At 37.6% G+C, this 144,179-nt stretch overlaps 3 protein-coding genes across 5 annotated transcripts; 1 reads left to right on the forward strand and 2 right to left on the reverse strand.

The window, feature by feature from the left end:
- Positions 1 to 3,453: 3,453 nt before the first annotated feature.
- SMCHD1 (structural maintenance of chromosomes flexible hinge domain containing 1) lies at positions 3,454 to 72,473 on the reverse strand. The gene is made up of 48 exons (XM_058802424.1): positions 72,258 to 72,473; positions 60,518 to 60,593; positions 59,835 to 59,996; positions 57,145 to 57,227; positions 56,912 to 57,042; positions 55,289 to 55,403; positions 55,017 to 55,136; positions 51,981 to 52,147; positions 49,685 to 49,778; positions 49,233 to 49,443; positions 48,266 to 48,383; positions 47,995 to 48,178; positions 47,292 to 47,489; positions 47,099 to 47,212; positions 46,517 to 46,623; positions 46,153 to 46,235; positions 45,887 to 46,000; positions 43,575 to 43,652; positions 43,378 to 43,497; positions 38,087 to 38,231; positions 37,774 to 37,870; positions 36,107 to 36,179; positions 34,312 to 34,451; positions 33,201 to 33,335; positions 32,146 to 32,373; positions 31,334 to 31,482; positions 30,528 to 30,616; positions 29,304 to 29,422; positions 28,506 to 28,673; positions 27,361 to 27,486; positions 25,381 to 25,460; positions 23,916 to 24,073; positions 22,174 to 22,289; positions 21,672 to 21,733; positions 19,589 to 19,676; positions 19,036 to 19,167; positions 17,738 to 17,884; positions 14,200 to 14,326; positions 13,910 to 14,029; positions 12,554 to 12,639; positions 11,418 to 11,540; positions 11,017 to 11,207; positions 10,140 to 10,249; positions 8,732 to 8,802; positions 7,679 to 7,850; positions 5,603 to 5,761; positions 4,791 to 4,914; positions 3,454 to 3,835 (listed from the first exon to the last, which is right to left on the reverse strand). Exons 1-48 carry the CDS (start codon positions 72,435 to 72,437, stop codon positions 3,733 to 3,735), a joined length of 6,093 nt encoding a protein of 2,030 aa, XP_058658407.1. The 5' UTR covers positions 72,438 to 72,473; the 3' UTR covers positions 3,454 to 3,732.
- Positions 72,474 to 82,563: 10,090 nt separating this feature from the next.
- NDC80 (NDC80 kinetochore complex component) lies at positions 82,564 to 99,858 on the reverse strand. The gene is made up of 17 exons (XM_058811771.1): positions 99,713 to 99,858; positions 97,933 to 98,156; positions 97,339 to 97,425; positions 96,459 to 96,582; positions 96,159 to 96,331; positions 94,874 to 94,976; positions 93,663 to 93,752; positions 92,299 to 92,392; positions 91,068 to 91,174; positions 90,112 to 90,256; positions 89,615 to 89,820; positions 88,275 to 88,427; positions 87,918 to 88,007; positions 87,028 to 87,120; positions 85,393 to 85,523; positions 84,927 to 85,029; positions 82,564 to 84,573 (listed from the first exon to the last, which is right to left on the reverse strand). The coding sequence occupies exons 2-17, from the start codon at positions 98,031 to 98,033 to the stop codon at positions 84,451 to 84,453; spliced, it is 1,923 nt and encodes a 640-aa protein (XP_058667754.1). The 5' UTR covers positions 98,034 to 98,156; positions 99,713 to 99,858; the 3' UTR covers positions 82,564 to 84,450.
- Positions 99,859 to 100,128: 270 nt separating this feature from the next.
- On the forward strand, positions 100,129 to 119,334 carry METTL4 (methyltransferase 4, N6-adenosine). 3 transcript variants are annotated; one of them, XM_058809959.1, is made up of 9 exons: positions 100,129 to 100,195; positions 101,600 to 102,114; positions 102,822 to 102,884; positions 106,025 to 106,391; positions 108,516 to 108,585; positions 110,405 to 110,579; positions 110,796 to 110,902; positions 111,496 to 111,584; positions 117,658 to 119,334. In XM_058809959.1, the coding sequence occupies exons 2-9, from the start codon at positions 101,686 to 101,688 to the stop codon at positions 117,801 to 117,803; spliced, it is 1,446 nt and encodes a 481-aa protein (XP_058665942.1). In that variant the 5' UTR covers positions 100,129 to 100,195; positions 101,600 to 101,685; the 3' UTR covers positions 117,804 to 119,334. The 3 variants fall into 3 exon arrangements, with proteins under 3 accessions (XP_058665942.1, XP_058665950.1, XP_058665955.1); XM_058809967.1 differs by having other exon boundaries at positions 117,661 to 119,334; XM_058809972.1 differs by lacking the exon at positions 117,658 to 119,334 and adding an exon at positions 115,441 to 115,567.
- The last annotated feature ends 24,845 nt before the right edge of the window (positions 119,335 to 144,179 follow it).

Here is a 144,179-nt window from a genome sequence, read left to right on the forward strand (position 1 = left end):
TATGGTTTAATTGATTTACCAAAGTTGCAGGATGAGGGATAAAGAGGGAGTGAATAATAAGAAATAAGAGCCCACTAAATGTCTTTTCAGTAACTAGACAGTAACATTCATTTTCTAAAAAGGGTGAATACTATATGATTTAGGCAAAGATTCTTGGGCTGTGTTATTAGATGAAAAAAATCTTTCATAATTTGTTCCTAGGTTAGACAGTGAAACACATAGTTTTGCTGTTGTACTTATTTTCAATTTTTTGAAGGAAGGTCTTAGCAGCCCTATTGCTCTTGCAAAGTTCACCTGTGCTTGATGATATGCATACAAACAGGGCCTAAATAATGTAGTCATAAAGAGCAAGGCTACTGTAAAATAATAACCCCAAAATAGTGAGTGGGGATTTCTTTAGAGCCCTCATAAATACTGAGTTCTATAAAAGCTAGTGAGAGTTGTAAGAATCCATTAACATATATTAAAAAATTTGTGAAATTTATGTATTTACAAATTGAAAGTACTGTATTTTTTTGCCTCTAATAACTGAAAATTTTCGAGTTTATATATGGGCTGGATTAAAATAAAATTGCATTCAATTAGTTTACATGTGTACCTTTTCTAAGTCAGTTTTCATTGCTAAAGCTAGGGCTTCTCTGTTCTTAGAACCATTTCACAGCAGAGAAGACATGCCACAGAGGCAGAGATGGGGGACAGGAGCAGCTAAAGCACATCCAGGCAACACAGTAGCTCTCTTGGAATTTTTCCACAGTCACGGTGGGTGTGGAAGAGCTTGTCTGTGGAAATAGAGGAACTATATGTACACATGTACATATACAACTTGTCGTGTGTATGCACATCCACAAGTCCATACTTTTTATGAACCTGAAATGATGCCTGTTCCTGTGGGAAGATGATCTGGTGTGGCAGGAATGTCAAAATCCCTGAATACACCCTGTCGAGTCACAGGCAGAAAGGGAGGCAAACAGCTGCTTTTTACTGATACTGGTACTGCTACCATCAGTAAGACATGTTCTACTTCCTAGATAATAAGCAAACTGACTTTTAAAAAAGAAAACATTGGAAGTCATTTGGGCATCTCTTCTGCTGTATTGCATTCTGGCACGTGAAAAGGAATTTACTGCAGGTACGGTCTGTGATGGTTGCCTATCTTTGCTCTGTGATCATGAAATGCAACTTTGATAGATTTTGTTTCCCAAGTATTTAAAAAAAACAAACCCCTAAACAGAACAATTTGGGAGCAGAATTTATTGGGAGAAAATGTTGGTGCATGGAAACAGATAATGTTTTAATGATAGCTCCTTAATAATGGTTTATTAAATATCCACAAAATAACACTACCATAACTGCAGCAATGCACTATAATAAAAGTCTTTAGAGCAGCTGATATCTTTGCTGTTAAAAAACAAGCAACTTATCTTTCTTTTCCCATTGTGACCAACTGAAGAATGAACCATTCACCAATGGGGACTGCAAATCTCTTTAAATGAAATGAAATGGAGTTCAGGATAGCAATATAATGCTAACTTAATCAAATATGCACCTACTCTGGATTGCTTCAGCAGAAAACTTCCAGTAATTACACTGCTACAGTCTCACAATGTCTCAATGGACATTTGGAATGCGTGTTTTTCATCCAGGCTACTGCTGTAGCAGTAACATAGCAACACCCTGCAGTGGTTCCCTGCCCCCTTTTGCTCCCTGGGCACGGTCCCTTCCTCTCTCCCTCTCTCCCTCCCTCTCACTGCTCTTTCCCTGACCTGCAGCTCTGGCTGACAAGGGGACTTTGGCCCTGGAGGAGGCAGAGCAAGTGCCATGGCTAGAGAAGTACTGGTGGTACTGGGATTGTAGAGATGTAGAGTCAAGGCCATGATACTGATGGTGGGGCTGTAACACCACAAATGTGGTTTGGCATAAAGGAATTGTCATCCAACCTACCTCCCTGGGTTACAGGGGGTGTCCAGCCCCCCTCACCTGACAGGCAGTCTCTGCATCCCTGGGTGCTAGTCAAAAAGCAGGCCCAGACCAAAACCACAACCACTTTCTCCCAGTTTCCTGCATGGATTTCTACCAGCCCCACATCAAATCAGTGAGGACAACACAACACTGCCCACCATGGCTGAGGACCCTGCTCTGCTCTGTTGCAGAATAAAGAGTGGGTAAAGGAAAAAAATTGACACTTACCTTCAGAGCTCCAATTTGTTGTCATGACCAAATCAGCTGCCCTCAACAGCTTTGCAAAGCAGTGACTTGCACTGTAGTAACTTGCCATCACTCTGCTGGAAAATCCTGAAAGTTCCCTGGTGAAATTTCCTGAAATCTCTGATAGCTATTGCACAATGCTGGAAACCATCCTTAAGTGTGTTTGTCTCTTCCACCAGGGAGATCCATCACACGATGCTAGTAGTGCCTACATTGACTACAAAGGCAAGAGATGAACTCCAACAGGAATACATATTTCTACAGGAATACTTATTTAATCCAATTCTGGATTAAATTTCTGAAGGAATACATATTTAATCCAGTAAGATTCAAGGTTATCCATAGGCTGGAGACTGAGGCTAGGCAGATGTCAGAATTAAAATAAATGCATTTAAAAAAAGTACAAATAGGTAACTTGTGTTAGGACAAATTATTACATGGCAAACCCTTCATGATGGCTACCTGATTCAAGTCTTGATGTCTAAATTTAGAGAGAAAAAACAGAAAAAAGGGCTGAGGTAGGGCTAGCTTAGTTTCTTGCTGGTGTTACATGTTTACTTGAATATATTTATTTGCTTTAAGAGTAGGATAATTTGATGTTTAACCTGTCTTTAAAGCATAAAGCTCTGGAAAACCTTCAACCAAAAATTACAGTTTTATTTCTCCTTAATTTGGAGAAATTTCATATTATAACTGTCACAGAGATGTACACCAGTGATCAGCATTCTAAAACTTCTAGCAGGAGACCACCATGTCTTTTTAAGTAAAAGTCCTTTTTCAGAAAAGGAGTATGTACATAAAATGCATGTTGCTGAGAGTACAGGTCAGTAGATTTGGCGTCAACATCCACTCCGAGGCAGAAATTCTTTGAGGCAGAGGTGAACCCACATGTCCACACCCCTGAACACTGTCTCCTATGTTATTCACAGGGCCTCAACTAATAACTACTGTACTTTTCAAGTTTAGCTTCCTACTCCTGCCCTTTTTCTTTCAATCAAGTCTGTTTTCAGCTGCTTGCTCTGACTCTTGCTGCAATTCTGTCTTTAATCATGCTTGATCCTTTTCTGCCCTGTTCATCACTAAAATCTTTGCAATGCAGATCATTAAAGTGACCTTTGACTGTCTTCCTCAAGACAGTTTGAGATGCTTTTTAAATTAAAATCTCATTTCATGACACAATCTATTCAACACAAGTGATTGTATTGTCAGTGTTTTGTAATGAAGCAGTTTTATTGCAAAGATCTTTTATTTTCATAAATAAAAAAGAATATATTTAAAACCTTTTTTTTTTTTTTTTCACACACGAACATAAAAACTCTGACAGCTTTTAGAAATGAAAATTAACTATACAAAACTTCGGCTATCAATGTTAAATACTTACACTTTTGTTCCTACTAACTGAAATACATTTGTATCTTCTATCAGTATAAAAATCTTCAGAGTAATGGTAATACCGCATAAGTATTTCCTTTAAGTGAATGTATTCACATTTTCCATACACAGCTTTTCCCAGCAAGTCTCATCAGTCTATGCCTTTCTTTTCCGTGGAGCTCCATTAAGTTCTGAAGGGGCCATTTGCAGCTCTTGCTGCTGCTGCTGCTTTGCAGTAGAGGAAATCCATTCTTCTGAGCTAAATAAAACATAGCACAGTGGCTTATAAACAAAGCTTTTTTTTTATAGATATATATATCTATATATAATATTTATATAGCATAGAGTTCCCACAAGTATAAACAATATAATCCCCATATTTGTACACAGCTTTTTATTACTGTATTTATTTCTTTAAAATGAAGAATAGCAACAGGCTAATATCAGTTTAACTACATAACCACTTTAGTTCTATATGTAGATAAAAATTAAAACAGTAACAAGTATAAAAAATAAGGAGACATAGCAATATAGTGAACACTTGTTCTGAGATTCACAGAACTGGGTTAAGATTTAAATAATCTCAGAAAAATTACCATAGTTCAGCAAAGACAATGATGTAGTCATGAGAAGAGACATGAGAAATGGCAAAGACAGTTTCATGTTACTTTAAAGATACAGATATACGGATTTCCCAAATTTGTGTGTGTGTGTTCAAACACTCAGCACAGAGGGAATGAGAACAGATGCATGGGTAAAACACTTTACCACCAGTTCACCTCAGAGAGTTACTTAGAAAAAATAGTGTAAGAATGATTCTATTACATAAGAATAATTATTCCTGTGTTCATCTATCCAGTATTTGACAGCAGACCTTAAAAGAGTTTACAGACCGAGCCATCTGAAATGGTTTTAGGTGTAACAGTGTCGAATATACCAGAGAATATGGGGAATGTGGCGCACAAAGATAATCATCAGTTCATAAAGAGAAACAGAATTAGAATTAGTAAGCAAATCTCTATATGAGATTTAACTTTTAAATGAGGCAGAAACTTTTAGAAGAAATTAAAAATTATCTTGAAAATCAGCTTTATGCAAACTCTATTAATTGTTGCTTATTAGATACAAATATGAATTTAAAAATACGAATAAACTAGTTTTGGTTTTGAATTCAGATTATGGGAAAATAATTACTAGACTCAGAAAATACTTACCTGTACAATTTTTTCACTGTGTCTCTTCTCATTCTTTTGGGAGGAATGGGGGTGTCAGATATATCTAAAATTATAGGCTGAAGTAACGATTCAGCACCTTTATCTGATAAAGCAGGAGTCATACCTACGAAAAAGTTGAAAGTAAGAACCAATGACAGAAAAATTAAACCTGCTGGTTATAAATGGGTCCTATAACAATAGAGTTAAACCTTTGAAATAAGACTTTAGAAATGTCATGAATTTTATGGTTTCGTTATATCTAAGACAGAGTTCAAAGATGACAGTTAAAATTATTTATTTATAACTGTTGCAGAGTAAGTCTTGATTTTTAAAATATTATTTGATATTGGCATTTTTGTAACTCAGACAATTCTTGCAGACTTCAGGGTGTTTCTTTTTATAGCACAATGTTTTGATTGTGTTTCCTTAGCAAAAGCAATTCAGCTCTTTACTACACAGTCATTTCAAAAAGCATGCCAATGTTCTGTAGCACGGGGCCAGCCACAATAATAGTTATATAATCTCTTATTAGTGAGATCACAGTTTCATGTTCACAAGGTACAGACTGACCACATTTTTGCTATCTGAACACAATAGAGGGCAGTACTGCTCTAGGCAATATCCACAGCATCATACTACCACATACAGTTTTTCTATTCTTTCCTTAAAATGTGACATCTCTAAGCTACTAATTAATGTTAACAATTTACATTCGTAGTTTGAACTTCTTACTTTGTAAGAGCAAAATACATCTGGTTGCAGTTAACTGTTCTCTTCCTATAGCACATCAAAATTATAGTACAATAACTTACCCAATTTTTGTTTTACTAGCTTGAGGCTTTTCTCTTGTTCAGCAAGTTCCTGTTTTCTCTTTTGCATTTCTGGAGTGTTCAATGACTGTAAATGTAAATCCAGGTCCTTATTCACACTATCAAATTTAATTACTGCTGCACGGTATTGCTGAAGAAGATCTAATTGAGAAATAAAACAATAAGCCACAGAACAATAAGTAAATTACCATTTTGATTTAGAATGCTACCAATACAAACTAGGCAACGTATAAATCCATAAGAAAACATACCTTTCAAAACACTACTTAAAAAAACATCCAAACTTATAGTGGCTATTCTTAAAATGACTGTAAAAAGAAAACCATATCCAATATTTTGACTCCTCTTTTCTTTTTGAGTCCACATCTTAGATGACAGTGAAGTACCTGCAAGCTCTGAAAATTATGTGGGAAACTGGTATTACTGTACACTTCTTGTTGCCTGTGTGCTCCATGTGAAATTCTCTACCTCTGATGACATTAAGTGCTTGCAGCATGTTGTGTTTTCAGTGCTACAAAGCAGAAGCTTGGATTATTGACTTGAATTGTATTCCACCTTGTGGACCAAGTGAACATTTACTGAGTTTCACTCTGTCCCACTATGGAAATCTAATCAAGCAGACTCAGATAAACAAAGGTGTATTTTGTTGACAATCCTTTTTCCTCTTTAAACATATGAGACAAAAAATTTTTCCACATCCAGGCACTGAATAAATATGTCAAGTAATAAAGGAAGGGTTCAAGCATATTAGCCTGGACTCATTCATTTTACTTTCAGGTGAGTATGAGGTATCTTGCACAAAGATTAACTGAACACTAAATGACCTTAAGTTTGCCATGGGGTGAAAGCTCTCACACAGAGAGCTGCTGCAGACTGACAGAAGTCTGCAGACTCTTAGTACAGCTTATTTTACAAGTACCTTGCCTAATCTGTTATTACACTGGCAACTTTTATCCTACAAACATTCAAAAAGAGCATGTCAGAACTAATGCTAAGTGTAAAATTAAGTTCAAAACAAGCCCTGTGTAATGAGATGCTGTCCTTTAAATGGAATTTTACTATGATTTTCCTTTAAATGTCTAGTATCTAAGTGTAATTAAAACATGCCCTTTTCTTCTACCACGATTGCTCCAGTAGTAAACTATAAAAAATTTCAATATAATTTGTATTGGGTAATAATTGAGTTCAACAATTGAAAAGATGCTGACAGACAAAGTGCTAAACCCAGTGTATTTTAGTCTGTGATTGACATGCTTACTGTGTTTTCCCTAGGCATAATATATTTTTAGTAAAATGCTGAGAAAAGATCTTTTTAGTCCTTATTTTTTCCCCCCTACTCAACTGGTCAGTACTAAGTAGTTTTTCATATATATGGCTGCTTTAATAGGTATGTGTGTTCTCTCTCCACACCACTCCATTGCACTGTCATGGATAAACTTCATGTTCTTTCTTTTTACAGTTAAGTATTTAAAAACAATCTTGTTTGTAAGACTTTTCAATGTTTTGCTCATCAGTCAGGTCAGTTGTTACAAGTGAGAAACTGCATCTTCTAACTTAATTTCTAACCTTTATTCTGAAATAAAGAATCCAAGCACATAAAGAAATGGAAGTGATCCCAGAGGAAATAGTGTAACTTATGAGATAATCTCTCTAACACTGTTTCATAGAGCTCACTTGCACAGAAGAAATTCTAAATTGATTATGGTGTTTCCAGAGTAGAAAGACCTAAAACTTGTGTCTCAGTGATGCCAGAATTCAATCAGCTCAAGCTTCTCATGCTGGCTATTTGAATGATTATTACTGCTTATACTCCTTTAATAAGACTAAGAATAAAGGGGATTGTCTCATTATTATTATTTTTTATTTCAGGAAATGTAATAGCTATAACCTTTTAAGAAAAGGCAAATTTATAAACAGAACACTGTACAGCTCCTACTTCTTAAAATAACTGTATGCTAAATTGAAGTTTTCCTCTCTGTATTATATCAGAGAATAAAAAGCACAGGACAAGCAATACAATTTTGTAAGTTTTGTATGTTTGTGATTTCATTAACCCACCTATCTGTGCAGAGATAGTAGAGTAAAGTTTTGGCATTGGTGCTCCAAATACCATTCCTCTGAGTTTGTCCATTGGAGGAGCTTTATTCTGCAGGCCTCCAAATTTTCCATTGCTGCGAATCCTGTCTCCTTCCCTAGTCAGCAAGGTAGGGCAGTGTGTAATTTTTACAACCTGCACAGGTATAAAAATCGAGAATAAATTAGTAACTCCGCAGAAAATCTAAGTGTTCAGCAATGCTGTTGTGAACCTTTGTATTTTTCAACTGCAATGCAACTTTGTCCCCTAAAGAAAAACATATTTTATGAAATTACATCACGACTTTGCTTTCAAGCAATAGAACACATTTATTAAAATTAAGCATTACTGTCAATAATTACGAAGACCAGTTTTTTTGGGTTTGTGTTCTCACATTTTCCAGAACTCTGAAGGCAGAATATAGATCTATACCTGGGAAAACTGATTATCAACATATATTGGAAGCATAAGGAAGCAGTGGCAATCAGTACAGTTCTACATTCTTATGCTCAATCATTATTTTGATTCCAGCAAACTCATAAGCTGAAAGTAAAAGTGCTCAGTATCAGCACTTCCTCAGAGACTCCTGTGTGCTAAAACATGTACCATTAAACCTAAATAAAATGGGTCTCAAAGACATCTAGTAAGTTTCACATCAAGTTTTTAGTCAAGTAGACCTGAAATTTCACCATGTGCCTTAGACTCCTGTGTTCTATGAGACAGAGTGACTAGGAAAGTACAGAAGAACCTGTGCTTAACACTAACACAGCAGAACTGAAGATGCTTATCTTTGAAAACATGGTCCCAATTGCCATAGAAACATTCACATAATGGAATTTGTTGAATGGAGGTAATTTTGTCAGTGCCAATAACAGACATTTCATTCACTGTTAAGTGCTTTGAGACCCACAGACAGTAAGTACACTTACAGCTAACACAGCATTAAACTAGGAAATTACTGTAAGTTTTTAATGTATTAAATATGTAGCTCTGCAATATATTTGTATAGTAAAATTTAATGAAAAATTGAAACAAACCTCTTTTCTGTAGTGGTTGGCAGCATCCAAGTTATCTATAATGATAGTATCACCCAAGAGCATACCAAACACTGAAAAATATAAATTTTTGAACTATGAAATTTCTCTGGAGCAAAATAACTTGAGTTTTGAAAAGTCAATTCTGAGGCATCATTATTACATCTTCTAAGATAAGTGCAAGGGAAACAGCATGTAAATAATTTTTGTTTCAACAAAATTCTCTTGAGGTTGAGATATATATGCAATCTTCTGCGTTCATCAGTGAATTCATAAGGGAAACAAATAGTACATTTAAGTGCCTTTTGGCATAATTGAGTGTATTTTTCAATAAAATACTCTCTTGATACTTTACATTGATCAAGATACACATAATAAGTTTCAGGGAATTATATAAACGTTATCTTTTTAAAAATCTTCCCGGAATGTTGAATTTTGCTCTCAGTTTCTTAATATTTTTCTTAATATTCAATGCTTTATCAAAGAAAAAAACATTCACAAGCAAATAATCCAACTGAGCTTAAAACTCTTCTGCTAACAGAAGTCTCTTCCATACAAAATCTAACAATGTAGTCATGCACGAGATAGGTCATGCAATGTGGTTTTTCAATTCCCCAATGGGCATGAAGAAGAATTTATAGTTAAAAGTCTGTCAATATCTAACTTTCTGAAAATGCACAGGGTTAAAAACTGGTCTTTATTAACAGTAGAGAGGAATACTTCAATAGTGGGAAGTCATGAAATAAAATGCAAAACTTACTGAAGTAACTACAGATGCCAACTCTCCATATAAAGGAGCAGATCTACTTCATTAAAAAAAAAAAAAAAGTGTAGGAAAAGGTAGGGATTGCTACATTGTTAGAAAGAGCAAGAGGACAATAGTTTCCTAAACTAAAATCTATGTAAAAATTGAAAGATTTTTCACAACTATTAAGCTGTTTAAGCATAACATACACAGTCATGTACAGTTCAGTCTGCATGTACTTAAATCTATGTATTTCACATTTCTGAGAAGAACCAAAGAAACAAAGCCTAACAAAAGGAACAACTTCTGCAATATGAGATTATAAAATTAATCTTGTGATAGTCAGTTCCTGCTCTAAAGAGCTTGAGAATAAGATAATGTTGCAGGAATTTAAAAAAGAAAAAACCTGCCATACATCTAAGTAGACAAAATGAAACTAAGAAAACAAGCAGAAGAAAGTGGTCATGGTTGAAATTTTCACAATTTTGTTTAAAAATAATTAATGCTAATGCCCTCCTATTTTTACCAACAGAACTCAGGAGGAATGTACTCTGGTGTTTGCAAATGCATCAGTGAAGATTATTGAAGGGATTATCATTTGTCATGTTTCTGTATTTCATTCTTTAAAAGAAATAAGTTATTAATTATTTCTTTCTTATCATTTACCTGTTTGACAATGCTCTATGTTATCTGGAAATGTTAACAGATCTCTGGCAAATACAGGATTTCCAATAGGTCTGAAGAAGGTTCTTCCATTTCTCAAGTGAGGTAAAGGTCTGGTTAAAGAAAGAGGACAGCAAAGGAGAAGAAAAGAAGAAAGCAATTTGTCTTTATTCTACTCAGGAATCTCCAACTGAATTGAATGCATCTTAACACTTCCACATTAGATAAATGATCCTACCATTATCTGAAATGCCAGTTATATTAAAGATGTTTTAGTGAAACACTGATTTGTTATGAGACCTTATTTCCAGCAAATTCATACGACTAATTTATGGACAAATTTTAATGCACTGTATTATGAAAACTGAGAATTTGAACATTATAAATGCATTTATACATCAGATCTTTTCTAAAGGGCATTCTTATTATATTAGCAGTCACCTTCATAAGCAAATGATTTTCAGGAACAGAAATACTGTACTTTATTTTTCAGGCAACAGAAATAGCAAAATTAATTTTTATTACTACAGATGATTTTAGGAATGTATTTTGAAACTGGACTTTTGAAAGTTATAATCTGATTACAAGCACTATAATTATTTAAAATAAATTCCTGCTCTAGAAAACATGTAGACATGAAGAAAAAAATATTATCTTATTTAATAGAAACACTTTATTATATAAAGAACATCACACAGTAGTTAAAGATGTAAAGCTGAGATTTCACTAACACTTCAAGTGACATTACTGTTGCTATAATAATAAGCCCAGAAATTTTATGCTTCAAATCTTTAACTGAAGTTTAACAATCAACTTAGACAAGAAAAGAGTTGAAGAAGTATGTAATACAAATGCAGAACTTTCATTGTTTTTTTTCTACCTGCTCCAATCTGGAAGTGTCTTCTTGTAAATGGAATCAAGGGGTAACACTTGTTGTCGACCTTGAGTTTCATCGAAGATAGAACGAGCAGCTTCTGTGGTCAGTGTGACAACACAGTCCATGTCACTTGCCAGGTGCCAAGAGATGACTTTTGCCGCTTCATTATCCTCAATTTGAGCTAAATGTGCAATCTGTACCACAGAAGTTACAACAGTCAAAACAGAAACCAAGACTATGTCCCCCTTTCATAGTAATCACAATAATCCTGCAACTTCAGACAAGACATTTAATTCCCCTGTTGATGGCTCTGTTAGGGGAGCTGGTCATCGGATAATTTTTCATCACTACCACTCTGTGGAACCAACAAAACTCATTAGAAGGCTCCCTGCAAGAAAACTCACCTTGCCTAGAATATCCTGGTTGCCTTTTGGATAGTTTGGGAGGGTACAAGTTCTCCTTGGTTGCTTCATTACTCCTTCTTGTTCCAACACCTTTTTTTTCAGAAGAGAATCCACATACTGAAGCTGAGAATAAAAATTTAAAATCAGCAAGCATGTACCATTGGACTGAGCAGCAGAAGTAATCTGTCATCAGTTAACATTCTAACCTAAAAGTAATAACCTGAAACAGACTTTTAAAATATAAGGGACCACAATCTCAGAGAAGAGCAAAGGGAAAAATCACTGCTATTGTGACCAAACTTTCTCATTACTTTTTTCCCCCTTTTTTTAATTTTTAAGGACTTCAAGGATCATTTCACAAAGAACTATCAATGCTTGTTTAGAGACAAAAGTGAGGAAAGTTTAAAACAGCAGGAAGAGACAATCATGCACGCACAAAAAGAAACCATTTCAGAGGGTGACCATGTCCAGGCTTGAAAAATTTAGCTAGCAGGGGGAACTTCAGTACTGTGACTGCAATTTAATTCTACTGATTTGTGATTAATGACTATAACTTGGTCTTATTTGATCTAACGATAATTGTTTACATAGGTGTTTTCTTCCCCCAAATGTCAGTAGTTTGCAAACTTTTTTAAAGTTTCTTAAAACATAATTGTATCTTTAAGGGAAATTAGTAATGAGGTACATTGCCCTGAATATTTCCAAACTTATTTTTACATGAACTTTGGCAGTAACATATGCAATTCTCTGATTCTCTAAAAAAAAGTGCTTTCCTTTGGCTTACTTATGCCAGAATACATCCAATATATATTGACCAACCTCCTATAACCTACTCTAACATCTAACAGTACCAGTAACACATGTAACCTTAGCAGAAACATGACCAGCAAAAGCACAAGACCAGGATATAAAAGACAAGGTTTTTGTTAGTTCTTTAACAGTATTTTAAAAGATCATCACACTAACAGAACAATACAAAAAAAAAGATCTTAAGTTTGACATTGATTCATTAATTTTTCTACAGTTTAAATTTTCACTGTTTTGGTAACAGGTGTGATTCAGCAATATTAGTATTGATATATTATTGATATCAATTTTAGATATATTAATGGAGTTTAGTAAAAATCAAGGCATACTGTGTTTGTCTGTGGTAATTCAATTTGGTGCTTTTTCAGTTCATTCTTCAGGAGAGCTTCTCGTGTTTCAGCTTCTTTAACCTGACCTGAAACACATCAAAAGAGAGTGAGAAAGTGATAGGAAGCAATGGAACACATAGAGAATTTCTTATAACTTTTTAGAATTATGCCAGCTGCAACTGACCCTATCTACTTCTTAATTTCAGCACAGAATATTTTTCCACAAAGATCTTGCGATTTTGTCCAGTTTCTAAACTATTTCAGCAGATGTCACACCTTCAGCTTCAAGGAGCAAAGGGTCTTAGACCTTATCAGTCTGAGAACATTAGCTGGTTTTAATTTTCATCCTCAATTATCATTGTAAATGGTTCTCCAACAGGTGAATTGGCAAGACAGGAGAGAAGAGTGGTGGCTGGCACTACCTTCTTTTGTCTGTTATATGGGACACCACTTTCTGGACATTATTTCTTCAGCTCTCATATCTGAACTAATTCCAGAAACAAATGAGTAAACAGGTGATTTGCTTTCTACCCTCTAATGACAACAAGTTTGTACTTGAAAATGTTACTTAAGAGTACAGCATTACACTTTATGCAACTTACTCTCCACAGATGTGTGTGTATGAAACAAAGATTTTATGCCTTTCACTGCAATTCAGGATTTTCCATTCACAATGGAAATATGTAGTATTAAAATTACAACAAACAGCAGCATCTTCTACACCAATGTACTTTACTTACTTTTGGTGATTATTTAAAAGAAAAATTCAAAATGCAGTTATTAAAACAAACCTTGAGATCAACAGGTGAGATGATTCAAACAAAAAAAAAGGCAAAGAAAACATTTCCTTCATTCATAAAGAATTACATTTGCTGAAGAACCTAAACAATGACGCAACACTTCTGAATAATGTACACAAGGTCAAACCTGAGGTGGAAAAGTAATATTTTGAAAACATAAGACTACGTTTTTTAAAGAGGATTATCTATAGTTCACTCTCCTCAAATTGTTTTTAGACAAGTGTTGAATTTCCAGATGTATGAGCATGCAAAGATAGGAGTGAAAGGCAGTCATGGATAAAAAGAATACCAACTTCAATGTTCCTTTTCTACTTTAGATAATCCTGACAATATGACATTCTACGTCAAAGACCTTTATAGGTAGGAACAGCCCAATAGATAGATGCTAAATAATTAGATGCTTCCCTGCAAGATATACACCCTGTCTGCTAGCCTCTAATTACTATGTCTCATGATTTCAATATTGATTTTTCACCCCTTCTCTATATTCTGAAAATCATTATAGGGCAGAAGTTTAATTTACAGAAAAATTATTTACATATTTGATTGAACTTACATTTCATTTCAGCTACGAGCTGATTTGTAGTATCAAACATCTTTCTGTAAAGATCTATGGACTTAGATAATTGGTCTTTCTCCCTGGTCAGTGTTGCCATCAGCTGCTGCTTCTTGGAATCTACAGAAATACACATGTAAACTTTTAAAAGAAAACACAGTATCGTGCTTAATTGGTTTAAGCATTAGCAAAAATCTATTAAGCTATTACATAGTTCTGAAAACATATTATGGATCTAAAAATAGCTGATTCTAAGGAAAAGCAACTATTTTAGAGCACTTGAAACATACCATTGTAAAACATAAACGAGAGACAATATGATTCCAAAGGTTTTTTCAAAGCTGGCAGATGTGGCTCAAAGACAAGAATATATTCAGTGCTATCTCTTCCAGGACTGTCTTCAGCCAGCACTAAATTCTGTGAAAATAAACAAACATAAGTTTATGCCCATGCTTGAGGTTACACACAAAAGAAACATTCTTCAGATGTAAATCTCAAAAGTTACATAAGTGTAAATGTGAATCTTGTGAGTTACATAACACATGATTTCTATACAGTTCACAGCCTTTTATAACAAATAAAGTAAAATACAAAGATACAGCTATTTTATTATTAAGAAATTAAGATTGCCATTTTACCTGTTGAAAAAGTCTTAGTATTTTTGGCTATGTCTTTTATTTCAGAGACACACACTCAGAAATAATATCCTCTGCACTGCCTCATAAGCAAGATATCCTCAGGTGTACTTCATTCAGTATGTGAAATGCAAACAGATCATTAAAAACAAAGACCCAAAGCATAAACACGGAGAAGGAGGAACAAACTATTCCCAGTGCTTAGCTAAAGTTACTGCTGTTACCATGGAAGTAGACAGCAAATCCCAAATGAATGAACACTATACATCCAAACACTATCATAAACATTTAACTTCTTATCAATTCCTTATTGAAAATACCTACTAAATCCTTTGCCTCTCTTTATAAACATGAGAAATATTATAAAACCATAAAGGTAAACAGAAATAAAATTAGTAAAGGTACGATCTAAATGCGCTGCTACTTAGGGAAAAGTATCATGCATAAAATGAATAATTCTTATAATAAAACTCATACTGTTTCCACCTTTAACATGTAGAAATTGCCACTCAACTGGCCAAATCATGAGAGAAGTGGTTGCAGCCTAAAAGAAGAGATAGATATATAACCTTCAAAGATAGTCTTCATAGCTTTCAAAAATATTGTAGCTACATATGTTGTCAGGAGAATCTGTAGTGGAAATATTTTTTCCTCAAAAAATATGTCAACAAAAATCTTAACATTTTTCTTCATTAAACAAGTTCTTGAACTTATCTATTACTAAGGGTAAACATGTCAGATTCTCACTTTCATTATTTGTGCTAAGTGCACACAACTGTCTTTACAAACAAGATGGAACAATTTCAAAATACTTGAAGAACACAAGTATGTCCCTTCCACTCCCTATTACAAGTCATATGAAAAGGACAGTGCCTCACAACCAACAAATCCGTTCCACATTAGATCCGCACAGTTTCCACATGGGTTTTGTGAGTAGTCTGAAGCCAGTGAACTCAGTATAAACCAGATGCCTGAAAACTGCCTGAAGAGGGGGAAAGATACTGGGTTCACTGAAATGCATTTTGCCCCCATGGATGACTGGGGAACACAAGTTACTGTCGAAAGCAGCAGGACCTCTTTAGATCATTGTAATAAAAAGGAAGAAGCATGCAAAACCCCCCCAGCTCCCACCAAACCAGGAAAAAAACCACCTCATCTGCTTACAAAAAAAGAAAAAAAAAAGAGGCGGGGGTAAAGGGCAAAATAAGCCAAACAAACCACCAACCCACTAAACACCATGAAACTCAATCACACTCTCCCCTCCATTACATTGGCTACTTTGTCACTGATGGGGAACTGGAGAATTTACGTCACAATTATGCAACAGGAGGTTACTACATGGAGATAAACCAAAAAAATATTATTTCTGCATTAGCAAGGAGTCTTTGAAATTATCGAGTAATTTCATCTGAACTGTCACAGGTTGTATATGGGGTTATTGTTACCCATATAAAGGTGTTCAATTTACACCTTGTTACCACATGTGTAAATACAAGAATTGCAGTGTGTTTTGTTAGACCAGTGGTTTTAGCTGATCCTTACCTAAAGCTAAAACCTTTAGGTTTTCCTAACCCCATCTGCCTGGAGGAAAATGTGTTCACAAACCAGATAATTACTCCTGAAACATGGTATGGAAACCAGAGAAACCCAAGAGTGTACCATAAATCAATCAGTATATTAATTTTATCTGATACCTCTATTCAGCCTCTGCATTTTATTTGTTTGTTTTTTATACATATTTTGTCACTTTTCTGTATGGATTAGAGTAGACAAGAATCTGGCACATTAATAACATTTGGCCATGTTAACTAGATGTTTCTGTTCTTGACTGTTATTGACAATGAATAACTTAGGCTGTGTCATTCAGTTTCACATATGAAGCTCCATAAAAGCAGTCAATGTACTGAATAAAATATACATTATAAAGAAATTTCTATGTAGGACCTGTAGATTTTAGGATTCTACTGTAGTCGTATGGTGGTGATTTCCAAGATTTATTTGGAGAATTCATTTAGATTGCTATGCAGTGTCTGTCTCCACTTGGCCCACACTGATGTTGGTCTGTCATAAAGCTGGTTCCAAAGAGTGAGTTAGAAAAGGTGGCTGAGAAAATGTCCTTAAAAAGTTGGATCCTCCTGTAGTACATCTTCTTACTGTTTGAAGACTTCTGTAGAAGCCAGACTTTTAAAATATGCGACAACCAAATGAAATAGAGGTATAACTTTGCTCTGCCATTCTTATATAATATTTCAAGTTGAAAACAAAAATCAATATACAACTGTTTCACCACAGGAATACTACTGAATGAACTTCTGTGTAGGCTTGAGTTTGTAAACAGAGATTGTGACCATTCCAATTAGAAGAAATTTCACATTCACCTGGATTTTCTTTGGTGTGTTTTAAACAGTTCCTGGTTTTGGGCAGGAGCACATTTTACACTGTGTCTTTGTATCGTATTTTATAGCAACTGTGAAAGATGGAACTTACAGGTTTTAAAAATTCAATCTGTATTTGTTGAAGAAAAAGTGCCTGCAGTGATGTGACTACAATATGCGGTACTTTCAGAGTATGTATGATGTCAGAGTTTCAAACCAAAATAAGGAAAGCATTTCTAACAGCCAGATGTGCTAATGAGTGAAACAAAGCATAAAGAAAAATGGCAGCTTTATCTTTTTCAAATGAGGGTAGGATGCCTTTCCACAAAGTATATATATGCCCACTACTTAGACAAAAAAGTAAAGAGAGCCTAGCAAAATTTAATTAGAAATATATGAAGAAGTCAGTCTAAATGATCTTAAGATATAACAGCCTGAGAGTACTATAAATAAAAATGTAAACTAATGGTAATATTAATGGTTTAACTACAAACTGGTTAAGTGTTATTCACATGTGAAATTCAAATGAAGAAAATATTTTTCCTGGATTTTCCTGAATGTCCTGGTCCCTAACTGAAAGTACTTGTACTCTTGTCTCACTTGGAAAGGATAAACTTTTTAAAGAATGTCCTTTAGATTTTCTGAAAATCAGCAACCAAATACGGAAGAAATAATTTATCTACTTATTTCTAAGGGAAACCTACAATATAAACTAAATCTCCACAGAACACAATGAGATGTAAGATAACTTTCAAACTGCAGGAAAAATAGCCTCATTATACACAGTGTTCATGGAGCTGTGTATTTCAGTCACTTACAATTTCAGCTGACCCATTCTCCAATGGAAACTCTACTGTATTGACTTTCCCCTGAAACTGCGGGATCTCAAAATCTTCATTGGGGCTTTTAATTTTTGCTATTATTTTGCCAACTAGATCAAGTCCAGTGTGGTTGTTGTATTCATCCTGTGAGTAAAAAAGAAATTAAAGTTAGTTTGGGACTGAACTAAATAATCCATTCCTGCACTGCCCTGGTTTTATATGGCAAGGTGCTAGCAGTCTCTGCAGAGGCAGCCTTTGTGAGGAGAGGCTGCACATGGCCAGTGCTCCAACTGTGCACTGAGCCAAAATGGTGTTTCTTTATACTTAAGAATGGGCAGAAATGCATAGGCAGGTGAGAATGGGGAAAAAAAAGAGAAAACAGCAGAGAGTGAGAGAAGGAACAGCAGGAGGAGCAGAGACCTCTGCAGCTCACAGGGAAACTACACTGGAGCAAGTACTTCCCTGTAGCCAATGATGGAGGATGGTGGAGCAGAGACCTGCATGGAAGCCCATGGAGGACCCTACGCTAAACCAGGCTGACAACTCCTGGACTGCAGCCTGTGGCAAGGGCTCACAGTGGGGCAGTTCATGAAGGACTGTGGCCCACGAAGGGACCTGCACTAGAACAGGGAAACTGAAGAAAAAGCACTGGCAGGAAGGAGCTGAGGAGCTGTTACAGGTTGACTGTGGCCCCCATTCTCCATCCCCCTGCACTGCTTGGGGAAGAGTACAGGAATCTGGAACAAAGCTGAGCCTAGGAAGGGTGGGGCAGTAGGTGCTGCTTTAGATTTTTGGTCTTCGTTTCTTATTACATAAATCTTTTTTAACTGGAAATGAAATTAAATTACTTTTGCACAAGCTGAGTCTGCTTTGCTATTGTGGTAGCTGGTAAGTGATTTCCTTTTATCCCTGTGAACACCTGATGTTCAAGAAACCTTATTTTTGGTAATATAAGATTTCTAAGAGAATAAAAATCATGGAGGGAAACATCTGCTGTACACATAAGCGTTTTCCCACTAGAATCTATTCTTGAAACAATTTTTTTGTGCAGCAACAAAACATGGATCTCTCAATTGAGATACCTGACAGCAAGGGCAAAACATTTCAGTTTTGGTCATCGGTATGTAAATCTAAGAAGACGGACCTGTTATATGCTGAAAAATCACTGATTAACATCTTTTTTAATGAAGTGAATCTGCAAAGAAACAGTAGCAATGCCTTACAGCAAAATTCAACATAGTTTCAGCAGTCTTCTACATTTCATTAATTATGATTTTATATGGAAGTATAGTTACCATTACATGGAGGTATAAATCCTTGACCAGTGTACGGCTGGTTTGAGCTCGAACATTGGAAACTGCTGGAGTAGCTGGTAAAGAATCAGGTAACAAGCGTACAGGGTCATTAGGTACAACTTCAATTATAATCTAGCAGAAAAAGAAGGAAAAATGAAACAAAACAAAATAAAATAAAGACTGATATAATTAACTACAAATCACCTGCACACCTGGGTTGCTCAAAAACCACTAAAACAAATGTATGTGAAATTTGTGGACAGACTTGGAATAAATTAGCACAACCATAAAGCAGTTCTGCTAGGTTGCAAATTATGCACTTCTGTTATACTGTCAAATTTTTGGTTACTTTTGGTTATAGAAGTTAATGAAAACATATTTTGATAATCAACAGTTTGAAATCAGTAACTATCAAAAATAAAAATATAATTTTTTTTCAAAAGTTGTGAGTGGAAGTATTTCCACTCTGAACCTACAAAGTATCCTAACACTTCACCCAGATGATTCTGCATTACATGTTCTTGGCTACTTGCAATTAATTATAGATACAAACCTGTTCACTGTTGAGCATATTTGTCTTATCCATTGCAAAGGTAAACTGGATCATGTAAGTGCCCACCCTCTCTGGAACCACTTTATCCCTAAAAAAAACCAAAAATAAAACCCAAGCAAACATGAGACAATATTATAGTCACAAGTATGTAAGTACACAAAAAATTCAAACTCTGAGTTGTCCTCCAATCTAGTCAGAAAGCCCTACTAAGGCATAATACTCCTCCTTCAGAAAGAAGGCCATCAAACATCCTTGAGAATTAGAGTAAGGCTTTTGGAAGTTTGAATGAGGGAAGTCTCCTCCAAGAGTTTGTCTTTTCTAGACGACAGGATGTTTGTCATGGCCCTATTCAGAAATCTGCAAGTCTACACCATTTAATTTCCTATTCAGAATTTTCATACAGCTACCAGAACAAAACATAGACATGTCTAGATTTGGAACAACAACCATTTCTCTCCAAATTTAATAAAATTTTCATAAAATCAGAGTATATAATTCCCTCCTCAGTCAGATTGTACAAAGTTGTGTAATTGGGATCACTGGTCAAGGCTGAGTATAGTGAAAGAGAAACAGAGTTTTCCTTCTAACTGACAGCATTCCAGAGTGTAGACCACTGGCAAAGAACCCCTACCACCAAAACATGAAGAAAAGCCCAGACACCTGAGGTTCTGCTGCTATAATTTCACCCAGCAAGGAAGGCCACATGGCATCCAGAGGACTTTTCAGTATTCAGCAAGGGATACCAGTGACTTAAAAGTGCTTACAAACTTTTGAAGAGCTGCAAACAGCCAAGATGCAGGTATTTCTCCAAACATGACATGTGGCATTCTTAAATTGATTAATGATTCTTGCACTCAACATACAGCAGTTTAACTGTTTTGTCAACATTAAGTAACTTATTTCTTCTGATTTTGTTTGGGAAGTAGTCATATGTAAGATTCCCTGGAACACTTAGCTTGGAAAATATGAAATCCCAAAGCTTTAATATTTCTACAACAGACCATGACTTTTCCTTTTTTAGATTTCACAAACAAAGTGACAATTCTTGTCTGCATTTTATTTAGCTTAAGACTGACAGTAGCACCTGCCTTGTCAGGATACATTAAAACACTAATTAGTAAATAATCAGCTAAGGATCTCATGGCTGGACAGACACAGGCTTTAGAAAAAGAAGAAATACATGATTGCTATGGAAGTTGTTTCAGACTGCGTAACGGCATCTGTGTTACTGACTGGCAATAAACAGATGAAAACTATCTGAGAGTGTGCCAAGAACAGGAAACTTGAAATAAAGTCACTTCATAGACAGTGATGCCACAGACACTGGCAGCAATATGTAAAATGTAATTTCCTACAAGGGCTGCTAATGGGCAGTGTCTACTCTCCTTTCAAACTTTTCAATAAGGCTGGGAGTTTTATTTCTGGACCTTTGTGGACAACTAGTGAACTACAGGCACCTATGAGAAGAAAAGCCCACTCCCAGGAGGCAAAAGGTTAAATCAATAGCCAGTACCATAACTACTTAGCTAATCCCATAGATTGTCTACTAGAAATAGATGTAGAAAGAATGTGGCAGTTAGGTACCAGCTTATGATGAGCTCTGGTTCTGCCACCTTTCATTGGAGACACTATTTCTGAATAAATAGCCCAAGGAATGATTACTAACAGGACCAAGACCATTGCTCAGGATTGATGCACAGCTAGAGAAGGTAGCAAAAAAGAGTTAAATCTTCTTAGTCCAGCCTGCAATTCTACAGTAGTTAAAGAAATATTGAAAAGAATTAAAGTTACCATCTAAGTTACAAGCTGATCATTTAGCTCCCTCATTGCTAGCGTATCTCAAAATGTATTCTATTATCTTAGACTCCTTTCTTCTCCACTCTCAGATTATACAAATGTCAAAAGTATCTAGGAAAGAATTCAATCTTCATCTCAATACATCTTGCTAGTATCTTTCACTTCTTCTGTATCATACTAATTCTGTGACGGACTATTATTATCAAAACATAAAACTCTTCTACTTCAAACTATGCATTTTGTATAGTAAGTTCCATGAGTATTTACAGAATAAATGCTGTTATACCTGAAGTAAAAGAACCCATCTTCCTTGTCATCCTTCACCTTACTACAGCTAAACGTCGTAACCTGTAAAAATGCAAAAAATTTAATGCAATGTACTGAAAGTACTTAACTTGCAATATGCTACCAAGCCTAAATGATTTGCAGTACTGATTAGCCCACAGTGAACCAATGAGACTGCCTGTACTTTAGACACTAATTTCATGTTCTTAATTCTCACAGTCTTTTCTTTGCAAAATTCAATGTGGCTACTTCTAATACCCTCCCTGCTATGAGTTAGCTTCTGCAGAACAGCAACATTTTTGTCATTACTGTAGTACAGATGATCAATCTGACAACTTGTAACAGGACAAACACTGATAAACACGTAGGGTTGATCTGTAATATTTGTTACTTAAAATCTAGAACAGGATGCAGATCTAAGTCAAATGAAAGACAAGTTCTACTATGTTTGTCCTATGCTGGCATGTCCATAGTCATTTTGAAAATGCATTTTGATGACTTACATCAACTGGTGTCCTAACCCGGCTGCTCTGTGCTTCCCACATTTTCATAGAAATCCGTGCTGGATTAATATTTTTAATAATGGTGTCATCTTCAGAAAGAACACTAACCATAAAATCTGTAGGATGAAAAACATGTTTTGAAGATTATTTTTATTCAGAATTAAGCAGCTCAAACTTCATTATTTCTGTGTCTCCCTCATACTTAAGAGGAAAAAAACCTTACAAAACAAGCATTTCAAAAAGAGCCAAAACCACTAAGGATTTCAAATCAGGTATGAAAAACCTTCTCTCCTAGACCAGGTAACAATCCTTAGGAAAAACCAAACACCTACTTTATGACAGCTTTAAAAAAAAATCCTAAAATTTCAAGTCTGCCTTTCTCAAATTATCATTCTTATCAAAACAGCACACCAGGCTGCTTCTTGCTCTCAGGAATGCATACCAGTAGCAGTTGAGCAGGTGATTCCTTCCTTCAAGGACAAGAAATCCAAATCCCCCTCTTCCTTCACAAGTACTTTATTGCTTACAGACTAGGATCACACAGTTGTAGCTGTTAGAAGTCAGCTATAGAAAGACATTTCACTCTGGTGGCTAGTTTTGCAGTCAAACTACCTGCCATTTTATAACCCAGTATGAAAAATTTCACTTTTCTTGTAGGCCCCATAGAAAGTGCAGTGATCTGAAGGAAATGGAATCCAAACTGGAATAAAGCTACCCTTCTTCTAGTTCAAAATGTGAACAAAGCAAATGGGTTTGATGCACGTAAATGAACTTGCAGTGTTTGTGCAGGACTGGATTTTGCACTTTAAGGAAGGACTATGATTTGATGAGCATGAAAAGTTCAGGCATGACCCCCCGCCGAGATTAGAGTGCCTGCCCTCAGGTATGCCTGAAATCAACAGTAAATCAAATAATTAGGATGATATTTTATTTATTTAATAATATGAAGCAGTCAATACAGAATTTATTATGAAATAATTTAATGTCATATATACTATATATATTGTCCTGAGGAAGCTGTTTAATTCTCTTTCTTAACTAAAAACCTGGTTTACACTACACACTACATTTGAAAAATGTCTGTTTGGCAGGGAGGTTGGAGGTAGATAATTTTACAGGTCCTTTCCAACCCAAACCACTCTGTCATTTTATGATTCCTCCAGGAAAAACTGAAATACCTCATGAATTTAATCAAGGTCATAACATTGTATGGAGTATTTTAAAAAACCAAAAACCTCTTGTCATAAAAATGTTGGCTGATCAAGTTATGACAGCCAAGAAACAAGCTCTTTTGTGAGAGAATACAGCAGGAGAAAAGAATATTTTGTGTTGTCCTCCTGTTGATTGCTTTTGGTTTGTCTTGGCTCACAGCTGACCTAGAATTTCATAGCTACTTCCTTTGCTACTATTCCAGAGAAAGAGATGCGGGAAAACATACATGAACAAGCTCAGATCATATTTTAGTAAGACAGAAAAGAGATTCTTAGTTTTATCGTTTATAGATGGATAAAAGGAGCATTTTGGAACAAATAAATAAGAGGTCTTTTGAAATGCTTTCCAAAGATGACCTACATATCTCTTCTGTCCAAGTGTTACACCTCAGACACAGCTGTTACAAAGAACTGAGAAAACAGACCAGAAAAACAAAACAAAACAATACAGTAGGCAAACCCCCAAAATAATTTTCCACAGTTTTCAAAGCTCTTGAGTGATTGATTTCCACCAAAAAGTCATATACTTACCAGGAAAAGTACCTCCTGCTGGAAAAGAAGGACTTTTGTCATATTTAACATTCAGGCAGATAGGTTTCTCAGGATCAGGCAGGACATTTACTGTGATTACAAGACAATCTAATATGGCCTTGTTGTATGAGGCTTTAATCTGTAAAATGTGCTCTCCCCTGCAATATAGAGAAATCATAAAAATGGATGTAAAATCTCTTCTGAAAAGACAACTTTCAACTGGCTTAAAGTCTGAATAATGTACATGAAAGCATGCTAAACAATATCTAGTAATGTAGTAGTAAAGAGAAGAAAAAAAAGGAACTGTTAATTCAATGTCAGGTAAGTATAGTCACAAGTTATTCTTAAGATATTAACTTGTTAATTTTGTGTTAATATTTCATTATCTTAATCACATTTCATTGCCTGTAAGACACTAGCAACTATAGCCTCAAGCAGCAGACAGTAAAGCAAAAAGCAGTTAAAATGGTGAGAAGCATTCCACTTTGATAAATTTCCAAAGAGTGAATCCAAGTACCATTCATATACAACAAAGTACACTGAAAGTATATAATGTCTTCAATGCTATCAAATAACTAATTTTCTTCACAGTATTAAAAACTTAAATTTTTAAGTTTAAGGTTAATTTTTAAAAGTTTAATTTTTAAAAGTTTTTTCAAAAATTCCCAGTCTTTTAAAAAATACAACTGGGAATATAGTATTTAACTGCACAGAGGTTGTACTTCCCAGGAAGTTTTGATTATGCTATAAATAGTATGATGTCACACCTGTTTCTAACCTCCAGTAGTAAATTGATATCTAATATTCATCATCCTTCTACCAAGTCACAGACATCATAAATACACTGAACACCATCAACAGCATTTAAAACAATGCTGTTTTAGATTTCCAAATGCAAGAGTACTATGAGTCAAATCCTCCATATTTAAATGCAAAGAACAAGCACTTATTGCTAGTTTCAAATAACCTAAAGTCAACCCAGTCTTGCTCCAAAACCTCAGGGATACAGGGAGTGGGTTGCAGAACTGTGACTATGAGGAAGATACAGAAATGATGAACTGAAAAGCCATATGGGACCTAAGTGTGTAAGGGAAGCTATACATGAAGTGAGCATGAAGAAGCATAAGATGAAGAAGCAGGAACCACAGTACACATATCTGCTGGAAATTAGACTTGAGCAGTTGAATTACAAATAGGAAAAATGAAATACATCTATTTAAAATTCCTTAGGACACTCTACCCAATCCTTTAAAACAATGTCTAGCACAATAAAACAAGATTCAGAAAATTACAGCAGCAGCTTCTCAATAGATCAAAAGAAGCAGCTACTGAATTTTATTTAGTTAAGCACTTAGATTTTTGTAACTTACTATCTGGCCATCCACCTGCATATGGATAGTAAATCTTAGTTCTAGATTAATACTTAGTAGTACTTTATGAAATCCATTCGGTTTTCACTACTTACCTAGGTGCGTGAATACTAAAAACTCCCAGGTTAGCCCTACCAGTGTCATCTGTTTTATGCTGCTGGTTTGAAGGAACAAGCTGTCAAAAAAAAAATAAAATCTTTCAACAACACAGAAATAGTCTTAGGACAGAATGTTTATCTCATTTGACTGTGTATGTCTGTTAATTTGAGCTGTAGCTAAAATTTGTACTATAAGTTAGGGAAAGATATACTGTTATTAGGACAATATTAAGGAAGAGGGTTCAAATTCTCTACCAGATTTTAAAAGCAATCACTTCATCTGAACTAGGACACTTTCTTCATTAATATATTCAAATATTTTAAAAATGTTATTTCTTAAACTGCTACTGATGCTATCGTATCATCCACAGCAGATGTTAATCTGAGTGTATTTTCAGATCCAAAAACTTTCTACAAACAATTTAGTGCTTGTTACAGTGTTCCTCCAGTTCTTACTCAGTTTTGGATCTGTAAGATAAAGGAGTACAGGGAACACATGCTACAACTGCATAGTATCAGGCTTTGGAGACTTAGAGGATGGAATCTGAAATATAGAGAACATCTTATTTGAGAATTTCCATTCCCAAAATCTTCTCATTTCTTTTGAGAGACTGTGCATACCACCTATTGGAAATGCCAAGGCAGAGCATGCTGTAATAAACACTTTTATAACAATGTTCAACCTTGGCTTCCAGAGCACTTTCTCCTGGACACATCCCACTCAGCTAAAGAACATGTGGACTCTAAGACATGCTGCTGGTGCTCCCCAGAAGAAGGCAAAAAATCTGTGAAGACACAGCATGCTGCCTCAACGTCTCTTTGACCAGGCAGCTCTATCACACAGTGCTACTGCCAAGGTTGTGTCTTCTCTCAGGAACAAAATAACTAGAACCCACAGTGAACTTCAGCTGACACCATAAAAACAGTAGATGGTGCAAAGAAAAAAAATCTCCAAACTGCAAGGCGGGCTTCTATGGCAAGAGAGTAAAAAAAGACAGAAAAAAAGGTTCAGGATATCAAGAAATCTACTCCAAAATAGCCAATTAAAAGAAGTAATAATAGCATAGTTAAATTGGGCAAAAGCTAAGGTTGTGGCACAGCTTTGGAGGAGCAAGCAAAAGAAGGTTCTCAGCTGTTGTTTATTCTGAGAAAACTGAGGAACGCAAATGCACGGCAAGCAGGAACAAAAAGGGAACAGGACCTGTCCTGAATGAAAAAATGTTATGTCCAGAGGTGGATGAATATATCCTGTGTTGATAATATATATATTCAATATAACAGTCTCTGTACTGACAAGTAGGAATGTTTGACAGCTTGACTTTCCTTTTTTGTTCAAACACAAGAATAAATTTTTAATGAATGGAGTATTCTGTCAAAGTCCTTCCTTTGTATAGACTAAAGTGAAAACCATCTGATACTCATACCTCACTTATGGAACAGACAGTAACCACTTATATCTGGGCTAGATTTGCATCCTCATTGTTTTAGTCTCATTTATCCTGCTTTTCACAGGATAATCAAGTAGGGCCCAAATCTGCTGACCAGCTTTACCTACAGACCAGTAAGTCATACATTCAGGAATCAAAATCAAAGAACCACAGGATAAAAATTATTTGGTTGCTAGTTGAGACTGCACCATTGTCATTACTATAATTCAGTAAATTACCTCTGATAACATGGGGGATGTGGTGGTCTGATGTGCATGCAAAATTTGGAAAAAAGGTTCTGTAAAATATCTGGAATGTATTTGAATTTTACTCAGATCCTGTCCTATCCAAATTTTGTTATATTTGTGGGTTTTGTCCTGGGACCAGTTTATGATATTTGTTGTCACAGTTCTTATACAAGATTAGTTATTCTTTTGTGATCTTACAGTATTTTATTACATTTCCAAAAATGTCCTGAAAATTAACATACCATAGACATGACAACAAAACTTGTGTTAAACAAAGTTTACCTAATAAGGCCAATGCTTACCTTTAAGTTGCTACTCTTTGTAAGGTTGATTTTGACATTAGGTTCAGGAGTTGGATTTCCCCACTGATCACACAACTGAACAATAAGGGGCCTCTGCAATTCTCTACCATTTATCACTGCCACAGGCTGGAACAGACACAAATACACGATACTCAAATGATGATAATCAATTGTACATATCTTGGACATTAACAGCAGTTTAGGAATCCCCAGAGCAACAGTGTCCACCTTTCCCATACTATTTGTCTCCCAGAACAGCTAGGCCATGATTGAATGGTATGTAGGAATGTATTTCTAGAGTTTGTTTATATTCTGTTTTTAGAATAAAATGCACTACTTGAATTAAATGGCATGGGTTACTCATTCTGAAGGGTCTTATCAATGTTCTTGTTGTAGGAAGAGCTATGGTGTAAAAATTTTATTTTCTGATATAGTTGAACAGCTGCCTAGAGAAAAAAAATAGTTATGCAACTTCCTGAACCTTCTGTTTAATTTTCTTCAGTAACCTCCTTCTCCATTTTCACAAAACACCAATCTTGATTCCTGCCCTCTATTCAGACAATTTTCTTTTTTCTGCTTTCAATTTTCTATTCTGATTTCTGCAAGAAGTTAAGCATTGTTCTTTGAATAGCCAAAGTAAACACTGAAAAATAATTTTAAAAACCTAAGGCAAATAGATGCACAGCATCAAAAATCTCCAGCCATTTCCATTAAGTCTTAGAGACAATGAAGTACAAGTGTTTACTTTCTGACAGTAAACACTTATAAACTGAAGTAAATCTGGGATTGCCATCCTACATCCTGAACATCAAAAAACCCCAGCAAAGACAGAGAGATGAGCTGCCAGCCATTACTACCACTAAGGATTGTATTTTTGGAAAACAGCAGTGAAAGATGGATGTCAGGATCCAGCCCACAGTAAAATTACTGCACCAGAGAAAAGTTACACTATCTGTAGAAAGGCAAATGGGGCAGAATAAAGTCTGCAGTACTTTTGGTTGTAAACATACACATATGAGTTAGATTACTCCAAAATAATTTTACTTTTAAAAGCCTAATGGAGCTAGCTATTGCATGAAAAATGGAATTAAAATACATGACTAGGGACCATGTTGTTTTTTTTAAAGCAAAATTGTTCAACTTACCTTTTCTAACTCTGGCCAATCCACAAGCTGCAATTTAGCTGGGGATCCTGCTACTAAATTCACTCTGATAAAGTCAGAAAACTCACGCCAAGCAAAGCACAATTCTTTGCTTCCAAGTAAACAGGGTTTGTATTGAATACCTTTTACTTTCATTGTCTGAGTACTTTCCTATTGAGAAACAAAGAAAATTTTATCAAGAACATATAAAGCAAAGTAAAACTTACTAGTATTTTTTTAATATAGCATTAATGCTATAAATACTGTTTGGTATTTTTACTGTGAGACAGTGGACTAAAAATTAAACTACAAGTTCTATTCCTTCTCTTAAATTTTAATGAACTTCATGAGTAAGAAGTGACACATTTCAAACTCAAGAATTTCTCAGAAACTTGTTTTTCAGGTTATATCCAGTGAATTTTAAAAGTTATAGATACCAGTCCATTCTACAAGGTTTTTCAAAACATCTTAAAATCAACTGTACCAACATAAAAAAAACCAGAAGACTAAAAGCAAGATAGAAGAAAACAAACAGAACAATGACCTAGAAACAAAGCAACCCTGACTCAAGCACAGAGTGAACTGGCCTCCACATTTTACAGCTGCAGCAGTGATAAGGTTTTTAACAGATGCAGCTGTGCTCCTTAGAACAGGATCATACAATTTTAATGCTTTCAGCAACCAACTAGCATGTAATTTGAATACCCTTCCACATTTTTGGTTTAGTTCTGTGTAACAGAATTAAGACAATTACCACACAAATGCCACAAAGGAGTAAACTATATGACATCTTATAAATACCTGCCAAGTTATTTTCAAATTTGACTTATCAAGTCCAGGCCCAGAAACTCCTAGGGAATTTACACATGCAGATGTCATTGTCTGAACCTGATTTCCAAACTGATCTGTAATCATTACATCTGTTAAAAAAGATGATGATGATTAAAATGATTATTAGGATGATCACCTCAGCAGCTGCTTTAACAAAACATTATACAACATATGGAAAATAAACATACACAACACAGACACAATATAGAAAAAAATTCAGTAACTATCACTACATCACAGGCTGAGGTTGGAGAGTATTTCTGGATGTCACCTGGTTCAAAACCCCTGCTCAAGTAGGGCAACCTCGAGCCAGTTGCAGGCAGGCAGCTTCTGAGTATCTCTAAGGAGGGACACCACAAATTCTGGGCAATCTGTGCCAGTGCTCAGTCAGCCTCACATTGAAAAAGTGTTTCCTGAAGTTTGGGGGGAACATCCTGTGTTTCACTTGGTGCCCACTGTCTCTCTTTACAGTCTCTGAACACACCTAGGAAAAGCCCCACTCCAAACCTTTTACACTCTCTTCAGGTTTTTATATACATTGATAAGAAGCCCCAGTCTTGTGGGTATAAACCAAATGTATCTATTTAGTTATATCCCATATTTGTGCTTCCCAATTCTTTTTATTCAAAGATATTTTCTTACCAAAAATTAAAAGGAAAAAAAAAATCTCAAAATTGAAAGTGTTTTTCAACCTAGTTTTTTTTTTCCTATCTCTTTTTGTTCTATGTGCTTTCTTCATTCACACCCAAGCTTTTAATGTTCCAATATTGAAAGACTTTTTAAGTTTTCATTGTCATGTGGCAACTGCATACAGAAACCAAAGAATGAGAAGATTGATCCCTAACATGCCTTCCTCTTAAGTCCATGCCTTAGCAACAGTCTGAATGTTGTTAAGCCTTTGAGATTTCAGAATACATAAACTAAACAAAAATTTATGAACTATTTGAATTAAGCGTGATGAATGTCCTGATGTACAAAGTAAGAGGCAAATTTTATCAGGGAGTAACTCCAGAAGTGTAAAATGGCAATTCAGAAGTCTGAACATCTTTCTGTGAATGAGAATGTAAACCTGTTTATTAAAGTAGTTGAAGGTAATTTACTCTTGATGACATCTGTATATATAACAGTCTTAACAAACTGCCAAGAAAAAGAGATATATCTTAGAAGAAAACGAAGAATATGCAAACAACTTACCGATTTCACTCTGCAGTTCTTCACCCATCTGCAGTGTGTTTGAGCCTTTTAGTTTACATTTAATGTGTTTGGGTTCATCAGGAACTGGTCTGAGTACATGAAAATTGAGTTATCTCTCTCATAATGGTAAATATAACATCATAGAAGGCATGATAAATATATTTAAGAATCTTAATGCTTTGTCATGCAGTGTATTTTATTTTCCTACTGCAGATCTGTGAAATGACTAATTGCTGCAAATCTACCCCTAGCATCAGAGTGCTGTGAATTAATTAATTATAACCTATTAAAATCACATTAAATACACTGAAATAATTTAGAATCAGATTCCTCTTAATAAACTTTTTAAGATACAAGACTTAAACACGCTAAGAGTGATAAACAGGTAATTTTAAGGTTCAATTTACAGCCTGTCAGTTTTGACTGAGAAACCAGATAAGAATTAACTTTATATGGATATTTCTTTCTCCTCTGTCACCAGTCACCTTATTCTGTGAGCTAATGTTTACTTCAACTTTACAAAAAAAAAAAATCAACAGTCTTCTTCAGTATATGTATATTTACATAAGTGATTACAGAGCTGGATGCAAGTCAGTAATCACAATGGAGTCTTTCACATAGATAATGTTCTCACATGTAATAAATTTACATAAACCCTTCCCATTTCCCAAGCTGACATTCTCCTGTTAATTTGCCAACCACTTTCATTATTTCAGCTAAAGACTTTTGTTTTACTCCAAAGTAATGAGATCTACAATGCTATGCCAATAACATGGTTAATAAAGAAATATACCAAATGAACAAACCTGACTGTGAATGCACTTTCCAAAGACACGTGCTCATCAAGGTAAGTAATTAGACAGTAACGTGCATCTTTTACTGAAGTTGGTACTTTTACATCAGGTAATAATCCCTGCATCAACAGCTCTCTGTCAATTTTAGGTGTCCAGTTGACCTAAAATTAAAATTTTATAAATTAATCAAAAGCTAAATTATAAATGACTAGCTACATAATGCATCTTAAAGCCATTCCAAATATGTTGATGTAACATACAGGCAATAGCAGCTTTCAAGGGAAAGCCTGGACATTTCTCAGCAGTAACCAATGCTATCTGCTGAAATACAGTCAATTACTTGAAAAAAACCACAAGCAGATCAAAACATACATTAGGTTTCCCTCACTGAACTTGAGTTAGAAAAGATACAAGTGTCATATATTTGGTGAATCTGTATGTTTGTTTTGGACTCCACATAAGCGCACACATAAGACAGAGGGATAAGATAGGCAAGCAAGCCTTCATGCAGAACATGCCTATTTAAAGTTTCTAAATGTTGGGAAGGTCCTGGATCTGAGGATTTATACCTCTGTGATAATTATTTAATGCATTTAGGAGAAGCACTGGAAATACTAACCTGCTTTTCATAATATTACCCTGAAGCACTACTTGACATTTAATTAATAAAAGATAACAAAATAATTAAAAGGAGAGTTAAGTTTCCATGTTTATTAATACAGTTTTGAGGAATATTATGTAGCAATCTGACATTTATGGATTTAATGCTATCAGCTTTGTGTTCCTCCACCATATTATGCTGCTGTTTACTCAAAAGTACTTGCCTTGATTTTTTCTGCAGCAGCTGCAGTTATGGGTATTTCCCTTTCTGCTTCATCGTACATTTGAAATATAAGTTTATTCATGACTTGGCCAGCAACACAACTGATTTCATCCTGATGTTTAATCTGAAGAGCTTTTTGTCCATTCATACTTAAGACCTGTAGTCTTGCAACATGACTGCTAGGAAGAAGTTTAATAATCTTTTCCACTGGTGGCACATCTTTGCAATTCTATTCATGGGTAAAAAAAAAAAAAAAAAAAAAAGACATATAATTAAGATAATTAATTTAGATATGCATACACATAATACCATAATAGCCTATGGCTCTACTCAGAATACCAGGTATGACCAGGTGTCCAACATGAAATCAGCTTGACTTGGCAAAAGTAAATAAAAAAGATACGCCAATATACTTACAACTTTTAACAGATATTAGAATTGATGCTAGCTATTTAGATTTTTTCTATTCCAGAAGCAGTAGGTTATAAAATTTAAAAAATACATTTTAAGCACAATCCTAAGTATCATTTCATATAATTCCTCTTGCCATACTAGTATTTATTTACACATTTTTCCAGAGTAAAACACACACGGGTCTTATTTTCTCCATCAGCATGACTCTCCTGACTGCCAGAGAACTAGAATTTTCAATAGCATTTAAAAAATTCATACTTCATGAGCTTTGAAACTGAAATGCTACAAAAAAATATTGATTGTTGTACCTATTCTTACACTAAAATGTTTATGCAATGAGGGCAGTTTGTGAAAACAATCCAGGAATTAAAAAGGGGAAGAAAAATCCCAGAAAACATGCGTATTTCTGAAACACATCAGGGATGTAACAAATAGAATGAGAAGTCAAGAAAAAATGGAAAAAACTCTTTGCCTTTTTATTATTTTCTAGTGATAAAAAAGCATAGCCACCTAATTATGAAGTTTATGATACCTAAACCACTAACTTCGGTGGAGCTAAGCTTGTTCATAAAAAATGCTGGCAAGACAGTACAATAAACTTTTCAATCTTTTGTTTATCCAAACAGTCCAACCAATACTTACAAGTACTTCAAACCTTGCTTTCAGTATCTGGTCTTTTTTGATATTCTGTACATGTATAACTGGACCAGTTAAAATGTTTGTTCCTCCATTACTGCAGTCCACAGAATACACAGGAAGGTCTGAAGCACCTAAAAACTATTGAAAATGTAAAATTAAACATCAAGTTTCTTTTACAGAACTACCATGATAATTTCAGAAACTACTATTTGCAAAGTACAAATATATTATTTTATTCTTTACAGAAAAAAATAATATATTTCAGTTTTCCAACAACTGTAAGACAATTGGAAACAATTGGAACCTGTATTTTTCTTCAGGTAATAAGTGATGTGTGGGAGAAGGGAGTAAGTTATAGAAATAAAGTATACTATCTATTAATTTGCTTTAATAACACACAATAATTAGACTCTTCTGCCATTATGCAATAAATTCAATTAACTTGTGAAGCAATTTACTAAACATCACACATTAAAAGAATTTAAACATCACATTCATCATATCACTGCAGACCCACTCTACAGGAAGAGCATGTACCCATATAAAGTGCAAATGGAATGCAGCCTATTTTGCAGTGGGAAAACACTTCTATATACCCTTGCTGAATTTCACTAGAATTGGGCAAGTCATTTCTTGAGTGCTAAAAAGATGGCCAAAATGGGAAGGTTTTTTACCTCCTAAAGTCAGAGCAAGATACGCATTCCCTTCTGAGCTTCTATTGGTGCTTATGATAATTTCTAATATTATTATTAGGCACTAGACTTGAATTTTCAACTTATAAATACCAGAAGTAAGCTTTCTGCAGTTATTTTTCTGAATAAATTTTAACATTGTATATGATAAATATGGTCTAAAATGTCTTAAAATTGAACCTATACATCCTCACATAATTTTCTCTTCCTTTTCTAAGGTCATGTTCCACAGATTCTACAACTTATTGAATGGCTCGTAATACATAAGAGGTAAGAGAGTCACAGTTATGGCTAGCAAGCTGTAGAAACTTGGAAAGCATTGCTAAAGATATTAAATTCTATGTAGACTCCAACACAGATTCTTCTTCCAACCCTTTAAAAAGCAAGAATAAAAATCCTTATGGCCATGAAATTAACTTTACCTTACAATGAACAATCAACTCTGGCTGTGCTGTTATATTTCCTGATTCATCCAGTACTTCAACCTGAAAGGGAAAAGCTGTACCATTTTCAATCTTTAGAATTTCTGAATCTGGTTTTACTTTCAATTGACGAGGAGGGCCTGTAAAAAATGCACAATTGCAGAACAATAGTTACATTCTGGATAACTTGGGAGACACTAAATTTAAGTTTTTGCTAACTCAGAGATTTTAAAGCCAAGCTACCAAGATATTTGTGGTAACAAACTATTTCAAACAATTCAGGTATATATATATATATATGTTGGTTTGCACTGGAAAGTTCTACACTTTCTGTCCTTCAACACATACTATGTGCCAACTTTTTGAACTTAGTAGAGAACTCTTAAAAAAAACCGATGAAATTCAGAATATACAAGGTGTAAACACATTATATAATTTTGTTTACATGTTTACATGTATATGGATCCACATTCATTAAAAAAAAACAACTTTGAGCTTTCTTGTGACATGATAAACACAAAAAAATTAATGCTGAGATATCCAATTAATTGCCAAAGCTATCACAGCTACAATCTGCATGCAAAAAAATGCAAAAGAAAATTTTGTTGTCGTTACTTAGATAATAAAGTGAAGCTATTCAGATAAGTCTATCTCCTGGAACACATAATTATTTTATAAGTTTTTCAAAAGAGAAGGAAGTAACAGATTACTATTAAAAGATAGGTTTTGAAAGAACAAAGATGGTAATTTTTCAGAAGCATCCTTTATGCATGACTTATTAAATCTTCTATTACAAACTCACTAGTTGAAGAATGAGACTGAAATTGCTTTTATTATTCCTTCAAAACCAGCTTACAAAGCCAAGGATTTAACTCAAGTGAGAAGAAAGAGGCAGTGAAGCATCTCTATATTGTCAAAAGCAAAATGAAGGATGAAGGTAAATAACAGTCCAAGGTAAATAACAGCAACACACAACACAGTCTGTCTCAAGTCCGATCATGTCACTGTTTTCTACAATAATCTTTATCCTTTGAGGAGTTAAGGGTTTATGGACTAAACTGTGCATTGTTGGTCTTACAAAGTAGACGACAGTATCTATGCAAAATGAGATGGTCAAGCCTGAAGTTTGGTAATCTGGGAGGCCAAAACTTAACTTTCACACTATACTTTATATCCCAAATCCAGAAAAATCCAGGTAACAAGGGATAACAAGACCTCATGTAAGGGACTCCTCTGAATCAAGACATCCAGAAAACATAAAATTCTGGTTAGGGCAGTGTCCTTACAGACCTCTATGTTCCTGTATTGCATTATGATAAATTCATGTAACATAAAAATTTCAGACAAAATTCAATTGCCAAAGCATCCCCCTTTGCTCAGTTAAGAAACTGAACGACCACTTATTCATTCATAAAAGATTTTCTGCAGGGAGAACAGGTCAATACTGATTAGTACAGGTTAAAAGTCTTAATGCGAAAGAAAAACAAGAAGATAAGAAATTCATTCGTTCAGTGGTGCTAGATTAGAAAAAGATTTAAAGTAATTAAAAGACAAAAATGTATCTCAAATAAGCAGACCAATATTCCAGACCCTTGAATAGTAGGTGAGATTGTACTGTGAGTACAATGATACTCCTGCCAAGAATGAGATGCTCTTGGCTTTATTTCCTTTCTAGTCATCACCTGAATCCTTTTTTATGCCTCACTAAATATTTTACTTTCTTGGGAGAAGCTTTCATTAATAGTGTCAGAACAAAATTTAACAGAATTTCACTAAATATTTTAAGGATACTTACCAGGCTGCAATCTTATTTTAATGACTTGTGTATCTTCTTTCAAACCAGGAAGAGTAATCTTCAGATTAAAGTTCTAATGAAAAGAATATTTTAATTATTAACCTTAAATAAAAAATAAAGGTTAATTATTAACCTTAAATAACCTTAAATGTATTAGTTTCACATAATCATGTCAATTTGTATATATGTTAATTTCAGAAGTCCCTAGAAATTGTCTTACAGTGCTACAAAAAATAAAGATTTGTTTTTCTCCTGTACTGACACCTCTTTTCCATGTTATTATAATCAGAGATGTACAATTCAGGATTTATATGTTAAACTACATGATTCTGAAACTACAAAAAGCAGTGGTCATAACTTTTCATTTCCTGCTTAGAGGCTGTTTAAATGGGGAAAAATATAGCAGCTAAAAAAAAAAGTCTTAAAATAAGGGTCTGCAAGTTCTGTGTTTGTTATTCCTTAGCAAGGCATCGCTATCACTGTCCATCTATCTTTGATTAAGGATGTAAGAAAATAACTGCTGTAAATTGCATCACTAAAACAAATTTTCACATTAAAATCAGATAATGAAAAATAGTAATAATTTTTTAAATTATTATTGTACAGTATTATTTCTATACTGCAAATTCCCTAAATGATTCTTGGTCTTGCCCCTCACCAAATTTATCTCTTGCTAAAGTCTGGCACATTTTCTCCTATACACTTTATTTCTCATAATCCACTCCATTTTATGCCATTGTTCTTGCCCTTCACCTTAGATTATGAACTCTGCCTACAAAATTTACTACACTGAACACCCTTTAACTTTCAATAAGCAGGTATATATGCTCTTTCTCCTGTTCATACATCTTTCCACCAGCAACATTATTTGCTATTTTCTAAGCAACAATATCAACAGTAAAATGGGATATCTCATCTCCTAGCTTTGTTATTAATACACTAGACTATCAGACTAAATGAGAGGGACCTGGCTAAAATACTGTCTAAATATGCCTTATAAATAATTTAAAAAATATTTTTAAAAAATTTAAATCTATATTCATCAAAAGCATTAAGATCTGTTTTATGAAAAAAATCTTTTTAACATGGAATGTACATTTTGGGTTTTACAGTAAAGTAGAAGCTTGACAAGGTGCTGAGAATCCATCAGTAACAGGTTGGCTTTAGATAACGTAAGTGTGTAAGTGGATAAGCATAACTGTGTAAGTGCAACAAGAATAGTGGAAACAATTAAAGGAGCTTGAGCAGACACCCTGCATATTAGCTGCTATTACTCATCATCTGAACTAAGAATGTAAGATTTCATTTTCTTTAGCTCCCTATCATCTTTCAGTGCAAAAGTCACCAGAATGATTTGGTTTAAACCAATCTCAGCACTAGTTCAAACTAAGACAGCTGATTTGGTGTGCTGGGTACACTCTACCACATATCCATGCATTGCTCAGCCCTTCTAGCTCCAGGTCCCATCAGCTGTGAAAAGAGTGCAGGTATGGGAAATAAAAAATTGCTCCAAGTAGAGCTCTAAGAAATAATTTAAAAATATCCCAAGAAATATCTGTAGTCATTAGTGCAGAGCAAACGTAACAATTTATTTCACATAAAAATTATTTTCTCCATCTCTTAGTAGACAGAGAAAGTTTACTTAAAGTTTAAATTTATTAGCCTACCTTGCCCTGGCAACTATTTACACAGCCTTTAGCAGTAACACCCTTAATGACGCACTTTGTTGCCACAGGTATGTCTTCATGCTTCAGTGTTAATCCACTAGAAAAATATATAGAAAACACAAGAGAACCAGTTTAAAAACAAACACGGTGTTTTAATATACAAGATACTTTCAGACATTCTTATGAACATAAAAGGAAAAATATCAGTTAATTTATGTGAGAAATTCCCAGAATATCATTCAGATAAACCCTAAAGTATTATTATATTATTGTCATATAAATAAAGGGCAAATAAAAAAAATGGCTGAATTACCTAGCTTCCAGAATTGGTCTAATGCGATTTGTCAAGTGTGTTGCATGACCAAATTCATCCTGCAATTCCAAAGGAATACTAAAAGGTACTCCAATTCGAAAAGGAAGCTCCAAGAGACCCACCAAAAATTTCTCTGGTTTGCCCTCTAAGAGAAAAAAATAATACATTTTTAGAAATAATTATGTGTGCTCCTTGGCTTTTTCTTGATTAAGGCTGCAATTAAGTCAAGAGGTTTTCAGACACAAAGTAAACAGGCTGTTCAGAATACTGTTATAACCAAAGTTATGCTTATGTTCTTCTTTTAATTTACACTGAAATAAAAACAGTGGTTAAAATATAACAGTGGGAGACTACAGTATAAGAAACATAACAAGACAGTCAAAATTCCCAAAGTATTCAAAACACCAATACAGCACCTGAAAGTGAAAAAGTTCTGCGTGGACAGCTTTTCCTAAATATTCAATTGCTTTAATTCTGGTAAAATAAATCATTCATGCAACAGAACATTTTTGTTCTACAATTGCCTCAAATTTGAGAAATAAAGGTATATAATGATGAGTATTAGAAAAAAAAACGTGAGTGTATGTTTCCTGTGAAACCTGGCCCCACTACACTTCCTCCACTAGTTTCCTGTGAAACCTGGCCCCTCCACACTTCCTTTGCTAGTTTTAGACACTAGCAAACAAGACCAGTGGTAACAAGTGGAGCGTCTATCAACTGGAGCGTGTAAATCAATCATCATATTTTGTGGAAACCAAATGTCTTGACCAAGTGACCTTTGAAAAAAGAAGCAATGCATGCTGAGCTACATGGTAAATTAATATCCTACCAAAAAGTTTCAAACTCAAATTAACAACTATCTATACAACCTAGGGGTGTCCATTATCAGGGAGCTTCCTTTGCACAGGAGATGACAGATACCTTGCATTGGCCAAAATTAGTTACTGGTTATAATAAGAGAAAGACCTTAACCTTACAGTGTCTACAACTTTATTTGTCATTGTAAGCAAATGATAAAACTGTAAAATTATTTGAGAAAGTAACAGTAGAATAACTTCTGCAATATTTAAGTGAGTAACTGCCAAAAGAACATGTCTGAACTAAAACCACAAACCTTGTAGAATGACTTCGGAAGCTCAGTTTTAACCAGCATTTATGGTGATTTTTTAGCTTATCAAGAACAACTATAAACACTCAGTGACAACCTTCTGTTAGAAAAATAGAATAATTTGTTTCTCAGTCCAGTGCTGTAATAAATATACCAGATTTACAACTTTCACAAAAGTTGTAGAGTTTTGTTTATCTCTGCAAAACACTATTAGCTAAACCAGTTTTTCAAAGTTTTATTCCTTTCCATTGAGATTTGTTCATTTTAGTTGTTATAGCTGAAGGAATCTTTAACTGAATAGTTAACTGCCGTACTGGGGGAAGCCACACTACTATTGGAAAATAATAAGATTCTCTTTTCACTTGGATAAAGAGATAAAAGAAGAAGAAAGATTCATTTTTGTTCAGAGAACAAGTTTTTTTTTTCCTCTTCTTTACTTGCAAGTTCACAGAAATATCTTGAGCCTTCCATGGCATGTTTTTAGACATATGTTTAGATAACTACTCTTTTCAAGTAATGCCAAACATTTTTTTTCCTTTACTGTCATACAAGAACACCTCTTTATACTCTGCCAATATGTAGAAACTTTTAGAAAAATATGCTATACTAAGAACTATTTTCTGCCTCAAGAATTTGCATTCAAAGCCTCTCTTTTGTGGAAGAAATAGAAAACATTGATTTTTTCCCTCCCCTTTGATCTCCTGGAAACAGATGTTAGCTGTACCACCCAAAATTGTGACAAAAATAATCCTTTTGATATTAAATGCAAAGAAACTAGCTTTTTTTTCTTTCCCTCTTCCTGTCCCTCTTGTAGATAAAGTTCACAGAATGGCTGAGGTCAGAAGGGTTTTCTGGAGGTCATCTTATCCAATGCCCCTGGCTCAAATGGGACCACCTAGAGTCAGCTGCCCCGGAACATCTTTAGACAACTTTTGATATCACCAAGAAAGGAAACTCCACAACTTCTTGGGCAACTTGTGCCACCATTGCGTCACATTTATAGTGAAAAACCCCTGTTTCCTGATGTTTGGAGAGAACCTCCTGTGTTTCAGTGTGTGCCCATTGGCTCTGGTGCTGTCACTGAGCACCACTGGAAAAAGCCTGGCTCCATCTTCTTTACACTCCCCCTTCAGTTATTTATAGACATTGGTAAGACCCCCACAAATCATCTTCAGGCAAAGCAGTCACTGCTCCCCCAGACTTTTTTCAGGTAAGAGATCACAGAATCATAGACTGCTTTGAGTTGGAAAGAACCTTAAACATCACCCAGTATCAACCTGCGCTGCTGTGGACAGGAACACCTTCCACTGGACAAGGTTGCTCAGAGTCCCATACTACCTGGTCTTGAACACTTCCAGGGGTGGAACTAGCACAACTTCTCTGGGAAAATTGTTTAACTGCCTCAGCACCCTCCAGTCCCTTCCTCATCTTCAGGGGCCTGTGCTAGACTCTCTCCAGAATACCCATGTCTGTGTGTTGTGATGCAATGTGTCCAGCTCTGGGCACTGTACCCCAGCTAGCCTCACCAATCCTGAGAGGAGAGAAAGGATCACCTCCCTTGACCGGCTTCTAATGCAGCCCAAGAGGTTGTTGCTGCTTGTTGCTGTGAGGGCACATTGCTGGTTTGTGTCCACCTGCTGCCCACCAGGACTTCCAGGTTCTTTCCTGCTGCTTTCCAGATACCTGGGTTGCAGGCTGCCCTTCTGCAGGTGCAGGACTTCATCCTTCATGCTGAATTTCCTAAGGTTCCAGACAGCCAATTTCTGCAGGCTGTTGAGGTCATTCTGGAGGTTGGCAAATTCTCAGATGTGTCAGCCACTCTTCCCAGTTTTGTGTTATCAGGAAAACTTGCTAAAGGTACATTCTGTCTTGTTATCCAGATCCTTCATAAGACATTGAGCAGGATCAAACCCTGTATTGACCCCCTAGGGTAACCCCTACTTGCTGCCCTCCAACTAGACAGATCACCATTCTCTGGGCTCACTGTTCATTAATTCACCTCACTTTGTTCATCCAGTCCAAACTTCATGAGCTTCTCTGTAAGGATCTTATGGGATCTTACTGATGAGAACCCTGCTGTAGTCCAGGTAGACAACATCTACCAAGCTAGTCCTTTCATCATAGAAGGTGAATCCATGCTAACTACTCCTAAGGATCTTCTAGTCCTTCACATACCTGGAAATGGTTTTCAGGATTAGTTGCCCCATCACCTTTCCACAAACTGAAATTAAGTTGACTGGCCTGTAGCTCTGTGTGTCCTCTTCCTGGTTTCTGTAGATGGGAGTGATGCTTTCCTCAAAACATCAGGCAGTTCTCTCAATTGCCACGATTATTCAATTGGTGTGAGTGGCCTCATAAGGATATCAGTCAGCTTTCTCTGGTTCATGAGTGCATCCCATCATGGCCCATGAACATAGGTATCACCAGTTTGCTTAGGTATTCCCTGGCCTGATCATCTTCCACCAAGGGTGTATCCTCCTTGTCCCAGACCTTTCACCAGAGGAAGGTCTTTGGGGTCTGGGATTCCTGAGGTCTGTCTTACTAGTAAATACTAAGGCAGACGATTTCAGTATCTCAGCCTTTTCCACATCCTGTGTTCCCTGCCTCATTCAACAGTGGGCTCATGTTTATTTCAGCCATCCTTTTGTCACCTATGTATTTAAAGAAGTCTATCTTCTTGACTTTGATATCACTTGCTAGTGATTCCATTTTCAATTCCAATTGGACTTTGGCTTTCCTAACCCCATCCCTGCATGCTTGGATGGTGTCTGTATTCCTCCCCAGTTACTTGGTTCCATTTCCATCTTCTGTATACTTCTTTGTGTTGAGTTTTGTCAGTAGCTCCTTGTTCATCCATGCAAGCCTCCAGGAATTTTTGTCTGACTTTCTATTCATTGTGATGAACCAGACTTGAGCTTGGAAGTGACTGTGAATACTAACAAACTTGTTTGGGCCTCCAGTCTGTCCAGGGCCTCTTTCCATAGAGCTCTAACAGGCAGATCTTGGAAGAGGCCAGAGTCTTCTCCTGAAGTTCAGATTGTGAGCTTCCTTTTTGCTCCTCTTCTTCCAGCCTTTCAGGATTCCTCTGCCCTTCAGAACTACCTCCCAAGGGACTCTGTCAACCACTCACCTAACAGGCCAAATCCTGCTCTCTGGAAGTCCAAGATGACAGTTCTCTCCTTACTTCAAGAACAGTGAACACTGTAAACATCCATTTTATGATTGATATGCTCAAGACAGCATCCAACCACCCACCAGTCCTTCTCTATTCTCAAAGAGAAAGTCACAAAGGAGATGGGGCTCCCTGCCCAGCTGGCTGCCTCACCAGTTGTGTCAGCTCAGCAAGTTCTCTTCAAAAGTCTCCAGGAACCTCCTAGACCATTTCCTCTCTGCTGTGTTACATTTCCAGCACACATCTGGTAAAGGGGAAGTCCCCCATAAGAACAAGGACTAGTGACTGTGACACTTCTCCCAGCTGTTTATGTATTCAATCTGCTTCTGCATCCTGGCTGGGGGGTCTGTAACAGACTCCCAGCACAATATCTGCCTTGCTGGCCTTCCCCGTTCTCTCAGCCACAAACACTCAACAATAACTGGCACCATCATCAAGCTCCAGCCTACCTCACCACCTCTCTTTTCACTCCGACCCTTTCTGAAGTGAGTATTCTAGTAAGCATTGCAGTAAAGAGACACATCCATTACAACCAAATGAGAATTTAGTTTTGCATAGGATTCTTCCTTAATTAATTAATTTAAAAAAAGACTTCAAGCTCAACATGCTTATTTTAAACGCATAACTGTTTTTTAATGCATTTCTGTGGTTTATGTATGACAGTTGGCCTAATGAATATTAGTTTTATGAAAGAATATTTATGTCAATGGCATGAGGAAAAAGGGGGATTCTAATGAAGTTTAAGTTTGTTTTTTATACGTACATTTCGGAAAGTTCACATCAAGGGTTTTATTTTTTTATGTAAAACTGCCTGCCACAGAGCCAACACATTACACATGAGATCAAAACCTACTACAAAACCCCATTGTTTCCTGGAAATTTATCAAATTTGACATGCAAATGCTACTTTTCAGTGCTGAAAACCACGTCTCAACTAGGACATCACAAATTTTGATATAATATGAATCAAAGAGAAACACTAAAAGTAGAAAAAAAGATGGGAATTCTTACCTACAATAGTAAATTTAAATACTTTAGATGGCAGAGGCCTTCCTGCATAAGTGTCTGCATTACTTTCATTCAACACTACTTGCAGTTTCAAGGAGTAGTTACCAAGTTTCTGAAGATTTTCTAAACAGATATAAAAGTACAATTAGAAAGAAAAAAAAACCAACAAATAAACTGAAGATATTGAATATGCAACTTACCCATTTTTTTAAACCAGTATGGCCACTTGCCTCCATGCTGACTGATATGGGAAATTATTTCTTTATTCTCAGTAGGTGCTGCAAAAGAAACACTTAGCTCATGTATTTAAATTTTACACCATAATTCTTAACTTTTTCAAGCATTAGTATCACTTATTATTTAGTATTACTATCACTTCTGGATCTCTAACTAACATCAATTCAGCTTTACAACTAAACACAATGATCACAGCTAAACAAATTAGTTCCCTGTCTAATCCCACTTTAATTAAAACTTGCTAGCCTCAGGCACATTGCACTGAAAGAAGCAGGTTTTTAAAGCTGAATTTTGTTAGCTCTTTGGTTGTACATTTCCTGTAACTGTGAGCACTCTGCACTCCATGCTGGCAATGGATCAAACTGACAAATGACTGTAGCAAAATTGCTTAAATGGGAGCAATGATAAAAATGTGCAGTTGACAGAAAATATTACTGGAAAAAAACCCTCCTTTTTTGCTCCAAATTGTTTTATCTTTATAAACCTCTGCAGAATTAAGACATATACAAAAATATAACACACTGAAACTCTGAGGCAGTTCTAGTGACTGGTTCTATAACCTAAGATAAATACAGAAGTAAGATTTATTGTTGGAAGTGTCAAGAAGTAGTAATACTTTTTATTTTCCACCAAAACACACTTCCGAATATAGAATGTGACTGCAATAAGACTACACTGAACAAAAGAAATGCAGTAGAAATACAAATTGTTTTACAGCTAAGCAAAACTGTTTCATTACCCTGTTTTTGCACCAAATGGCATACATAAGATAAAGTAAGAGCTGTCAATGAGATTTTATCATTCTCTTACCCTAATTCAAACCCTAATTTTGAATTGAAGCTTGTATAATAAGACTGCCCAGTAAGAGATCAGGTTTCTCATAGCTCAGGTCTCTTGGTAGCCCGTACTACAGTTCACCAAGTATTCCACTCCTCAAAAGAGAAGAGAAACTTTTTGTACATTATATTTGCTCTTGGCCTTTGTATGGGTGTAACCACATTTCTCTCATTTATACAAATAAGGGTTTGAGTTTTGCTAGGTGTGCTATGCCCAAATCATCACTTATAGGACTTATTCATTGTTCTGGTGAAGAAGATGAGGATTACACTACTGATTCTTCAACTGAGTAGAGAAAAAAAGCTAACACACGAAGCAGTAGAAACAGTTAAAAGTACAAATTTCCATCATGAATGGGTCAGGAGACATGAAAGGTCTGAAGGCAGACTTTTCAGTGATCCTAGGAATGACCCTGACAAAACAGAACAACAGAAACACCAGGTCTCTCCCAAGTCCATACTTCCTGACATCAGGATGCCCTATCTTAAGTTTGCAAAACACTGGTGTGTCACACATGCTGATAGGAGACAATTTGATAATCTAGATTAAATGAACAGCTTTTGTTCAATTCCAACCTCTTTATGCCCCAGCACACTATGCTGGACAATGGTCATGCACAGCAGCCAGCTCCCATGAACAAGTGCCATTAAAATACCACATGTAGACTCATGACATATACACTAAACTGAGCTAAGATACTTCATTTGGTTTCCTTGACATGTACCACTAGAATAACCTCAGCACTCATAAAGCTATTTTTACAACTCCTAACAGATAAAGGATTTGGATTTTCTTATGGTGTATGGAAAGAAAGAAGATTTTAGGTTTCTACAAGTTTCAAATACATTTGACATGTGCAGAATTGGAGTTTTCAGAGACTTTAGTGTTCTATACAAAACAAAACTTGAGTGATTTCATCTGCGTTGGACAGAACACAATTCTTAATAATGCAATGTGAGAACATCAAGTGAAGTACCCACAAAATGGAAACCACAAATGAGTAAATAATAAAAACCCTTGATTTTTTAAAAATGCTGAAGCGAATTTATGTTAGATACTGAACAAGTCTGATCCCCACTTTTATGCATCTCATGTAAATTGCTACATTAACTGCAGAAACATTATCCATTTTACCCATGTTCTTATGCAGGTTAAGTAGAACAGGCTGGAATTGTTAGGCCCTCCTTACTTGTGACAGAAGATGTAATCAAAATACAGCATTTAAGATGATACATGGTATTGAGGCAGTTGTCATTTCATGAAAAGTGGCTTTGAAATGCAACACGAACTGATGGAATATTGTCTAACTACGACATCCACTTATCAAATTCAAATATGTATTTTAAATATATACATATATTATACAATCAAATACCTTATTATCCATTATGCACTTTAAAAATAATAAAGATACAATTAAATATAATGAAATACTCACAATGCAAAATAACTTTGAGTTCAACAAGAAGTTTCTTTGAACCTCCATGGCTTGTACCTGGAAGTTTTTGCATTGCTTCTCCTTTTTTATTTAAAATTTCTATTCTTAATGCTCCTAAATATAAAATGAAAGATGACAGACTTTTAAAATATGTTGTGGATTAAAAGTGATCAGAGATTTCTGTATGCTTGTCTTTTTAATAAGAGTGCACAATATATTTTTTAACTGGAATTTAATGCTTTAGTATTTGGAAGAAAAAAATATACCTATTGGTGTACCAGCAAATCTTGTTTCATTTGGTAACAACTCATCTCCTTCAGGCCATGTTACTGATAATTTATCAGGAAGTCTAATAGAAAAAAAAAGAGGATGAACATTTTTGCAGTAAGTTAAAATAAAGAGCAATTTACCTTTAGTTAAATACACATGAAACTATTTTTCTGGTAGGGAAAGAAAAACCAAATCCCAACCTATTTCTTCTTGGTTTTTGGGGGGAGTTTTTTGGTTTCTACTGAAACAGCTGACTGCTTTCCCATTTGGGAATAAAACTGAACTTTGTTTGATTCCTGATTAAATACAAAAACTATAATTAGGAACTCCACAATTATGTAATTGTTACTTAGTGCTTACCTTGCCATTTCATCCTCTATGTACTTTTTCACAACTTTGTCAGACACTGTTCTGTCAAGTTTTGAGATTGGAATAATTTTCGTTTCAGCATACAATGCCTGTGGTTCCTGAAATAAAAATTCAGTGCAGTTATAAGATGCCAGACTTTATAGTATGTCAGATGAGAAAGACCTCCCAATCAAGAGACTAAACAAGTCAACAAAGACATAATGCAATATGCTAACAAATACTGCCTAGTGAAACTACAAGACACTTTTTAAAATTTGCTGAAACCACAAGGGTTACAAATGGATGCACAATATTGATGTTAAATGTGGTATGGTACTTTATTCCATACACAAATCTTTATAAATCAGACTGTTCATAATAAATAACAATTTTAATATATTCACATTAAAGCTCAAGTTGAGTATTTCTAGACTGCTGATTGTAAAAAATTACATTAAAGGTATTTACTGTTATTTAAAGTAATTTAATCAGGTCAGACTAAAGATTTAATATCTTTATGTTTAAACATATCTTTATGTTTAAATATTTAATATCCACACTAGCTGTGTGAATCCTTTCTGTATTTCTTCTTACCAAAGCAATTTGAACCTCTCCCCCAGTGGCAAATATATCCCCATCATGGTCCCCATACAAGTAAAATTTCTCAATGCTTCCATAGAATATTGGATGAGTCTTAGTAGTTTTCACCTATAAGCAGAAGACAGCAATTAATTCATTACTCCTGCATCAAATGCACAGCATCTTTCATAGGGTTTAACTAACTTACCAGCTGTCCAGTTTTGTATGTTTTTCCATCCCACTCTATTGCAGCATACATTGTCCAAGGGCTCTGCATTCTTTTGGATAATACATCAGTACGTACAGTTATTCCTTTAAAGACTGTGAATTTTATCTGTTTGTCATATTTTTCATGACAGTCTTTGAGCCACAGAGCAAATTCTCTGTCAATTTTCATTCGCTGCTCCTATAAAGAGATTACAAAATAAGTACATATTAACAATGTATTATAAAATTTGAATCTGACCACATCAGAAACCTGAACAGTTCTAAGAGTACAGAGATACGGTACTCAAATGAAAAGCCAAAAAGTCACACACACACAAAAAGAACAAACAGAAAAGAAAAAGAAACACAAGAACAGAAACAAAGAAAAAAAAAGGATTCTTCAGTCTGAAAACTTTAAAAAGAGGAAAGGTACACTTCAAGTCAAAAAAAGTGCTTCCCCCAGCAGCCATATTCCTTTAGGAAGTGGGTCTTTCCACAAAAATGACATGTAACAACTAAATAAAGTAATTGTTCAAGAAAATAAAGGGAAAAATACAGAGTCTTAAGTTTTCAGATTTAAAGACTCAGCTTTTACTGCTCACTAAACCAGAGAGACATGAACAAATAACCAGTGAGCAAAGTTTTCTGTATTACATGCACTGAACTTCACCAAGAAGAAACACTTAACAGAATGCAGTAATTACCTGTCCATTGAAGATTCTTGTGAACAGAGTATTCTTATCCTTTAGCTTCAGCTCCAGATCCATGAAAGTGAGTTTGTTTGTGCTGACCTGGAACTTATCATTGGTAAACAATGCACCAGAAATTCTGTTGTAGCATTCAATTGGTGCCAATCCTCTCTTCTTTGGAGGAGCGCACCAGTCAAAACTTAAAAGGAGAAAGTCATTACAATCCTTTTTCATAAAGAGAGGTTTACGTTATAGAAAGAGACTGTACAAACACATCACCACTTACTCTTCCACAGTTGTGTACGGTATTAATCTTCCATTCCAAAAACATTCAAAAATAGGCCTTTTTCCTCTGGCACCTTTTTCTACTAAGAAACAGTCATCGTCATCATCATCATTTAATCCTTGTTTAAAAAAAAAAAAAAAAAAGAAAGATAGTCTCCTGAATATATTTCCTTAAAAAATTAGTGTAATATCAAAACCCATAGCAATCTTAATGAAGTACTATTGTTATTATATTCAGCACAGTAGCAATGCACATTATATCAAGCTCATTCCATACAATATTACATTTTTTTTCATGTTTTAGAAATAGCAAGCAGAAAAAATAAGGAAGGTAAAGAAAAATTCTAAATGGAAGTTAAATATTACCAAATTCGAAATTTTAAAATTTTGAGAGTTACTTTTTCCTTTGCTTCAACTGATGTTCTTCTAGTATCATGAAATCTTGTCCCAATTAACTCAAGATTTGTTTTGTCAAAAAAAAAAGCACAAGGAATTTTAAAACCCCTAGCATTTAAAAACTCACAGCTGAGTAAAACAAATTTTAAACTAAAGACTTCAGACTATATGTTGTCCTTTGCAGTATTTCGATACTATAATCTCTTGAATCTGTATGTCTTGAAATCTCTTGAATCAACTGCTCATATTTTATTACTTTTTTGGAGCAAAGATGCAATCAAGAAAGTGCAAAGTTTCAACTGGAGTACATTCCATAAGAGTTTATAATTTGGAATCAGATGGTGGTATGCCGAAGATCAAGTTTACAGGAATGAGTTACCACAACAGAAAATTCACAACATCTGTTCATCCAAAAGAACGTGAACTTTTCTGTTCTGTCACAACCTAAATCAGGTAATATGGTAATATTTACACTTCAACCTAAAGTTGTTCTGGTTTTTATTTCATTAAAATATTTAGAGTAGTAGGACTGTCTATGATAGGACGGACAATCAGCAAAGCATTTCACTTACTTGATGGAAAACATGGATCATCAGGGTATGTTTCTTTATCATAAAGGAAGGGATGGTATCGGATGATGCCTTCAACTATACCTTCTTCTTCAACATGTGCCTTGAACTCAAAACTATCTGCTGCAGTGTTTATATACAGTGTCTGCATGTCATCTTTGATCTCCCTCAGATTGACAATCTTTGGTACTTTTCCCTTTTCAAACAATGAAATCTGGAAAAAAGGAAAACAAGTAAATTGATTTTCCTTAGAGCAAAAGATTTATAGTAATAAGCACTTTGACAATTGACTGTTAGCAAAGGAGTTAGTTCCTACACTGCAATGCTAAACAGAATTACTTCAAAAAATTAAACTACATACACATCTTGAATGCTTGAATACAGAGAAACAGGCACAATATAAAATAAGTTGTCATCAAAGAGGACTTTTGACTAACATGTATAAAATCTCTTACCTGAATATCGATATTGTTGAAAGGGCTTATTTCTTTTGTTACAGCATTAGCTTCATTTCCTTTTGGTCCATGGATATAATAGTGATAGATATGACTGAAACACATTTCAGAAAAAAACCAAACCAGCAAGTGAAATTTAAAAATTTCACATTATAATTTAAAAAATCTAAATAAGCTTTTATTTTTATTAAAATATAACTGGTTTGTTGCACTGTTATAAATCAACTCCTTGACAACATATATCTGGTACAAAAGGTTTACTAAAGGGAGTGACTCCTTTTGAGTCTTCTCATCTCTGTCATGCACAATCACACTAGGACCAATTTTTGGGTAAAATAATTGGAAACAAATTTGAAAAAAAATGAATAAGTGAAAAAAAAAAACAAACAATTGTTACATGGCTACAGATCCTTTACATCAAAGGGTCAACTAAATAAACCTACTGTAAATTGTTCTGCATTCTGGAAATCAGAATTAGAGTCACAAATCTTTCCACATTTTGTCTCTGCTATCAGTTTTATATCAATCATCTAACAGAAACAGAAATATGTAACAAACAATCACCATCTTTACATTATTTACATAAATTTGAATATAGGTAGGAGTCATGGACATGATCTGCATAACAGAAATAGTTTTTCAGTTGTAAACATTGCTTTCTAATTGGCATTTTTCCTCATTGAACAAATTTCAAAAAATATATGTGGTCAAATAGATTAAATAATTTCACAGAGAAATGCAATTTGAGAAAACTGAGGAACTCAACTCCATTTACTTCAACTTTTCAGCTAGCTAATTCTTTCAACTTCAAAGACTGAATCCTTAAAGCTCTGGGGGATGGTCTGGAGAAAAATGAGATTGTACTAGTCAAGGGGACTGAATGCATGACTAAAGTCAAATGCACCTGCAAGTTTATAGCTGCTTGCCTTTGACCTCCACTGCACTAAATGTTCCCCAAAGAGAAATCATGGTTCCCAGAAAAAGGCTCCTCCTGGTCTCATTGCTCAGGATTTTATAGTATGTCCAAATTGTTTAGTATTTTGTGTGCATTTCTTCAGACTTCAAAAGGCAGTCTCCTGGCCTTAAGACATTGTTATTTTAGGGGTTCATCTCCACTTCAAAGCATCCAAAATAATGAGGGCTTGTGCTGCGGCGCATGGAAGCGGAACGAAACTGGTACCCTGCATGTGTGGCAAAAGGCATGGCAGAAGGAAATGGGGAAGTGTTTGGGGGGGAAAGGGCCATTACAACAGCTGAAACAGTGACACAGGACTGCGTAGCACTGGAAGGCTAAGTGAGTCGTTTTACTGCAACAGCTACAGGGCATATATCTGAATAATTGCACCTGGGTTCCATCTCAAACAGAGGCAGCTCTTTCACTTCAAGAGATGGTTGGAAAGAACTAACAGTAAAGTGTAAGTGTTCACTGGATGAGCTACTGGAAGCTAATGAGGGATGTAAATTATCCTCTGCAAGTCACGTATCCTATATTTTCATGAGGTTAAAAATGGCTTCAGTAACAAGTTTTTATGTGCAACACTGAATGATATTTCACATAGTAAGATATTACCTAAATCTTATATTAATCCTCTTTTTAAGTACATCTATTATTATCAGATTATAGGTATCACAAAAATGAAATCATACTTTGAAAACAAAGTTGTGTAGTTTGCCAGATTTCAAAATTGGTCTAGGCCTTTGTATTTCAGTTTACATTCACATATGGATCATCATAACAGGTAAGCCCAAACTATTCACTGGTATCTCCAGGTTCTGCAGGCCCACTGATGACATTATTACAGTACAGAGCAGATAGTGTCATATATCCTTCTCCCTCTTAAACTGGGATGAAGAGCAGTACCTTCTTCTGTTGTTGTTTAAAAAGTGAACCAACCAAAAGATCCCCTAAAAGTGTAAATTAGGAGCAAGGCTGTGAGCAAGGTTAGGAGCATGGCTGTGAGCAAAGTAACTGATGAAGTTCTTAGTAATTAGATAAACAATTTCTTACATCAGTAATACACCATTGAATTAATAGGCTACTAAAAATTACAGTGGATATGTATGCAAAAATTACAGTGGATTATGTATTAATCATCAAGTCACATCTTTGGTTGGGGGTGCCCCATTCAGTTGTGTTCATTACTGTAATATTGGTTAGATAGGGAGGCTAACTGAAGTATCAACGGCCTTAAAAAGAATAAGGCCAATGTCAAAGCACAAAAAAGCAGCAGTTCATAATTACTTGACTTTGTTAGTAGCCCACTTTTAAATGAAATCTTTTAAATCACCAACTTACGCCAGCTGCCTTGTCCAAAGATGAAAGTAGTTTTTCAAGTACTGCATGTGATCTGGTTGTACACCTGTAATGACAACTGCTGTGAAACTCTCTTTATCCCTTTCTTCTAATATTAGATTATGAAGAAATCTTTCATCATCACTTGTGATGTGAGTAGAATCAGATGGCTACAAAAAAAGTAAAATAATAAGAGCAGGGATGTAAACTGAATTTCCAAACTCCCATCAACTTGAAAGGGATTAAAAAACATAAGAGAAAACTAATACAGAACACATGATGCTAAGTATCACAAAGGATTAAAGCTTAAAATAAAGGTTTCCAAATTAAAGTCAACAAGCTGAGAATGTGACATCACTAATCCAGTTCATTTTCAACTCACTTTCATCACAACACCTAAAGTGTGCCGTCTAAAAATGCATTTAATCACACTGAATGTAGCACTGTGTAATATCCATGTTCTCATCCATCAAGTGGAAGCATTAAGTGGGCAAGACATTAAGGCCTCTTGAAGAAAACAAAGCCAAAAAAAGTTATTGGCTTTTAAAGGGATAGGCTACTTTCTATAGTAGAAACTCAAGAAGAAGAAACAGTTTTGTTGTAAAAGAAAAAAAGGTGAATCCTCAATTTCAGATGAAATGTCAAGTAGCCTAACAGAAAGAGAGATTCCTCATTCCAGAAACTACTGATTGTCTTTTCCTGAATGGATGCACTTTGCTCTTTTGACAGTTTTCTAAAGTGCAGGAAGACACAGTGGTTGATGTCATGCTTCACACTGGACCAGTGAGTAATCCCTTACATTTGGTACATCCAGAAAAAAACTCCTATTTTTAAAACAAAGATTAAGATCTTTCTAGTGAATGCAAACAATTGGTACAACTGAGAAGATATGTTGTAGTAAATGCAGCTACATGCCTTATTTTGCAGGAAAGCAGACAAACCCCACATCATTAAGGCATGAAAGGAGACATGTCCTACCTAACCAGTTAGGTGAAATAGTTAAGGGTGTTCTATTAAGACTTACTTTCCCCAGGGAATCAAAGAGCTCTCCTTAGCTAAAAGGATAACTAAACAATTTTTGAGACTTTGTCAAAGAAGACTACATCTCTTTTTTCCTGCCCACAGCATAGCCTGGATTATTCTATGCTAGTGATGGGATTGGCAATAATAAAGAAAAGCCAGAGCTGCTTGGTCCTTATCCCCATGTGATCTGACAAACCTAGAAGCTGCACACTTATGCTGAACAAGTGCCACTTTGTACATCATGGAAGAAATTTAGAGACCAAAAGAGCCTCCAAAATATCACTGCCAAATTATCTGGCTGCCTTCCCACTACAGATTACAAACTACCATGGCACCTTCCCCTACATTCCTAGCATCTATCTCAACTAGAAAATAACTATTTACTTCTTTGCAATATTCAATGGTCCAGAGAAATGACTGCAGTGAAGAGAGGTGACTATTACCCATCAAGGAAAGATGACCAGCAGGGATACCATTAATATCACTTCTCTTCAGTGTTATGGCCTTGTTCTAAAGTTCTTTTTGTTTCACATTAATTACACCTTAATTTCTTTGCAAAAGTAACTTCCTTCACCAACTGAATGGCTCAAATGCTCAATTATTTCTTCTCACACTAATAATCCATTTACAATTTCTACTTCTGCCACAGTATTCTCTTGCTGATGTATGTGCAGTGCAGACCATTTTTCAAGTCTTTAGCGAGATGCATTCACACATTTTATTTCACACCAATATAATGAACCGGCCTAGGTATTTCAATGATTTGCAAAAAAAATTCCTAAACCTGAGTTTTAGGAATCTTTTAGGGAAACCTCTATTATCTTCATACCTCACTTCTATTACTTTTCACATCATCTCCTCCCTCTTGGATAGTTACAAGTTATCTTTTTAACTCTAAATAGAATTTTACTTGCATTTTAACACTGTCAATTTAACTTTGATTTTATATTATTACCACAACATTTCAAACAGTTGATTGCACCAGCTTCTTGAACTCTTTAGTAGTACCTATGCATCTCATTCAGCTACTTTCTTCCAACTTATGCGTGCCTTAGTTTGTCTTCTACTTTGTATCATCCAACCTTGCTCTTTAGTATCAAGCAGGGAGGGAAAGCATTTGTACCCTTTACAATAAAGCAGATTTTGTCAGCTTTTATTTTCAGTTTCTATTTTTTGAGTCTGATATTGTAGAGAGAATAAAATCAAAACTGGCAATTCATTTTTTGTTGCAACTCACTGACTCAGAATTGGCATAAATAAAAACCTTATTTCCTTTCTCATCCATATGAAACATTAAGAACACTGATATAACCCACAAGATACAAGCTCAAGGTCTGACTACCCTGTCATACACACCACCCATTTTTCCTCCCATCTGCACCCTTAGCTACATCTTGTTCTCTCCCTCCTTGCCCAAAAATATCCAAAAAACAGTTCTTTTCAATCTTCCTCCTTATCTTACAGCTTTTTTACTTAGGCTCTTTTTCTTCATTAAAAGCATCAGGACTGTTGAGTTTAGCTTTCAGCTAAACAGTTCATTTATTTTACAACATTTATGAATATTTATAAAATCAATGAGTTTTGTTGGTCTGGCTGGACTTCTCTTCCTTATACAGGTTAGTCATACATATTTCTAAACAAGTACAATTTGGTTCCCTAATTTATTCCTTACTGCTTCAGAGAAAATTCATTTTTGTTTCATACACAACAAAAAAAATTTCTGTGCTTAGAAAAGTATTATAAAGTATTTTTCTTAACCTGACATGCAAAACTGTAAAGCATTTCTGTCATTTAACCTTAACTGAAAAGAGGAAAAAGCATCACATAAAAAATAAGGCATATATTGTCCTTAGTGTTTTCAAGTTCTTGGTTACTTCCTTTTACACTACAGGGTGCAAATGATTCACTAAGGTGAAGATATCTCCAGATAAGTATTACAGGAATATTACACAGTTAAATCACATTAACCTGGGAAAGGCTTTCAATTATAAATGTGAGAATCTTAAGGCTATTTACCTTTCTGTTTCGAATGAATCCAGTATATATTGCTTCTTTGTTTTTCTCTTTCTTTTCAAAATCCTCTTTAGAAAGGACAAGTTCATGAACATCCTGAGATGCTGCAGGTTTGCTGATCATCTGATTTTATTAAAGAAACAGCATTGAAAATCAAAATAAGACTTAAAATTAACATAATAAAATACTTTATTGCTGTGATTAAAAGTTAGGAAGTAACAATCTGATTGTGTGCCAACGTTCTAAAATAAAATTAAAGTCAGACATTGACTTACTCTGGCAGACTGTCCCACGAAGAACACTGCTTGCTTGCCTCCAACTCCAAAATATGAGATATCACTATTTAAACTACGAGGCACTGGCAGAGGGCGTACATATCCTGAGTGATCACTGAGAATAAGAGTGTCTTTAATAAATTTTTTCAAGACAAAAGTAATTAAAAACCCCAAAGATACTTTTGATCTAAAGCTTCTACCAAATTCTTCCTCCTGGTATTTTGTTAAAAAATCCTTCGCTTTATACCTTTTAAAACTCCAAGCTTAAAACATATGTGCCTGAAATTCTTGATGTACTCTTTTTAAAAGTAAGTATTTTCCCAAGTCATCTTATAAAACATTTCTGCCTCTTCTCGCAAACCAAATCTTACTAAATAAAAATGGCTTAAAAAGCAAGCTTGATCTTTCTGACAGCATCCTTTCATAAAAATACTTTTAAGTCAAAGTGGAAAATAATGCCAACCAACTATTAAATGCAGACTTGGAGAGATAACATATGCTATCAGTAGTTAAATTCCATGTCTTCTAAGTCACTTTGAGCAGCCTTATCTAGTTTAGGAAAATGTTTATTTTTAAATCACAGCAGTCCCAAATGAAAATAAGGTGTAGATGGCATCCTACTGTAATTTAGACCTCTGTTTCCATTAAGCAGTAATCCACAGTTTAAATCTGCATTTTAGGAATACTACATATTTCTGTTACTAAACTTGCCTACAGCAATTTCAAAAAGCAGTGAATTTCTTTACAAGTGACCCAGCATCACTTTTTATGCACTTATCTCTAGATGCTTAAAAGACATTGACTTTCTATTTGGCGATGTTTTCAATTCCCCCAGCTATATTATCACTTCCCACAGCTATATTACTTTTTACACTACCTGTTCATATGACAAATTAGTTATGACTGAGACTGTAATTATCGTCTTCACATTTGCAATCCTAGACTTAAGGTATTTAAAATGTGACCAAAGCTCAAAAACTGTACATCACTGATTTTGTGCAATTTTATACACTAGGATTAAGCCTGGCTGTGCAGGTAGAACATCTCTTGAGAACAGACTCCAAACCATAAAGTTAATTCATATAAAAAGCAAAACCCACCACAGAACCTCCACTTTCTTTTTTAAATGAAAAACATTTATTTTGTGTAGCCTGCATAAAAAAATAGACATCTCCAGATATAATTTAAAATACATTATACAGAATTAAAATTTAAATTAAAAAAAGAAAATTTGAACTAAAACCAACTGTTATTGCAGTAGCTTAACAGATATTGAATGTATCATTTAATGCACCACTGAAAGGTTTTCAGGTAAGAGATGAACATGGTACAAAAACCCCTTGCAGGACATAGCATGTCCCAAACTGTATGCAGGCAAGCAAAAGACAGTTTAGAAAAGGCCCCAAGAACAAAAAAGTATTCAGCGTGTCACAAGAATAGAAGACCAGTTTTGTGTCATAAAGCTTCTCTATTGCCTACTCAGAAAAAGTATGGGTCTATTTATGTAATCATAAAATGTCAGGGTTTAGCTGAGTGTTGGTATACAGCTATGCCTTAAGAATTTATTTTACAGACCTTTGCAGAGCTTGCTAATTGTTGTAGAAATATATAGAACTTGCTAACCTTTCAAAGTCACCTTGTCTTGTAAACTTTGACAATCTATATACAGCCCAGTTGTTAAGCTGTTTAGAAGTCATTCCACTTCCATTATCAATCACAGCAACAGCTGGTTTTCCTTGGGAATCATCAAACAGCTGTTGGGGGAAAAACACACAGCACAAATCAACAAGGAGCAACAGGGAAAAAAAAGGATAATGCAAACTATGTATGAAAACACTGAAGTATTTTTATCTTACCAATTTTATCTGTATACTCCGAATGCCAGTATTTTGACAGGTAGCTGATAGAGAATTGTCAATCAATTCAGCAAGGGCAAATGCTAAAGAAATTGACAAAAAAACCCTATTAGTGCTCAGGAAACAGACACCCCCTTATAGTAGTTTCTTTCAACAATTAGGAAAACACATTACCTAAACACAGACAAGACCTAAGCCCAGTCAGAACAATCAAAATCACATAACATCTTGTTTAAAAAAATGAAACAGCTTTTCTACATGTACTTTTTAATTTGTTTTATCACTAAGTCTCTCACAGCTCTTAATGGCAATATCACAATTATTAGAAAGAACAATGATAAACTAACCATCTCCTTAACAAAAGACAGATTTGTCCCTTTCATGATTAGAAATTAATTTTTATGATTCATATGTGAGTCAAAGGTAAATAAAAATAGACTTTGACTTGTTAAAATATTGAAGGAAGAATGAATTAACTGAAGAAAACTGAATTGAAATTTTGTGAAACATTTAAAACTACAGTGTTAATTTTTTATAGAAAACAAAAAAAATTGTAGAAATGGTTGAAGGATTTCAGTGAATGGTAAATACAACCAAATTTCTGTCAGATCCATGTTGCAATACACTGCAGAAATAGTCAGGCAAACTGTTTGCACAAATCTGTCGTTTCTAACCATTAATGTTTGGAGCACTTACCTAATTAAAGTAAAATTACCTAAGTTTACTGGAAAATTGCATTTAATCTGAAAAAAATACATCAAATTCAGATTTACTCAATCTGACTGACCAGCTTTAGTGAACAGACATTTCCAGTCAGTCTCTTTAAAAAGGAAACCTTATTTCCTACAATTTGCAGAGTTCTTCAGAATGCTACAGTGCAATTTACACTGGCCCCACACTTCAGACATGTAAAAGAAAACCCTTGAGTATCAGTGTAACACAGCAACACTGAAGCACATGGCATTTTCCCTCAAGGGGTTATCGAAGTAGAAAAACAGTTCTGCACTTTTTTGCAACTTTCTTCATTGCAAAGTAGTTGAGCATCAGTTATGTGATCCATATTTACTATTCCATAGCAAAGAACAATGGTCCTTCATCAGCATTCAGAAGTGGTTAGGCATTGGTTTAGTACTTCAGTCTTCCCCATGTCAGCTGCCCCTGGACCTCCTCACCTCACATTTCAGTTATTTAGGGTGCAACTTTTTTTGTTATCCTTTTCTAATGTATCTGTAAAACCCTTATCATCCCTCCTCCCATCCCTTGCCAAATTTGCTCCAGCTGTGCCTTAGTGTTCCTGATCTCATCTGTATATTCCCAGGCAATATCCCTGTATTATCCCCTAGCTTGCTTGCTAGCTATTATTGCTACATTATTCTCTAGCTTGCTATTATTCTATAGCTTGCTTCCACCAGCTGTGCAATTCTCTCTTGTGTTTCAGTTTGACCAAGAGGTGTTTTCTCAGCCATGCTATTCTCCTGCCTTCTACACCCGATTTCTTCCACATAGAAATCAAGAGTTCTTGTGCTCTGAAAAGTAATTTAAGCAACTGCAAGCACTCTTCTACTCCTTTATCCCCAAGGGTGTTCCCAGTGTCCCATGAACCACACCCTTTAACAACTGAAAGGACTTTTCTTAAGGTTTAGAGTCCTTACAATACTTTACACTTGCCTATTTAATCAAATTCCACCAGGGTATGGTTGCTACAGACCAGGCCCAGCTTGGCCTTTCCAGTTTCTCTGTGTTGGAAAGCCACAGGTCCACTACTGGCTGCTAGCAGGAATAAAGTGCACATCACAGACCTCCACAGAATGCTTGCTCTCAGTGGGCTTACACAGCAATTCCTGTGCACAGGGATGGATGTACCACTGACTCAACACTACCACCAAACCCGAACCAAAATAGTGCCTTTGCTGGGGCACAGAACAAATTATGTGCACAGAGAGGAAAGGGGAAAGACTGGTCCTTAAAAATAACTGCTGCTATTTATAAACATTTTTTATATTGTTTTAAAACAACAGGAATGGTATCACGCTTGATTCTTGATATTTTTTGGAATTTTTTCTGTGCAATTTTGAACCTGCTGTACCTGTGAACTACATAGTATTTAGAAGGTAATCACAGCCACAGACAGAATTTTCAGCGAAGCCATGAACAGAAAGTAATTTATTCAGTAAAACAATACAAAATGGCGATTACATATTTCATGCACCACTTAAAAAAACAAAAATATTAAAGCAGCATCCTTTTAAAGAAATACTTGCTCTTTTTGGTAAATTAAGCCCTGTAGCACCCCACATGGCACAAAACATTCTATAGTAGCTCACACAAAAACTGTTCATTAAATTCAAACACAAAGTCTACAGTTTAGTACAGGAGACAAAAACTTGATAACACAAATGCTGACCTGTCTGAATGACATGCACAAGATTATTCAGGCTAAAGTTATTTTACTTCTAAAATACTCAAACTTCTTGAACAAGTATTTGAGAAGGTATCTCTATAAATCTGGATTCTGAGGTGGCTAATTTTAATAATTTTAAAAAGAAACTTTTTTTATGAAGAACATAGTAAATTTTTCTTTTACAGTTAAGACTATTTTTTAGCAGCTATAATTTGAAGTTGAATTGCTCATAACCACATTATAATCATATAAACATCATTTACACGCGATTACTTTTGCAGGTACTTACGCAAAGGATTTTGGCCCTCGCTGGCATAGTACTCGTACATGCCACTTTTGACAAGTGTGTCATAGTGGGGCAGAAAGTCAATTCGCTCCTTGGTTGCCAAAAGCAACATCTGATCAACTGACTGCAGCAGATATAAAGTAACTCCATCGTGAACAAGCTCGCCTGCAGTGAAGATGAAATGTAAAGTACATTGAAGAGCACTGTATCAGGCAACTTCTGCTCTCAAAACAAGTCCGAGCGTTGCCACAGGTAATCTGTGTATTGTCCTAAGCGTTGCCTGTTCAGCATTTAACAACAACATTTAAATTAATATCTTTTGACATTTCCAAGCTTTAGAATGCAAGTTTTCTCAAGTGACAGCTATATATATATATATATATATATATATATATATATACACACATATATATATGTATATATATATATCTGATATATATATATATCTGATATATATATATATATCTGTCACTTTGTGACAGAAGATACTTAGTATAACTGTTATCATACAAACTCATCAAAAACATGTTTGTGAAACTAATTTTAAGCAATTTTTGGCAAACTATTACAGGATTTGTACTTTCAGTTAATTACTGTACATCACAGAGCACAAACAGTTATCATGTGACCTTTATATCAATATAGAAAGAAATAACTGTAATTATTTTGTCATCTAAGATACTTACTGAAGTTCTCTTCTGTGATTTCCTTTCTATTTGTTGTGGTGATAACAAAGGTTTCATCAGAAGGTATGCCAAATGCCTATAAAAATTGAAGGTTATTTAGTTATGATAACTAAGTAGTCCAAAAACTATTCAGATACATTAAAACAAAAAAAGGCAAAGTCTATTTACTTTGTCACAAGCTACTGATGAGTAATCACATAATCTCTTAGAACACAGTGGAATTTAGGATCGTTTGTTTTCTCAATTTAATCAAATCTGTTCATACTAGGGTATGCTCATTTAACTGCATAAAATAAAAATATGCTCTAGTGAGCAACAGGAATTTTAAGGAGGAAGAACTGTCTTATTGATAACCCACTTGAGGGCAGAGGAACAAGACTGTGAAATTACAACAATAGTTATGATCTAGAGGGTGTCCCATATTTGACTGCACTCCTGAGACACCAAACCAACCTAATATTTCTTAACATTGGATATTAAAGTCTTTGTTCTTCAATTATATAATACATCTAAAAAAATAAATTTCTTTCAGAAAAAATTCTTTACTGTTAAAACACTGAAGTTTGTTTTTCTGAAACTAAACAATCTTTGCCACTTTGATGCCTTCTTCTGAATGTGTTTACTGTAGCTTTAGACTTTTTATCCTGCTTTCTACATGCATTTAAATGTTCTGCTTTTACTTTCATTTTTACACCCTGATGATCAACACTAATCTCTTTCCCAAAATAATAAAATAAATATCTGTACCTTCTCCTGCCTTTCCAGTCTTTGAAACGCAAGTAAAATCAATCCTGGTCTCATCAAACTCCATCAACCCAGTCATTCTTGCAGTGACAATTCAGACAGGTACTTGATGCACTTCCAGCCAGATTCTGCCCTGAAGGAAGCTCCAGCATTCTCTGCAGCAGCTTGCCCTCATCATTTCCCACATCTCTCTTTCCATCCCTATTACTCAGACTCATGAAAATATTTTTAAACCCTACTTATGGTTTCATTAAGAGCCTACTTTCCATATTTGTTACTTTCTCCCTGTGACCACATTAAAGTTACAGTTATTATCCATCAGCAAAATTAGAAAAAAATGTTGAACTTCTCACAGTACTTGGTGCAAGTGAAACTAATGCAGATGACAGAGACTGATATTCAGACTTAAGAACCTGGAGTAATACTTTTTAACTCCTCTGAGTTCAGATCACTTCAATTTTACCTCTCACATTACACAAATTTCCACACAGCAAATCTGTACAGGAAAAACTATAAAACTGCTCAGAGCAAGAAAACTAAGCATTAAAATATATGGATTTTAGAAAGCTAACATTCTACAGTGCCATTTGAGGTCAGTGGTTAATATAGAGTAACTGCGAAGTTTTACATTTGAAAGCACAGACAAGCATCTTTCCCTCCAGCTGTAACTACAGCTTCCTTGTTTTCTCACTCTCCCAAAGGCTCTTCTGCTCTCACACCCTTATGAAGAGTGCAGTATTTACTTTAAGGCAGCAAGAAGTTAGGATCAGCTACTGCAGGTACAAGACAGCTGCCTGCTATGGAAGCAGGGGCAGCCTCATCCTTCTGGTCCTCCCACCCCATTCCACAGGAGTGCCTCAATTAAACCAACCCAAACAGCCTGGCAGGCTATGCTTTAATTTCCTGGGTGAACCCAGCATTTCAGTGTCCACTGGCAGCAGGATCTTTCCACTTCACAAACTACTAGGTAGGTAGGTACACACACCAAGTTTGGCAGTCTGGACTGCAGATTACTGTTTGTCTTGTCCATGTCACAGTTTGACAGGCCATATCCTTTGTAAACTTTGGGGATTACTCAGTTTAAATGCTTCACTTCTACATAAGACTTACTTGTTTTACTTCCTCCCTCCCTCTCTCCTACATTCTTGGTTATCCTAGACCCTGTCTCTTCCCACTATGCCAGGTAGCAGTGAAGCAGCTGCACAGCTGTGCCAGTATGTGGACCTGATTTCCAGAATAAGATGCTGCTGGTGATTCCTGAATTAAAGTGAACCTACTGGGCAATTTACTTGTACAGCTGGCAATTTTCATTCAATTCTAACAGACAGTGTTTGGTCAAATGTTTAATTTCTCAGTAAGATTTGTCCATGTAAGAGATAACATGGTATCTTCTGTTGGTAAGAAGTTCAGGTTTCACTGCCATGTCTTTTTCAGCCCAGTATGGTGCCCTTTTCCAAGAAAGTACTGAAGATGTACACAACTCAATTTGATAAGATTTATGAGACAACCCAGAAACACATTCATATGATAAATCTGTGAGTTATTCTATGATAATCCAGACACACAACCATGATGAAGCTTTCACTGTCACCAAAATCTTCAAGACTACAATCACTACACTCAGAAATGCCTCTGCACATTCACAGTGAAAGCATGTTTGGAAGTCAATGTGTTCAAGCAACTAAGTGAAAGCTTTTATCTTTTTGTATACAAAAGAAGAGACGTTGGGGAAAAAACAGATACAAACTTCAAATAAATCCACAAGCTAGAAAAGGCAGACATGTGAAAAGGCAAGGATCCCTAAACTGTTGGTTACATATTATCACTACATGCAAATACAACAGTTAAAATAGTACAAAGATGAACTGTTATGTGCATAGAGAAGAGAAAAATTACACCAAAAGCTTAAAAAGTATAGATTATGTCAACAAACCAAAAATTTAATATTCTGGGAAAACAACCATAGGTGTTGACTGAAATCCAAATGAGTTGCTAAAGCACACTTGGAAGCGTGCTGAGCGTACGCTGCCGGGCTTTGATTTCGGAGAGTGGCAGGGGTGACCAGTGTGAGAGGAGACAATCAATTGCCCTGAGACAGCCATAGCCAGTTGCAGATAGCTCTCAAATCCATGGAAATAACTCACTCCTCCCCCAAATTTCCACCAGAAGAGCACATGGTGCTTCTGCTCTAACTTGTCAGGGAAGACATAGAAGAGACAAAAGAGAAGCAACAGAGGAGATGCATCAGGAGACATTGCCCAGGACAGACCCATTGAAAGGATGTTCTCCATACCAGAGCAGGGAGGGTCCCAAAGGTGCTGAGGCCCATGGAGGACCCCACATCAGGGCACAGAATCTCCTCTCTCTGCTCTCCTACTCCCATGGAGCTGAGACCTATGGCAATTCATCATAGCAGGAAACAAACAGTACGAGCAGCAGAATAAAGTCCTGCACATGCCCCGATGTCTCACACCACCTGTTGCCTAAAGGAATTGGGATTGACCATGAGATATGCATTGGGAAAACAAGGATAAATTAAACTAGGAATGGGAAAAGAATGGTGTATGACAGAAGATGAGTTTGGAAAACGGGAAGGAAATGCATCACTTCTCTAAGTGATTCATTTCCCCCACAATCAATCATCAGAAGTTTGTATTAACAGGCAATAAGTTAAATTAAGAAAAACAAAACCTCTGAGTTTAGCCTGTTTTGCACACAGCAGGATATCAATCCTTAAACCCATGGAATGATACAGATGCAAAAAAAGCTGCCTGTACAAACAAGAAAAATGCCCTCCTTGTAAGTGGAGGATCAGTCTGGAGCACCACCTATGTTTAATGATAAATAAAGTTAATAGCTCTCAATCTGCTGGTAGATGTTTATGACATGAGATTTATATAATGCTAAAGGAGTTTGAGACAATGTCACATGCCCAAGAAGCCTTCAGCAGACCACTTTACAGGTATGACACATGAAAGCATGAATGAACTGTGGTATCTTTAACCTTTAAGTCTGAATCAAGAAGCATGGTTCAGTTTATGCACCAGCTCCGGTCACAGGTTTTCTTCATAAACCAAAAAAACCCCAACAAACCTCAAAACAAAAACAAACCTCAAACCACAGATAACTCCTCAGCAGCTTACACTTCAAACAGGTCTCTGTTTCTTTTCTCTTTCACATATGAGCACAAAAGCTCAAAAGTTTTACTGCTACTTGATCTACACACACAGCAAGTCTTACCTGCCTACTGAGCCAACTAAAACGCTCAACATGAAGTCAACATAGATTTTGCCTCTGGATTTACTATCTGCCTTGGAAAAGGTGTTCAAAGAGTAAATATTTAACTTAGTGTGTGCACCACCACAGCTAGCAGTCACATGAAGAGGCCTGAGGCGGTAAGTGAAGGAGAAATAACATGCTGTAAGGGCAGAGTCACTGCTCTGCTTCCTCTGGTCCTCCTGGTGGTGACTTTTAAAACTGAAGGAACAGAACACTCTCCAACACGACAAAGGTAGAACAGTGAAGCCAAGACTATAATATCTTCAGAAAAGACGTTTAGCCTCTTGGGATCCAAACCTTTCCAACACAAACAGTTGTTCCCTACAATATGCAACTTCTGTACCCTTAAAATTCTGCATCCTCTGACCATAACCAATCCAAGCAGACAGCACATGAGAATAATGAGAAAAAATGGCTGCAGGCCTTAGTGATGCAGCCAAAGGATAACAGAGACATAACATCCATGGAGTCACCTTCCACATCCAAGAAGTATTTTTTCTGACTACTACAACTGTACTGCCAATGCAAACCTCTAAAGGAGAACCTGAACTGTATTAGTTAAACATAAAGAAATTTGATAATGTCATTTTCAATGCTCTCCTTCATAGTTAAACACTTAGCTACCCAACATGGCAAAAGGCAATATAGCTTTAAAAGTATTTCAAATTGATCCAGCAGCTGCTTTACAAAAACTTGTCCACGAATCTGAAAAAATGAAGCTAAGAGCCACACCCAAACACTGAGAAGGCTGTAGCCTTCTCTAATTTTGCACAGATTAACTGAATATCCCATGCTATTTACCAAATTATCATCTGAAAGACATGCATTTATCAGTTAATTAGCCCACTTAATGAAGATTTACCAGTCCAAATTGAGAGAAATCTCTTACATCAACAAAGGGATGAAATGACAGTACTCATTTAAGGGAAACTATTTAATTCTCAAATCCCAGATTTTCAAGCCAAGAACTGTCTTTTGTATCATCTCTCTCAACTATTCATACAACTATGTAATATTAAGGTAATTAATAGAAGTAGCAGATATGAAAACTAAAATATAAAAAGATTAAGTGGAGAACTTGTCGGAAGTAAAAGAGAACTGTACATGCCTCATAAGAATGCTAATCAAATAAACTTTTCCAATCCACTGTCAGGACAGTTCACAACACAATTACAACTTGCTGAGGATGTCTTAGTGAGCACCTGGGACTAAGCACTCATGGTAGCAGGGCAGGATGATAACAGTCATCTCTAATCATAATCTCAATAAGCTTCCCTAATGTCACAACACAAACTTATATATAATATATTTGGACACCAACAAAGAGGAATCCAAAAGTCTCCAGAAAAGCAGCTAAAATTAAAAATAAAGGTAGAAATTATTTCTAAGCATTTCTCAGAGCTAAAATCAAAAAATGATATATTACAGAAATACACAGGAGCCTGTATCTTCTGGTCAAATGGTTTTTAGAGACTATCTGCAGACAACAACCTGCAATGAACACTAACGCTCTAAAAATATTTTCCAACCATCCTTTATTGACAGCACCATCTCCATCTAAAGAACAAATTACAGATGATAACATTTGCAGAACTTCAAGGTCCTTGTCCTCTGTCATACTTAAAAGCTTCACTACTTTCAGAAGTTCAGTTGATACACATCTAAATATTTACGAAAAGTAATAATAAAAGATGTTAAGAAGTTAAGAACTAAGAGTTTAACAGAAACACCTAGAACATTGCTATGTATCACAAGATCCAGTAATAGAATAGGTTTTTGAGATGCCTTAAAGTTTTATCACAATTCTGATGGAAAAAGAGAAAAAAAGAAAAGAGACAAATGGTATGACACAACATCTCAAATGGTATGACACAACATCTCTAGAGAAGTCACAAGTGTACTTGTCCGGAATGATGCATTAACTCAGACATCTTTTCAAGATTTGCAACTTTTAACAAGCAGAAAGAAGCTTGGGACCCCAGAATTTCTACAAGGAGCATGTTACTAGACTTAGTCTGAGTCTAGACAGTAACTTCCACGAGACCTTCACAAACTACCATATCTAAAATCACAATCACAAATACTCAGTGCAGCTATCAGCCAAAATTTGAACATTAACTTCATGTCAGCTTCTCCTACCAAAATACTTTGTATGGCACCACTTGTTAAAGGAAAAGGAATTCAGAAACCACTCTTCAAAACAAAAAAATATTTAGTCACATCTAACAACTGCACCTGGATAACTAATCCTAAAGACTGCAAGTACTCTTCATCTGACTGTGTTGCCAACACCTGAATTTGACCAGGAACCTACAAGCCACTCAGCTTTCCAAATCAACTGATACACATAAGGCTGTACCTAAGTGCACAAAGGTAGGCAAATTGCATCCTTCTTCCCATCAAAACATCAGTAACAATTTCAGTGATGTCTGAAATACAGTGTGACAGTGTTGGAAAAAAAATTACAGCATTGCTGCATCTTACAGTATTTCCAGCAGTGTCTTTAAAAATCAAGGAGAAACTTGCTTTGCGTATGAACAGCATGTTTAAAATACATATATTCTTAGTTTCTGGTTACACAGAATTGCTAAAATTGCTAAACAAACATAGGGTTTAAAATACAAAAATACAATTATTGCAAGATGGACTGATTTTATCATTAATGGCAGTATCTCTATTAAGCATTTATCAGAATGATGTTTTGGTGATACAAACTTGCAGAAGTTCCTAATATTTTTTCTTTGATTGCAAATGATTTGATTATACTTTATGTATTATGCACTGTAAGTAAATATTCACCAAAATATTAACTTATTTCTTGTCTTGATTTGATATTACACTTATGCTTATTTTCCATACACCATCTTAATGAATATCCTTTTCTGCTTCTTGGCTCACTGAGACATTGGAATTTATCTGGGTGGATTGGCAAAATCTATTTAAATATCTATTCAAATAGTAAGTAGGTTAGTATACAACGGGAAGCTCAACAAAAGACTAAAACCAAAACAAATTGTTTTATTGTGATACTTGTTGAGTATTTAATTACAGATATTTACTTTTTACACAGATTACAGATCTATGCTTTCTTTTTTTTACACAAGGAGATCACAACAATGAGGAGAAGCTTCAGAAGAACTAAGGAAGCATTCACCAATGACTTTGGATCCTATACAAGCAGTTACCCTAATCTTAGTACCATTAACTGTCCTCAGACGGGTAGTTCACCTCAAAGCCTCTTAAAAATCCCTCCACACGTGGCAAAACTTCTGTGCAGTTTTCAGCACAGACACCTTTCTGCTATCAAAGGAGCATGACCTCTCTAAGTGACTGAAGGATTTCTGCCATCTCAGCAACAAACTGAAGTGTTCCAGTTCCACTGTGCACCTGGATAAGGTGAGCAAGGCATCTCAGATTAGCCGCCAACAGTTTAGCCACATTTTGCTTACTGCTACTAAGTATTTTTGAATTATACACTAAACATCAGGACAAGCAGTAGGGTACAGACCTAACAGAAGACAATAATAAGGAGCACAAAAAACAGTACTGCCAAGAAGAAGCAACACACAACACTTAACCCCCTTATTCACCTTAAAACTTTATGATTCTGTAGACTGAAATTATATGACTGCTCCACATGTGCACAAACTGAATACTCAAGCTAGTACTATTCTTAATTAAGAGCTTTCTGCTTTAGGATTGATCACTACAAGGATGAAGAACAAAGACATATAAGCTCCACCCTCTTATAAGATTTTTTCCCTAAATCTTCCTGCAACACTGAGAATGAAAGGCTTATTTATCAGTATACAAAGCCACTTCCAACTACACAGACATACATGAACTACTTAGGGGATAGTAAAAAACCAAAAATTTGCTTAAAACCCCCTCCCAAAATTTCAAAATTAAGAATATTTTAGTAATAACAGAGGAATATTTTATATGACAACAGACACAACACGCATAAGCTCCCAAATCAGCCTCTGAAGTGGCTGAATCAATTCTGCTCCACAAACAAGAAAATACCTTCTCTCTGCATTATGAAAAAAAATCCCTAAGTCTCAGAAGTAGTAGCCTAAGACCATGCCATCAGGTACTTAAGTATTTTCAACTCAGGATCATCACATATCACCATCAGGTTTAATTTCATAATTTTTTGTAGGATTTGATTCCTATAAATCCAGATCTACCCAGAAGAATCCTCTTGTGCCATAGGAAGATGTTCACAACATAAACAGCTCCAACACCTTAATATTTCTGGCATCCTTGTCAGCCATGACCACATGGGAGTGCCTTTGCTGCTACACTCACATCATTCAGTTGTGTGACAAATTGCAAAGTCCACTGAAAGCTGAGCCTGTACTGACGCTGAGCAACCAGACAGGAGATCCGTGGAAACAACATTGCTGCATACTTGGTATCTGCCCAATCAGGCAGTCTGACAGTGCCTAACAGCTTTAATTAGCTAAAAGTGACTACAACATTCCACTTCAACTTAGTTTGAACTAACTCAAAATCCGCTTAACAAAAGAATCATTCTTCCTGAGCTTTCATTACTTCCCTGCTGTTTTCAGCACCAGGAACCTAGGAAAGTCTGTCCCAAGCCAGTGAACCATTCATCACTTTCTCCTAAAAGTAATTAGTTGCAACTTTCAAGATGCCAGAAATTGGGAACTTTGGAGTACAACACTCAGAGAAACACAATTTACAAAGCTCTTGGAGCACTGAGATGCTAAAATGTTCTTCTAGAAGTCCTAGAACTTGAATATTGTTAGTGTGGGAGACATGAGGTAGCAAACATCCCAACCCTCTGCCTGTCCAGTTTTCACTGTACCAACATTTAGAGGTCATGCCAATCCACCTGTCTCAGCATTTTGTCAGAGTCAGATGCCCCACATATCAGATGATGACAGTTCCAAAGTGCAAAGAGTCATTACAGTGAAAGTAGCAGTGACAGAGGCATCTCTGACCACACTCACTGATGGCAAATGTTATAGATAAAAGTTAAGTTACGTTAAATTAGGGTATAGTTCAATTATATTGTATTAATTATGTTATATTAATTGCATTATGTTAAGGGGGGGGGGCTGATTAGAATGTTCTAGGACAAGGCTCCAGGGTTTGGTGGAAGGGGCAAGGCGAGGTTGAAGAGGGATTGGATGGAAGATCTGACCAATCATTTGAAGCCCTGCAGAAACGATTGGTCCAGAATGAACGGCGTTAAAGACCAATGAGAAGCCTGGAAATGGACCAATCACCATGCGGATCCAAAATGGACCAATCCTGGACTCAAAGGGAGCTATAAATGGGGGGGCGCGTTCGGTTGGGTCGGGGTTCTTCTTTTTGGAGACTTGTTTTGTGGGGAGAGCTCAGTGCACTTGGGGTTAGTGCACTGTTGTGCTTTTGGCTCGCTGTGTGGGTGCCTGGGCTTATCCTGGGTACTCCGTTCCTTGCAGCTGTTTTAATAAACGAGAACCTCTTTCTCCAGAGAAAGTTTGGCCTCGTTCATATTCATAACAGTAAACACATTATTGGAGAAGGTCTTTCTCTAAGAGAATAATCAGCTGAGGTTCTTGCTGCGTAAGTTTGTAAGAGCACAGACTGTTACCCTTAACACGCAAAACCGCCAACAGGACTGGTGACAAGGCTTGTAGTATTAAACATAGTAAAAAAACTATACTTGAAAATTTTATTTTCACAGGCAGCACATTCAAACTCAGCAAGGTCTGCTTTGCAGCATCAGGCTTCTCACACGCTTGGCTGCCCATGCAAGAAGTCTGCCTAACAGCATTAAGGTACCAACTTCAAAACATCAAAACGTTTCTCTGGTAAAAAAATCCCCAAAGCTGTTTGTACCCGAGATCTGTCACAGCTGGTGATGATGGCTTAGTTCTTAATAAAACTGCAAATATGCCAAAATCTCTGTGAACTGAACACCATGTGGATGTATGGAAACATTAAGTCACTGGAGTGTGCAGTATATAAAAAAACCACAAAAGACAGACTCCGTTCTAGAACAAATTGTAAATTAGTGTTAAACTCAGCTCGCCGACAAAATACAAAATTAAGAGAAAGACGGGTGGGTTCATCAGGTACATATTTGCCTCAACTACTGAAAACACTTAGTATTCTTGAGCCCATCTGCTAGGTGCAGTTGTATCTATTAAGACAATTGTAGAAGAAAATTATGTAACACTTATAAATTACTCACAGGAGATACAAACCCTTGGAAGGTCATGAACCCACCCCACAGTCTAGCTTTTCAGAATGTTACACTGTAGTGCATTCATGTCTTTATCGGGCAGGGATCAGACAAAGCAATGTGCTAACACTCCACAACCCCTTTATTTATGAGCACAGAATCAAGAAGGCTGGAAAAGACTTCCCAGTCTTCCAAGACTTTGCACTCTCTAAATCATATCATATCACAAAATGCCACCTCTGCTCGTTTTGTGGACACTTCTAGGGAAGATGCCTCTGCCATGGCTATGCCATTTTGGAGACAGAACTCTGCAATCACAAGTGACAGCTATCCCTGCTGACACTGGCAACTCAAAGCTCCATCACAGTAGGAAGCCATTACAAGAAACACTGTCCAGACATAGAACAATTTATACACTACTTATTTAGTTATTTTTTCCTCAATAAATATTTTGCCTGTATCTTCTATATAATTATCATCACATATAATTATATTAATTATATATTTAACCATTATATAGTTATATTACATATAAAAGCGATACTTGGTAGTACTTATATTGTTCATAAATAATCGATACATTTTTATAAAATTCAGAAATAATTATATTTATTAAAATGTAAACCGGGTATTTATTATAATCCAATCTATAGGTAAAATATAGAATTTACATGCTAGAAAACGAAGTGCAAATTATATTGGATAAAGAAACTAAAATTAAATTTTTTATCAGACTAAATTAGTACAGAAATTAAGAGCTGATTTTCCTGCGCATTTCACATGGCAAAACATGCAGGCAGCTAAGAGGTTTATGGCATTCACCACTCGCTCAGAAAACGAAACCATGACAGAAACGGGCGATGCCTACTGGCAGCGCCAGCAAACTACTGGGAACAGCCCGTACGCGGAAAACAATCTCCACCTTCCCGAGCTGTGAAGACGGAGTAAGTTTCGTTTCGCGTTACGACAGGGAAAAAGAACCGAAAGGACACGCGACAGAGCTAAGGCGCCGCCAGACACGGTATTTAAATGGCAGCCACGGCTGCAGACGGGAAACGGCTCTCATCGCCAACACTCTGGACAACAGAAACAGAGCCACAGAACCATCTCGGTTGGAAGCGACCTGTGAGACCCCCGAGCCGGCGCTGTGACCGAGCACCAAGCACCGCGTCAGCTACAAACGCCCTCCGGAGCGCGGCACCGCGGCCGCTCCCCGCGTGGGGGCGCTGGGGGGCCGCCCGCTGCCTTCCCGCCCGCCGCCAGGGGCTGCTCCCGCCGCCGCCCCGCACCGGCCTCTCGGGCTGAGGGAGAAAGGCGACGGGGCGGCCGCGGGCTCTCCGCCATTGCCGCCCACCTATCCCGGCAACAAAGCTGGCGGGCAGGCGGCGGGCGCGGCGGCCCCCGAGCAGGCTGTGACACCCCCGCCCCTCCCCGGCCGCCCCCCAGCCCCAGCGCCTCAGGGACGGACGCTCACTCGTGAAACAACGCCACCGACGCGCCCGCCCTGCCGCGTACCTGGCAGACGGCGCTGCGGAAAGCGCGGTAGTTGTCCTTGCCGTAGCTGAGCACTTTCTCGTCCGGGTCCGCCTGCTCCCGGCGCCGGTCGAACAGGAACACGGTGCGGTCCCCGTTGCCGCGAGGGGTCAGCAGCGCCGGCCTGCGAGGTGCGCGGCTGCCTCCCGCCGCTGCTGCCATGTTGGGGAGCTGAGGAGACTGAAACCGTCCTGCAACGATGGCGGCAGCGACGGCTGCTGCTGCCGGGCCAGCCAGCGCCCCCGCCCGGCAAAATACGTCCCGGCAGGGGAAGGAGGAGGCGGAGCCGGCCCGGAAGCCGGCGAAGGAGGCGCCGTGGAGGCCCGGAAGGAGAGGGTGGGAGTTAGGGAAGGAGAGGGACGGCGGTAACTGAGCTGCCGGCCGTGCGGAGTGGTGCGAGGGGGCGCGGGGCAGGGGGGTGGGAAAGGCCTGGCAACAAAAGCGCCACTTCGGCGGTGTGATCTCGGAATGAGTTAGCGCCCTCCGCCTCGTTCCACTTCCGCCGCCGGGTGGAGCAGGAGCGGGATCGGGATCGTCATCGGGATCTTCATCTTCGCCGTAGAAAGCGCAGGCGGGGTGGGCCATGGCAGTGCGTGCTGCGCCCGCGTTCGCCGCCCGGCGGCCGTTGCGCGCGGCGCGAGCGGGACCAGCGGGCGCGCTCCCGTCACCGGCGAGCGCGCTCCCATCACCGGGCAGCGGCCAGGGAGGGACCAGAGGTGTGAAGTCCCGCCTCGTCTGCCGGGTCAAGTTGGAAGGGACCAGAGTGGGTCACCTGGTCAAATCTGTGCTCAAAGAGAGTCATCCCAGAGCAAAGAATTGTGCCCAGATGGTTCTTGAGTGTCTCCAGTGGGGGAGACTCCACAACCTCTCTGGACGATCTGTTCCAGTGTGCAGTCACCTGCACAGTAAAGCTCTTCCTCGTGTTCAGGTGGAGCTTCCTGTGCATCAGTTTCTGCCAGTTGCCTCTTGCCCTACTGCTTAGAACCACCGAGGAGAGCCTGCTCCATCCTCTTGGCACCACCCTTTAGATATGTGCACACATTGGTGGGGTTGTCTCTTACTTGTCTCTTCCTGAGGCTGAACAGGCCCAAATCTGTCCTTGTAAGAGAAGTGCTCCAGTCCCTCAATTGTCTTTGTTGCCTTCCGCTATATTCACTGCAGGAGATCCATGTATTCTACTGAGGAGCCTAGAACTGGAAATGGAACACCAACTGTGGCCCCATTGGGGTTGAATAGAGGAGCAGGATCACCTTCCTTGACCTGTTAGTGATGTTGTCTTCCTAGTGTATCCCAGGATCCCTTTCTTGGCCACAAGGGGACTGCTGGCTCATGGACAGCTTGTTGTCCACCAGGACCACCAGGTCCTTCTTTGCAGAGCTGCTTTGCAGCAGGTCGACCCCCAGTTTGTGCTGGTACAGGGTGTTATTCTTCCCATGCCAGAACCTGTGTGTACCTTGGTTAAACTTCAGAAGGTTCGTTGTCCATTTCTCCACCCTGTTGAGGTCCTTCTGAAGGATGGCACAGCCCTCTGGGGTATCAGCCACTCCTCCTAGCTTTGTGTTACCAGTTAACTTGCTGAGGAGGCCTCTGTCCCTTCATACAAGTCATTGATGGACAAATTAAACAGTACTGGACCCAGTATTGAGTTTTGGGGGACAACACTAATGACAGGCCTCCAAATATACCCTGTGCCACTGATCATGACCTTCTGGCATCTGCCAGTCACCTAGTTTTCAATCTACCCCACTGTCCACTCATCCAACCCTCACAAAAGTGTAGCTGCTTCTGTTCCAAGGAGTCTTGGTTTTGAGGAAAGGATTGTGATGGCCTGTAGGGGAGGTTTGTAAATCAGTAGAGGTGACAAATGAGTAACAAAAAATCTTGCCTTTGGAACACTTCTAAGGTCTTCTGATGTCCAACCTGAACCTCTCCTGGCACAGCTTGAATCTATATCCTCTTGTCCTGCCATTTGTGTTTTGGGAGAAGAGACTTACCACCACATGGCTACAGCCTCCCTTCAGGTGGTTGTAGAGAGAGATAAGGCCTCCCCTGAGCCTCCTTTTTTCCAGGCTAAACAACCCCAGCACCCTCAGCTTTTTCTCATAAGACTTGTGTGTCAGATCCTTCACCAGCTCCATTGCCCTTCTCTGGACACACTCCAGCCCCTCAATGTCCTTGTGTAGTGAGGGGCCCAAACAGAGCACAGGATTTGAGGTGTGGCCTCACCAGTGCCCAGTACAGGGTAGACTGTCCTGCTGGCCACGCTGTTGCTGACACAGGCCAGCAGGCCACTGGCCTTCTTGGCCACCTGGGCACACCCTGGCTCATGTTCAGCTGCTGCCAACCAGCACCCCCAGGTCCTTTTCCACTGGGCAGCTTTCCAGTGACTCTTCCCCAAGCTTCTAGCGCTGCCTGGGTTGTTGTGACACAAGGGCAGGATCCAGCACTGGGCCTTGTTGAACCTCAGACCATTGACCTGAGCCCATCGATCCAGCCTGTTCAGATCTCTCTGCAGAGTCTTCTTGCCCTCCAGCAGATCAACAGTTCTGCATACCTTGGTGCAAAGTGGCTGAGGGTTCACTTGATCCCCTGGTTTGTCAGTGAAGATACTGAACAGGACAGGCCCCAGCGCCGAGCCCTGCAGAGCACCGCTTGTGACTGGCCATCATCTGGACGTAACTCCACCATTCTATGGGCCCAGTTAGACTACAAGAAACCAAATTGCATAGTGGAACTGAGCAGTGTGGAGTTTTGTGAGAATGAAGAGCATTTGTGCTGAGCAGTTAGGAGAGGAAGGGTCTCTTGAGAGGTTTTATATAGGCTGTGACTCTGAACCCCTCTAAATGATGACTTGATAAAATTTGGAAGAGTGTGTCAAACCTTGTTACTTTATGAATTCATCAAACAAAATTTAGTTTTACAGTGTACTTGAGACAGCACTTCCATTTTGGAATGCCTAGTGCTTTGAGAAAAAAAAACAAAACTTGATGAACTATTTAATCTAGTTTAAAAAATAATGTTGCAAGGAGGAAGGGATGTTTCTACCTGAAATGCAGGCACTTAATTTACATGAAAATAAGTTCCTCACCTTTCAGCCTATCTCCAAGCTGGTTTAAAGAGTGCCTGCAGTTGCAAAGTTTTCATTTTGCAGTATGAAGTATTTTGTCCTTGAACAACTGAATAGTCATTTTAATCCTTGTGAAAAATAATGTCTTATCTTGAAAAAGGAATTTATATTCATCTACCATATTTTAAGGTCAGGTATCATGTTATTTTTCAAAATTAATAGTAACAGTAGGGTAACCAATAATTTGTTCTTCTTGGAATTTGATATTTCAGATGATGCTCAGGAAAGTGGGATTTTTTTGTGTATGTGTGCAAGGATGTATTTATTGTTATATCCTGCGTGTATTTACTTTTTTTTTTGTTCGAGGAATAAATTAAATGCCTGATTTCTTTATTTTTATTGAGGGCAAATATTAACTAAGTTCCAGGACTAGACGTTTTTAGATAGTAAATATTTTGTATACACATAATGAAAAATGCAGTTTTTTTCACTAGAAGAAAGTGCGCAGCCTCTCTAGTAGCTTGTTGCAGTGGCACAGTCTATTGAGTGATACTGGATGCTACGGTCTACATATGCCTTGTAGATGCAATGCTACCAATTCCAAATGATCCAACAAAAAATGCTGTTCCTCCTTAAGGTAACAAAGGTTTTACATGTAAGAAGAGGTGGCATCTTGGATTTAGAACTCTATTACTGTTCTAATAAAACACTGTTGATGCTATGAATGCAATGATTTTTAAGATCATATCTGAAGAAATCCCTCCAATCACACTCTTAAAAGATTGGGATCGAATATGTAATTCTCTCCTCTAAAATGTGTAAGAAATAGGAAAACTTGATAAATATATTGTCACATGTAAGAAGAGGTGGCATCTTGGATTTAGAACTCTATGGACCTTTGACCTGGCCTGTTAGAAAAAAAGCCTTAGTGAGAACCCCTGAGGTGTGAAACAAAAGAACATCATTATTTGAGTCACTGAGGTGTGAAACAATAGCATCAGTATTCAGAAAACCAAACCATCTGAGAGACAGAAACCAAATCATAGAATTCAACAATTAATTATCATCATAACATGAGAACTAAGATAGATATAGAGAAGTGGGTTACTGAAGTGCTATCTAGTAATTTTTTTTTTTTTTTGCTTCTCAGTAACTCAACAAAAATTAGTGAGCAAATAAAGTGACAAAATTTGTGAAACACAATCTACTTAGTGAAGTTGAGAGGACTGTAAACACAGTCCATGGTTCTGAAATACCCGACTGATGTGATAAAAGATTAAATTAAATTTTAAAAATTGAAGGCAACTGAGAGATGGTGAAGAAGGGGGAGGGACAACAAACCATTAGTTCAACCTCCTGCGGTCCAAATTAAGTCTGTCAGCTGGGCTTTGTGAGTAAAACTCATGTAGATTCTCACTGTTCATTGTGTACTTCATTAAGAAAAATACGAAGTGACGTGCTTGTTAAAATCCAGTAGAAATAAAGGCTCTGATGACTACAGAGGGGCTATAAATAGTTGTGGATAGCATGCCTAAGAGGACTAGGATTATAAAACTAAGAAAGTATTATGGTTAAAAGTATAAAAATAGGAAAGATAATCAGGACCTTCTAGTATATCTCACAAAGAAAGAAGGAACATGGAGTTATATTAAGAAACATGCAGAACTGACAGGAAGATCTACTCTTCATAAAACATTGGATTGAGCTATGAAATATGTAATGAGAATGCATAATTTAGTGAGATTTAAAACAATTTTTTCTTCCTATGAATAGAAAAGAGATAAAGGACTAGAAAAATTAAGAATTAAATTATTCCCGGTAGATATTCAAATCATATACTTCGGTCTTAGAATAAAATATCCAAATTTTACTGAGTAGGAGGAGTTTAAGTTGGAAAACAAGTTATTCCATATCTGATCATTGTAGTGTTTTGCACTATTTTCCAAAGACATATTTGGAAGGAGGACACCACACTAGATGGATACTTGTAGGATTTAGACTGTCAGCTCTCCCAGGATTGTCACGTAACTGTTTGAGGGAAACCATGGCAATAGCAGGGAACTTCTCTGAAAAGCTCAGCAAGAAGCTGCTCTCAGCAAGAAGCTCTTGTCATTCACCTCTGACAAGGGCAAATGAATGCAGCCAAATATTCATTGGTCATGAAATAAGTTTGTTGGCAATCCACTGCACCTTGTGAGTTCCAGAGTCAACTTTCTCATGGAAAATTAATAAGGATGTATCAAACCTTAAAAAATTTCTTCCTCTGTAGACAAAGAAACATGAATGATTCTTGAACAAATACATGAGAACATGTATTGGGAGAAAACAATTTTTAATTTGTGAAAAGGCTGTTGCAGTATAAGATTTCTGTCTTCAAGCATTACTGTTCTGATAAAACACTGTTGATGCTGTGAATGCAACTATCTTTAAGATCATGTCTGAAGAAATCCCTCCAATCACACTCTTAAAAGACTGGGATCAAAGACATAATTCTCTCCCATAAAATGTGTAAGAAATAGGAAAACTTGATAAATACGATGTCACAGAGAAGATCCTGCCTCATATGTAAGACCCTGTGCTTTTCCATTCAAATTGCTATTGCTGTTCTGTGGTCTTAGCTGAGTGTCTTCCAGGTGTTTTGTAGCTGAGCATTTTTTTTGAAGGCTGCTTCCTCCTTTTTCTCTTCCAATTACCTTGCTTTTAACCCTTTCCCTCCCCCTGGCTGCTTTCTCCTGAATGTTCAAGGAGTGATTTTATCACAAGCTCCAGTAGCAGTGGCACCATGGACTCTAAGAAAGCCTGAGCAACTCCAGTTGACTGCTTAGTTGTCACATGTCTCTGCGTAGCATTACCTCATACTCTGGATTTTGGGATGGTCACACAGTAACCATTGTCCTGTCTTTGTCACTATGGGTGTGTTTTGCCATGCAGAAATTCTTCAAGCATGTATAAGCACAGTTTTTTTTGTAGTATTGTGGTAGGTTGATGCTGGCTGGATGCCAGGCACTCACCAAAGCCAATGTCTCACTCCCCTCTGCAGCTGGACAGGGGGGAGAAAATGCAATGAATTCATGGGCTGGGATAAGGCCAGGGAGAGATCACTCACCAAATACAGCCACGGGCAAAACAGACTCCAATTTGGGATATTAATTAAATTTATTACTAACCAAACCCAAGCAGGTAAGAAGTAAAATAAACCTTAAAAACACCTTCCCCCCACACTTCTTCCCAGCTCTACCTCTCCCCCTCAGTGGCATAAGGAGACACGGAATGGGGGTTTACAGTCAGTTCATCACACGTTATTCCTGATGCTGATCAGTGCTTCTCCTGCTCCAGTGTGGGGTCACGTCCACAGGAAACAGTTCTCTGCAAACTGCTGGAATGTAGGTCATCTTTTCACAGTGTGCAATCCTTCTGGCACAGCCTACTCAAGTGTGGGCCCCTCACAGGGTCACTAGTCATATCATGAAACCTACTCCAGTGTGGGCTCTTTTCTGCACAGGTCCCTGTCAGGAACCTATTCCAGCATGGGCTTCCCATGGGTTCACAGCCAAGTCTTGGGCATCCACCTGTTCTGGTGTTGGTCTCTTCCATGGGCTGCAGGTGGATCTCAGCACCCCCGTGGACCTTCGTGGGCTGCAGGAAGACAGCCTGCTTCAGCATGGTTCTCACCATGGGCTGCAGAGGAATCTCAGACTTGGAGCACCTCCTTCCCTTCCTTTTCCACTGACCTTGGTGTTAACAGGGTGTTCCTCTCCCATATACTCACTCTCCTCTTCTCTGGCTATGATTTCCGCTGTAAAATAACCTTTAATTTTTTCTTCTTAAATATTTTATCACAGAGGCGTTGCCAGCATTTCTGATTGGCCCAGCCTTGTCCAGCAGCACCTCCATCTCGGAGCTGCCTTGGACATTGGCTCTGCTGGAGATGGAGGAATCCTCCAGCAGCTTCTCACAGAAGCCACCCCTGTAGTCCCACTGCTACCAAAACCTGGCCATGCAAACCCAATACAAGCACACACAAAAGACAGATGCTATTTCAGTAGCTTCTAGGCTAAGTATTTGTGTTCTCAGAATCCATAATAAAAGACCTGAGGAGTAGCTTCTGCAGAATCAAACCATCCAGCAATTGCTGGAAGAGATCCTCATTAATGCTGAATTGTCATTCCTTGATTTCTTGTTTATACCTTTACAATTCTATATCTTTCAAGGGAGTTATTTTCTCTTAAAATACCTAAAATTGCCTGAACCCTGCAACCTGTGACTGCTTTCTTGTCTTGTGTGACTCAACTCTGCAGCTTTCCTTATGACTTTGTTATGAGTGATGGCCTAACCTTTGGGAGGGGGAAGAAGATGGTAAGTCGTTACCCAGCAGTAGTCAAGCAGACCCCATTATTTGGTGTCCACTCTGCATTTCAAATGTAATGTAATTTCCATTGCTAATCAAGACCTTCCAGGTAATTAGAACTAGTAACTCCAGAAGCTCTTTACCAGGCAGAATAGTGAATGTCTTTCAGCTGGGCATACCAGTTGTCATGCATGACTGTGCTAGTGTTCAGCGTTCTCAGAACCACATAACATCTACCAATACAAAGGCATCCACTATTCTGAATCCTTGGAGGAAAAGTGAAATAAAATGACATGCATCTCGCTTGTTTCAAAATACTTATACACATTTCATCACCTTTCCTTTTGCTTTGGAGTCTTGCCAGACCAATAAATGTTTCTTTAGAGGTGAAGTTAGAGTAACAGACGTCCTTTTAAATCTTTGCCTTGTGCAAAGGGTTCTTGAGACTACAATGCTTATTAGGTCACTGCCAGTTAAAACTGTGGTCTCATGCATGAGGTGGTAGAGAAAACAACATACAGACCACACATCACAAAGGCTCCTTGTTATCGTGAAGCTGTTGATAAGAACTTCTGTAATGGAGGGACAGTGCAGCCAATCATCCTGTAGACAGACAAGTGATCCTGTCTACCTCAGGCAAATACTGGGACTGGTAGACCTTTATGAACCAGAGTTCACAAAAGGTCCACTCTCCAGTGGGCAGCAGTGGACAACAGAGCTGACATCTGTCATGTCTAGAAAAATCCTGTAAACAGATCAAGTCCTACCAAAAAAAAAAAAAAGGAAAAAAAAGCCTGCAAAATCAGGAGTTTCCTCAGGCTGACGGATAGGACTCTGTGAATCTCCTGATAGAGGGCTAAAAATGCTGAAGATGTCAGTGCGCATCCTTTAGATATGATATTGGCTAAGACATTGATAGTCCCTCATCCAGTGGGGGACACTGAGGCCTTTGTGTCTTCTGTGCTTCTTCCATTTCTAAAAAAGGGATGAATACCATCAAAACTTCCACCTAAAATGTAAAATCCTGATGAAGATTCAAGAGCCCTATATGATGGAGTGCTTTGCAAGCAAAAAAGACTCAATGATACATGATTTCATCATACCAGAATGTTTTCACAGCCAAAAATCTGTAGACAGGAAGATTGAAATATTGAAAAGTATTGAAATATTGAAAAAACAGGTAAATTCCCTGGTCTGTACTATTGCCAAAAGAGGAAGGTTATCTGGCTCTGAAGGACACATTAAGGTTTCCAGTATTAAGCAAACAAGAGAACCCTGAAGAAGACTGGAAAGATTATATATATAGTCTCTTCAGAGATTGTTTGCAGTGCTCAAAATACTTGTATACCATATAACATGTAATTAGCAATGAATAGGCAATACCCTTGTTAACAAAATTTCCATTGCTTTACAGTCATTTAGCATGAGACCAGAGTTTTCCTTTTTTACTAGAGCATTGCACTGAGGGAGTTGCCCATGTTAGTGAAAAGGGAATGTCTTCAGCTATTGACTTTTACTTCTTCCTTACTCTTTCAAAAAAGAACATAAAAAAATATAGCTGGTTTTTTAATTCTACCACATAAGTTGGAGCAGGGATGAGAGCTCCCATAAAAGGCCAGAGCAGGCAAACTATTGGAAGTATTACAGAGCCACAGAGCACAAATTGTTACTCAGCTCAGAACTAAAGGCTTGCATAGACATGCTATGCTTTATGTTGGCAAAATCAATGAAGAGCATTGCAGAAGCCTCATAGAAAACACTGCAAAGCTAAAGCCTGAGCAGGCACAGGTTGCAGCAGAGGAGGTTTCAATTGGCTATTAGGAAAATTTCTTCACAGCAGGAGTTGTCAAGCATTTATAAGTCATGAGGATGTGGCACTCAGAGACTGGTTGAGTGGTGGACTGGGCACTGTTAGATTAACAGCGGGACTCAATGAAATTAGAAGCTCTTTCCAACCTGAATGAATCTACATGACGCACTCAAGAAATACTCCAAAAAAAGAACTACCTTGTTCTTGTTGGTGATGAGTTTCTGACAACAAAAAATGAAAAAAACAACATATGCCAGAGAAAAGAAGCTACAGACTTCCAGCATGCTTCTACAGCATCAACTGTTATTTTTTATAGCTAAATAATAATAATAAAGCAGATGCAAGAGTGGTCACATAAAGGAAATACTTATGTAATATGAAGATAGCAAAAGGTTGGTTCATGAGATTAATGCTAAAAGGATACTACATGAATCATTGTCAAAGCAGCTTGGCCCTACGCTCCTAAGAATTTTTAAAAAGCCATCTATTTTTAAAAAGGTTAAAGCAATTTTTATTCCTCTGAAATTTACATGAAGATGTTTGCGCATTTTATTTTTCCTCTACACAATGCATGTTCAATAGCAAGGAGAGGCAGGGAATTAGTATCTGCTGCTAAAATGATTATCTAGTTCCTCAAAGAAAGTCAGATGATTGGGATTTTATGTCATATTTCTACACTTACAGTAAGGATCAGTCTTTTATAGAAACAGGCATAGGAAATTTTATTGAGTGTTAGAATACAAAAGTTGTCACATTAAACTGTACAAAAGGTACACTAGCACTAAATGAGGCAACTGGATCCATACAAGAGCCAACATTTAAAAATGACTCATACTACTGAAATGTACAGGTGCTGTGGTACTTTCTCATTAAGACTTTATATTCCAATAAAGAAACAAAACCAAAACCAAGAGCAGAAATTATGTTCTAGTACCTACTGCCTAAATTTAGAAGCCCTATTCCAGAACACAAATCAAAACCAACTTGCCTGACTTTCAATATCACAGAGAAAACATGTTGAACGAGGATTAAAAAATTCCCTCAATTTTTAAATTGTGAAGACATAGTACCTAGTAAACATTGCCTGATGTTGATCTGTTGGATTACAACACACAGCCCTACAGTATTTTACAGAAACTTGATCCAAATTTGACGTAGTTCTAAAGACAGTTTAGGTTAACTGACAGACCAATAACAAAAACACATTGTCAATGTTACTAACAATTATTTTTAGAAATTATTTGGACTACTTTAATTTCAGAATATTACGTTGGCCAGTGCATTAAGCAAAGGCATCATGATTTGGATTTTGACCCATGTTCATTAGGGTTAATATAAAGCCCTTGGAAATGCCATTTATTTTGCTCCCATTTAATGAACTGACTACTGCACATGGCAAGGAACCTACAGATGCTAAAAACACAAGGTCAGTTATAGATGCAGAGATAAACAGGTATGGGGGAGTCAAGAGAGAGCATAGCCCCTAAATAAGCACATGGTTTAAAGGAATGTGGCTCTCATCAAAAGCTCATAGTTTTGCTCCATTAGATTGCTACCTTGCTTTAGATAACAAAAATGTTAAAGAGATCACAAAAGGAAAAAACTTCTAAAGAGAAGGAACTGGGATGTAGCAAAAACTAGTTTGTTACAGAAACAAAAAGTAAGTCTGTAAAGATAAGAGAAAAGAGGACAACAAAAGAAAGCATATAAACTTCCCAGCTATCAGAAGACTTTTCTAGCTGTTAAATTAGAATTCTGGAGTATAAAAAAGGAACAGAAAATCAGAAACTTAAATAATGTCATCATTATCATATCTGAAACAAATACTCTTACCAGGCCAGAAGATTCACACATTATGTTAAGAACAACTGAGTTTTAAACTCATTCTGCAAAAATAGCCTAGAATGAGAATTCAGTCTGTGTTTAGATGGTCTAACTCAAGTCTTGTTATATATCCTAGGGATTCATGTTGCATTCAAATATTGTAGAATTAAGGAGCAGCTTTCTTTATTTATCAGCTGCTAAATGCCTTTAAACAACTGCAAAATTGTTTTTATCTTTGTATATTTGAATGTTTGACCGATAAAAAAAACTCAAATACTTCAATGCTTTTAATAGGACATAACATCATAAACTATCCAAGATATGAATGCTGGGTTTTATTTATTTATTTTTTAACACAAAATTATACACAGAATAGATAAAAACATTACTTTCACATAGCATTGATCCACTTTCTTTAAAGTATTTGGACCAGAGCTGCCCATACACTAATTTTACTGTTACTTTCCTGACAAAACATCAAAATCTGTCCAACCAGCCTAACAAGAATACAGATATTTTAGACCATTTTGATGTATCTAACATGCACCAAACCGACAAGTGATTAGATATACAGCCAGAATTCATATGATTTAGAGCTATTTAGAACTTTCTCTGGTATATATATTCAAGAACTTCAGTGAAGTTTCATCTGGGAGTATGAGCAGCTAAAGACAAAGCTTGGTTTTCAAACTACTGTGTTTCTTTTTCTAGATTATTTACAAGACTACTATCCAAGGACTAATCTTATCACGAGAGGTTTTGATTTTTTACTCATGTAAGAGGTGTCTCTGTGCAGTTTCATAGGTAACTGAACAAGCAGGAGACAGACATTTACATTTAGTCTTGCTAGTAAAATAAGGCTGGGGGAAGGATGTGAACTGTCTGTGATGCGTGTGCCCTAAACACATAGAAATGCTATTGAAAGTACAAAGTCTGAGCAAAGCATTTAAGAAAATGCAAATATATTGTTTAATTCTTAAATGTATTTGTCTCAACAAAACAAAGAATTATTTTCTTCCATTTAAAATCAGTTTCAGTGCTAAACACAGGTAAGTACCCATCCCTTTAGAAGGCCCCATACGAGAGCTTCAGAAATGCAACATTTTTATCTTCATCTTTCTAGTGATTAGACACTTTCAGCCTTCTTTTTATAACTGTCTAGGATGCTGGTCAAGTTTGACAATAGATCTTCAGGCATGAATTCTTCATCGTCCCTGTATATTCTCGCCTTCTGTTCATCAAGGTATTTCTAGAAAAGAGGTACAGAAAGCTTTATTAGCTCTGTCATGGTCTGTATTTTACTGATTCTGCTAAAGCATTTTAAGCAGTCATTGCACAGGTTAACTGATTTCAGTTAAACACTTTCCTGAAAGACATCTCTCAGAAGCAGGTTTAACCTGACAGGATGTTACTGCTGAAACTTAACAATCAATTCTGATTATTTACACCAAAGGTTTTGTCAGAAAATTTAACTAGAATCTGCAGACTTAGTAGCAGCTAAATAACTGATACTTCCTTAGAAAGAGTAAGCTCTAATTTGCAAGTGTTTAACTGCAAATGTCTCTAGAGAGATTTAATTCTGAATATCAAATTTTAGCTTACCACTATAGATTCTATATGAGTAGCAACTGTTTCTATAAGACGACTCAAGTTAGCATCAATTTTTCGCTTCTCTTCTGTTGTTGTTTGCAAAACAACTTGATATCTAAAAGGTAAAGATACTCAGATGGTCATGTCCATAATTAGAGAATTCCTGACATTTAAAACAATCACTTCAAGTCTGATTTATCATCACATTTAGCCATACTTTTTTTTCCATTAGTATTAATTTGAACCAAGTTACAATATATTAATGCTCAACTTAAAGAAAAACCCTTACGCGGAAAACAGGAGTTCTGATACAGCAGACAAATATTTTAGCAAAATACTGTTGAGGAGAAACATCTTTCAGTTGTTAACTTGTGAAATTAACACACTGAGATGGATACCTGCTGAAACAACTTTGTTACATTCAAGAAAATATTTTTGTCCTTAAAAACCAGGCAGACATGGAAGTTAGGAGCCTTACTGTCTTTGGTGATCATGCAATTCATTTGTAGCTTCACTGAGCCCATCATAGACACCACTCTCAAGTAACTGTTTATGCTTCTTTAATGATTCCAGTTCATTTGCACATTTCTTGTCCTCTTCTTCTATCTCCTGTTGTCATAAGGAAGGAGAAGAAAAAAAAAAGGCCTCTCTCAGGTATAATTTGGATCTTTTTTTCTTTCTACTTACCTGATTATATCCTAATACTGGAATTCAAAATTCACGCAAATAGTTCCAAGTTCAGAACTGAAAAAAACCCCAAGGATATCCCTCCCAAACCTAAAGTTTCAGCTGTTTTCTGTATCATCCCCATCCCAGAATAAGCCTAACCATCTCTTTATTCCTTTAACCACACTTAAAGGCCTGTGTTGCAGCTACATTCCCTTCAGAGTTAAAGCTCAAAAACTGTTGTTTAGGTTGTCTAAATAGCTTAGAAATGGCACATCATGAACAACTGTTTCTAGGTTAAAAAATACAACCACACTTGAGTAAGAAAATGGCTTTTCTTTTTTGTCTGAAAGAGAGTACTATTCCAAAGAATCATCTCTTCTAGGAGAATGACACTGTTGATGCTATACAGTCCACAAAACCAAACAAAATTCTGACGTCAACTCAACATGCAATTTTGGTAGATTACTGAAACATCATCCTTCAAAAATAATTTTAATACTTAAGACTTACAAACAGCATTTTAAAAATTAGGAGAGGAATTACATGACTAAGTGTCTGGTGGCAAGTGTGTATTTTATGAGCTTAACTTTAGGGAAAAGTATATGCAAGAGCACAGATCAAAAGCTAAATGTCATGTGGTTTTGAAAAATATAAACTAAATTAATTGCCTTTATATACCTATATATAGACCTGCCTCAGCAGGTATTAGCAGTGAAATAGCCCTGTTTCATGGCTATAGCACAGGAGTTTGGATTTACAGGAGCATGTATGGTAAACATTGGCGTAGTTCAAAGAACATTTTTCTGCAGGGCACCACGGCCCCACTAAAGCAGTGTTGTCAGAGAAATTGGGAGGTACCAAAATAGCCACTCAGTTGTTAACAGAGAGGGTTATGTTTTGTTGCTGAACTGCAAGTGGGGAAAAGAATAGAGACTGCTCCTGTGCTGGCAAAGGAAGCTAAAGTAAGTAACAGTCTGAGATCATTAAAACAATTTAACATGCTTTTGGTCAATGTTTTCCTTAGTTTTTACACAAGCTGATTAAACATGTTTACTAAAAACTGTAAATGTATTTATTATATACAAATTGATTAGACAAGACAGGTTCTGTTAATCCTAAAATTTCCTTCAAGCACGTGCCCAGAGACATCCTGAGGTCAGATGATTGTTGCTGCTTTTATTACTGGATGCAGGAATTTATTATTTACAGGATCTGCTACAATATGATGCCAGATTCTCTTACAAGAAAGTGAAAATTGATTCAGTTAAGGTGGCAGTCAAATCACTTTTCTGAAAAGAATGAAAAAGTCCTCTAAGAGGGAAGGAAGAAGGCAAAGGCAGAAGCCCAAACAAAAACGCAAACCAAAAATTTATCTATAAATACAAAAATTAAGAATAAGGGTATCATTAAGGGTAAGTTGTCATCAAGGTGTAAGAAGTTCTACCTTAAGCTTCTGCTGGTAAAGATCATCCAGCTTTTCAGCTTCTTCTGTCAGCATTTTTACACTGCGTTTCTTGTCCTCTAGCATTACAGTCACCTAGGATGAAAACATAACCAAGGAAGTATGGTTCAAAAAGAATTGCAATGTATAAATCCATGCCATCACAAACCACACCTGGTTAAACAGGTTAAACAATTAAACTAGGCTAGGCTGGGATGGCATTATCTTTCTTCATAGCAGCCTATGTTATGCTTTGTTTTGGATAAGGGGCTAAAACAGTATTGGTAACACACCAAAGTTTTGGCTACTGCTGAATAGTGCTAGCACAGCATTCCAAGGCTTTCTATGCTTCCCAGGGCCCCTCACTGAGTAGGGCAGGGACAGGCAAAAGGCTGGGAAGGTGCATAGCAAGGCCAGCTGGCCAAGAGGACATTCCATACCACATAACACCATGCTCAGGTAGAAGGTAGAAGAACTAGGAAATAAAATTCTCCTTCTTTCAATCTGTCCCAAATCCAATAGTACTAAAAATCTTCCTGATGACAATTTGTCGGTGATGGTAAGCCACACAATCAACTGGAATGGGCAACTTAGAAACAAATACTTCCAATGGTTATGGTCAAATATATGTAAGCTACATAAACTTTAATTCAGGGAATACATGATATTTCAACCAACAAAGACCTCAGTTCTTAGAAAAACTTTTAGGTTCCATTACAATAAAAGCAGTTTTCTCACAGTTTCTCCCCCTCTACTTGTCCTCAGAAAAACCCCAAGTAATTCAAGAAACCAATCCAACACATCACACTTTAACTATGCAAAAAGTTGAATGAAAGAGGCAAATAAGGTTTTAGGGTTGGTATCTTAGTGTTAATCTTCATTAACTAACTCACCTGTTCCAAAGTATCTTCCAGAGTAATTTTCCGTTGAGTGCCTTTACTAATTTCCTCCTCAGTCTCGTTGATGATCTCCATGAGGGGAGCCTGTAATATGTATACAAGAAGATCGAACAAATGCAATTTGCTAATTTGAACCAAGATGCACCCCAGTACACCCTTTTATTCTTTTAGGCTACTGTATTCTCCAATACCAAATCTCTTTAAAATACTACAATGTCATTATGGTGACTCATCACACAAGCTTTTCAATGACATTTCATTGTGAGATTGAGAGACCTTCCCAGCATTCCCAAAGAAACACATTTTTTTTTGTGAGTGGTATCTAAAGCCTTCAGTGTTGATTCTACTTACCTTGATCTGAGTTCTGTATTTGACTAGGCAATTCGGTCCTGAATCAGGATTAAACTGAATCTTAAAGTCGTGGCCTTTGGAATTCTCAGCACTTACTGGAATTAATTTCAGCTTTCGAGCCAGTTTATGATACTCTGCCAGTTGCATTTCAATCTGCTCAGAGGAGAAAAGGGCACAAATCATAGAAGAGATACAAGTGAAAAGCTGTGCAAGAAGTATTCATATAGTATTTTAAACAAGTTCCTGAGTTGCTCTCTATAGCCATAATTCCTTGCTACCCACAGTATTCAAGAGCTGTATGCAGTGCCAGTACAGCAGTTTGCTGCATTAGGTACTGTTTTCTGATTCTTTCAGAGTTTGCACACTGAGGTTTCTTAGTGTCTATGGCTGAGAACACTGAATGGTTTCACCTGTGGTTTTCCATATTCACCTGCCATAATTTTTCCTGCCTCAGGTTTCTGAGAATTAGCTGATAGGGAACTAAAAACGTGCTGGAAAATAATACTAAACAAATGATCAGTCATAAGGTCAATATGCCTTCTCTCATTAGTTTTGACAGGAAATGCTACACAGCCACACATCCTAACAACAAACTAACTTGAGCATGCCTTTAAACAAAGCTTATTAAATGCTTTAATTTCTAATTAATCTAATTAATTAAATGCAAACATTAAAGAACCCAGGGGTTTTTTTTTTTCCAGTTTTATATGCTTCATACTTGCACCTGAGGATTTAAGTTGATAAAAGTGCTTGATAAAGGGTGACCCTACCAAACATATTTGAAATTTTTTCTTTAGTTCTCCAGTTGGCAAAGCAGAAGCTTTTAAATCCCATCACTTACAGGACTATATCTTTTCATTCTGTTTGAAGGGATTGAACTTGGCCCTTGAAAGATGTTACAACTGCTACACAAAGAACTAATCAGGCCCTAAATGCATGCAAAGCTATTGATTCAAATTCACTAGTTTTGCCTTACTTCCTTGCTCTGAAATATTAACATTAGCCTGTAATTTCTTGTGTTATCAAAGCAATGGCATGCTAATGTTATCAAAGCTCTTAATGCTACAGCAGTGACAGCTTACCATGCTTCATATTCTAGACACATCTCTTACGATGCAGGAAAAAAGTACACTTCCATTAAGTGCAAAACAGAAAAAGGGAAAAAAGCGCAACATTTTTCAGGATACTGTAAACAGAGACCATTCTTGTCAGTTTTGCCTGGTTAGATACATGTATGGTGGTGTTAGATTATTTAGGAAAGAAGTTATCAAGACTCCAATTTTAAGCTTGCATGATGAAAACTGGCAGCCACCTCCGAGTGTTGTGGGGTTTTCACATACCGCGTCTCTATTCCTAGCATATTTTATCTCTTCATTCCACATCTGATCTCGTTCTGCTTGCAGCTCCTTATTCAGCTTATTAATGGTTTGCTGCAGCTCATTTCTCTCGTGATTTATTCTCTCAATGTCCGCAGCTGAGTACTTCTGGTTATCTAAGATGTGCTGGAGCCGGGCATTCTCCTGCTTCATGGCTTCTACTTCTACTCCTAAGTACATAAAACATTTGTGAAATGGACATAAAATACCAGCCTATATACATAAGCCTCACCTCTGTATTGTATGAGTAAATGACAGTTATTACATAACATTACCATTTCATTACTCCAGTGTACAGAGAACTATTAGCCAAAAATTTTTTATTAGCAATCCATTCTGGAAAGTTTATTTGTAGCATCATGCTACTCCAAGTACCTTGCTCTGCTCTCAATCTAAGAACTACAATTATTTGAAGACTATTTCTAGCTTCACTGTCCTGACTGTGATCAAGTCCTCCTTACCTGCTGTCTCAACTTCATCATTAATACTTTCCAGGTTTTGATCAAGGATGGATATATGAGATTTCATATTAGCCAAATAAGCCTGGAATTTCTGTACGTCTGCTTGAAGAGACAATTTCACATTTCGTAGCGTTACTCTACGATCCTAGGAAATGGGTGAAAAGAACAACCACTCTTAGATAAATATAAAATAATGACTTCACTTTCCAGATAAGACAGTAGAGTAATTGATCAATATCAATAGCACAAATATAAAACTAAAGAACTTTAATAATTTTTTATCCCTGTGACAGCTAAGTCCAGTCAAGACACCTTTAAAATAACAGCAACGAAGGCTGAAAAGATTCTTGCATTTCAGCATTATGTCTCTCATTTGCATCAGACAGTGCTTTAGACAATTCTTACTACAGGTAGTCCACAACTTAACTCTAGTAGTACATGGAGGGCAGATGAAACAGGGGCATAGAAAGCCAGGAATAAACTCAGCACATTTTGCACAGTTGGCAGGAATTTCAATTTGCCACCTGCACAGCCACTAACCCATTTTTAAACTCAGGCTGTATTAAAAGCAGAATCCAGCTTTTCAAGCAAAGTATTTTCCATAAAATATATTTGTTACCACTGAATCCCATGCCTCATATTTGAATACCAACACACTTGAAAAAAATAATGTTGAAATTTATATTAAAAAATTTGGTTCAAGTATTTTATTGATATTTCAGTCAATATAAGACCTTATTACCTGTAAATACCTGCACATTATCAAACAGTTACTGAAGATTCCACAGAAAAAAGCCTTGTTCTCTAATAGTATAGAGTCTGTAAAATTCTGGCCTAATTAAAATCTCAAAGCACTGAAATTTTTCCATTTGTTATGTATCATAAGTATCTTCATTCAGAAATGGTCGATATTATAAAATTCAACTCCACCATAAAAACAGACACAATTTACTAACCGGCTCACTTTCCTTTTCTTTTTCTAGTCTTGCAATCTCTTCTTGAAGTCTTTTGTTCTCAGCTTCTAAACTTTCCATCTGGAATGGATCTATATTAAATAAATCCTCTGTGGGAGAGCAGAAGAGACAGTGGAGTTACAAATTTATCTCAATATCACTACCTATTTTGAGTATCTGAACTTGAGCTTCAGCACAGTAAATACCCATTATCCGGATAATTATTTTACACTAAAAAAATAACTAAAAACAACCAAGAAACTTACCAGAAAAACCTTTCATTAAAATGTAACCAGGCAAAAACCCCAGAACAAACAAGAAGAGAAATGGGTTTCTCAGTCCTCATGTCAGAAAGAGTTCTCATGTCAAAGTCACTCCCAAGAGGTAAGGGTTTCCAAACTCTCATACAGCCCACACCACAGCAGAGTATACAAGTCAGGACTACCTTGTGAAGCTAGAACAAATCAAACTTACTTAACAACCCCTTTCTTATCCATATACTTCCTTGCTTCTTGAGGCATCTTTTCCCTAACTTAATTTGGCTTTGCCAAAAAATGGGATGATTATTTTTTCCCAATATCCGGTAACAGTGTGGTATCTTGTTTCCTCTCCAACTGATGGCTCCAGTTTGCAAACAAAGGGCCCTTAGTCTGGCTTCTCATAGGAGAGCAAAGAAAGTAAGAAATGTTTTTCTTCCTTTTCTCACATTGCATTTGTATTTCTGCAGGTGGTGAAATGAGTGAGTCAAAAAAACCTAATAATTTTCTACCTCCCTGAAGATAAACACAGGTGCATGCTGAATCACATACAGAACCCTCACAACAGAGTTTGGAACTCTTGCAGACTGCTTTCAGATCTTTCAAAAGTTGAACTTTCTTGTCAGCTGTGCATCCTCTGAAAATATTTTTCTTTTTTTAAATTATTAACTTTTCCAGACAGAAACAAGAGCCATCTGCATAGATGGAGTTCACATCTGAAGAATCGTATACTGGTTTTCTGTGACAAAGACATTAAAAAAACCAGGTGACACAGCTACAGCTGATAGCAGATCATGACCTATCCATCCATACTGCTAAAAATACACATAAAAAAGAGAGCATTAAGTTGAAGTAACTGAAACATACTTAGGTGTTTCAGACTCCCTTAGATCACTTTCACTCGTAAAATGAACAAACTGATGCTAGGAGAAAAGAAACCAGTAACACAATTGAATACTTAAAATTTGAAAACTTACTTAATTTTGACTGCACTTCAGCATCCAACTCTTCAAAGGTATCTCTCCCTTTCATGAAAAGATCATAGCACTTCACACAGTAGTCCATGAAAAGCTGAAAACAATTTAAAAATCTTTCATTTCAACAATTCCAAGACCTGTAAAATATCTGGATAGTCTAAAGCTACTCAATCAGTGGAATTAAACAGACATCAAAGATATCTTTAAAGCTTCGATTGTACTTTTGTAAAATTAAACTTTTTTCCTCCCTTTGAACATAGAATGTCAACAGATTATATATTCAGGCAGAAGGAGACAACTATAATTCACACAAAGAAAGGTCTGGAAATAATGTATTTTTAACAAAGATATTAAATAAGATTGTAGGTAGAATATTTAAGAATTGTTCATCTTGATGCATATGATTCTCTCAGGCTAGTTTATGGAAACTGCAGGTCTGTTTAACAGACCTTTTCTATAATTATGATCATTAAAATTCAGATCTGCAGATCTCAAAGTACTCTTGTCTAGAATTAAAGAAAGGTTACCCAAAAAGAGTTTGCTAGACACTAAGTCACAGATGCTTCAGAAGCAATTACACCAGTATTGTGAATTTTGTATCTATCTATATATATATATATATGCCTAAGTGCCAATGTAGAAGAATGTATTTAGTTTAAAAGCATTGTTACTTGCCAACCATCATGTTGTAACCTTAGTCCAAAATTATGATTTTACTTGATTTTTGCAATTTTTAATTAAATGTTTTAGCTTATAATGCAACCCTCTCCAAACACCTGCTGTGATTTAACACTGAGTTAAATCTGAGTAGTACTAATAATCCATGATAAATTAAAAAGAAAGCAAGCTGTTGGATTAAGAGCTCAAATTATACTGCCACCCTATTTTGTGGCTCAGAAATAAAACTTTACAACCAATTTTTACATAGTAAATTGGCACAAGTCACTATATTTAGAATTAAGTCACTTTCTTTACACTGCACTGCAATTAACCTCAGAAGTCTTGAGTGCTAAAGGAAAATATATCAGAAACTCTACTTCAACAATAAACAGCATAATGATGCCCTTTCTCTACAAAGGAGAACAGTATATACTTGTAGAATAAGGTGAATATAAAATAAAGAGAATATTTTGTTTAATACCCAGTCTACACCAATAGACTGATCATCATACCTGCTCAGGAAATAGTTGATCAGGTTTTTAATACAATGCTACTCTACCTCCTAGAAAGCATTGTGAATATAAAAGGGAACAGAATCTATAAATACATGACCCAGCAATCTAAACTGTAATTAAATTGTGTTGTTACAGCAAATGGCAAAATCCAGTTAAGCAATTCTGATACTAATTTCCTTTTTATGGTACCTTATTATGTACAATTCCATCATCTGTCTCTCCTCCCCAGCTCTGTCTGTCATCGAACGATGGTGCATTTTCCCTGATCGCATTGTACAGCTGAAAAACAGAGATGCACACAACAAAGAGCAAATATGACGACATCCATTAGTTTCCATGTTGGTTTTCATGAAAAGAAGCAGAGTAACACTGGATTAGGATTTCAGCAAGCAGATTGGAATGAACCTGTATGGAGTTGACTAAACACACAGGTAAAGAGGCATGAACTAGACAGTCAACACTGCCAAATTGTCTCGTGTCTTTTGAGCAGAAAAGGACAGGGTTTTCCTGGGTGCTCAATTCAGCAGTGGTCAACTTCTGTCACAGATGCCAAATTTTGCTCAGTCCTGAGTTGGCAGCAACAACTGTTAGGACTACTAAAAAACCCAAACAAACCAAACAAAACCAAAATTAAATAAAAAGCACCCCACTCAAACTGAAAACTTGCCACTCTGTGTCACTGACCGACACGAAAGAACACAAGCACACCACCGCTTTCAAGTGAAGGGAAAAAAGGGAAGTTTTATTCTCTGACTCCACTATTTATAGTTTTACAAGAGTGACAGTGGATTGGAAGGTGACAGTGACACCTCTGCAATGCCACAGGTCAAACCAACAGTCCATCAACTCTCTCCTCCTCCATAAAGGAATGAAAAACAATGAGTTATTTACAGAAAGTGTGTGGGAAAGTTCACTACAAGAATGTCAACATCAGAAGGCTTAGAAAATCTTAAAAAACCAGGGCGACAACTCTGTATCAGAATCACAGGACATTTGAATAATTTCAATTGAAAATTCCATCCTTAGATTTCAAATTTAGGAGAGAATGGCAGATGTCACAACATTTGCACTGGAGATACACGTTCCATTCAGTGATTATACTCATTAACTTCTCACGTTTATTGTATGTACAGATCAGCATTTTGCCACCTCCTCTTATACATTAATTTATCCAGTGCATACAAGTAAAGAAAAAACCCTATCATAATATAACATGAAAAGCTCACTTTAAAAGTTACCAAAACATTAGGCCAAGGGTCAGCTCCCAGATGACAGCTAAGAACATATATGTTTACATATATGTTGAACAAAGAGATTTGTAGAAAATATGTACTAAATCTGTATTGAAACTAACATTCCAGCCTGGAAAGTAAAAATATTTATCTTAAGACAAACATTACCTTGACACAATCAATTAACCAACACAAAGCTGCCACAATCTGAGGCCAGGTGTGTGGTGCTCCCACAGTGTACATGGAGCTTTTTGACAGAGCAAAGGGGTACCTGTATGGCCAAAGAGGATACATTTTTAATAGCTGTGGCAGACAGCAATGAAAACAAACCAGCACATTTTGAAAACAAAGCAGCATATTTTTCTATGTAGATGAAAGCACAGAAGGAAGAGCAAACTCAATTCTACTGTACTCCAAATGAAATTAGTTGAGTTCTTATAGTACGATTTTATTCAATTATCATGGGTTTCTCATTTTGCAACTCATAGAATAACATGGCTTGAAAGGGACCTGTAAGGATCTACAAATCCAACTCCCTGCTCCTCATAGGACTGCCTACAACTAAACCATATGATCAAGAGTGTCATCCAGATGCTCCTTGAACTCCCAAAACTTCAAGTGACTTGTCAGAATTAGTAATTTTATCCAGAATTACACCCTTGGTGCAGCAGAGTGTAATCCTTTTCAACATTTTAAGCTATATCAGCAGTTTCAAATGTTATAGATTAAAACAAAGCTTTATTAAAATGCTGAGAAGTGTACAAAAGATTTGCACCTACATTTAAGGAGCCCTGGCACTCTGACACCATCATGGGTATACGTTCCCTTTTTTTTTAAATGAGACTGAAAATTCACAGTTATCAAGAGGCAGAGGATTTTCTTTCCAAGACAGTGTTGGGGCATTAATGATTTCAAACACTGAACAAATTCAGCAATAAACCACTCAGCTGCTTAGTGTTTTTCTCCCCTCAACAGTAATTTTGTTATTTCCACATTCTGCTTTGAAAGCAGAATGAGAAAAATTGCAGGAAAACATATTTTAAACTAAATTAAATTTGTTTAAACTAAAATTAAATTGTCTTGATCCAAAATTCTGGAAATTTTAGTTCCTAGATTCTAACAAAATGAACAGAAAGGTCTGTAAAAGAAAATTGTGCCTTGTCCTCCAAAGTTCTATACAAATAATCAAATTTTACATGACAAAGCAAGATTCCCAGAGCTTATAGTTCTGTAAATTCAAATATAAAATGTATAGCAGATGCTGAAAATCAGAGAGTAAACCTAGAGTTAAACAAAAGTGAAACAAAACAATTACAACATTGCACTTTTAGAGTCTCATCTGAATAAATAAACCTATCCATTCCCCCCAACTATCAATGCAGAATTCTTAGCTTTTAAATTTCTAGCCATAGCATATCTATTCAGTCCAGGAGACTAACAATAATCATCTTACCCAAGGTCTTTAAAAACTTTGGGAATTTCCTCTTCAAATTTTGAGTCAGGCAGTTCATAAGAAGGGCAGAGGAATTTGTAGATAAAGGTGAAGATCTTTAAAAAGTCCTTAACTGATGGAGATTGTAGTGATTTCATGGAAACATTGTGGGCATAAGCATTCTCAACAAGGAACTGTGCAAAAGAAACACGGAATACCAGTCACTAAATAAAATTTATAGTTGAAACCAAGGGAAATAACCATTTTGACTAGCACATTTTACACCTCATAACATACATGCAGAACAAGTTAATATGTTACCTCACAAAGCTTTTTGATACATTGTTGGATGAATGTCTTGTCATGAAGGGGCCTGGGATCCTTTATCTTTTCTGTCCCAAACACACCGAACTGGCTGCTGCGTGACCCTCCAGCCCCACTCGCTCTAGGGACAGACAATAAATACAGGTATTGTCACAATACATAGAAAGAAGAACTCTCTTCATGTTTAAGTCATAACGGCTAGCTTTATGTTTTCTTTGCATTTGTTATACAAAATGATACTTGAAGTTTTCTCTTTCTTTAAGGTCATTGGCAAAACATCATCAACCTGGAAGTCACAATGCCATAAGTACAACAAAGATTACTGCATCCTAGATGAATACTTTCTTCATTTTATTGAAATAAATAAACTTTTAGAGAGCAGAAAAATACCCCAAAGATGAAAAAAAATAATGTTGGTGACTGTAAATAAACTCTAAAAATATTTAAGGAATATTTAAAAGGAATAACCCCTGCAACAATGGGGTACTATCAAGAAGATACCCATAACACAGGAAGTCATGAGCTAAGTAGAAAGATTATAGAGTTTTGGAAAGTTTGTATCTTAGAGAGAGGAAAGTAATGCAGAGTATGCTTCAGATGTCATTCTTGCTTAAACAAGAAAATGTATTGAGATACTCTTAAGGTCTGCAGTGCGCATCATTCCCAAAAGAAAAAAAAAAATAAAGCTCCCAAAGCAATTCCTGCTCCACAGCATTATTGTTTAGTGATCAAGGACTGGAGGAAGGCAGACCTGAAGGTCTGCTTGCCTCAGATCCATTATTCCCTGTAGTGAAAATCTGTCAAGAAAGAAAAATACCAAAATTAGAGGACCATTTTTGTTTTAATGTACAGTGCAGACAACAAAAGCTATCCATACCTGTTCCCAAAACAGCTGACTTTTCTTTCTGAAGCTCCAGATGTAGGTTTGCTCATGCTCAGCTTCCCAAAGGTGCTTCTGTCCTTCCTGAGGAGCAGAAAAAGATTCAAGTGACTACTTCTACCAATTCATACAAGAGCTATAGTAAATAGCTCCTATAGTACTTGTATTATAGTACAAGAAAGACTGTAAATAAAATCTACAATATTTAAGGAATATTTAAAAGGAATAGACCCCAGCATAGACCATACATAGCTCATACTAGAGTGATACAAACACTCATATATTTGAACACTAAGCATCTTCATCCCCCAAACATCTTAGAAAGGTTAACTGATGCATCCAGTTATCTCCTCAGAAACATGTAACAAAGTGTTACTATTTGAAACATGACACAAGTACACAGAAAGGTTAAAGCAAGTATTTTTGAAAAACTGGAGCACATGTGCAAACACCCTTGGTTGTAGGGAGCTTTCTTCTCACTGTCTTATTTTTTTCCCCTCAGTTGCTACTCACACTCAAACACACTATGATAAATCTCTTCAGAATTAGTTTTATATACTTATCTTTAGCAACATGACCAGCCAGACTTACATCTGAGGTGTCTGAAGACCCATCTTGTTGGTGTCCTGCACTCTCAGTGCCATCATAGATTGTCGACTGCTGCTTCCAGCAGTACTTGAGCTTCGCCTCATTGTGACTGCTGTAAACCACAATCCCTCAGTATTCCAGCAATATCAGAAAATCCAGGATCTAAGGGTATTTTCTTTTCTAAATGCCACAATGATTTTCCAAAGACTCAGAATAAACAAGTAGACCTGAACATTGGACCAAAAAAAAAAAAAAAAAAAAATTGTGTTAGGCTCCACAAATATATAAGAGCAGCCATAGCCCTTTAAATCAACCATTTTATTGATAAAAAGTGTTAGTGTTTCTTCCAAACCTACTGTTTTGCCTTTCTTTATATTTGGTCATTTCAGACCTACAGGTCCCAAAAGCAAAAGAGCTTGAGAAATTTTTCATTTCAGTCCACACTACCATGAGTACACAAGTACTGCTTACAGCACTTTGCTGTACATCAGCTCCTGAGCTTCTAGCTCTGAGCCCACCCATTCCTCTGCAACTGATCTCCCAGTATTATAGCACAATAACTGGAAAACCTATTCTGAGATAATATTATGGCTCTCTTCAGAATATGCATGCAGAATATAAATCAAACTGGAATATTAAGACCATTATCCCCACATTAAGGGGATTAAGGGGAATTTGAAGTAAAGAGAACTCACAAAACATTAAGTCACAAAAATTGCCTGCTTCTGCCCTCTACAGAGGTTCTACTTTATTTGTGGGATGGGCTTAAATGACTGAATTATAACTAATAAAAACTCCCTCTCCCTACAGATGTTACCAAAACACATTAATATAAACTGTTGCTTCATTTTGCTTCCAGTTCCACTGCTCACAAACCACAACAGAAGTTTAGCTCAAGCTCAATTCATAGGGCAGCATTTCTCACTGTGTCTGGGGAAGAATCTGCATTATTCCATTACTTTAACTGGGACCAACCACAGAGAGAATGAATATTCACAATCATAGCAAGCAATTAGCTTCTAGAATAACAGAATCAATTAGGTTGGAAAAGACCTGCAAGATCATCAAGTCCAACTTATGACCAAACACCACCTTGTAAGCTAGACCATGGCACTAAGTGCCACATCCAGCCTTTCCTTAAACAGCTCCTGGGACACTGACTCCACCACCATGCTGGGCAGGTGTGGTGGTTGTTTGAGCAAGCTTAACACACTCATTCACGACAGCAGTCTATTCCAGTGTATAATCGCCTTCTCTGTGGAGGAATTCCTCCAATTGTCCCACCAAAGCCTGGTGCAGTTTGACACCGTGTCCTCTCACTTATTGCCCGGGAGAAGAGGCCGACCCCCACCTGGCTACAGCCTGCTTTCTCTGGAACCACTCAGGTAGTTCCAGAGTGATGAGACTCCTTAGAGCCTCCTTTTCTCCAGGCTAAACACCCTCAGCTCCCACAGCCGCTCCTTACGGGACTTGTGCTCCAGACCCTTCCCCAGCTCCGGTGCCCTTCTCTGGACACGCTCCAGGCCCTCAATGAATTGCGGGCCCAGAAGTGGCCGCAGCGCTGGAGGTGCGGCCTCATCAGTGCCGCGTACAGGGCTCTGTCACTGCCCTGGTCCTGCTGGCCACACTGCTGCTGACAAAAGGTAGGACTCTGAAAGAGCAGAGATTTAAGAGCAGATTGCCAGAGCCAACATGCCAGCAAGAAAAAACCAAGAAAGCGTAGAGCGCGGCAAAGCTGGGCGCAGCTCCACCCGCTCGCCGTGAGAGCGCGTCTAAACCGTACCGAAGGCGACCGAGGGGCCTCAGCGGCGAGCCCGCAGCCCGGGAGTCACCGCCGCCGCACGGACACTTGTCCCAGTGGGTGAAGCCGTGAGGGTGTTGGTGTTGGTGCTGCTGCCGCTGTCCCCCGCTCCCCGCCCTGCCGTTACCGCCAGTGCCGTCGCCGCCGCCTCCTCGCAATTTCAAATCCGCCCGCCCGGACGTGGCCCAGGCGTCACACGGAACTGCGTCACGGCGGGGCCGCGGGCCGGGCAGCGCCGCGGGCGGGGACCAGGGGCGGGGGAAACGGAGCGGAGGAGGAGCGGGGGAAACGGAGCGGAGGAGGAGCGGGGGAAACAGAGAGGAGGAGGAGCGGGGGAAACAGAGAGGAGGAGGAGCGGGGGAAACAGAGAGGAGGAGGAGCGGGGGAAACAGAGAGGAGGAGGCTCCACCCCCGGAAAGGCTCGGGGAAGGGCCATGGCCGTGCGGCGACGTGGATGTGCCCACGGTTAGTGTCTGACAGGCGCTGCCGGGCCACGGCGAGCCCCGGGTTTTTCTCCGGCCGCCGAGAGTTTTCCTAGGGAAGAGCCCGAGCTCTCGGTCCCTGTGAGCCCGCGGGGATGGGAGTCGGCGCCCGGCCTCAGCAGCGCTGGGGCCGCGGCTGCCCCTGCCCTTGTGCCTGTGTTACTGCTCCCGGGTGCTGTCATAGTGATATATGTGTCTATATGTATATGTATGTATATTTGTGTGTGTGTGTAGATACAGTGTATGCACGTATATATAACTATAGTGTGTATATGTGCATATATGTGTGTGTTTATGTGTATGAAAAATGCATATTTTATGATTGGCTTTTCGCAAATATTAAAATGAATATTATATGTGTTATGTTAGAAAGTGATGCTGTATTAATTTTCTTGAGTAGTGTGTTAAATGTAGTTTTAGGTTATAACAAAATGTTAAAATAGAAACTATGCTGTGTAAGATATTTTTTTAAAGAAAGGACTCGCAGCGAGATAGCAAGCCACAGGACACCTAAATCTTTCAGAGAAAGTTTCTCCTGATAAGAGAGCAATAAATTCTCTAACTTCTTCCCTCCTCCTCACTCAGCCATAAAGATGCCAGTTAGGGTTGAGAGGAAGAAGCTGACACTGACCAGACAGAATCCTGTGTTTGAATGGAATTTATTTGTCATGTATGAGGTGTATGAATATGCAACAGGTTATTGTTTTTAGGGGTTAATCCTTCATTAATGGCTGTCCTTTTTTGGGCTTATGCTGCCCAGAAAAAGGTACCCGGACATCCGTAACTCTTTGTTTCTATTGTCTCATATTGTCCTAATCCAAATTGTCCAAATAATTATTACTCTAATTATATTGCTATTTTTATAACCATTTTTATTACTATTAAACTTTAAAAATTTTAAAAGCAAGTGATTGGCATTTTTCACATGTGTGAATATATATAGCATATGTGTGTATATATAGCATGTGCATATAAATAGTATATATGTAATCTACATAGCGTGTGTGTAACATATATAGTAAAGTCATGTAGTGTAAATGCATGTATAGGTGGTGTATATGCAGTGTGTAGACATACACACATACCACATAGTGTTAGACTTAATTGGTGGGTCATAGGGCTGTTTTCTGACTTGTTAAAAAGAGTAAGTGCATACTGTATAAAAGTATAAAAAAGTTGTGTAAAATTTAGCTGCTATAAAAATATAGTGGTATAGGGATGAACATAATGGGGAAAGCAGCTGAAGTCAGGAGTTTCAACAGTGTGCCCTGTGTGGGCATGGAAATGTCTGTGAGAAGGCAGGTGCTAATTTATTAAACAGGACATATTATTATTAATATTATTATTAAGATAATTCTGTAAAGAATTCTTATAAAAATTCCCACAGGAGGAGGTTGCTCCAGGAAGGGCAAATGGTTGATGAAGGCCATGGTTTCAGGGAGCTGATTTTTCGTCCTGAAAAGGGGACTTACGATGTCCATCGTACATCGTCTGGCAGTGGGATGGCTTGTGGATCATCTCTCTTTCATCAACCAGTGTGGCTATGAGATCTGTGACTCCTTTGCACAGCCTGGTGGTGTCACTCCCAATACTTCTGCCACATCTACTGAAGACTGTCACAGTATTTCTGCTTTTGCTACCACCCCTTCATCAAGCAACGGTCCTTCTTACTGTCCTGGAAATGCCATAGAAACAGAAGGTAAAAGAGCAAAAATGAGATATGTGTTTCGGGAGGAGTTCTTTGATGTTTCTAAGCCCCATATAGCTGCAGCTCCTGAGGAGCAGCTGTGTCAGGGATGCCCTGAGGTGAGTCTGACAGAAATAAAGGCCAGCAGCAGCAGAGAGGAATACCAAGAAGGAGCAAAGAGTGACACTGGAGATTCTCTTGCCACTGCTAGGAAGGTATGTTATCTGTAACACAGTAAATTACAGTAATCCCTTGATAAATAATGTACTGCTAATATGGTTTTGCATACCCAAGTCTTTTTAGGTAGTGTAGAAGAGTGGGAAGTTTTGAGAATATTCCTGTGTCCCTCATGTCAGTAATGTGCATTCTGTGTCTCATAAGCAGTGGATTGCTCCAGAAATCTCCTGACACTGGTTGTGGTCAGGTACACAGTCTGAAGCTGTGGTAGCTGTTGAGATTGTGCAGATTAGCAAGCTGGGAAGGACGGTATGAATTTACTTTCAGTGTTGTTTAGTACTGTTCCATATGGACAAAAGAAAATAAGTCACTTGTCTAAGCCAATAAATGTAATCATGAAGACATAGTTAATTTTTTTCTCTAATTGGTAAACTGCCCTTGGCAGCTGAAATTAGTATGGGCCCAAAGGAGGCATAAGCACAAACTGTGCACTAGGTGCCTTCAGATCCTAGTGCCATGAATAATTTAAAACAGCTTTAAGCCTATGTACCTTGTGAAAGCCTGCAGCAGGTTAGGTATTTTCAGATCTTTTTGCTTATTTGACTTGTACTTGTGATAGAAAAACAGGAAACTTTCTTTTGCTTTTAGAGTTCATTTGTAATTCAGGTATGTTTGGTGTCTTTTTCCCTTTGATTTCATTGTGGAATGATATGGATTTTGTTGTTGGTTTTTGCTAATTCTGCAGAAACGTAAAAGGAAATGTGTGTTCAACCAAGGTGAACTGGATGCTTTGGAATACCATTCAAAGGTAAGTTGGAAAAATGTATATTTTGCAAGTACCTGCTACTTGACTTTGGGCGTGTGCCGAGTGAAGGGCATGGTTGCCAACAAATTCTGGTTTGGTAGCTTGTTCCACTGGTGAAAAGAAGGAAAGGGAAAGGACTGGTCAATCTCTCCAGTCCTCATTTGAATTTGTGTTTACAGCATGGATCTTTTATGTGGATACATGTGAAGTTGCATCTGAGACATTAGAAAGACCTGGAAGCTGCATTCACAAAGTAACTTGGGCTGTTACAGACAACTGAACATTGTGTTGTGATGAGTTGAAGATTAGGAATTGGCTGATTTGAAATTGGCAGTGTAACCTGTTCTGAAGATGAGTTTTCAGTATTTCAGGACACTGTGCTGGAGTTACTCAACACTTTGTGACCAAATGTGCTTCAAAATATCTTATTCTGCAATTGAAAAAAAAAATCATCTTTCTCTAACATTTTGTATTGTCCTACTAAAACATTATGAATGAATTTGAATTCAAGTCTGTATGCTTATGTCAGTTGTGTACTGGTCAAGATACAACTGAATTACACTGAAACATAGTAGTGAATTGTAGAAATGCAATCTGTAGGTCATGTTTGATGTATTCTTACTGCTTTTCCAAATAGTAATGTGAACCTGAACTAGGAGCTACACTTGTTTTCTTTCCTTTCACAAAGGTTTAATCATATTGGGCTTTTTGCTGAAATCTTTTCTGCTTGAACTACATTTAGATGACTACGCTTTTTTCTTTTATATGGCAACAATCTTGTAGTAAATATGTCCGTGTGTAAACTTGCTGATACAGTGTAGAGGTCCTGTGATTATTTTTGTGAATAAGCTGTAAAATCATTCAACAATAGAAATAAGGAAAGAAATTAAAAAAAGAAGTTTGATGCCTTGGAGGTTTGTGTAACTTTGGTGATATTTGGTGAATATGTGGAAAATACAGAGTTTAGAAAAATCAGTGACTCCAGTTAGCCTCTTGTATCATTCACAGATTAGAAAGTATTGGGTTTTTACTAAATTTGTGTTATTAAAGGTTATACCTCTGCAAGTTAAGCCAGATTGTTTTGACACTTATTTATATCTGTAGACTCATCAAAAATAAACCCAAACAACTGCAATTTTTTGTTTTTGCAAGTGAATCTATGAATTTCAGCTGTTGAATCCGTTTATGAATTTCAGCCAGTGTCAACATAGGGAACAGTACAAAATATGCTAAACTCCTTCAGCAGCCATTTGTTAAATCTCCTGCTTTGATTGCTTCATATTCAAGACTTTGTCCATCTGTAAATTAACACATTCATGTAAGAAGGTATAATTTCTGAAGATGTGTTTATTAATTCTGTTGAAGCAATATGAGCTTTTCTTATCACAAACCTAGGTACTAAAAATTTATAACTCTGTACTGTCTGATATCTAGAGGTGGCGCTATTAAATTATAAAAAAAAAAAATCTTTCTTCCCCTTCCACTAATCTGGGAATTGTAATAAAGTGCATTTTGTAAAGCCCTCTTGTAATCCTGAAGATTCTGTAATCAGAAACTTTTGAAACCACAGTATAATGGCTTTTTACAGGGGCTTTAATAAAGCCCCTGTAACTGACAGTGGACAAATGGATAAACCCACCTCACTGACAATCAAAACTCATAAAGGCTCCATGATTTGGAATAAAATGGGTCTCTAAATTTTGTGAAGCAGAGGTGCTGACTCCCCAGTAGGTAAATGACAGTGTAAATACATCCAAGACTTGTGTCATCCTGGACTGACTAACAGGCTATTTGAGATGTTTGCCACTTAGAAAAGTTGCAAAAATTGAGTTCTGATACTTTAATTTGATTTACTGATGGTACTTCTGTATGACTGTAAAATGCATAAACTGTTGTTTTATGAAGTGAATTGAAATGTGGAAAATGACTGATTTTTAGATCCCAGTATACATTTTAATTAAAAAGATGTTCATGGGCACAGTAACTTGAAATTAAATTAGAATTTTAAATTAAACTTCAGATAATTACTTTGAAATTTGTGTTTGGTTGAAACAATGATATTCCACATCTGTTGTCTGAGATGTTTTATTCAGTAGTTTCTTGCTCTTTCTTTCTCCAGCATTCTAATTATTGTAACTTTACCAAAACATGAAAACCAACAACAGCGTGGTGTCCTGGTTTTGGTTGGGATAGAGTTAGTTTTCTGTTTGGTAGCTGGACAGCTAATGCAGAGTTGATGGAGCTGGGAGTGCTGCAAATGAAAAATAAACCTAAGACTTCTAAAAAGCCCCAGAGTCAACATATTGAATGCTAAAGCTAGGTCTGTTGCCCAAATGTCTGCACCCAGGTGCAGCTGCTTTGTCCTTTCCAGCCTGGTCAGGATAGATCGGAAAACATCAAATATTCTCATTTTGGGTTTAGCATGAGGGTAATGTTGACAGCAACAATTGAAACATTAGCGTGTTAAGCTGTGCTTACCCTGAGTCAAGGAGTTTTCAGTTTCCTGTGCTCTGCCAATGAGCAGGTGCACAAAGGAAGCTGGGAGGGAACACAGCCAGGACAGGTGCCCTGAACTGGCCAGAGGGATATTCCATAGGATATAGGATATCATGCTCACTAAACAATAGGAGTTGGCCAGGAGCCATGGATTTGCTACTAAGGGATGGGCTGGACATCAGTCAGTAGGTGTTCTTACTGAGCATCACTTGTGTCTTTTGGGCCTTACTTCTGTCTCACTCCCACTTTTCAATAATAAAAATAATGATAATAATTTTTTAATTTCAGTTTTTAAACTGATCTTACAGTAGCCTATGAGGTTTGCTTCTTTTCCTTGGATTCTTCTCCCCACCAGGGACTGGGAGGCATGTGGTGTGAGCGAATGGCTGTGTGGTACTTGGTTGCCAGCTGGGGTTAGACCAAGATGCCTTATTATAATACCTTTGTAGCTTTTGAGCCAATGATCTCAGTTATTGGCAAGGATCCTTTTCCCCACCTGCAGATTGAAAATGTTTTGATTTCAGTTGCATTCCCTGGTCAAACAGACACTTGAAAGATCTTTTCTTTTTTTCTTTTTTTTTTTTTTTGTTTGTTTTTTTTTTGTTTGTTTGTTTTTTTTGTTTTTTTTTTTTTTTGTCACCATACAGGTCAGGAAGCTCATTTGGGAAGGGACTTTGGATTTAGTCCAAGAGGGACTCAAAAGTGGTTTTCTTCACTGTATGACTGCAAAACTCAGTTGCAGGAAGAGTAATGTTCCTCAGCACATTGTCTGTGGGTTGGCTGAACTATGTGAAATGGCAAAGCAGTTTCCAGCTGTGAATGAAAGTGACCATCAAGCTGTATGTGTGCTAGAGGAGGAAACCTCCAGTGCAGAGCAGGACCTGCTTTCGTGTATTGTGGAAAACAGCTCAAACTGTGCAAAGAGAATTGTGTTAATGGGGCAGAAATACTTGGTGCCACCAAGAAGCAGTTTCCTCTTATCTGATATTTCATGTTTACAGCCCCTGCTGAACTGTAAGTATCTTTAGGTGTTTTTCTCCTGCCCAAGAAGGGCAGTTAATATCAAGATGACTCAATGAACAGATTTTAGCTACAGCATTTCACTCATAGCAAATGCTGCTGCAGGCTTTCAAGGTGATATTTCTAACTTTGTGCAAATAGATAAGGACTTCCAAAGGAATGTTGAGTGGCTAGGAAATCATGTTATGAGGGGATTATTTGTCTCCAGGAGGCTCCTTTAAAAGTCTCAGCCAAAATACAGGAGTTTGTGAGCGTGTTCTGGGCCTCTGTCAGCGTAGAAGTCACAGAAACACATTGAATTGAGACTAGCTGTGCTGCTGTGTCCCTGTCCCACCACATAAGCCTTTAGCATAGGTAGGTCCATGCTGCTGCTGAAGTGGTGGTCTGCTGTCTTGATTTTTAGCTAGATTAATCCATGGGGGAGGGATGAGATAGTGCACCATAAAGCTAATGTTCACTTACAGACTCATCCTGTTCAGTGGCAGGGTCTTTTTAGATTGGAATAAACAGGTCGTGGAACAAAACCCAGTATCCCCCAGGGAGGGTAACAGTTTGAGAGGCTGTTGCACCCAGCTGGAGGGCAACACCACTTTAGCAAGACCACCAGTAGCAAGCATGACTTGACTTTTCAGCTGCTGTGTTTCACAGCTGAGGGTATTGGCTTATGTAAAAATCAGTGACAGGGAAATGAGGGGATTTTGGAATAATCAAGTTCTCTGTAAAAGTAGATCAAAAGCTATCCAAGGCACTATCCCCAGCCTTAAGCTGACAGCATGCATCAGTCTTCAATGCCATTCCATTAGTTTTCTAATTGACCTTCATTATTATTACTATTATTTTTATCACTATCAATCATAGCTAGGATTTATCAGAGTCTTACAGGAAAGATGTTGCCTGTGAGCAAGAGCTGGGCATTAGTGCTCTTCCCTCTAATCAGTAATTTTAGGTTTTTTTTTAATTGCACATGAGAAGAGAGGAAGCATATGTAACTTAGATGCTATGATTTTTTAATTTTGCTTTTTATTGAGAAGATATTCAGGAGGTAGAATCTTACTATCTAAATAATAATTTTGCATTTGAAGTCCAAAATCTAGCTAGGAAGCTGTTTTCATCTGTAGGAAAGAAAGAAGATTATTATCATTCTGCTACCACTCTCCACAGTGGAGCATATAAGATTCTCCAAGGAGTTACAGAGCAGTCCAAGAAATCTGAGCAAATGCTTTTGAAATAAACAACAGTGAATGTTAACATAATGCTGTGACTGTAGACTTTTTTCCTGAGTAAATCTGCTGTCCATTTTAATTATTATTTTTCATCTTTCCTTTCACCTGCCAAAAGAGAAGTAATTCTTGCTGGTCAGTCCACTGTGAGGATAACACCTCCAGTGTTAAATGAATAATGTGTATCAATCACATTTCATGAACATCAGATACTAAGCTGTTGTTCTTGCTGTCAGACTAAATGAAAGAACAAAAATGTTCTCTGGAGTATTAAAATTGGAGAGTTCTGTTTTATCATGGATGTGTTCTGTATCTTTTATCCTCCAGCTAAAGTAAACTCAACTTCTCCCATTAAAACTCTATTGGTTCTTTTACTCTTCACTGATTCCCATTTCATACACTATGTCTAGCTATCTGTCTCTCTTTACCTCCAGTAGTGCAAAACAGTTTTCTAGAGCTGGCTTGAAGCTCTGCTTGTCTCTGTTGGCCTGATAAAAGATCAAACAGGACAGAAATCTTGCATTCAGGGCTGTAGCTTTTCACTCAGCTGGGTGCCTTATTGCATAGCTTCTGTTGGGAAACTTTGAAAAAATTTTATTTTTGAGACTTGCACTCTGCTATCCTTTCTTTCCCTGAAAGTCCTAAAGATACTTGAAATTTCTTAGAGGGATCTGACACAGACCACATAGAAGTCTTTTCCTTAGGTAATCAGCCAAAAAATATTGAATTTTCTGGATGTGATTATCTGAATTAAAACAAGCATGTCAAAAGTCTTTTAACTTCTTATTTGAAAAGAACAGAAGAAATTTGCAGTTTTGCTATATATCTGTTTTAACTCATAGATATTTTTTAAAGCTACTTTACTCATTTTTCTTTTTTTTTTAATTTCACTTGCCAGACAAGAAAAAATATGATGTAATTGTGATTGATCCACCATGGGAGAACAAGTCTGTTAAAAGGAGTAACAGGTATGTTTTATAGTAAAATCAAACAAACTTTGTCATTGTAGCTTACGAAGGGTAATTAATATTTTAATATATTGATCCAATCCAGGACCAGTATAACTGTGAGACTGTAGCTCAAACTTGTAAATATTTTCACACGTGCTTACCTTCAAATCTATGGACTGCCTTAGGTGTTTCACTGAAATACGTTGGATATTTGGCATACAAGATATTTGCAAGAGTAGATCTTGAATTATCTAGCTGGTGAGAGAATGTTAGCTCTTTACAAAGAAAGTATGGATTCAGCTGTTCTGTACAGCCCAGATCATGCACATATTAGTTTGTAATTAGTAAGGTTACTTCAGTGGACATAAAGCTAGATAAATATGTAAGTATTTCCAGGACTGAAATATTGCTCACAAGTTTGAGTGCATTTTTATTTAATTTGAAGTGTAGCTTAAGCTTCAGTCTGATGTTTAGAAGAACATCATAATGCAGCAGTGAAATCATCTAGTGCAATAGGAGCTCTGAGTACTGTAGTTTATGAACTTACTAACTTAAATTTTTATGGGCTTCCTCCACTGCTGAGTAACTTCATGTTTATGCTAGTGGAGTCCTCTTGATTACCGTAGAATTGTATCTCTTTGAAAGAAGGGTAGACAGGAAATATGGTCTTACAACTTTTCTAGAATAAAGTTTGCCATGGCTTTTGATCTTGTTATGAAGACATAAAATTTGAAGATGTAGAGACTGATGTGTAGGCTGTCCTTTGAAAGCCCTTCAGAAACCTCTCTAAACTCTCATTCAAATGAGACTTTTCTCATTCAGAAGTGTCTTTCTTGAGTATATAAGGTACTCAGAGAATAATTGTAGTTATGAGCATAAGTTAGTCACCAAGATCCTTTCTCCCTTATGAAATAAAGGCAAAAAGTGGAGGAGCTATCACTGCTCATCATTATCTTGTTGGCAGCTAATAATTGTGAAGCATTTCTCATCTAGGTGAATATTTTCTCCTCTAGACAGTCCAGGAGGTATTTGGATTTTATCCTTGTTCACTGTTTCTCACTGTAGCATTGTGTAGGGTCGTGGCTACCCACATGGTGGCTGCCAATTTTCATTAGGCAGCGTGCCAATATTTTTGGTGCTGCAATGTGTAGGTTCCACAAGCTGCAGTTTATTGATAGCGTAGAATTGCATCATGAAAAAAATTGGTAGAACAGGACAGGATCTGGAAAGCATCCTGGATTCACCAATGTAGCATTCAGTTAGCTCAGAAAAGTGAAGAAGGGTTTTGAATAACCTAGAAAACTTCTACCATGGCTGATAATTAAAAAAAATGAACAACTTGTGAAAATAATTGGAGAAGTTGTTATCTCTAATGACCTCTTCTCTTGCCATTCAAATTAGTGTGACTCACTTGTCATTTTCATTCAGAAGAGAGTTTATTATGAGAAATTACATTGCCTAAGAAGCTGTTCACTAAATAGCTTTGTTCTGGCACAAAGATGAGAATATTGAGTTACATCTGATAGTTCTTAAATGAAAAGAAACATGGGCTCCTAAACTTAAGAGTCACAACTAATAGTGCTTTATTTCAAGGCATAGTGGAAGTACATAGTTCAAGGTTCTGCTCAGCAAAACTTATGTTCATACACTAATGATTTTATATCAAATCTCTCAGAATTGTCCACTGGGTGTCAGTCTTGAACTATTTTTATGACTTAGATTGTCAAGAGATAATTCTTGAAGTGACTGGTCTGTGTAATTTTTTTATCAATTTGTTTTGCTTTGAAAGTTTTATGGTAGGTATATGCTAATTTGCTTTCTCACTTTATTGACATAGGTACAGCTCCTTGTCTTCATGGCAAATCAAGCAGATTCCTGTACCAGCACTAGCTGCTCCAAATTGTCTTGTAGTCACGTGGGTGACTAACAGACAGAAGCACTTACGTTTTGTTAAGGATGAACTTTATCCTCACTGGTCAGTGAAAACACTTGCTGAGTGGCACTGGGTAAAAGTAAGTTCTTAATTTATTTTGTTGCTTTCTTGGAGACTGAGAAGACTTGCACTATGACACTTTGTGTTCTTCTCATTTGTCTATTTACTTCCCATTTACTTTGGTATTTGAAAGCTGTGATATCATCAATATCCTTCTTTTTTTAAAGGAAAAGGTCCTGGGAAAATATGGGATATTAAAATTTTCTACTGTATATTTTTAACTCTCTTGTGTCAGATTACTACAGCTGGAGAATTTGTGTTGCCTTTGGATTCTTTGCACAAAAAACCCTATGAAGTTCTCATATTGGGGAGAGTTCAAGGAAATGTAAAGGAAGCCTTAAGGTATGTCAGGATATTTATGGTAAATGTCTTTTTTTTTTCAGCTGCTAGGATTCCCTTTGTATGTATCAATAACTCATAATGCAATATAATGTCCCAAAATCTCTTGGCTGATTGTGAACCTAAAGATAGCCTTATTAGCTTTGGAGTAAGGGAGTGCCTTAGTGAGACTAAAGAATGGAACCCCCCTCTGTTCCTGCATCTGCTGTCTTGGGAAACTCTTAGACAAAAGCCTTGTGGGCAGGGCTTCCTTTGCTGACAGGTTGTCTTGGACCACGAGTCCTTGGCACAGGCTGATGCCATTTTGGGGATGCTGCTGTTGTTCCATACATTATGACATAAAAGACTGCATTGTTTGTTCTCAGTGGCTTTGCATGGCTGTTGTAAACCATGTTTTGTCCAAAGCCTCAATGATTTCATAATCTGTTGTTTTATGTATTATATCTGAGCAACATTTAATTTCCCTTGGACTTTGAAGTTTGTGAATGAACATACTGTCTGTTATCTCCCATCTGAAATAACTCTGCAATAGCTGTGGCATCACATTGGGTAACATTCATTCTCATGTTTCTTTTCTTTTCTGATTTGTATGACAGGAAATCTGAAGGTGTTCTTCCAATTCCAGAGCATCAGTTAATTGTCAGTATACCCTGCAGTCTGCATTCACATAAACCTCCTCTTGCTGGTATGTTTTGGTTTTCATGCCTAATGTTTCTGTAGTACAGTGGTCTTGGATGCCTCATTATGGGATGTACCTAGAAATGCCTTAATTTCCCGTTTGTCAAGCAATTTTACTCAACAGAACTTGTGGTTCCTCTAAAAGTATTCTGATGCACCTCAGCCCTAGTCCCAGAAAATTAATGTGAAAACCAGAACTTCAGGTAGTGCTGTGTGAACATTTTGGGTAGACATAGAAAAAATGTTGCCTTTTTCAAAATTTGTCTTTTAAATGCTGCAAAAACAGTTTTACGGGTACTTCAGATATGAAGTCGTGACAAATGACCTAAAGTACCTTGTGTGGGAGAGAACTTTGGGAATACATAAAATAGGAAAGCAGAAATCCCTTTCTTTATTATGTCATCCTGAAATAAATGTTTACATATCCGCATGAATTGACTATATGCCTACAGTGCAATTATGCCTTTAAATCCAAAGACTTAACTATTTTAAGACTGCTAAGAAGAGGCAAAAAATAAGGTATGCCTTGCTTGTTTCTGAGGAGTTATATTTCGCTCACTGAAGTTGTATTTCACTTACTGAAATTGATGCAGTAATTCCAGCCAGCCAGTTAGTGTGGGTATAAATTAAACTTTTTAGAGTTAGTACAAAGAATTGTTCTGGAGCACTTGGACTAATTTAGTCAATAGGAAGTGGTACTTCTTTCATCATTACAGCACCTTAGAACTTTACGAGGCTGCGGTAAGAAATGTATTTAAAATCTCACGCAAAATCAATGTAATCCTCCACCAAAGGGAAGCTTGCAATGAGTCTGCAAATATTCCAGGTGCTTTGTATTCACATCAGAAAGGCAGGTAGAAGAAATGTTTAATGCTCTTGGAGAGGAGAGGTGTCCCACTTTGCTTCACTGATATGCTTTCCTTTTTCTCTTCCCAAGGGGTAGAACTACTTTTGATCTGAGCAATTGTTGTACCTCCAGGGATGTTCTAACATCTGTGTTTGGGGGCTTGCATTTATTAAATTACCACATGTATATATATATACATACACACCTATTAAAAAGCTAGTAGAAAGGACATACTTTGGTTAGCTAAAAATAGAAGAAAAAAGTGTCATCCTGAAGCCACATCTTCAAGAATTAGGGCTACAGCAGGGTGTATATGTGTTGATTTAAGCTAATGAACAGTGGGGTGGTTATTTATGAGGCTGTCACCTAGGGTCTCTTTAGCAAGCCAGTATTTACCAGCAAACTTGGACACAAACAGGAGACTTGTGAGGCATCCAAGCGTGCAAACCAGCAGTTTGGATGTATTATGGAAAATTTTAGTGCAACAATGGTCCTCGGAGCAATTATTTTATAGGGCAGATCTAGAAACCATATTGGAGAATACGTTATAAATTATAACCCTGAGTGGAATTTGAAGGAAACTGTCCTTCCTCATTTCTCGTGTGTATTCCTTGAGTCTTCAGTTGAGTAATGGGATTTGGTAACATTGTGCAGCATTTGTATTTCTCTTTGAAAAAATGAACTTGCTTGGAGCAATATGAATGGTTTAAAAAGTTTTTGTGAAAATCCACATGTACCCTAAAGGTTTTTTGTCAGGTCTATGCACAATAGGGTTATGTAATGAAAAGGTAGACAGTAAAGCAAAAGCCGATTGCTGATGCTTTAACTTCTGTGCTGTACAAGGTGTTGCTTTCATGACCAGGCAGTAATCTCAAGCAGCCAGTAGAGAGCAGCTGAGCTACATCCTAGAGGGGTTCAGAAGAAATTTGAACAGAAGCAGAGATTTGGCAAGGGGAGAGAAGGACACTTGATGAGTCACACACATTCTTTATGCTTTGTTTTAGTAGTAACAAAGCCAAAAATATTAGTATTTACTGATGCTGTCTGGCACTTTGTTTCTTATTACAACAATAAAGGTTGTATGTTGGTACATATGTAGCCACTTAATGACTGATTATAAGAGTTTATCTCTCTGAGGGAAAAGAAAGATGTAAATTAAAGTAAGCCATCAAAAAGAGATGTTTGTGTTCCTACAGTGCATTTAACCATGAAATTGCAACTGTAGGGGTTTTTGGTGATGCATGTGCTGTGTTCAATGCTTAGAGCTCTAATATGTCATTGTAAATGTACTTAAGCTGCCTTATGCAAATGTGTTAAAATCAAATTTTATTACTCCAGGTTTTGATTCAAATAACAGCAGGTTTTCTTCCTAATTCAATTCAATGGTGCTCTTAGAGAGCACAAAAGATACTCTGTTACAGATATGTATGAAGTTCTACATAACTTCACATCACCTTTTTTCCTTTTCCTGTATTATAGATTTTTCTTGTTATAGCCATTGCTCTTCCAGTTTTTAAGTATATGCATTTATTGTCAGAAAATAATGCTGTTGTGTTGGAGTTTGCCTAAAAGCAGTGGAATTAATTCTTGGCTATGTTCTAACCAATTTGCATATGTTCAGCAGAACTGTGCAATGAGGAGTCATGGGAGGTCCCTCCTCCTGTAGCAATGATGGTTTATTAGGCCATGTTATAAAGGTTTGGTTGGAACTAAAAAAAGTAAATGCCTTTTGTTTCCTTATAGGCCTTGTGAGCCCTTGCTGTAAGACTAATTGATTGTTGCATCAGCATCTAGGTTTAACTTGAAGTTCAGGAAAGACAGAGTGCTGTAATGCCATCTTTGAGCTGGATTTCAGATCATTTTCTGGTCCAGGGTTTAGACAAATTGGTCAATAAGGACCTCTATGTCGCAAACTCTTTTGAAGGGTTATTTTAAACTGAAATAACTTGTGCTTTGTGCTTTGCACGGCTCACTGATCAGGCAGTGAAAAAGCAGACGCTTATTTTCACTTTATATATCCAATTTATCAATGCAGAACTTGCTTTTTAGGCAGTGGAAGTTCAAAAAATGTTGCTTGTTTCAAAGATAATTCTTTAGCTTATTTAAACATTTTTCTGAGCATGCATCTTCAATATGTGTCTGGGATTAGGAGTGTGCAGGTGTGTCAAGTCTCCTGCCTGGCCACTGGATTGTGCTTTGGAATGAAATGGGTTTTCTGGAGCTGTTGTGTCTGCCAGCTGCCTTTGTGCTCACTTCATGTGTCCTAGGGCATTAGGTGCTCAAGTACCTGAGTTGCTGTCTTGGTGTTTGTGACACCTGCAAATGATAAAGAACAGGCTGTTTATAATCTATTTAACCTGTTTCCTGTCGGTGATATCTGTAAGTGGATAGAAGTAATTGTGTTCTGGGTTTTGTTTTTCATTCTGTTCTTGTGGTAGAAAAACTCAATACTTAATTTTTCTACTGATGGAACTCCTCTAAGCTGTTTTCAGAGGAAAAACCCCAAGGGTTTGCTTGAGGGCTGCAGATCTGATCCATGTGTGTTAAGATAGCCTACTGGTGATACAAAGGTCTAACAAAGAAGACATAATTTGGAACTTGAGCACTGATTTTTCCTATTTGACGGAAACCAATGTAATGAGATTTTAAGCCAACAAAATTCAGCTCTTTTGATATGGTAATTTCGTTGCAGTGCAAGTTACTGCCTGATGTGATTATGTAAATGCCTACAACCTAGCAATGAAGAATCATACTATAATGTGATCTCAAATTATATGTAATATGTCTGGTTTTTTAAAAAGCCCTCCAAGTTTAAAAAGATGCTGTCTCTGCCAGAAGGAGAGAGGGAGATTCCTGCGACTTCCTTTTTAAATTCTAGAACCAAATTGATAGAAAGACTGGCACACTTTTCCTGCTTCTGTTGAACTGAGTGGTTTCTTGGCTACCCCTTTTTTGCTTTCTGGTGAACCAGTCTTTGAGATTGGTTGATGTGTGCTTTTCAAATTTGTTCTTTTAGGCATGAAAGTTTTTGGTGACTATTGAAGCTGCTTTGGATTACAGAACCTAATGCTATGATGATTATTTTTAACTTATGAATTTTAAGATCTACCACCTCTCTGGGCAATCTGTTCAGTGTTTCAGCACCCTCATGGTAAACAATTGTTTCTTATATCTAGTCTCAATTGATCCTGTTTTAGTTTAAAACCTTTATCCCCTGTCCTATTGCTGCAGGCCCTGTTAAAATAAGCTTGTTGCCTTCTTTCTCATAGATCCTATTTAAGCATTGAAAATCCACAATAAGGTCTCCCTGGAGCCTTCTCATCTTCAAGATGAACACCCCCAACTCTCAGCTTGTCGTCCTAGGGGAGGTGCTTTGGCCCTCTGATCAAATTGTCAGCAAATTATGCCCAAGAAATTCTTATCTTAATGGAGCTGTGAAAAGAACAATACATTTTACCACTTTTTTTATTATGATGTGTTTGCAAAATGATATTAAGCAACTACTCATAAGTGGTGTCTAATTAGATGAACACCCACGACACCAAACTGTGTGTGAGTTTTCTGTCAGAATGTACATTTTCCTCTAAACTTCCCAGACTCTTCTCTGTAAATGCTAGATTTGTTTAAACATTTAATCTTGCCTCTAAAAGAAGCAGGTTTTTGGAATAAGATTCCTTCTGGTAGCAGTATTTTTTAGATTAAAAGCTGCCTTGATGATAGCCCATCTGAGACATTCTTGTGACATTTGTTAAAGATTGGGAGAAGGCTAATAGATTTTTACACCATGCCAAAATACAAAAAAGCCTGGAAACACCCATTAAAAATATTTACAGAAAAGTTTTTAATACAGTGGAGCTTTGGAAGAGGTGATCATGTAGACAGGAAATGCATCTTGGGTTGGCTAACACTAGAAAGTGAAGCGGGTGTTCATCTTTCTGCAACAGGAGCAATCCATGGTCTTACCAGCTGGAGTCTCACATAGGGCATCTGTGACTGGCAAACTTGATGCAAAAAGTCAGTACTTGGATTGCACCAAAAAAAAGAAGAAAAACCATTTCCTCTCATACTTTGGTGTATGTTGACTGGATGTGTTTTTGCTTTATGCAGTGATCATATCTGAAGAGACTGAGTGAAGCAGCAAAATGTTGGCCTAATGAGCTGTATTTTTAAGTGGCAGATATGCAGAAATCACTAGCAGATCTGATCTAAAAATGACCAAAGTATTCTTTGGAAAGGGTCATGTTTCCATAATTTTTCTTCTTTTATCTTCAGCAGCAAAACACAAAACTTAACATGCAGTTTTTAGTATAGGTAAGTTTTTCAGTCTTTCTGCCTTCTCTGTGTTGGCTGCTCCTTAACCCTTTGCTTTTCTCATGTTTTTGTAGCCATTTCATTAAACGTAGTTAAGGAGTTCCTCGAACCAGCCACAGACTAAATGGTTCTATATGACAAGTAACACATTTAACAACAAACCCTTTACAATAATACTTTTCAAGCAAAATGCAAGATCTTTTTCTATCTCCAGAATACCAGTGATCAGTGACACAGTTGATGTTAATGACAGACGTCTTTTAGGCAGCAAAAATCCCTAACTATAAAAGAAATACGAGATTTATATTACTGAATAGCAGTAACAGTTATAGAAATATCTCTTCAGGTGCCAGGTTGATATTGGGGAAAAAAATAGTTCCTGCATTTTTATAGCCCTTTTAGTGCTGTACTTATTTAACTGGTATTACTTTTAACAGTTGTCATTACAAAAACACTTTTATCCCCTTTAAGGTACAGAGGAAAAGAGAGTGTGCTCCTAATTAAGGAAAGGGTTTATGTATTTATTTATTTATATATATAAGTATTGCCCCCATGTTATTGGAGCTAAGTGAGGCTTTAGGAGGTGTTTGGTTGATATTAGTAAAAAAATTCAGGACTCATTTATGTAGAGGCTGAAATAAATCCTCCTTCCCTTTATCTAAATGAAAACCAATAAATCAAGGCTATTGAAGGCCTTGACAGTATTTTTCAGAATCTCAAGGGCATTTATTTAAGATTACTTTCTCACTATAAATAGTACAGCTGTTTGATGAAACCTCTGAAATTAATTTGCTGTCTCTCCCTTTTTTAATGAAACATTCATTTTTTTCATCTGCCAACATCACAGGGGAGGTTTTACTTTTTTACTATTGTTATTTGTACCATTGTCATTGTTGTTGTCTTTTTTTTTTCTCTTGCACAGCAGTTCTGGCAGAGTTTATCAAGCCAGATGTGGAATGCTTGGAGTTGTTTGCTCGCAATCTACAGCCTGGTTGGACCAGCTGGGGAAATGAGGTCTTGAAGTTTCAGCACATTGATTATTTCACTCTTCTGGAGAATGAAAACTGAACTGGGTCTTAAACATCTATACCTTCTGAAATTCCACATCACCCCAGGGGCCTCTTGAACTTAGTCTTATTACTGATGGTGTGCCTAAAGGTAACAGAAATAAAACTAATTGCATTTTAGTTAGAATTCTTTAAGTGACAATATATCTGTTTAATGCTATCTCCCCTCTGTGCAAGGTGGTCCCTTATTTTGATGATCTGAACATATTTAGATACTTTTGTTACCAAAAACCAGTGAAGATAAAACCCCTTAACAGCAGTGTAGCTTTAAGAAGCAGGCATTCTTTATTTGGTCAGGTGCATGAGGGAGTATCTTCTCTGAAATATTTGTATGCTGATTACAGAGAAAGCTCCTGTTTATATTCTGTATTTTACATACATATTCATTGACATTGATGATATTAATGTCCCCAAAATCATTAACACAGGCTCCCTTCCCTTTGTATACATGTTCTTCTGTACCAGGGGTTTCTTTGGTGGTTCCTGGTGGTCAGCCACCCCAAAATCATATTTGACCATCCAGTGAACTGGTAAAAAGTTGGCATAACTGGGGCTAGTTACTCTGCAGTTTTCCTTCTTGGTCAATGTTTAACATGACCCTAGAGAATAAGTATTTTGTGGTTCTATAGGCTTGTGGTTTTTGAAGAATAATCATATTAACCCATCAGGTTAATATGGTGGGTTAAAACAATAATTTTTCATCTGCCAACAATGTTAGAGTGTAAGTTCATCCCTGTTCTTTTTCAAACCTCAAGCAAAGAAAGATATTTTAAAGTATTTTCACTGCAGCTATCAAATCTGAGCTGATAGCACACTGCTGCTGCTGTACTGTAGCTTGTGCTATTTTTAAAGAATTATAATAAAGAATTGTATTGTTTTTCAAGAGTCAATGGAAGTAAACAATTATGAATGATGCATGTTTTCTTAAAGTTTTTTTTGCAAAACAATAGATTTTGAACTAATATAGTTATGAAGGCAGTGTATCTTCCTACTCTCTCTGCCTTAGAGAAAATAAAAGGAACAGTGCTTATATTTACTGGCATATGAATTCTTGACTGACCATATTCTATATAAAATGTTACTTCTAAAACAATTGATAATTCTGTCTTTGTGTATATGGTGTTAACTTTTTGTCTACATTTTAAATGATCAGCCTCAACATCTTAAAAATTCTGAAGTTTTAACAGATTGTATGTATTTTTTAAAAGACTCTTTCCTTATGTTCTGGAACATTATAAAGCCATGCTTGTGAGCTGTATTTTTCAGCTAACAAAAAAATGATCCCTTTAAAAAATATTAAACAATTGTACACTTTGTGTATCATTTGTTGTTCTTAAATTTACTTTGAAAAATATAAAGAAAATGTAATGAGGCCTCTGCCACTTACTCATTTATAGCAGTTGAGGCGGAGGTGCTGGACAAATTGATTTTCCTGATGGCAGGTTCCTGAGTTCTGACTGTTTGTAATGGAGAACAAAATACATTGCCTAACTTCTTTAACCTTCATTTCCCTTTTGGTAGCCTGGTGAGCTATGAAGATTTATTTAAATTTAACTTCAAAATGTTAGTATTTCTTGATAATTTTGTAATAAAGATGAAAATGAAAACTTGTGTCTTATTTCCAGTTTCTATGTTACTGTTCAATTCCATGTTTTGCCTATTGGAGCAGTGGAGTTAATAAAACTAGGAAAATGCTTTTTTTCTCCCTCCCCCCACAGTTAAACATATACTCAAGTATAAGTAACAGTGGAAGTAGTTTCTCAGGGAAACGTTTCTTGCTGCATGTTTTTATTTAGTTTGTCTTTTAAACTGTCAGTATGTGTTGTCATTACACTGCAAGGGTTCCATATTGCTACAGTTTCATAGCTCCTTGATGTTTCTTGTAGGCAGCTCCTCTAGGCACTGACTCCTCCTTGCCCTCACAGTGGCCAACTGACTCCAGTTCCCACCAATGCACTCTTTTATAACACTCTTCTTATTGGCTACAGGTGTGGCCTGTTAACATCAGGCCTGTTCCCAATCTCTAATAATTGGCTCAGCTGCAACTCTTTAGGGGGTAAGATTACTTTCTACACTACCTTTATTTACTTATGTTCTATCCCCCTACAAGTATGTAAGCAATCTTACCTACAGCTACAAGGGATAGACGATTCTTTATTTGCTTTTAGTTTAAGAAGACATTCCCTACCTGGAACTTCTGCTTTCCCAGTCAGAATTCCCCTGCCCTCCCAAGATGCTCTCATCCAGTAGTAAATGATGTATGGGACTTAAGCATGTAATAAATGATAACTGCTGCACTTATCTTGTTTACCCCTTGTACTCTGCAAAACAGCACAAGAAATGACAATGTGGTCTGTTCCACATCCGCTGCTATGAACAATTCCATTATCTTTTTAATTCCAACTAAAAAAGATAGATGAACAATCTTAGGGATCAAGAAACCACCTTTCTCCTTCGAGCTAAGCAGCAGAACCCTTCTAAGGTAATAACCTTCTTTAGGCTGTTTAAGAATTGATTTGTCTTTTCTGTGGAGTCCTTTGCAAACAGTGGCTTTCTAGAATCCTAGAATAATTAGGATTGGAAAAGACCTCTAAGATCAAGCCCAGCTGTTAACCTGCCATCACTGTATTCACCACTAAACAGGTGAACTTCCAGCACCTGGGAATCCAGCCTCCTAAGTATGGCTTGTATGTAGAGGACTTGTGCAGGCAGGTTCTAAGCTTCTCAGATTTAGTCAAAAGTTTAAGATTGGAACTTGTCATATCTGATCCTGTCCTAAATAGTTACAAAATTATGCCTTGGACACCTGTTTGCTGCTTTTCCACTGCTCTGGCCATGAATAAAACCTTGTGAATATGACAGAAGTGATGTTCCACATCTGCAGCCAACCTGAAACCATAGCCTTTTCTCAGGAGGAGAAAACTTGGAGGAGAAAACTTGCTAACTTGGAAACCCCATGGTGGTATTAGCAGTTGATAGTTTGAGGTGATAGGGTCATCTTTTAAACATAATTATTTGCCTGTTATGCTGAATTCATAATTTAAATAGCCCCTTACACTTTTGTAGCTCTCCAAGACCCCAGCTGTTCCTGACCAGCCATCAGATTGTTCAGTGTCTGTCAAAAGATTCTTCTGAGGCAGAATCTGCGTATCAGTGATAAGTGAAACCAGCGAATATAACAGGACAATTTAAGATCTGGTTTCCTTTTATGTTATAAATCTCAATTGCTCAGAGGGTACAATGCTCTGTGTTGTGTCAAGTCCTGTATAAAAAAGCAAACTTGCTCTGAAGAGTTTACAAAGCTGGTAAGAAATGAAAAAAAAAGGGAGAAGATAAGGATGGAGGAATACAAGATGGTAATGAGATATTAAAGGTGTATTTAATAAGTATCAGCCTAGGTATTCTGCACATCTTCAGTGTTCCTAAGGAATTGTAAGGTTGTTTCCCCCATTTTAAATGGGATTTTCTTTAGTATTCTTGCATCACACATTCAAATAAAAAATTGGTGGAGTGTGTATTTTACTTACAACATTAACAAATTAAAAGGGTTTTTTAAGCTCTAAATTCTTCTTGTGACAACAAGTGACAACTGTGATTACTGAAGAATTTTCAGAAAGTATGTTGTTTGGTACATCTGTTGTTGTTTTAGCAGGACAATGGTAAAAGCTTCTTTGGCTAGGTATTCTCTACTATTTAAAGCCTTTTAACACTATGTCTTATTGCAAAAAAACTCAGTAGCATTACAAAAAGAAGTAATTTTAAGCTTTTTCTATACGTAGAGTACATCAAGTGTCATAATCAAACTTTTATGAATCTTCAGGTTTGAGTGTGATTTTGAAATGTCAAATTAGCATATGACCTTTACTTGTATTTTTAAACTTCTGTGAAGTAAAAAGAATTACTCCAGTAAGATATGTTTTTGGAATAATGATTGCTAGGCATGTACTCCTGTGGAAACAGCAAAACTTCTTTTGCAAGATTAAACATTAGTAAAGACGTGAGATAAGTGAGGAGGTCGTACCTCTTCATAGCATTCAGCTTGGATAGGTGTCAGCAGCAGCAAAGGGTTGACTTTTAAAAATAGATTTCCAAATTACATAAACAACTATAAATTGCAGGAGATAATGCTACTCTGCCTTGATAATTGCATTCATTAGCCTCAACACACCAATAAAGACTTGCCTACTGCTTATTTTGGATTGGACATAAGAGGAGGAGAATGGAAGGTGGCTGGAGAATAGCCAAGGGACACAAGCTATGTTCCAGTTGCTGAAAGAAGTCATGTGGTGTCCCAGCTGGCAGGTTTTTTCATAGAATAGTTTGATTTGGAAAGGACCTTTACAGGTCATGTAGTTCAACTTCCCTGCAATGAGCAGGGACATCTTTGTCCAGATCAGGTTGCCGAGAGCCCTATACCCAGCCCCTACCTGACCTTCAATATTTCCATGACTGGGTCTGCCAGTTTTTTGTGGAGAGAATTGTGTATGTGCATGTGTGTGTGCAGGCAAAGCTGACCTGTTGGAGTAGTGTGAATCACTAGTACGCAGTGCTTTGAATAACAGTGATATGTGCATTGCTAGAGATTTAATATCACCATATTTTTACTTGTCAGTGTCCTAAGGTTACCAGTTTGTGGGGAAAAGGTACTATTTATTTGATTAGAGATGTCCCAATACCATGCATGGTTTGAAAGCTTGCTTGGGGGCTGTTTAATGGATATATTTTTGCTTTGTAATCTTCTGGAAGCATAACATTGTCACTGATAAGTGAACAGCATAGCAGCTGCCCAGGTGTGTTCCCATGACCCTGGCTACATCTCAGAAGCATGGGAAGCCTGCAGGGGGTTGGGCAGGTGCATGGTTCTGTGGGTTCTTTGGCAGCTTCAATATGCCTTAACATCACTAAAATGACATCAGAGCTGTTCTAATGGGGCTGGGTCACTTTGCTGGGCCTAGCTTTGAGGACTTTCCTTCCTGGCATAAAGGAGTTGAGGTTATCACCTTCTTGTCAGGGTTGTTCTTCAAGTAGACTGAAAATTTTCTAAAGAAAGTTGCTTTTTACTTGCAAACATTTTTTATTCAACCTGCTGAACTCTTGATGTGCTGTAGAGGCTGGGCTTTCAGCTCTGGGTCTGAGCCTGCCACATGGGGTTAGAGAGTTATGGGCCATGCTCTGAGGGCTGACATTCAAAATGCCTCTGGTCTCAAGGCATCCAGGCATTCTTGGAAGTACTCTGACTGCCAAACTGCAGGCAGAGCTCTGTAGTGGTCCTCCCTTCTGGCTTTTTGGCTTTTTAGCTACCTGTCTTATGAAAAGGAGGGCTGGGAGGCACTGTTGACACTGGGTCTTGACACTGCAATCACAATGCTTTCTTAAGAAATGTGTCATCTTTCATATTTTCCCTGTGATGAGAAAAATCTGAAATTTCCATTACTTGTTTCCGACCATTTTTATATTTCAGTTAGTAGTTTGCATTTACTCACAACAAAGTAAGTCTGACTTTCCATAAGCTCTGTTTTTTGCTGCTTAGTTCTTCCTTCCTCCTTCTCTATTTCTCAACTGGTTTTCTTCAATCTAATATTCATTTACACATTAGTAACTTTATTTTGTTAAATATTTTTTACTGGAGGTGCCTTTAGGTTTCTTTTAACTGTCAGGAAGGCTTGTCTGTAAAATTGCATGGTTTGAATTTATTTTTTTGTTACCTGTTTCCACAAACATCTGTAGATAACAGAGTGTGGCATGGGATTGGAAACATGAACCCCGTGTGGTATGGGATTGGAAACATGAACGCCACATCTGGTGATTAGGGGGGAATGAGGGGCTACTTAGTAAACGTAAGCTGGAGGATGGGAAGTCGTGGCAATAGCAAAATTGGCTGCTGCCACAAGAACATAAAAATGTGCAAGCCACATGAGAGAAAGGTGTGGTTTCTCTGTTGTGTTGCCTAACTTGTAAGTAAAAAAGGACAACAGTACCATAGCAGGAGTACTATCCACAAGGGAATTTTTATTTATCAGTTCTCTGGTGCTACCTATTTGATAACAAAACAAAAAAGTAAGGCCTCATTTGATGACCTTTATGGAAATGATAGCCCTGACAGAATTCAGGAGACTTTTTCAGATCAGCTAGGGAGATAGTATTCATGGTTAAAATACTGTAGTAGCAGCAATCCCCACTGGGGAATGATTAGGATTGACTCCATGGTTGCAGAGGGCTGATCAATCACTTCATTCTTGCTACACTCTCCTGTACTATATGAAAAACCCATTGTCTGTTCCAGACAGTCTGATACAGCTTTGACCTCATTGGTCATCAATCAAAACACCATCACCAGAGTCCAATTAAGAAATCACTCTTTGGTAAACAATCTCCGTAACACATTCCACATGTGCACAACAAGAGGTGCAGCAAGTAGACATAAGAATTGTTTTCTCTGAGCCTTTCCACAGCTTCCCAGGAAAATCCTAGGAGAGAATTATGTCTCTCTCTGTTCACAGGATATGTGATTACTGCAAAATACTACTACTAAAATACTGTGAAGGCAAATATTTGAGTAAGATTTTTCCCTGCTATTGTTCAATATGCAGTGGCATGTCTTCCTTTTTCCCATGTCAGTAAGTAAATTGTGTTAAAGTAAAATAGCAGTATTGCTTATGACTGGTTTGATATCAGGCACCCATATTCAGTTTTCCTTTTCTTGTGTAAAACCCAAACAATAACTTCTGCTGAGGGAGAAGGGGGTCATTCATTCTCATTTTGTCTGTAATATTGCTTACATTTGCCTCAGACTGTGGAGCCTACAGTCCTTTAAGCACCTGGGATTGGTGGAATAGTCACTTTGGGGTATCTTAGATCTCTTTTTACCCTTCTGTGTCCTTCCTTAAAGGGTACTTCTGTAACAAACAGTTTTGATATGAGAAAATAAAAGAGGCCTGTAAAGAGGAGAAAACAAAGTGGAAAACTTTGCCCAAAAGGCAGTGGAATAATGAAGATTGTACACTTCACAGCTAGTGCCATGGGAGTGCTCATGGTTCTCTAAAGCATCACTGTGGACAAGCTCATACCCATGTTTGAGACTTTATTGTAAAGATCTGTAAAGATCCATTTCTTTGCCTTTTTGGAGATGGAGACATTTTTCAACACAGGAGGGTGGGTGCAGTCCCCTGGCCAGCATTTTTAGCACAGCAGACGTTGCACACTGCTGGTTACAGGTCAGCTGCAGAATTGTACAAAAATCTGAACTTCATTTGTGCCCTTTTTTTCAGCATAAAATATGGCTACGCACTGACTACTATGTAGAAAATGAAATGCATTCAAGGTGTTTTGCAGAGAAAAGAAGAAACCTCACAACTTCGTAAAAGTTGTAAAGCCCGGTATGTTTATTTACGACGCGCGCCGGACGCAAGTCCCCCAACAAGGCATACGTACCTCTGAAGACCTCGGGTCTTCTTTCATCCCCCTTCCAAATGCATATGCATACAGTTTCACAATAAGTTCATACATATTCATTCCGTGTGACATTTAGCACCAGTTCTTCTTTATCAAAGGAATGTCTAAGTCGGGGGCAAATTGACCTTGTGGTCTTTTCTGTTTTTCTTTCTCTGTCTCCTTGCTGTCTCGGCATGTGAGCTTTTCCTTCAGCTTTGGCCTCACAGACTTTTCACCTTTCTTAGACACTTCACCTAATTCAGAATGGATCTTTACTCTGTCTCATTCCCCCCTTTCCTAGGAAATAAGTAAATTCTTTTACTTAATGAAAACCTTCACAACAGTAAGTGTCTTTTAGTGCTTCACCATGTACGTTTGACAAAGATGTTAGTACAGCTACTCGTTGTAGCATTCTCCAGTTCCAAATTAACAATATAATAGATAATCCTAAGATTATCCCAACTAATATTAGTAAAACTACAATGGGGTGGCACAACTTATTAAAGATTCCATTTGCAGTTGGTGACCACCCAAAGATCACATCCCACCAGTGATGATCCATATTTTGTTTCATTCTTTGTAGGACTCTGGTTATCTCCTTTGTATCATGTTGGACAGTAATCAAGGTTTTTTCTGCTTCCTTGGATTCCTTTCAAGCCTTCCAATAGGTCTTGGTGCTTAATTAATTGTTTTACCAATGTAAGGTTCATCCCACTAGGGGTAGGTGGTAGTCTGTGATACAGTGTGTAATTGGCTTAAATCAGCTGGTGGGATGTTACTGGTACCAAATATGAAAAACTACACTTAATAATCTTAACAAAATTACAAATACAGAGATTAGAATGGTTTCTACTAGACAGAATAACATCATTGCTATCAATTTGTACAGCAGCACAAGCAGTTCTCAAGCATACCCCCTTTTCCAGTATATACGAGCCCAGTTTTCTGGTCAGTGACTAGGTGAATTTCGAAGTGACAAATACTCTGCTCAGTGTCCAAACACACATCCTGAGCATTAATAGTATTGCTTTCACAAATGAATCCCATCTGTTCTCTAGCAGTGCAGGATTCTAAGTTTACTGTCTGCCACTTCCCATTCATCTTTCGTGCCCACACTCTATGTTCTGAAGGATAGAGTATTGTTTTTTCATGGTTTGATCCTAGAGCAACGATGGGATGGATAACATAAACAGTGGCATTATGTATGGTAAACACAAAGGCAGTTGCCACATTAGAAACAGGATCATAGGTGAAATTCACCATAGTCCACCAGGATTGAAACTTCCTTTCAAAATCAATTGCATTGTCCCACACAATTTCTTGAATTTCAGCGGGAAAATTACTTTCACCCCTTTCCCATATGATCAGAGCTGCTGTTGCTTGTATCCATAACTGTGCTTGTATACAACTGAAAGCTAAAGACACATTATCTTGAACTATACTAAGTGCTTCTACTATCAACTTGTGGTCTTGGTTCCCGGCCTTTTCATACTTCCTTACTTTGGCAGTACTTTTGAAATCTGTCACTGGCTAGTTCCTAATGCCAATAGAGATTACTATAAAGGCTGCTTCAATTTTATTAGGCTACCTGCTGCAGTGGCCAGTCTATTCATCAGTATTTCTGAATCAATTCCATTTAAAACTCCTAATCTTGTCCTTAATATGCCAGTTAGATGTTTGTTATGGGGAACAGGAACTGCTTTCTGTCCATGACCATCCCTGCCAGAGGGATGTGCTGGGCTCACACTGCAAATTCAGACACACTTCACAAGTGTATCTGACAGAGGTTTAGGTCATATTTGAGGCAGATGTTTGTTCTGAAATGTAGAGACCTCAGGGAATCTCCTTCCCCCTCCAAAGCACCTGATTTCCCAGATGTGTGGCAAGCAGGAATGTCTCTCCTGGCCTACAAAACCTCACCCACCTTGCCCCTAGCTTCAGGTCCAAGCCTCAAGTAAACAATGAAGGGGAAGTCTGAGAGAAGAGCCTAAATTCATTGCAGTGCCTCAGAAGAAACTGGGATCAGGTTTCTGCTACTTGAAACACTCAGCACAAAAGTGATGCTCAAAATCCTACAGCCTGCTGCTGAGCTCTGAGGCGGGGGGTCTCTCTACCTCTTTTAAGCAGAATCCAACTGCCTCAGACTGGGACAATCGCTGATCCAAATCTCAGTAGGAAAAGGGATAGCTATAAATAAAGAAAATCACCTTCCTTGCTTGGGTTAATTTACCACCTGCAGTTCAGCACCCTTTACCAGCCATTGCCTGGGTGTTCAGCCAACCAGCTTAGAAAATGACTTAAGGAAACTGATTTCTTGGTGTTCCTGGTTTTAGGCACCAGGAGAGCTGGCTCCTTCCTTTCTTGTTCTGCTCCTGAGATATGCCTGTTTTTGTAACCATGTTGTCCAACCCTCAAAGGAAGTTTTTTAGGAAGGAGGAGCAGGCTGGTTGGATTTTTGAGATGTTAATTTGCATTATCAACTCCACACATTTGAGAGACCATTCTGGATTGAATAATAGCTGTTGTTCAGTCACATTCAAGTTTGGAGTTTGGGTAGAGTCTGAACTAGTATGGGGTGTATAAGGCCCTGCTGTGGTAAAAAGTGCAGTGTCCACTTTGAATTCAAATGAAAGTCTGATAGCAACTCGAGCTCAAAGGCAGGTCACTTCTACAGGCTGTATCAAGGTGAAATTACACCAACAGTCTGATTCACTTAGGTTATCACAGACTTCCTGGTGTTCATGTACACCAGGAGAGGTTCAGACACTAATTACATCTGGTCTTTCATAAGCTACCCTATTGATGACCTGGCACCCTACTTTGATTTCTTCTCCTCTGATTCCTTGAAGAGTCCACAGTTCCTGTTCTTGCCATTCTTGCTCCTCACATACCTGATTCTCGTGGATTACTACAGTAGATATGTTTAAATCTTTTATCTCAGAAGGTTTTCCTATGGATCCAGTATACTGATTAAATGCCAGGGACCAAGGCCATTTAGCATTACTTTGAACAGAGGTACTCTCAAGTTCTGAAACCTCAGTTATGATTACACACAATACAATTCTACAAACTAAAATATGAGCTACTCCCGACCGCAATATACTCATTTTGCCCGAGTAAGTTTTAATCTCAGTTCATTGTCTCCTGGCGTCACTCCTTAAGGGATTTCTGGGCCTTCTTCACCTGAGAGTGATGGATCTAGGCATTCTGCTCCTTGATTTTGATTGCAGTGAAGGTGGTGAGAAGTACTCGCCGTGGTCTGTCCCACTGTGGTTCCGAAGTCTTCTCTGTAAGAGACTTAACATATACATCATCCCCAGGCTATCTAACTCCCTGCTCCAAGTTCCAGCCACATGTTTCTCAATTACTCTGAGCTGTTTGCTTAATGCCACCATGTAGGTGGACATTCTGGACATTCCCTTTGTATTCTATATGGTCTTCTATAAGGCATTCCAAAAGGACTCAGCATTCCTTTAGCTCAGGGTTTAGTTTGAATTTGCAATAGTGCTAGTGGAAGAGCTTGGGCTAGGGTAGATTAACTTCTTGCCTCAGTCTTATTCATTCTCTCCACCTGGCTGCTTGATTGGGGGTGGTATGGGGTGTGAAGTGTTCCTAATCTATGCCCAGATGGCTACTAATCTGTTGCACTATTTTGGAAATGAAATGTGATTCTTTATCTGAGGATATCGTGGCTGGAACTCTGAAGCATGGTATTATTTCTTGTAAAAATAATCTGGTCACCTCTTGAGCTTTGACAGTTCTGGTGGGGAAATGTTTCTGGCCACCCTGAAAATGTATCTATCAATACCAGTAAATACTGATACCCCCCTTTCCTTGGGAGTTCTGAAAAGTTAATTTGACACTGCTGTACAGGCCTATGGCCTCTCCCAGTCTGACCGAGTTTTGGCCGGGGGGTATTTTGGGGTTAGTCTGGAGGCAAGGATCACATTGTTGGCTTACCTGAGTGATAGTGGCATATAAATTCCTGACAACGATACAACGATTGTTTCAATCAGATGTGTGTTCTAGAAAGCCTGTGGAAATTACTGCTTCAAGGTCAACACTTCATTTCAATGCACTCTGTATCACTCGCAGCCTTGGTCATTTTGAGAAAGGAGCCACACTCTATAAAAGGCTTTTTAGTAGTTAGGCCCTAGTGTGTTTTCTAGTGCCCTTCCTTCACTAGTAACCACGAAAATGGGAAGGGATTACTAGCTCTCTTTCAATGGTAGCCCACCCCTTGCAGTTGTACGTCTCTTTTGGTTAGTATTATTGTATTATGGCTTACCTTCGAGGAAAATCTGTACCTCACCCTTTGCTGCTTTCTTTGCCTCTCCATCTGCCAGCCCATTTCTTTCCTCCAATTTTAAGCTCACTCTCTAGTGTGCCTTAATATGCCTTTTCAGGTAGCTGAACTGCTTCCAGCAGCTGGATTGTCTCTTCTTTCCCTGTGAGGTCAGCAGTCCCCTCTCTTTCCAGATGGCTCCATGTGCATGTATGACTCCAAATGCATTCCACTGGAGATCTCTGTTCAGTAAGAGCATAGAGGGGTCTGGCGAGCAGTCCACAATTATAAACCCACAGCTGGCACTACCCTACCATGTCTAAGAGGGTTCGGAGTTCTTTCGTTGTCTGGGGTTTCAGGGTTTGGCATACGGCTTCTTTGCTTTAAAGTCTGCTGCTCTGCACTCACTTCTTACTCCAGATAGATTACCTTCTGTTTCACTACCTGTGCCTTTTTCTTTGAGACTCTGCGTCCTTGGAGTCCTAGGAAATTCAAAAGGCTTACCATCCAGGCTTTTCTTGCTTCCCTCATCCGAGTGGCTACTAGAAGATCGTCCACGTACTGCAACAGCCTCCTTTCCTCTTGTGGAGCTTCCCGGGACTCTGGGTCTTTGCAAGCTGTTCTCCAATCGGAGTGGGGAATTTTGAAACCTTCAGGCACATGGACTATGTGAGCTTGAGTTTGAATGCAAAAATTTTCTGGCTGGCTTCGTGGATAGGGAGGCAAAAGAAGGCATCTCTTAGGCCTAAAACAGTGAACCAGGTTAGCTCAGGTGTTAAACAAGTTAGTAAGGTATATGGATTTGCTACCACAGGGTATAAATTCTGTGTTATCTTATTGACAGCCCTTAGTCCAGTACTATCAATTATTGGGCTGATTCCTTCCTTATCTTCCTTTTGAGGGTACTACTCAGTTCTCACTAGTTGTGTTCTTTCCTTAAGCTTGATGCTCATGGGGGAGCATCTTTTAGTCTCCCTGGTACAGCAGAGGCCCATACCCTTGAAAACATTTATTTACTTATTCTAATATCTCCTTACTAATGTCTTTCTTAATTTCAGTGTCTGTTAATGTTAAGCCTAACATCTTTATATCATTTGCCTCCAGAGTAACCTTTCTCATTTGAGAATGTTTAGCAAATTGAGTGAATTGTACAAAAGCTTTTAGGTACACATAGTACACATATTACTTTAAAGGTTTGCACAAGTATGCCTTCTCAGACTGGCCAGTTGTTCATTCCCCACACTACAACATAAACATTCTCCACAGGTACTAAAGCTTTATTAAAACTGAATATATGACCCTTGTGTTGACAAAAATTCTTCCCTTTTGGGGAGGTCATCTCTACCCTTCCTCCCTTACCTTGGGAGGAGCCTTTAGCAAATCATATGTACTCATTTTGTGAACTGTGATTGCTTTGCATTTCAGCATGATAATCCTTGCCTGATTTCATACGTTGCTATCTTATGCTGCATGCTGAACAGCATGTTTGATTTGCTTTCTCTTTGCCTTGTTTTCCTTTTTCAAGGGCCAAGACCAGAGGGCGGTCTGATCTTACAGTCTCTTTGCCATTCTGGGTGATTTCTTAAAACAAAAAGACATTTTAGCATACAAAAACTCTATCCCATTTATCCTCCTATTTTAAAACAGTACTAACAGCAATGAAGTATTATAAATCTTTTTATTTTCTGAGCTGCTCCTACTGGCAGCCTTCTCCCAGTGAGCCCCTCCCAAAAGGGGCTAATTTAGGAACCTCTTTGCTCTGGTCAGTTCTCATTATTTATTTCTCCTTGCCCTATCTCGCTTCCACTCAAACATTTTTACTACTTCACAGAAACTACTTCACAGTAGTTTCTCAACTTTCCTCCTATACACACAGCTCCAGGTGGCAGGTATCAGATGTGGTTCCCACACACAAGTTCTAAGACCTTAGGTTCTGAATCCGCTTGACCAGAAACCTCTAATTTACATGTGCCCTGACACTTATTAGAACAGCAAAACCAGTGTTTCTCATAAACACCGCACTGCAATAATAACTGCACATCCAGCTTTTGCTCACAGGCCATTCCCGTGTTTCCTGGGGAGACGGGGCAGCCAGAGCTGTCCCTGTGCCCAGGGGACAGCCACTGTCACCTCACACAGCATGCTAATCAAAAACGTGACATAGACACTATATTCTGATCAAACAAAATATCAGTCTTTTCTTGCACAATCTAATTAAGCCATGTGTCTACTTACACTTGTTTTACTGCTTTGCAAAAAGGCTGTGCTAGTCACAGACGAAACTCTGATATGCCCACAGACACAAACACTTGCACCCGCACCCCCCCTTTATCTCAAATTCGCTAGAGCCAAGGCTTGAATTGCTGTGAAGGGGGGGAGAATTCTTGGCATTCCTTTAACTCTATCGTAATTAAGCAAAATTACCGTACTATAGTTCTCCTATGTAAAATGCCACTCTTGTTGCAACAAAATCTTAAAATCTCCACAAACACTACTATACAATCTGAGAATCAAATTACCACAATGCAGCGGAAGAAAATCACCACACAAAACCACTGGAAAAGGGCATATCTCTCAAAGTGCTCGCTTTTCTCAACACAACACAGCATACCATAATTCAGCATTTACTCACATCAATTTTCTTGGACACAATTAAAATAACAGCATACAGTCTAGAGATCAAAATCAAACATCCAAGGCAAAGGAACTCTCTGAGCTCGTACTCACGGTTAAAATGTACCAGATCTACACAAATCACTACATATAACACGATAAATACCATCACTGACATTCTTCCACTCCCTTCTCTGCGGGGCACTTCTGTCCCTGCCCCCGCAGCCTGCTGCAGCCGGCGCCTCAGGCCTCACTCAGCTGCTTCAAACACGGGTAGTACTGACCCCCCCGCACTGTAGATTTATTCTCTTTTATACACCATACACTTACACACTTGCACGATTAGAAACACAGTGCACCGACCACACAATGCACACATTAACCATACAGCAACACAGTGTCCGGACATCACACACACATACAAACAAAACACACAGGGGCTCAACAGTTCTGCTCTATCAGAACTATGAACCCCCAACACACATACACGGGTTCACCCGGCTCACCCCTAGAGCCTCTAGCGGTTTTCTCTATCAGAACTATGAACCCCCAACACACATACACGGGTTCACCCGGCTCACCCCCAGAGCCTCTAGCGGTTCTGCTCTATCAGAACTATGAACCCCCAACACACATACACGGGTTCACCCGGCTCACCCCCAGAACCGCTTGCGGTCTGCTCTATCAGAACGATGAACCCCGTCTCTAATACAGCTGCTCTATCAGCTGAACCCAGACATCTCTGGGTGGTTTACTCCCTTGCTCTCCTTTCCCTCCCCAGGGGCCCCTCAGTACATACCGTATCTTCCTCCGCAGGCCAGCAGGTCCTTGTCTGTCCTCACAGGTGGCAAGTTGAGACGAGCAGAGCCCCAACAGGAAAAAATCCTAGGGCGCGCCTTGGAGGTCCGTCTATCCCCCCTGCCCCTGCAGGGACAGAGAACTCCTGCCTGGCTCGCCATAATGTTTTGTGGAGAAAAGAAGAAACCTCACAACTTCGTAAAAGTTGTAAAGCCCGGTATGTTTATTTACGACGCGCGCCGGACGCAAGTCCCCCAACAAGGCATGCGTACCTCTGAAGACCTCGGGTCTTCTTTCATCCCCCTCCCAAATGCATATGCATACAGTTTCACAATAAGTTCATACATATTCATTCCGTGTGACATTTAGCACCAGTTCTTCTTTATCAAAGGAATGTCTAAGTCGGGGGCAAATCGACCTTGTGGTCTTTTCTGTTTTTCTTTCTCTGTCTCCTTGCTGTCTCGGCATGTGAGCTTTTCCTTCAGCTTTGGCCTCACAGACTTTTCACCTTTCTTAGACACTTCACCTAATTCAGAATGGATCTTTACTCTGTCTCAAAGGTAAAACCAGCACAAAGCTAGAGATGAGTTAGAAATTTAAGAATAGCTAATGATGTAATAGGCTAAAAATATCTGCATCGTGGGTCATGATTTTACGGGATCGTTAACTGAAGTTTGTCGCAAAATTTTACCAGTTTATTTAATAGCACTGTCTTGTAACAGCTTTATGCCATTAATTCAGGAGACAGCTAATTGGAAATATTCTTATGGCACTTTTACTGCCCTCAAACTATTGCATGTGTGTCTTAAACGATTTGCATCTTCCATTACTCTGCACTCCAAAAATTAGGCTGAGTTCAGAAAGAATGTGTCCTTTTCTGAGGTTCATGGTTCATCTGTTGGTTCATATAACTTCAAAAAGATAGTTATGACATAAGAATTACATTTTTCCACATCAAAGTGACCCAGTCAAAACTTCAGCTGAAAATTTTTATGAGGCCTACAGCCTAATTTTTTAAAGTACCCAAGAGAGTTTAGATTACAAGGAGCTATTTTTGACCAAGTAAACTGGCCAGCAAATTTATCAGGATTTCTAAATTTCTAATAAAGTCAAGGGAGTGTAGAACATAAGAGGAGTCTAAATATTATTAGAATTTTCACTGCATGATGCAACTTCCAGAGATTTATTATTTTTTTGGTCCTGTGCTCTTCAAGGTTAATTGTGATAAACCTCAAAGTAAAAAATGCCACAGGAATCAACAATGTTAACATTACCTCTAGCATTATAGGAGGAAACTTTCTGGTATTACAGTGCTGAAAGGCCTCATTTGCAGAGGCTGGCAACTGTCTTACACAACAATTTCATTTAGTTGATACAATCATGGCTTTGTATAGTCATTTACATAATGACATTATAGGTCTGTAAGAGAAATAGGATTATATTATCCCATAACAAAGTTACTGAGGTTTTAATATAATATGAAGACTCTACTTTTACATATGAGTTTCATGAGAACACTCTTTAAAGGAAATTATTTGCCTACTATCACACTGCTCTTTTTGAGGTCTTAAGTAGCCCTGCAAAGCCTAGGCATTTTCCCAAGTGTCTGCTGGTGATAGGTGGCCATTTCACTCCAAATCACTGTGGTAACAAACTCTTCTTTCACATGAGTAGTTTGCCTTTTCCTCTGTGTATATATAAAAGGTGAAGCACAACAAAGTTGTGGCTTTGTCACACAAGTTTCTTTACAGGAGGATTTGCTGAATGTACACAGTGTGTGCAAAAGAGGATGATCTTTTATAAATCCAGAAAGTAATGATGGGCAGTGAATAGTGATTGAGCAGTGGGATGGCTCCTTTGCAAGGGGGATGGATGTGCTTTTTTGTAGTTTATCTTTCCATAGTGGTGAGTGCTCTGATTGGAAAGGTTGCATCAATAACAGGAGATTCACTTAAAATGAAGATGTTGCCTCAGAGTTTTTAATTCTCAGTCATAAATCTTTGCCAGAAATCTAAATAGCTCTCTCAGCTTTCCAGATCTCTTCATTATACAAAACCTCTTTGATGATAGTACTAGCAAAAGCAAGAGAAAATAAATCCAAATGCATTTGCAGAGTTGACTCCCTTTGCAGCCCAAAGATGTGAGATTATATCTGTTATCTTCATAATTTTTTACTGTCTAGCCATTTATGAAATGCTTACCCACTGAAGATGTAATAATTTTCACTTAAAATCTTGGTACTAGATATTTAGTTTGAGACCAGCTGTGACACTTAAGTATTTCCTGCTTTGATGAACCAGATGATGAAATAATCTAATTAGTCTCCTTATGAGAAGCAGTCAGAAGTATGATAGCTTTCCTATTTAAGAAACAATATAAAGGCAAGATGGTAAAATCTGGCAGGGCATCTGTAACATGAATGCTTTATTATGAAGAAACGAAGGCTTCATACAGATTTGATTACAGAGGATTACTTATCTTCCTTTGCAACAGCCAGGGATTAGCAAGCAGTCCTTATCCTTCTGCATATTCTACATGTCTGTTTGTGAGAGAAGGGGTATATGAATAAGATTTAGGGATACAACTACTTAGTTTTTCTCTCAGTGGGTACTATAGGTGATAATTTCATATTTGCTAGACCTTTATTCTTTCTTCCATTTCTTCATAGCAGCAGCGCACATGATGGTCCTCAACTGGAATGAACTTGTGAATTTTTTTGGAAGCTGATGAAATGCTGCTACATTACACAAACAAAGCCTTTGCCTGACAGCTTCTGGTGTCCACTTTTCTCATCACTGATCATCCCTTCTGTGAATTTCTCAGCTTATTCAGACTAGAAAACAACAGATAGCTCCCTATAAGTCAGGCGTAGTATTTTCTAAACCATCTGTGACTATTTTTTGACTCATTTTTTCCATGTAATCCCAACATTTTTACTCACTGCATCAGATGTAGCTCCTTCCATGTCTTACAGGGGTACCAAACCAGACTATAATTGCCAGCTACATGTGATTTTAATTAATGCTTTACCTTGAAGGAACTGAGCTGCTGGTAGCAGCTGAGTGTGTATGAGTTCCTCATGTTGTGAGCATTGCAGCCGCGTGTTATAATCCACATCCAAAACCCAGCTCCTTTAGAAATGAACTACAGCTGCTCCTGATATCTAACATTGTAAACTTCTTTTGTGTCTTTTATTGACCCTTAGAAACATCACAGACCACAATTTTAGAAATATTGAGCTAAGTAACTAACAATTCTTGCTTCTAGGTCACAGGGTGTGCTGGAGTTGGGTAACACTGTCACCTGCAGACATTCCCTTTTTTTCTGATTGTTCTAGTAGAGCCCACTCATGTTGAGATATAAATCTCTTTAGATTGAAAAAGGCACATAATTCAGGAGCTTTCTAAAAGCAGCCAGAGCATTTATCTATTTCAGTTACAAGTATTCCATCTTTCTGTAGCAAAGCTCTATGTCTGGGGAGAGCTTAATATCAGATACAGTTTTCCCACTGGATGGGGATCTTTAATGTATCACTTGTGAGTAGTAACTCTCTTTGCTGACATTTACAGTTGCTGTTGATATTTCTTACTTCTTAATGTTTCCAGACACTGAGCCTTCCAGGAGGGCCTAAGCCGACTCAGGCTGGGGTGCAGTTGCCTCCTCTGGGAAGCTGTTGTACAGTTTTGAATATCTCAGCTATTCATAAAAAGGCAATGTGACTTTGCTAGCCCTCCAGAGTACATCTGTCTCAATGACTCACCGCAGAGATGCTGAAAACAAATATACTTGCCAGTCCTGAAAGCAGTGCTTGGCTTGTTGGCTTTTTCATGCACTTGGAAGAACACAGCCAAACTTTCTCAGGAAGGGCTTTGGGCAGACAGGTCAAGATGGCAGAGGCACCCAGCCAGGATGGCAGCTCAATGGGATCGAGAGCTGGACTGCTGCATCATCTGGTTCATTAGAGGATGAGGCACTTAATTGTCACAGCTGGTGTCATAGTGAATCTCTGGCACCTTGGAGAAGAATGAGAATTACTGAGTATGACGACCAACATGGGCTCTAGGAAGAGATGACTGGTAGCATGCAATGAAGAAGCTTTTATGAGGATGTGCAAGATAAGAGTAAGTCTACATAAAGTTGGAATTCCAAAGTAATGGGTCAGTATAAAGCTTAGGATTCCAGGTGAAAGCTTGTAATGCATGCCAAGCTTGTATTAAAAAGGTAGCCTCTTTTAACCTTTAAAATATTTAATGAACTTTTCACTTGAAAATTTGACCTGTGATGAAGATTCTCTTTAGTTTGAGAGGTCTGAGTTAATTTCTGAGTTATTTTCTCTTCCCAGTTTTTGTTTGCAGTGTGCTTAGCTGAGCATGATGCAAAATACTTAGCCATGTATAATGTAAAAAATCAGAAAGGCAGCTCAGGCCTTCAGCTGTTGTCTTTAAAGAACCATCACTTACATGCTTACTACCTACTAAGAGGCTGAGAGTCATGTGTGCTAAGTCTCTTATCTGGCTCATTTACTCCATCTTTGGGAGCATGATTGTAGGTGGAGAATGAAAATGGAGAGTTCAGAACCAGATGAGAAAAAGCAGTGGTGATTTCAAAGCACTGAAATTAAGGCTAATATCTCAAATATTGTCATGGTCGCTTGTCTTACCTGGCATGTTCTTAAACTCCTTTGCTGTGACAGAGGTGGCCGTTAACTGAAGAAAAGCAGCAAATACTGCGAACCACTGATGGTGGCACTAGAGCCCCATCCCTGTGTTCTCCTCCCCTGAAAGCTAATAAAGAACATCAAAAATAGATGTTATCAGGCCATCAAGAATTAACAACATGCAACAGATGGTAACACCTACCCTTTCCTATATACCTAATTTTAGCCCAGACTATTTACCAGCAAGTTGTGGCAAAGGTTGAGGAATCCAGCGCCGAGGAGCAGGAAGTGAGTAGAGGCAGGAGGGGCAGAGAGATTTTCTCTCACTTCTGGCCCTCTTTCAGTTTATTATTTTAATCAGTGCCTTTGCACACCACGATTACCCTCAGTGAAATGAATGAAACTGTTTCCTTCAGCCTCAAACTATCAACTAGTAAACTGCCAGTTGAAATCTATGACATACCCAAAAAAATGGGGCTATGTTTCATGGCTGAAATTGAACTGTCTTCCTGAAGGTGTTATCATGGGAAATGCAATTAGGTTATGTAGTGTGTGTGTAAGGTGGGCACATATGCTTATGGATACACATACATATTTTCACTCATCATGTTTTGTCCTTACCTCCTTGCTTTATTTGCTTTCCTTTCCTGACACTAACAACAGTGTGATTTAGGACAGTGCATTGGTGCACTTTGGATCTGTCATTCTTGTGATGGAGTAGACAGAGACCATGTTTTCACCACAGGCTAACTCAGGCTCCCACATACATTTTAGTAAAAGTCTCTCTGTCAGCAGCACACTTAAACTTTTCACCTGTACTTATGTGAGCTCTGAACAGATCTTTGCTTGCCCAGTGAGGGGCACAGTCTAAAGTCAAGGTCACTGCTGAGGGGTGGCCCAATTCAGCAATGCAGTCTGTCCAGTGCAGGGAATGGCTGAAAAGTGCTGGACAAGGAAGAAAGAGGTCAGGATTTCTCCACCTGGAATGAAGGATGCCACAGTCAGGGTGAGCAGACCCTGCACCAGATGCGTTTGATAGCAGGTGATCTAGTTTCTCCGATGGAGGAGAAGCAGGTGTCGCTGCTGGAGGTGTCCACCCCAGATGCTGCAGCCCCCCAGCAAGTGACAACTGGCATTTAGCAGCCTTATCTCTGTGCCCTGTCCTGTCACTCTTCACTGAGAGCAGACCACACCAGCTTTGCCAGAGGCTTGGCTCTCACATCCTGCGCACGAGTCACATCCTACAGTGCATGACTCCTGCCTTGATGCTGAACAAGGGGCTGACTAGATTCCCTGTACCCTTTGATGTGGATTTTCTTGCTCAATTCCTGCCAGGTCAATTGGCCACAGGCTTCAATTTACCCATGAGTCCATACTTTGAAGATGCAGGGAGGGTCTGCAGATCAGAAGAGACCTGAAAATTTGTGAAAGAGGATATAATCAACAGGAGAATTTCCCCCAAAGCACTGGCAAACTGCTCTGCCTTTGAGAGGGTCATGTATAGATTTAATTTATTTTTGTCAAATTGCCATATCACCAGCTGTGTTCCCTAGTGGGAAGTTCTATACACAAGATATTTAAAATGTTCTTCTGCTGTGGATGCTTCGTGTAAACAGCAGTTCAGTGAGAGACAAACTGCCCCGAGTTGCACAAGTGAGTAAAAATTACTTGAATCCCTGGTTCTGATCTACTGACTAACTGCTGTGAGTTTTCTGTATATTGTGCCTGGTTTGAAGTGCCTGAAAGTTATTGGGGTTTATATTTATTTTTTAACAGACTTCTCCTGGGAAGACAGCTCTGGCCTCTCTCCACTATGTTTTTCAAGAATAAAAAGCTCACAGACCTATTCATTTTTAAAGTTATATTAATGGAAAAAGGACTGTTGAATTTTTTTAAGGTTGAGTTTTCACATTTACAGTTTGAAAAATCATTCGTAAGGAATCAGTTTTCTTCATAGAACTGCTGCCAATATCACAGGTACAAGCATAAATTTGTGTATGGGATGCAAATTGCTTTATGTGAGTAGTCAAAATGTGAAATTATATTTGTATTAGTTAGGCAAAGTATAATTTGTTACCCCTGACTGAACATAGTAGCACTGGTCATTGCAAAGAATACAAGAAACCCAGTGATGCCAATGGTTCTTACATAAATGCTAACCTATGTGAGCATTTAAAAAGGACAGATGATTAATAAGATAGCATAACTTTGTATCCCAGGATTCCCATAGCTTCAATATCCCTTCAGCTTGTATTTTCAGAACACCAAGCAAAATGAGTTGCTGGGAAAATACTGCTGTTATAGCAGAGCACCTTTTTTTCTTGTAAGCTAATACAAATAGTAGAGAAGATTAATAACCCCCTAACTTTAAGGTTCTTAATTCCCATACCCCTTTACTTAGGATCTCAAGAAGTTGATAAATTCTAATAAATGCTATTAAAAAATAAAATCCAGAGAACATATGGCATTTGACTGCATAGTAAACAAAGATGCATTTTTGCCTTTATCCATCTGACTACATCATCTTTGGGCAATGAGCAGTGAGCCAGAGTCTGATTTGCTTCCTCAGCTGCCTTAAACTGCAACAGGCCTTAAAAAGAGACTTTCTAGCACTAATAGTGTTGCAATTAAACTTTCAGAGGACTCATTCAAGTTGAAAGTTTGAATATCTTGACACACAAGGGGCAAACACCCTTTCACTGAAGGACTTTTTTCTGCAGCATGGTCAGGAGCTCGTAGCAGCCTTGAGTTAATTGAATGCAGTCTGCAAGAGAAGTGCAATGTAGCATCCAGACACAATGCAATATATTCAAGTGTTTGTCCATATGTAAGTAGTTAATTGATTGTGTTGCTATGAAGCACAATTCAAGGTTATTGTATTATCTTTAGCATAAAGCTGTACAATTACAGAATCATACAGTTTGCAAAATACATTTAAGGGCAAGGTAGGCTTAACTACTATGTTGGGAATGACAATGAATTATTTTTCCTTTCTTTATCTTACTGTACCCTTCACAGCTCAGGGATGTCATCTGGTGCTTGGTAAAATCCTACTTCTATTTAGATTTTCTACTGGAAGGATTGATGGTAAAAGAGATTATGTGTGGTTTCCAAGGGCATGCATTCATGTTAAATATAGTTTACATTTGGAGTCTTGATAATTGACCCATCCCAATCATTCATGTATCATGCTTTCAGCCTCTCAATAATGTGTAGATGTTATAAAAAGCATACAAAAAAATCCTATACAAGGCTTAGCCTACCTGTCCTCTCTTTCTAAACCTTTTAAGCACTTTTCCATTTGACCATGAAGTCCAGAAACTTACATAAAAGATGAAATTTTCCTGGAAATCTTTATTCTAAGGAATGGGGAAGTCCTGATGTTTCCAGAATTTTACTGAGATTGTGAAAGTTTTATTCTCTTTTTTCCTCTATCCAAACATCCATCTGGACCTTGTGAAGCTTATGTGAAGACAGATTTGAAAGCAAGATTCCATCTTATATTCCCTTTCTTTAAGTCAAAAAAACCCCCAAAAATCTTATAACAAATTGGAAGGGTTTTGCTGAGCTAGAAATATTGAATTTTTGGGTTGGATTTCCTACTTTTTCTCCTGTTCACCATCAGTGCAGCTGCACTAAATGAGGAACAACCTGGGGCAGCAGGCAGAGGGAGACAGGACCACAGATGTGAGGATACTCCACCAGCCTTTGTCACCCTTGTGGTACAGTGGTGAGGAGGAGGTGGAGGGATCAAAGAGAAGATTTTTCTGTGTTCATGAAAAAGCTAAACCTCATTAAAGGCATATAGCCAAGCACATGACACAAACTTTATTTACCCTCATTCCAGTGCAAGCACAGATTTGCTTCAAAATGTCCCACTTGTGTGTGTGTGTGTGTGTGTAGCTGGCAGAAATGACATAATGTAAATTTCACAATTGTAGCTATAACTGAAAATAATGAGGTAGCTACAAATATTGTCATCCAGTACTTGGCATCTTAATCCCTTGCTGTTCAAGGCAGACAAAAATGTTTGTGAAAAGTCTCAAAAAGCCTTATTTTTAACAAATGACAGACTGAAACTAGAACATAATGGTCAGGAGCCCTTCCAGCAAATGAAATAGTATTATGTTCTTAGTATGGGTGTTAGATATGACATACTTCCCAGGAACAATTATTTGAGGGTGTTCCATTGAGGAAATAAAATTATTGTGAATTTTAAGTAGCTTTGTGAAAGGATTTTCCATGCAGAAGTATTTAGATTACCTTTCTATCTTATCTATTCATTAGGTGTGGTCTGTCTGCATAGAACAGAATGTATATATATTTATTTCTGTATATAACAGAATGAAATGCCTTCTGCATGTTTTGTTATGGAGCCTGTGTCAGCTGATCTCCTTGAGACTGCCAATGCCATGCTTTCCTCAATGCATTAAAAAAGATTATGGATTGCATGCTACTGTAGGTGTTCTTAGGTTTCTCCTTTGAATTTGATAGGAAGTTATGGGTTTTCAGTGCTGAGGCCCTAAAGCACTGTACACATGCTAAGAAATGCCTCAGACCTAATGAGACAGGAAATGGAATAACAAAGGAAGAAAAATATTGATGCTTGCATGATCCTGGAAAATGACTGTTATGTTCTATTACAGAAATTAAAATAAGTTTGGCAAGGATTTACTATTGAAGAAAAGTACACATGGGACTAAACCTAGGGTAAAAGAGCAAAACCAAAACATCATGTCAAACAAAAAGCTTTTGGAAGAGGCATCAATCAAGATACAAATTGAGTTTTAAAAGTATTTTTAATTAAAATGTTTCATTTAATATGGACAATAATACAAGAGAATTATATCTGAACTTCAAAGCAGGTTGATTACCTGTAGGAGAGCTTCTAGATGCTGGTTAAGGAGTTATGGTTTATATCATCAAAAATTAACATATCTGTAAAGACGTCTGTCTGTTAGCAGTTTTGAGAATGCATCTACAATTTTGGTGCCTAAGTATAATTTCCTCTTTTTATTTGCTGTAAAAACCAACAACCAAGGACCCGTGGAGAGTTCTCATTTTTTGAGGGTGTTCTGGTCCAAACTGTTTGACACAGCCACCTGCAGTAATTGCCTGGCCTGGCTCTTCATTAACCATTTTTTGCATGTTGTTTCCATGACAACTTCCTATATTATACTATCTCAGAAACTCAGTAGAATTCAGACATCAAGTTAAAACACCTAAACGTTTCTCTGAGTTGCATCTCTTGTTTCCTTGGCAACTTCCTCTCAAGTCACCCTAGGATATTTCAAGGCACCCAAGACAAATTTCACCACATTGATCTTTTTAATGAATTTACACTGACCTGCAGTATACACATTGTACCAAACTTAAAATATTAGATGACAGAATCTTTATTGATTTCATTCAAATGCTGCTTCTCAGCCGAAATCCAATTACTTTGCCCCAGTATGTACATTTTTCCCATTAAGTCTGCAAAAACAATGCTGTAAGGCGCTATCTATACGTATGCAGACCAATCTGAAGATTAAAAACAACTTTGCATACCAAGTGCAATGTTTCTGACAGAAACAAGGGCACGTTTTTGCTGCTCTGGAGTAATGTGTGATTATTAAAATAAATTCAATGAGAAAAGGTAAATGCAGAGGAAATCTCAAGAAGCATTGGCTTCTTTGGTACATTGCAAAGGCAGCTGTTAAAGAAACCGTAGCGCAAAAAATTCATTCCAGATGCTAAATCCTGTCCTTCAGCCCCAAAGGAAAAAACAGCTAACACTGATTCCATGCTGGTCACGAAAGTTAGTGGCTCAATAGGTCTTCCCTAATTCTGCACATTCCCACATTCTGCTTTTCCTATCTTGGAGCAGTGTAAGAGGCGGAAAAAAACAAGATGAGTCTTGTATCTTGATTCCAGTCTCTTCCTCCAAAGTCCCTTAAAGAAAGAATGGGCAGTTCTGAGCAAATATTTAACTGTAAATGTTTACAGTGGATAAACAGCATTTTCATCTCCCACTTTTCTCCTTTCACATTGATTGGTCCCACAGCCTAAGGAAGTGAAACCAAGATCTGTCATATATGAATGGAAAAGTGGAAACCAGATCAGACCCTGAAAATTAATCTCTGGAGAAAAGAAAGGACGGAAAATCTAAGATCCTCACACCAGAATCTTATCTCCACGTGCATTATTGAATCCTACCACACTTGGTTTCCCTAGTGTAAACTCATATCCTATTATTTCTGAATATGGCCCACCTTCTTACACTGGCATCTGTTTTCTGCTGACCTCCACCCTGGTTTAGCATCTTCCCATTTTTCTCATAGCTTCCTTTTACCAGGTTTACTGAGTATGCTTCCCTCTAAAATAAAACCATAACCAAACACAGGCAGCACAATGGCTTCCTCACAAGGGTGCAATGGCAAGGGCCACTTCCTCCTCTGTGTTATGGAGATGAATTGGCTCAAGCAAGTGCAGTTTTCTGAGTGTCAGTCTGAATCTAAGCCTTTAATTTGAACCAGTTGACATTCCCCAGGAAAGATGTCTGGGGTGGTCTCTTTTGGTGAAGACCCTTTAAGTGTTGATCCGGTGTTGCA

The sequence above is a fragment of the Ammospiza caudacuta genome, chromosome 1 (assembly GCF_027887145.1).
Source record: "Ammospiza caudacuta isolate bAmmCau1 chromosome 1, bAmmCau1.pri, whole genome shotgun sequence".
Taxonomy (NCBI): Eukaryota; Metazoa; Chordata; class Aves; order Passeriformes; family Passerellidae; genus Ammospiza; species Ammospiza caudacuta.

Bases quoted from the DNA above. Each gene is read 5' to 3' on its own strand.
- SMCHD1 (XM_058802424.1), bottom strand. From the start codon at position 72,437: ATGGCAGCAGCGGCGGGAGGCAGCCGCGCACCTCGCAGGCCGGCGCTG. The intron at 43,653-45,886 runs GTGAGTATTTCA...TTTCTTTTGCAG, and splicing joins ACTCAAAGTTATTTTGCATT to CACCTACTGAGAATAAAGAA. The intron at 38,232-43,377 runs GTAAGAATTCCC...TTTTTCTCTTAG, and splicing joins ATTTAAATTTACTATTGTAG to AGGGCAAACCAGAGAAATTT.
- NDC80 (XM_058811771.1), bottom strand. From the start codon at position 98,033: ATGAGGCGAAGCTCAAGTACTGCTGGAAGCAGCAGTCGACAATCTATG. The intron at 88,008-88,274 runs GTAAGTAGAATC...TACATATTACAG, and splicing joins AATACAGAACTCAGATCAAG to GCTCCCCTCATGGAGATCAT. The intron at 85,524-87,027 runs GTAGAACTTCTT...TTATGACAACAG, and splicing joins TTTACCAGCAGAAGCTTAAG to GAGATAGAAGAAGAGGACAA.
- METTL4 (XM_058809959.1), top strand. From the start codon at position 101,686: ATGTCCATCGTACATCGTCTGGCAGTGGGATGGCTTGTGGATCATCTC. The intron at 102,115-102,821 runs GTATGTTATCTG...CTAATTCTGCAG, and splicing joins CTCTTGCCACTGCTAGGAAG to AAACGTAAAAGGAAATGTGT. The intron at 102,885-106,024 runs GTAAGTTGGAAA...GTCACCATACAG, and splicing joins CTTTGGAATACCATTCAAAG to GTCAGGAAGCTCATTTGGGA.